Below are 144,179 nucleotides of genomic sequence, written 5' to 3'. Positions count from 1 at the left end.
CTGTGAGCGACACACTGCATGTGATGCTGAGTGTCACCCACATTCCGCGCCACCTCTGCTTCTCCTAAAAGTTCATACTCATTTTGAAGAAATATCGTACAATGTTAAACAATTATGGGCAGAATTGTAAGCATAGAGTATTGTTTTCATTCATGGCAGTGATGTCACTTATTGTGGCTCTAATAATGCCTAACATATGCAGTGTATGTAGAACAGACCAGTGAATAGTAGTACACATATCTTCATACATATCTGCATTAACATTCTATGTACAGTAAGTTGTATGCTGTCCAAAATGTGTATCTTGATCATGTTAACATGTACATTTGTGTTAAGATGGATAATGTACAGATCGAGCTAAGCATATGATTGTTATATCGTTCATTAATGCTGATATTTTTACATCAGTACTCCCACTACAGATACTGTCATGTGTACATAATTCACATAAAGTACGTTTCTGATGTTTTTCTTCTATATAGTTGCTCCGCCAGCTCCTGTGTCACCTGTGCCAGCTCCTGTGTCAGCTCCTGTGTCACCTGTACCAGCTCAGACAGAACACGTGTCCTCACCATCAATGTCATCATCAAGAATGGAAGGTGAGTGTTTGACGTACACACCATATAATGTGTACATTGCCATGGCTAATTACATAGTTTCAAAGATGTGATTTTCACATGTGATGAACTTATGAATAGTTAATGACACAGAGGAGATGCACGGTTTCATTACACAACGTATATTGTGTGCGTTTTCAAGTATCAACTTTGAGTTGTGATGTTACAACAATCTTTCATTCATTCATAATTCACACTGAGGGGCTTATGCAGAGAGGTACGGTAAGGACATTTTCGCCAGGTTTGTGGCAAAAATGTCCGCATTCAAAGAGTTCGTGGCGAGAACTTGGCGGGAAAAGTCAAATCCGCCAGACTTATTTAATTTACAAAATTTATAGCCAGAGGGGTGGCGAGAAGAGTGATTTCGTCATTGTAAAAACACACACGATTCCAGTAGCTCCGATGCGCATGTATGCGCCAATCAGAGCTACTATATGGCGCGTTTGAGTGAAATTTTGCCCGCCAACAAAAGTTGGCTTTATTGTGGCCAAATACCCCGCGCCTCTGAATGGCGAGTTTCACGCCAAGTGAAACTCGCCAACTTCACAATTTACTGCACACCGGTCTACCGGAGTACCCTGCATAGGACTAATTTAAATGCCAATCCTGTGGCGAATTTAAGCCTTTCTGGTACGTACCTCTCTGCATAAGCCCCTTTGTTGAAACGTAATTGTGGGCAAAATATTACAATTTTTATTGACCAAAAATTATACATAATATGTCAACATTTAATGTATTCCACTATCACAACAACTATCATTATTGCATAAAACAATGTAAATGTTCCATGTGAGTTGATCATTTATGTTTTTATTTTTAGAACCAGATGTTTCCGCTCACGGACAAATTGACTCAAGTGACCATGAAGTTGTTGACACTCCTGGATTAACACAGCATTCAAGTCCTCCTGCTCGTGATACTTTCTCAGCAATTGCAGCTTCTGAAGAACGAATCTTGGGTGAAGAAAATCGTCGCCATTCCAAAATGATCTCAATGCATGAAAGGATGATGTCATTGCATGAAAGGATGCATGAAAGGATGATATCAGAAATTACACAAATAAAAAATGTCATCATACAAGTTCCTAAAGAACTCCAAAATCTGAGCAATACATTACAAGCACTAGTTCTGAATGTAAGCCAAGCCAATCAGTTTAGGAGTACAGCAAGAGAGCACGAATTCCAGTATAACCCATCAGAGGATGGATCTTTACGTGGTGCTATTTTTTCTCCAGACCCATCACTTCTTCATTCCCCACTTCAGGATGTTTCTGGTACACTTGATGTCACTTCTGTGCAGGTACCTGTCAACATCCAACCGTTTACATCATCTGTTCCAAATATTGAACCGACACCTACAAATGAGACACGCAAAAGAAAGATTGGTCAACAATTACAAATCACCAGCTTTTGGAAGAAGACAAAAACACACACACAAGAAACTGCTCCACCAGTGTTGCAATGTATCTCAAGTGCTGAACCAGTGCCACCGCCCACAACAAGTGCCCCTGAACCAGTGCCACAGCCCACAACAAGTGCCTCTGAACCAGTGCCACAGCCCACAACAAGTGCTTCTGAACCAGTGCCATAGCCCACAACAAGTGCCCCTGAACTAGTGCCACAGCCCACAACAAGTGCCCCTGAACCAGTGCCACAGCCCACAACAAGTGCAACAGTGAAGCCAAGAGAACTTGGCACAGGGAGAAGGCGATCACAACCGCCAACAACCAGGCCTTTGACTCGCTCTCAAAAAGGCAAAACATAAATAAATTACAACCTTCACTAAACTATTTTGTGTTATTGTGGTGTTTAATGTATACTCTTTCATGCATAGTGTATGTATGATCATATAGAGCTGGTTGCAAACATTCAAGTATGTCCTTGTAGACATATGAATGTTTACAAATGCTCATTCACTGAATTAGGTAAGGCATGTTTGATAACATATTATAAACAATTATTAATCAGTTGGTTAGTGAAAAGACATTATGCCAAACATTGCATTTAAATGGAATATGACAGCGTTTCCCAAATGGTGGGTTACGACCCGGCACCGGGCCACGGCACCAAAATTGCCGGGTCGCAGCGAGCCTGGCCGCGCGGTGTCTCCTGTCCCCGGCACCAAAATTGCCGGGTCGCAGCAAGGCTGGCCGCGCAGTGTCTCCCCCCCCCCCCCCCCCGCTCAAGTTAAAAAAATGGCGGTGATTCCCCCCGCGGTCCCGCGCGCATGCTCAGGGCAAGCAGGGCCCGCTCCCTTCCTCCCCCCCGCTCCCAACGTGGGACGGAGGGGGAAGTACAAGCTCCTCTGCGGCCCGCACGTTATGTGGGACGGAGGGGGAAGTACAAGCTCCTACTGCGGCCTGCTTCCCCCCATGGCCAGCTTCCCGAGCTCACCTCCCATGGCACCCACTCCGAGCCCATCTCCCGTGCCCCCAAGCCCACCTCCCGTCCCGGGCAGCAGGGGATATCGGGGGCAGCAGGGGAAAGCGTCCGTCAGCAAGGTAAGTCACCCTACCCACCCAAGTGTCGCTGGCCCCCTCCCTCCCACCCAAGTGTCTCTGGCCCCCTCCCTCCCACCCAAGTGTCCCTGGCCCCCTCCCTCCCACCCAAGTGTCCCTGGCCCCCTCCCACCCAAGTGTCCCTGCCCCCCACCTCCTCCCACCCAGTCCCTGCCCCCCCCTCCTCCCACCCAGTCCCTGCCCCCCCCCCCTCCTCCCACCCAGTCCCTGAAGTCCCTGCCCCCCCCTCCTCCCACCTAGTCCCTGTGTGTGAGCAGTGTCTCTGTGTGGCTGCATGTGTGTCTGTGGCTGCGTGTGTGTATCAGTGCGTGTCTGTCAGTGGCTGCGTGTCTGTCAGTGGCTGTGTGTCTGTCAGTGGCTGCGTGTCTGTCAGTGGCTGCATGTCTGTCAGTGGCTGTGTGTGTGTGTGTATCAATGGCTGTGTGTGTGTGTGTGTATCAGTGACTGTGTGACTGGCGCTTTGCAGGGCCTGAGCTAAAAAACCCACCTGAGTGTCTTTGGTGGCCTTGCTACCTCTGCCCTTGTTGGGGCCCTTCTGTTTGGAGCCCCTTTGTTCAGGGCTCAGGCCCTGCAAAGCGCAAAACCAGGAGAGGAGAAAAGGTCGCTAAGAACAAAGAAAAATCCAAATGCACCCACCTAATGACCAATAACAATATAGACAATGATGCCCTGCAAATTTTCAATCTGTCCGGCTATTCATTCACTGCTAGTCAACTCAATCTGCTGAGGAAGGGACTATCCTTTTCACCCACTTCGGACTTTCATTTATTCGAGTGGGTGAAGGACTTGAACCTCTTCAGCAGAAGGTTATTGCTGCATAAATTCCATTCTAAACGTACTGCCAATAACCCTAATGAACTTACGGATGGAATGAGTGTACAGGAAAGACAGGATGTTGCGGACCTTTGTCAGTTGTTTGACCAAAATGTCTCATCAAATATTGACATAACTGGCCCCTTTACTCACCTTAAGATCAAGAGTCATTTTACTCCACCCATTTCCATCTGTCCAGCTGTTGAACTCTTTGTCGGCTGCGTTACTAGGGACCTTGAAGCCGAACCTAAACACTATAAGTCTGAAAACAACCTCACATTTGAGGAAAGAACCGGCCTAAGAGACCTGATGTCTAATAACGCCTATACCATCAAACCATCTGATAAAGGTGGTAACATAGTTATTTTAGACACTGAAGCCTATGTTAGTGAAAATATGAGACTCCTCAATGACAAAGATTGTTATGAGACCCTGGAACGCAGTCCCACATCTGAATACAAATCAGAACTACTGAACATCTTGCAGGACGCCCTAGACACAGAAATGATAAGCCGTAATGAGTTTGACTTTATGTACCGCAGGTCGCCCACCGTGGCGACATTTTATACCTTACCTAAGGTACATAAACGCCTACAATCCCCTCCCGGATGCCCAATTGTCTCAGGCAATAACTGCTTGTCCGAAGGCAGTAGTATTTATTTGGATAAGGTTTTGAGGGACTTTGTCATCAGCCTCCCGTCGTATGTCCAGGATACGAAAGATACACTCAAGAGACTGGACGGTATCCATGTTACATCTCAGACCATTCTTGTAAGTTTAGATGTTGAATGATTATATACTTCCATCGTTCACAAGAATGGTCTTACTGCTGTACAATACTTCTTAGCGACTAGGGATTGTAGGTTCAATAGACATAACTCATTTGTGTTGGACCTACTTAATTTCGTTCTAACACATAACTACTTTGTCTTTGATGGGCAGTATTACCACCAGACCCAAGGTACAGCTATGGGCACAGCTTGTGCACCCACATATGCCAACCTGTACCTGGCCTGGTGGGAACGTACCCACGTTTTTAATGAGGAACTTTCTATGTACACTGAACACATTTCCATGTGGATCAGGTACATAGATGATATCCTGTTCCTGTGGGAAGGATCCAGTCAACTACTGTATGAATTTGTTGAGGTGCTGAATACGAACACGCTTAATTTGAGGCTCACGACTGTGATGAGTACTACATCAATAACATTTTTAGATCTGAACATCTATGTTGATCACGAATGCAATATCCAAACTAAGGTGTTTAGAAAAAGTACAGCAACTAACAGTTTGTTACTGGCACAGAGCCAACATCCCAGGAGCCTGATAGCAGGTATCCCAATAGGGCAGTACCTCCGTCTTCGGCGTAACTGCTCGACGATTGAGGAATTTACTACCCAATCCAAAGAACTTCGATCTAGGTTCCTCAACCGTGGGTATAGCATCAAGACATTGAATAAGGCTTATCATCGGGCACTACACAGCGATAGGGTCTCACTTTTGTCCAGTAATAATGAGAAAGCGAAGGACAATACAATCAGAGTCATTGGCACCTTTAATAAAAGATGGTGGGCTATTAAAAAGATCTTTGCAAGACATTGGCATCTCCTTCAGGCAGATGAGGACCTGGCTAAGGTTATAGGTCCTAGACCCATCATTACAAGCAGGCGATCTAGGAACCTACGGGATTCTCTAGTTAACAGCCATTTTCAGCGGGCTAGAACTACCACCTGGTTGAGCCCCGTGAAGGGTATGTATCGCTGCCAGGGATGTAAAGCGTGCAGACACATCAACGTTGGCAAAGCATTCGCCAATCATGACAATACTTTACAATTCAGTGTCGATAGCTTCATCAACTGTCGTACCACCAACGTTATCTATCTTATCACATGTAATTGTGGTAAGAGGTACGTTGGCAAGACAACAAGACAGCTGCGCAGACGTGTTCTTGAACACATTAATTCTATTAAACACTCTGCAGAGACATCGGTTGCTAGACACGTTACACAATGTCATGATGGCGACATTAATGCTATTAAATTCATGGGCATTTATCAATTGAAATGTCCCATGAGAGGTGGCAACACTGATCAATCCTTGCTTCGTATCGAAGCAGAATGGATTTATAAGTTAAAAACAAGGAGCCCCAATGGTCTTAATGAGGGGTTCACCTTCACACCTTTTATTGGATAAGGGGGCCAACTGATTGGCCATGTGTATTCTGCATTTGATCAACATTGTGAATATACACAGAACTGGTCTCTCTGATAACCGGTTCAGTCATTTCCGTTGTCCACTAAGACAGTTCTCAGCCTTTGGTATTGAAACAATAAATATTTTATAGCATTAATATTTAGACTAGTGACTATAAGACTAAAGTTCTAAACCCAGCAGTGGGTTTAATATTTGTGTAATGTGTGTATATGTGCCATAAATTAAAAATTAAGATAATAAAAATTACGAGCAAATATACATCCTATATCTTTGAATTGATCAATTTAATTATCAACCATTGCATTACAACTTGACACATTGTGTAACATAATATAATTATGGGGGGTTGCTAACATCCTTACTTGCACAATCACTTATTAATATATGTGCAATATAAGTCCCTTATAACCATAACATATACCCATAACATCCATTTTTAATCAGTACCCTATATATGTACTTTACTATTAGGTTCTCTATGTGTTTTCATAGATTTAATCTGTGTCTCTGCGCATGTATACCATGCTCTGTTAGATATTGGGATTTTTTTCTTAGTCCCCGCGCATGCGTGGGACCAACTACCAGAGATCGCGCAAAATTTCTAAGTATCAACGCATGCGCAACGAGTATAGACCATAACGGTACAATTTCTAAGTCCCCGCGCATGCGCGGGACTAACTAACAGAGATCGCGCAAAATTTGTAAGTGTCAACGCATGCGCAATGAGTATAGACCCTAACGGTATAATTTCAAAGTCCCCGCGCATGCGCGGGACTAACTAACAGAGATCGTGCAAAATTTCTAAGTGTCAACGCATGCGCAATGAGAACAGGCTAGAATGGTATAACTTTTAAGTCCCAGCGCATGCGCAGACGGCAGTAGCACACGACACATATGTGAGACTGTAAACTTTTCTATGTCCCCACGCATGCGCACATTGAATGGGAATGGAACCGAATTATTTCTAAGAGCACACACATGCACTATGCGTATGGAACGATACAGGAATATTTTCTAAGATGTTGCGCATGCGCAATGGAAAAAGACCGTTTGTAATCACCTCTAAGTTCCCGCGCATGCGCAGTAGCCACCCCAACCGGAGCATACGATTTAGAGTTATAAAAACTGCTCCTAAAGTACGAAAATCACTGGGAAAAGTGCTAACTGAAAGTATTACACTAAGGAATTGACTGATAGTGTGTCTAATTAGTATATTAGTACCTTATGGAGTGAGTTTAGGTGTAAGCACACTGCGCATGTGCAACAGCTGTGAACAATTGATCTTGCAATTAGGGTACTGCCAGGGTATAAAAAGGTTCAGACCTCACTGCCCCAGTAAAATTTGTCCCTGAGGAAGCTCCTTTGCTGGAGGGAAATGCGCGTTGGACGCGCAATGTTGTCAGTCTCCTACTTGGAGCTGTTTTAATGTAGTGTCAGTAGTCTCCTGGCTCTAACTGTGTTGATCCCATCAGTTAATTATTTATTGTATTCTTTAATTTTATAGTGAGTGTGCCTGCTTTCCTTGCACAGCACTGCTGTGTCTGGCAGTAATGTGGGTTCAATCCTACCTCTCTTTATCAAGTGTCGCCTTATGGTGAGTTATATCCTGCTCTAAGCAGAGAACACAAACCAAAATGTTGCACTTGAAAAAGCCTCGGCCACACCCTCACATATTATGATATATGGAGGGTATTGTGAGATTATTATTTATAAAGAAAGGGTACTCAGAGTTTGTATAAGAAAAGGTTTATCATTTATTGTGTTACAACAATATTCAGAAATATCAGAAATATCAGAACAAGCTTCTTATAAGCCAATGGCTAACAGTTACAGTATGTTACCAATCCATTCCTAACTATGCAGACATTATAACTAGATATGCATTGTCAATACTCACAAACCAAAAGATATTATGTCAGGTCAGCCAGTCCCAGTCTCATCTGTGTGACTTCACACTTAAGTTCGGTTCTCTTTTTCTCTCTGATCTAACATGGAGTCGGGCCAACCTAATATAGAGTGTATTAGTTACTGCGTACGTGTGTCACGTGTCATGTGTCCATACTCTGTGGTTTGTGACGTATGATGTTTACGATCTTAGGACTTGCATTTAGTAACCTAGGATATTTCATAAGTTACTGTTCAAACCACGGCGTGTTTACCGTTATAAGTTCCCCTTTTTATGTCTTTGTAACCTGTCCCAATATCCTGCCACTTCTGAGCAAAACAAGCTATTATTTCTAAGACAAGAAAACCAGGAATTTAACTCTAAGCTATACTAGGCCTTACTATGATACTACGTATATAAGTACCTGTGACCTGTATTCATTATGCGTTATATGCCAGAAAATACCTGTAATCCATAACAGCAGGTCTATGCTGCAGTGTATGTATCACCATTATCACTGCATTTGCCAGCTTTATCACTCTAGCACTCTTATTTTAACACACTAAAGTCTTCATTATAGTGCGCAGTGCTGGTTGATCTAGCAAGGTAGCTGGACATTCAACCCATTGGCCACTCACTTGTGTACATTTACACACTTTCATTATTGGGTCTCACCGTTGCTTCAGAGGGGTTAACACCCTGACTCCTAGCAACCTGTGTCCTCTTATCCCACCATTATTAAATGGTTAACTGGGATAGTATGAACTTATAAACAGACGACACGGTTGCCCGATAGCGTTGATTTAATATATTTTTAATTCACATTACACATTACTTTGGTAATATATGTTTTAAGTAAATTTATTAAAAGCTAATTTTTACACTGTTATGGTGTGCATTTAAGTGAATTCTTTTAGGGGGCACATCAATTTTGTGTTTCCCTTCACCTTTTCTGATTCACTTTTCAGTTCACAGTTTGCACCCATTACTTGATTACCACATTGATGTATTTAACCACTTCATTCAATTAGTATGGTTCTGTGATCACTCCCTATCCCTTTGTTGTTTCTTTGAGTTTGGTACAATGTGGCAAGTTTTTGCTCCATTTGGCATGGGATATTTGTACAGTTTGGCAGGTGGTGCAACATGTGGCGTAGGATGTGTACAGTGCGCCAGGCCATGCATCTAGCGGCATGGGAAATCTGAACAATTGGGTCGTGCCCCGCAGGCGCCACAGGGGGCCCCGCATGGCCGAGGGCTGCCTCATTGGGGGCACCAAGGGGTTCATGGGCCATGGGGGTTATCTTTACCTTAAGCTGGTTGAGCGGTGCAAGTTTCTTTTGAGTGTCGCAAGAATTGTGTAGGACAATGCAATGTTTGAGCCTAACGCAGAATATTACTGGGATTAGATTTATAATTATATTTAGTTGGGATAGTTATAAGTGATTTAAGAATGGAATATGACATTAACTAATGCAGCTATTACTGCATTGGTATTCAGATATGTACACAAAACATGCACACCATGTGGCCACCCCTCACACGCCACATGGCCTACAGTGGCGACACACTTTATTCTCGCTCGGCTAGTCCCGCGAATTCGGGTATACTCGGGTGTATTGAGGTTTGTGATAGTTTTCTGCCGCAGTGTATAGCGTTATTTTCCCGGCAGGGATTGAAGCATTTTATTCCGGCTGGCTGCAATACTGCAATGCCGTGTAAAAACACATGAGGGCACTTGCGAGCTGTTCTCTTTGAAGCCGTCCCCTATAATGAATTGTAATGCAGTATATATACTGTATATATATATATAGACTGTATAACTACAACCCCTATAACCCCTAACATACAGTACTGTACACATACAGTACTGTATATGCACATACATAAATGATACTATGGGCCGGCGGGGGCGAGATGTGTTTGCAGCAGAGAGAGATCCGCTGCTCTGTCTCTGCGCAAACATCGGCACATTCAAATTTATTTTAAATACATTTTTATTTATAGTGTAGATGTGCAGGGGGTCTCGGGAGCTGAACCGCACTGGTTTCAGGTCCGGGGACCCCCTGCTCCCCGAGATACAGACCCCTTTATGAGGTGCCGGTATCCCTCTGCGTTTCAAGGTCCCGATCACGTGATCGCGGCCTGTAAACCAAGCAGAGCAGAGGGATACCGGCACCCCCTAAAGGGGCCTGTATCTCGGGGAGCAGGGGGTCCCTGGACCTAAAACCACAGCGGTTCTGCTCCAGAGACCCTCTGCACATGTACAGTATAAATAAAACACATATATAAATAAACACTCGTTCTTTACCTTAGCGGCTATGCGCTATATATATATATATATATATATATATATATATATATATATATATATATATATATATATATATATATATATATACACACAGTATATACACACACATGATGAACCAATATACAAATACAGTACATGTAGAATGGTTATCAAAATCATACTGTCCTACAAATAACGCTTCTCCATACAGACAATAATAATAATCCATTTAATAATAACTGATCTTACAATATAAAACATAACATTCCAATCCACACAGTACATTGCATTTACATTGTATAAATGATGCATAAAATCTATGCACCATATACATTCTGCAAATGAATGTTAACAATATCATTGCAAGCTACTGTACCAGTAAATACAAACACTTCCAAACAAGTCAACTATTTTAACCAATCAAGTAAACAAAAATCAATATATACTGTAAGTACCAACCAGAAAACACAATTTAAAACCAAAGCTAACCCTTACAATACCAAGGATTACATCTATCTAATTGTAAAAAAACAGTATACATTATACACACATTGAAGCATTGCAATAATCAACATACAGTACAGTACATCCCCTGTATCTCCCTGCCTTCAGTGTAATCTGTTTAAAGCCCCCGCCCCCCTAATGTTTCTGTTAAACAGATTACACTGAAGGCAGAGAGATTTAAAGCCCCCTCCCCCCTAATGTTTCTGTTAAACAGATTACACTGAAGGCAGAGAGATTTAACAGAAACATTAGGGAGGGGGGAGGGGGCTTTAAACAGATTACACTGAAGGCAGAGTGATTTAAAGCCCCCTCATGTTTCTGTTAAATCTCCCTCCCTGCCTGCATTGCTGTGAGTGCAGTGTATGTAAATGTGGGGAGGGGGGGGGGACCCAATGTGCATACTGTGAGGTCTAACCACCCTCACCCCATACCCACATACTGTTACCCCCCCCATCCTGGCCATGGCCCCTCCGCTTCTGCAAAACAGACACAAAAATTAAAACACCCAAAGTAATGTCCCCTAACCCCTTTATCACCATAGCGGTTATTAACCGCTACAGTCATTAAGGGGTTAACCCACCCTCACCCACCACTCGGGGTGCCTACATACCCTCCCACACTAACCCCCCCCCGTGAGGCCTAACCACCCAGTCAGTACCCACAAGGGAGGCCTACCCACATACCGTTGGGGAAACACCCCACCCCCAGTACCCACAATAAAAACAGTCCAATGACCCACAATAAACAGCATTATATTTATTAAATACATTACCCATCCCCTGTGCCCCCCCCATAAATACAAGATTTATCCTTTTACATACAGGGTTCATAACGCAGCCCCACGCTAGTCCCCGGTGGGCTGGCAGGGCACCTGGACAGACCTACAGTTTACCAGCAGCCCTTTTTACACAGGTTCTGGAGGCCTGCTGGTGGATCCTGCCAGCACCATGGCCCCCAGGTGGTCTCCTTGGGTCACCATAGGCCACAATTGGGTCCCCACGGTAGGCCCAAGGATGTCTGGGAGCCCCGGGTCAAACCCACAGGTGTCTGCGGGGCCTCGGGTGGTTCCCTCGGGGGTCTGGGGAACTCACGGGTGCTCACTACGGGTCCGCGGTGCCCCCACAGAAGTGGGACCACACATCATCATCCCCGCACCTACGGGTCGGAGGTGCCCCCACAGAAGTTGGACCACACATCGTCATCCCCGCAGACTACAGGTCGGAGGTGCCCCCACAGAAGTGGGACCAAACATCGTCAGCCCCGCATGTGTCACCCGTGGAACCACCAGCCTGGGATACCCGAGAATACCCGCAGGTGGTCTCCAGAGGTCCCACGCAGAATCACGGAACCAACCCTGAATGTAAAAAAAATAAACCTGGCCTATACATTCAATACATACACCCTCCCCCCCAACACCTACAGTACAATAATGTGCAAAATAACTATTATCCAGATATGGATAATAGATTAATTGCCCATTATTAAAAACATTAACTAGCATATACAAATAAATAAAGTACTACTGACCTCATCAATACGAAGTGTCCGTCTCCAGCGCCTTCCTTCTCTTGCCCATACAAGACATAGCAAATACCAAGCCAATACATTGCAAGTACATTCAGATATCAATTAACCCCTTAAACACCTTATCGGATAATAACCGCAAAGGTGATTAAGGGGTTAAGCCATACAGGCCCGATACCCACCCTTCACCCATGAATTTGTACTGTGGCTTCATCATGTAACTATATATATATACTGTATATATATATATATACAGAGAGACAGAGAGAAAGAGAGAGAGAGAGATATATACAGTATATATATATACACACGTTATATACACACCCATGATAAACCAATATACAGTACAAATAAATGTAGAAGGGTTATCAAAAGCATACTGTCCTACAACCAAACACTTCTCCATACAGACACTACATTAAAATCAATTTCCTTTAAAAATCCTAACTGATCTCACAATCTATATCATCACAAACCAATGAAAAACCTCACATTCCAATATATATGATGCATAAAATCTATGCACCATATACAGTACATTCTGCAAATGAATCAACCAAGTAAACAAAAATCAAAAGCCAATACATTGCAATTACATTCAGATATCAATTAACCCCTTAAACACCTTATCGGATAATAACCGCAAAGGTGATTAAGGGGTTAAGCCACACAGGCCCGATACCCACCCTTCACACATGAATTTGTACTGTGGCTTCATCATGCAACTATATATACAGTATATACTGTATATATATACAGAGTAGACAGAGAGAAAGAGAGAGAGAGAGAGATATATACAGTATATATATATACACACGTTATATACACTGGCGACACACTTTATCGCAGTGCGGCCAGATCCGCAAGCCGGGAAATTTCCCGGCTTGCTAGTGGCCGCCCCTCGGCGTGCCGCGCGTCATAGACGCGCGGTCACGCGTCATCGGGAGCCTGCGCCCCCTGCACGCGTGTCCAAGGGCTCCCCGAGGGAGCCCTGGTGTCCCGCGATCGCGGGACAGCGGCAGAGGTTCCGGGGGACCCGGCGGACCCGGCAGCGTTAGGGAGAGCGCCCCGATCGGAGGGCGCTCTTCCGCTGCTTCGGCGCGCGCCCGTCACACTCGGGCGCGCGCCAGGCTACTGCTGCGGCACAGAACGGGCAAATGCTCGAATAAACTGTGCCGCAGCAGTACACACCCATGATAAACCAATATACAGTACAAATAAATGTAGAAGGGTTATCAAAAGCATACTGTCCTACAACCAAACACTTCTCCATACAGACACTACATTAAAATCAATTTCCTTTAAAAATCCTAACTGATCTCACGATCTATATCATCACAAACCAATGAAAAACCTCACATTCCAATATATATGATGCATAAAATCTATGCACCATATACATTCTGCAAATTAATCAACCAAGTAAACAAAAATCAATTAGCAATCATTATTTACATCCCTAAACCTTTCACACTACATCCTGAACAATGAAACCATTAACAAATTCACGCCTAGAGCAGAACAATTAAGCCTTTGAAAAAATATAAGTACCGACAAAAATACAACCTTTACAACCAAGCCTATCCCTGACCTTCCTCAAACACACAATACAATACCAAGGAATACATCTATCTAATTTTAAAATACTTTAAACTCACAATAAAGCATAGCAGCATACACAAAATAATTTAAAACACATCTAATCCAGCTTTTAAAACATCATCATTTCTTACCCTGAATGTACAGTACAGTATATATCTCTCTAGACATATATACATACATACATACAGTGGCATGAAATGATATACCACAAAAAAAAAAAAATACACATGTTAAAAAACCTTTTGAAAAAATTAACAAGTTAAATAAAATACATTTCTTTAGTTAACTTACCATTACTTGCCCCCACCGATTCCCGTTGCGCAGCTTACTCACGAACCAATCCACGATCAGGAACCCATAAAATAAAAAACCATAAAATAATAAACATTAAACTAAAAATCCAAATCAATCCACGGGTCTTCTACTTGTAATCCATCTTCATCTGTATTCTTCTTTCTTCTATCTCCTTCCAGCGGGGCGGGGCGGGGTCTTCTCCCCATTTGCGGCCACGCCCTGGTCTTCTTTCTTGCCCGGAGGTCCTTCCTCTGCGGCGTCTGGCTTCAAAATGAGACGACATAGGCTTTTAAAGGCCTATGATGTCACATTTTTTGTCACGGTTCCCACGGTCCTGATTGGGCCGTGAAAACCATGTGTTTTGGCCGACAAAAAAAAAATGATGACGTCACTTAAAGGGAATGAAAGCACAGCCAATCAGAATGGCTTTGCTTCAATTGCCTTTAAGATGACGTCATGAAAAGGCACATGGCTGTGCACACATGGTACTAGAGCCAATCAGAGCGTGGGAACTTTATCCCTACTCTGATTGGCTCTGGTATACCATGTGTCAGGGGCTTGGGGGAGAAAGGATGTGACGTCAATGAAAACCTGTCACGTGGTATGGTAGCCAATCAGAGCGTGGGAACTCCATCCCTACTCTGATTGGCTACCGTACCACGTGACAGGTTTTCATTGACGTCACATCCTTTCTCCCCCAAGCCCCTGACACATGGTATACCAGAGCCAATCAGAGTAGGGATAAAGTTCCCACGCTCTGATTGGCTCTAGTACCATGTGTGCACGGCCATGTGCCTTTTCATGACGTCATCTTAAAGGCAATTGAAGCAAAGCCATTCTGATTGGCTGTGCTTTCATTCCCTTTAAGTGACGTCATCATTTTTTTTTTGTCGGCCAAAACACATGGTTTTCACGGCCCAATCAGGACCGTGGGAACCATGACGAAAAATGTGACGTCATAGGCCTTTAAAAGCCTATGTCGTCTCATTTTGAAGCCAGATGCCGCGGAGGAAGGACCTCCGGGCAAGAAAGAAGACCAGGGCGTGGCCGCAGACAGGGAGAAGACCCCGCCCCACCCCGCTGGAAGGAGATAGAAGAAAAAAGAATACAGACGAAGATGGATTACAAGTAGAAGACCCGTGGATTGATTTGGATTTTTAGTTTAATGTTTATTATTTTATGGTTTTTTATTTTATGGGTTCCTGATCGTGGATTGGTTCGTGAGTAAGCTGCGCAACGGGAATCGGTGGGGGCAAGTAATGGTAAGTTAACTAAAGAAATGTATTTTATTTAACTTGTTAATTTTTTCAAAAGGTTTTTTAACATGTGTATTTTTTTTTTTTTGTGTTATATGATTTCTTGCCACTGTATGTATGAATGTATATATGTCTAGAGAGATATATACTGTACTGTACATTCAGGGTAAGAAATGATGATGTTTTAAAAGCTGGATTAGATGTGTTTTAAATTATTTTGTGTATGCTGCTATGCTTTATTGTGAGTTTAAAGTATTTTAAAATTAGATAGATATATTCCTTGGTATTGTATTGTGTGTTTGAGGAAGGTCAGGGATAGGCTTGGTTGTAAAGGTTGTATTTTTGTCGGTACTTATATTTTTTCAAAGGCTTAATTGTTCTGCTCTAGGCGGGAATTTGTTAATGGTTTCATTGTTCGGGATGTAGTGTGAAAGGTTTAGGGATGTAAATAATGATTGCTAATTGATTTTTGTTTACTTGGTTGATTAATTTGCAGAATGTATATGGTGCATAGATTTTATGCATCATATATATTGGAATGTGAGGTTTTTCATTGGTTTGTGATGATATAGATTGTGAGATCAGTTAGGATTTTTAAAGGAAATTGATTTTAATGTAGTGTCTGTATGGAGAAGTGTTTGGTTGTAGGACAGTATGCTTTTGATAACCCTTCTACATTTATTTGTACTGTATATTGGTTTATCATGGGTGTGTATATAACGTGTGTATATATATATATACTGTATATATCTCTCTCTCTCTCTCTTTCTCTCTGTCTACTCTGTATATATATACAGTATATATATATAGTTGCATGATGAAGCCACAGTACAAATTCATGGGTGAAGGGTGGGTATCGGGCCTGTGTGGCTTAACCCCTTAATCCCCTTTGCGGTTATTATCCGATAAGGTGTTTAAGGGGTTAATTGATATCTGAATGTACTTGCAATGTATTGGCTTGGTATTGGCTATGTCTTGTATGGGCAAGAGAAGGAAGGCGCTGGCGATGGACACTTCGTATTGATGAGGTCAGTAGTACTTTATTTATTTGTATATGCTAGTTAATGTTTTTAATAATGGGCAATTAATCTATTATCCATATCTGGATAATAGTTATTTTGCACATTATTGTACTGTAGGTGTTGGGGGGGAGGGTGTATGTATTGAATGTATAGGCCAGGTTTATTTTTTTTACATTCAGGGTTGGTTCCGTGATTCTGCGTGGGACCTCTGGAGACCACCTTCGGGTATTCTTGGGTATCCCAAGGGTATCAGGCTGGTGGTTCCACGGGTGACACATGCGGGGATGACGATGTGTGGTCCCACTTCTGTGGGGGCACCTCCGACCCGTAGTCTGCGGGGATGACGATGTGTGGTCCCACTTCTGTGGGGGCACCTCCGACCCGTAGGTGCGGGGATGATGATGTGTGGTCCCACTTCTGTGGGGGCACCGCGGACCCGTAGTGAGCACCCGTGAGTTCCCCAGACCCCCGAGGGAACCACCCGAGGCCCCGCAGACACCTGTGGGTTTGACCCGGGGCTCCCAGACATCCTTGGGCCTACCGTGGGGACCCAATTGTGGCCCACGGTGCCCCAAGGAGACCACCTGGGGGCCATGGTGCTGGCAGGATCCACCAGCAGGCCTCCAGAACCTGTGTAAAAAGGGCTGCTGGTAAACTGTAGTTCTGTCCAGGTGCCCTGCCAGCCCACCGTGGACTAGCGTGGGGCTGCGTTATTAACCCTGTATGTAAAAGGATACATCTTGTATTTATGGGGGGGGCACAGGGGGTGGGTAATGTATTTAATAAATATAATGCTGTTTATTGTGGGTCATTGTACTGTTTTTATTGTGGGTACTGGGGGTGGGGTGTTTCCCCAACGGTATGTGGGTAGGCCTCCCTTGTGGGTACTGACTGGGTGGTTAGGCCTCACGGGGGGGTTAGTGTGGGAGGGTATGTAGGCATCCCGAGTGGTGGGTGAGGGTGGGTTAACCCCTTAATGACTGTAGTGGTTAATAACCGCTATCGTGATAAAGGGGTTAGGGGACATTACTTTGGATGTTTTAATTTTTGTGTCTGTTTTGCAGAAGCGGAGGGGCCATGGCCAGGATGGGGGGGGGTAACAGTATGTGGGTATGGGGTGAGGGTGGTTAGACCTCACAGTATGCACATTGGGTCCCCCCCCCTCCCCACATTTACATACACTGCACTCACAGCAATGCAGGCAGGGAGGGAGATTTAACAGAAACATGAGGGGGCTTTAAATCTCTCTGCCTTCAGTGTAATCTGTTTAAAGCCAACTCCCCCCTCCCTAATGTTTCTGTTAAATCTCTCTGCCTTCAGTGTAATCTGTTTAACAGAAACATTAGGGGGAAGGGGGCTTTAAATCTCTCTGCCTTCAGTGTAATCTGTTTAACAGAAACATTAGGGGGGAGGGGGCTTTAAACAGATTACACTGAAGGCAGGGAGATACAGGGGATGTACTGTACTGTATGTTGTTTATTGCAATGCTTCAATGTGTGTATAATGTATACTGTTTTTTACAATTAGATAGATGTAATCCTTGGTATTGTAAGGGTTAGCTTTGGTTTTAAATTGTGTTTTCTGGTTGGTACTTACAGTATATATTGATTTTTGTTTACTTGATTGGTTAAAATAGTTGACTTGTTTGGAAGTGTTTGTATTTACTGGTACAGTAGCTTGCAATGATATTGTTAACATTCATTTGCAGAATGTATATGGTGCATAGATTTTATGCATCATTTACACAATGTAAATGCAATGTACTGTGTGGATTGGAATGTTATGTTTTATATTGTAAGATCAGTTAGGATTATTAAATGGATTATTATTATTATTGTCTGTATGGAGAAGCGTTATTTGTAGGACAGTATGATTTTGATAACCATTCTACATGTACTGTATTTGTATATTGGTTCATCATGTGTGTTTATATACTGTGTGTATATATATATATATATATATATATATATATATATATATATGTATGTACTGCTGCGACACACTTTATTCGAGCAAATACCCAGTATGTACCTGGCAGATACCTGGAATGCGCCGCTCCTCACCTCTGACAAGCCCCGTTGCATTTGCCTTCCCAGCCTGGGTTCATGCCTGGCTTATGGGCGGCTGATCTGTTAAATGATAATGATTAGGATATAATAGGCTGCAATGCTTCGCGTGTCTACCAGATGGCATAAATTCATGAATTGTAATGCAATATATATATATATATACTGTGCAGTATTGCAGCCTTTGGGAATAAAATGCTTCAATCCCTGCCTGAAAAATAACTCAATGCACTCGGGCAGAAAACAGTCACAAACCTCAATACACCCGGGTATACCCGAATTCGTGGGACCAGCCGAGCTCGAATAAAGTGTGTCGCCAGTGTATATATACAGTATATATATATACACAGTATATACTGTATATGTATAGGGATTGTTATTATATAAATACTGTATATATACAGTATATATATATACAGTATATATTTATTTCTCTTCATGTATTTATTTATTTATTTAGATTTATTTATTAATTGTGGGGCTGCTGTGCGTGAATTTTTTTTATTGTGGGTAGCGGGGATGGGTGAAGGGGGTGTTTGGCCCTTGGTGTGAGTTTAGGACTTGTGGGGGGGTTGCTTGTGCACTTAACCCCTTCACGACCGTAGCAGTTAATACCGCTATGGTCGTGAAGGGGTTAAGTGCACCCGCTACCCCCCGCAAGCCCTAAACAACCACCGATGGGGCTAATACCCCCTTCACCCACCCCTGCTACCCACAATAACAAAAAATTCACACACAGCAGCAGCAGCACAATTAATTAATAAATCTAAATATATAAATAAATAAATGAGTATAAATAAATACATTTATAATACATTTGTATTGATAGTGTAGATGTGCAGAGGGTCTCCGGAGCTGAACCGCTGTGGTTTTAGGTCTGGGGACCCCCTGCTCCCCGAGATACAGGCCCCTTTAGGGGGTGCCGGTATCCCTCTGCTTGTTTTACAGGCCGCGGTCACGTGATCGGGACCTTTAAACCAAGCAGAGGGATACCGGCACCTCATAAAGGGGGCTGTATCTCGGGGAACAGGGGGTCCCCCAACCTGAAACCAACGCGGTTCAGATCCGGAGACCCCCTGCACATCTACACTATAAATAAAAATGTATTTCAAATGTATTTATTTATAGTCATTTATTTATTTATTTATTTCGATTTATTTATTTCTTTTTTGGCGGCTGCTGTGTGTGTATTTTTTTTATTGTGGTTAGCGGGGGTGGGTGAAGGGGGTATTAGCCCCAACGGTGGCTGTTTAGGGCTTGCGGGGGGGTAGCGGGAGGGCTTAACCCCTTCATGACCGTAACGGTATTAATTGCTACGGCCGTGAAGGGGTTAAGTGCACCCGCAACCCCCCCGCAAGCCCTAAACTCACACCAAGGGCCAAATACCCCCCTCACCCACCCCCGCTACCCACAATAAAGCGGGCACGGTGAGTTAACCCCTTCATTGCCTTAGCGGCTATCCGCTATGGTAATGAAGCAGCATTTCTGTATTTTTAATAATATTGTGCAGGAGCAGGGGGGCCCCTGAGCATTAATTTCTGGCTCAGGGAACCCCCTGCTCACTGTACAATATTATTAAAATACAGAAATGCTGCTTCTTTACCATAGCGCTAAGCCGCTAAGGTAAAGAACGAGTGTTTATTTATATATGTTTTTTATTTATACTGTACATGTGCAGAGGGTCTCCGGAGCAGAACTGCTGTGGTTTTAGGTCCGGGGACCCCCTGCTCCCCGAGATACAGGCCCCTTTAGGGGGTGCCGGTATCCCTCTGCTCTGCTTGGTTTGCAGGCCGCGATCACGTGATCGGGCCCTTTAAACGCAGAGGGATACCGGCACCTCATAAAGGGGTCTGTATCTCGGGGAGCAGGGGGTCCCCCGACCTGAAACCAGTGTGGTTCAGCTCCGGAGACCCCCTGCACATCTACACTATAAATAAAAATGTATTTCAAATGTATTTATTTATAGTCATTTATTTATTTAGATTTATTTATTTATTTTTTGGCGGCTGCTGTTTGTGAGTTTTGTTTTATTGTGGGTAGCAGGGGTGGGAGAAGGGGGTATTAGCCCCAATGGTGCTTGTTTAGGGCTTGCGGGGGGGTAGCGGGAGGGCTTAACCCCTTCATGACCGAAGCGGTATTAACTGCTACGGTCGTGAAGGGGTTAAGTGCACCCGCAACCCCCCCGCAAGTCCTAAACTCACACCAAGGGCCAAATACCCCCTTCACCCACCCCCGCTACCCACAATAAAGCGGGCACGGTGGGTTAACCCCTTCATTGCCTTAGCGGCTATCCGCTATGGTAATGAAGCAACATTTCTGTATTTTTAATAATATTGAGCAGGAGCAGGGGGCCCCCTGAGTTTAGATTTCTGGCTCAGGGAACCCCCTGCTCACTGTACAATATTATTAAAAATGCAGAAATGCTGCTTCTTTACCATAGCGCATAGCCGCTAAGGTAAAGAACGAGTGTTTATTTATATATGTGTTTTATTTATACTGTACATGTGCAGAGGGTCTCCGGAGCAGAACCGCTGTGGTTTTAGGTCCGTGGACCCCCTGCTCCCCGAGATTCAGGCCCCTTTAGGGGGTGCTGGTATCCCTCTGCTTTGCTTGGTTTACAAGCCGCGATCACGTGATCGGGACCTTTAAACGCAGAGGGATACCGGCACCTCATAAAGGGGTCTGTATCTCGGGGAGCAGGGGGTCCCCGGACCTGAAACCAGTGCGGTTCAGCTTCCGAGACCCCCTGCACATCTACACTATGAATAAAAATGTATTTAAAATAATTTTTAATGTGCCGATGTTTGCGCAGAGAGAGAGCAGCGGATCTCTCTCTGCTGCAAACACATCTCGCCCCCGCTGGCCCATAGTATCATTTATGTATGTGCATATACAGTACTGTATGTGTACAGTACTGTATGTTAGGGGTTATAGGGGTTGTTGTTATACAGTATATATATATATATATATATATATATATATATATATATATATATATATATATATATATACTGTGTATATACAGTACTGTATATATATACTGCATTACAAATCATGAATTTATGCCATCTGGTGGACACACGAAGCATTGCAGCCTATTAAATCCTGAATATTATCATTTAACAGATCAGCCGCCAGTCAGCCAGGCATGAACCGTGGCTGGGAAGGCAAACGCAACGCGGCTTGTCAGAGGTGAGGAGCGGCGCATTCCAGGTATCTGCCAGGTACAAACTGGTTATTTGCTCGAATAAAGTGTGTCGCAGCAGTACAATGAGCCGGATACTATGTCCCCACAGGCAATAATTTGGTGTTAGCATTTGCTGCATCATACGATTGCTGATCAGCAGATGTATGGAGGTTTTGTTCCGGTTAAGTTTACCTAGTTTTGCAGAGGTTTTGGATGGCAGGGTACCATTGTGCATCACGAATGTTAGAGGGGAGTCAAACCAGATGCCCAAGTATTGGAAACATGTTTCAGGAGTAACCGTGTGTCAAGGAGTGACCGGTGTCTGCTCAGGCAGTGGAAGCTTTGGAATTCAGATTTGGTCCCAAATAGCATTTGTTACCGACTTGTTAGTGTTTGAAAAACAGCTTGTTGTGGGAAATCCAAATTTTCAAGTCTCAAAATCACATGGAAATAGGTGATCGAGATCAGAGAGGCTATGGCTGTGTGCGCATAAGATGGGGCCAGCTGCATACAAGGGTATTGAAGCTCTCTTATAAGCTTTAGGAATATCATTAATGATCAGTTAGAAGAGTAGGGGCCCCAGAAAGATCTTGCGGGACACCACAGGTCATATCCAAGGGGTCGGACATAGAGTCTGTGATGGATACATGCTGGGATATACCTGATAGGTAGAAAGGAAACCAGCTTTTAAGCATGCTTCTCTATCGCAGGACTATGGAGTTGATTGGGCAAGATGACATGATCAACATGTTCAAAAGCCTTGTGAAATCTAGGGACATAGCAGTACTGAGTTGTCATCTTTCCACACCACACTTGAGTTCTTTACAAATTTGTAGCAGGGGTTACCAAGGAGGGTTTGGGGTTGAAGCCAGATTGTAACGGCTAAAAAAAATAAAAAAATATTTGGCTTGGTATGGTTTTTCGCTTAATTTTGGAGCGAAACAATTTCCATGACTTCGGATAGTGTTGGGAGAAGAGATTTTGGCCTGTCATTTGAGGCAGTGGTTTTGTCCCCACTTTTGAAGCTTGGGATAACTCTGAAACTTCCAGGTCTCTGGTAATGGCCTGCAGACAGAGTAGAGGTGATTATGGAAGCTATTGGTTTAGCAATAGTAAATAAAAATTTAAAAGAAAAAAACACATTTTTAGCCTTGGGCCCAAGTATATTGGTTTAAGTTTTGTCAACAAGCAGATTTAAGAGACAATTTTCAAGTCTCAAAGGTAGAGCTCAGTATGTGGTCACGGTCGGAGAAGCTATGTGCGTTCATAAGATTGTTTGGTGGCATTCAAGTTTGTTGAAGAGTATCGATCATGGAGTAGGAATGGGGGTCCAGAGTTGGGCATTGCAGTTCACAGGTGTTGGCCAAGGGGTTTGAGCCAGAGCTTGATGGATCAATGGGGGGTCCAACGGGATAGGAATGAAAGCAGGCTTCCTTATTCCAGCGCACTGGAGCTGGTTAAGCAGTATAACAGATCAACAGGATTGACATTATCAAAATCTAGGAACATTGCACAGGAGTTGGTGCAAGCCACACTGGTTTCAAGGTAAATTCTTAGCTTGGGATTTACCGGGGAGTGTCTGGGGAAAGCCAGATTGAACGGGGGCTAGAAAAACCTGTTTTTGAAAAGTGTTTGCTCACTTGAGCCAGAGTGGAATGGGTCAGGAGAATCTGTGTTGGTACAGCGATCGTTCATTTTGGGGCATGGGTCCCCCACAACAGCACCCAACAGGTGCTGGACATGGGTCCCCACAAAACAGGTGTGGGACATGGGTCCCCACAAAAACAGGTGTGGGACATGGGTCCCCACAAACACAGGTGTGGGACATGGGTCCCCACAAAAACAGGTGTGGGACATGGGTCCCCACAAAAACAGGTGTGGGACATGGGTCCCTGGGAAAAACAGGTGTGGAACATGGGTCCCTGGAAAAACAGGGGTGGGACATGGGTCCCTGGAAAAACAGGGGTGGGACATGGGTCCCTGGGAAAAACAGGTGTGGAACATGGGTCCCTGGAAAAACAGGGGTGGGACATGGGTCCCTGGAAAAACAGGGGTGGGACATGGGTCCCAACCCTATAAAAAAAAAAAAAAAAAAAAACACAGATGCAGGACACGGTTCCTCAGCAAAACAGGTGCGGGACACCGTCCCCAGCAGAAGCACGATGGCGGACGGCAACGGGCGTTGTCCTCGGCCTGGCCGGAAACAGACGCCGGGAGAGACTTTCTAATAAAATGTTGAGCGTATATATAAAAAAAAATTTTTTTTAAATCACCGGGGGGGGGGGGGGGGGGGCGCATGCGCGAGGTCAGACTGCATGGCTGTGTGACTCTGTTGCTCCATGCCCCGTTCTGACAAAATCAACGAGAAAACGGAATAAAGCGCTTAAAACGTAACCGATTTTTGCTCTTAGCTGACCAAGAACAATACAATGTCTAAAAAAACGACAAAGACCCCCAGCAAGAAGGTTTTGCCGGAGTACTTTGGGGATGGGAGATCCCGCAGGGCCTCAGCAGCAATGGCCCCCGTCTCCCACCCGGGATCGGAATCGGAAGGAGACGGTGAACCGCGGGATCAGGGACTCCTACCGGTCCGCCGCTGTGATATAGAGCGGCTGTACAACGACCTGAAGGGGGTCCTGCAGGTGGAGATCCGTGCACTGGCCAGGGAGGTAGGGGGACTTGGGTCCCGCGTGCAGGAGATGGAGGTGCGGGTGGACGAAAATATCATAGCAACCCAAAAAAACACAAAGAAAACTGGGGAATTACAGGCGCAGATCAATGAGCTCAGGGACCGGCAGGAGGACGCCGAAAATAGAGATCGCCGGAATAACGTGCGTCTCCGGGGGATCCCGGAATCTATAGGAGATTGCGAAGACTTTGTACAAAGATGGCTGCAGCACATATGTCCTGAGTCCCCTGCAGAGCTGCTACACATAGATCGTTGCCACAGAGCACTTAGATCCAAACCTCAACCGGCTGACCCCCCTAGAGACATAATAGTACGCCTGCACCACTATCGCACGAGAGAAGAAGTGCTAAAGTGTTCCCGAAACACCCCCTCGATGGACTTTGAGGGGACGAAGATAGTGGTATTTCAGGACCTGTCCCCTGTCACTTTGGCCCGTCGGAGAGACCTCTGGCCCGTCACTAGGGTCCTGAGGGATCGGGCGGTCCGCTATCGCTGGACCTTTCCCTTTGGGTTAATGGTCCTGCGTAATGGCCGCCCGATACACTTAAAAACAGCGGAAGAGGGACCAAAATTCCTAAAGAAACTGGGTCTGAGTGCGGGGTCCAGTGTGGTGCAGGAGGAGTCTGAGGAGCCCGCCCCGGGCCCCTCGTGGTCCACGGTGGGGCGAGCAGCCAGAGAGGAGTCAGCCCGGGACTAGAAGTTCAATATCCCTAGGTGGGACTGCATCGGCACCCTAAAGGTGCTCAGTTGGAGTTATCAGTTACGTTGCCACGCTGTACTGACCTAATACAGGACTCTATTAAAACCCCCTGCTTCGGATACCCCCAGAGCAAGCATCCGCTTGACCAACAGCCCTACAATAGATGAAAAGGAGGCCGAATCAATAAAATCATTGCACCCACCTCGTGTTCCCCGCATGGTGGCTAAGATGGAGCTGGAGGGATCTCCACCGTGACCCGCAGAACACGGAAGAGACAAGGGCGGGAAGAACTCACCAGGCGGGAAAGGTTCATCGGAGAAAGGGGCGGCAGCATCGGCAGACACGTCTCCCCCGAGGTACATCCCAATCCAAAATGGCTTCCAGAGGAAAGACGTCAGCGGAAGGGGCGGACCTAACAGCGGCCATATCGGAGGAGGCGGAAGCAGCCTAGATATCCATCCGCGAGACGGCGAATGTAGCCAGAGAAGGCGGCGGTTCCCCTATACAGAGGGCAGCGATCGAGTGCTCACCGCAAGCGGCACCCACGCTACCGAGAGCCGAGGAGAGAGTCCCAAATACCGGCCACCGTATATAAGACGCACAAAAGAGGACATGAATTTCTGGGGCTTGAGGGGAGGGGGGAGGGAGGAGGGGAGGGGGGAGGGAGGAGGGGAGGGGGGAGGGGGGGAAACAAGACATGAAGATGAGTTAAATAGTATGAAAGAATAGGCAAGTCTAAAATGCAGAGTAAACGGAGGGCAAGGATATAGAAAGTGAATGCAAGCGGAGAGCAGAGGAAGAAGAACTAGATGCTGAGAGGATGAGTAAGGGAGATTAGTTGAAGGCGAAAGCAACAAGTAGGTTTGAAAAGAGGTGGTGATTTTAGAAGGGAAAAGCAAGTTGAGTGAGGGAGAAAGATAAAGAAGAGAGAGAAAAGGTGACAAAATGGAGAGGCATTTATAAAACGGAATAGAAGCGGATAACATATAGGAGGTGTAGGCACAGGCATAAGAGTGTACCGAAGTAAGTGAGAAAATCAGAAGGTGCAGAGGGGACCAGGAGGTAACAGGAGAAGGGAGTTAAGACACACATAGGATTATTAGGCTACATTTTAGATTCTTATGGCCATTAAAGAGATTGGAAAAGAGTGCATCCCTTGAAGGAATGGAAAAAGGGGATATAAATAAGAGGGGTAAATAAATAAATAATTAAAGATACACCAAAATAAAGGAAAGAGGATATCCACCCCCCCTTACACTCCAGGGAAGTCCAGATACCAGGATCCCGGAGTCATAGGCCGTCCCCCCCATGTAAGGATACACGGAGAGGGCTAGGAGGCATAGGAGGACACAGACCTAAGGCAACGTAAAGTGCCCATATTTAAGTAGAATAGGAGGGTCAGTTAACGAAGGCCCTAGGCAGAGATGGAGGCAACACACTCTGTGCATACGAGTACAGGGGAGAGAGCAAGAAGTCAGTACAGCATATAGTTAGTGTTGAAAGTTTGAAGTTTTCCGTTATCATATAATACATATTTTCAGAGCGGGGGGGAGCGGTGGAGTTCAGGCCGGCCATGATCACCGCATGCTCTCCATGTCGGGACCGTATGGGACACTAACCAAGGTCCCCGGCAAAGTCCCTTGGGAGGGGCGGGCGGCAGGGGCAGAGGAGGGATGCCAATTGGGAGTGCATTGGGCCCCCCCAGCCGAGTGCCCAGGGGCTAGGTTCACAGGACCAAGGTGTTGGTACCAAGGTCACGTGACCAATGACCTAAAAATTGTTTCTTCTTTTTTTTTGTTTGTCTACATGTTACCCTCCCCCCCCCACTTGTGTCTACCCGCTTCCGGCAGCAGGTTACAGACTCTATAGATCGGAAAGAGGAGCTGGGTGCAGTCAGACGACAGCAAGAGAAGCTGGCACAACGAGCCCGGATGCAGCAACAGAGGGTTAAGCAGCGCAACTGCAACACACAAATCGCCACAGTCGCTACGCAGATGGTCCCCGAGATTCCGCACAGATGAGTAGCGAAATTATTATGATCTCACATAATGTAAAGGGGTTCAATAGTCCCACTAAACGAAGAATCGTCTTCAGGGAATATAACCGTAGAAAAGCGGACATAATTTTTCTGCAAGAGACACACTTCTCCCGCCAAAACCACCCTAAATTCTTAGATAGGAGTTACAGAACAATCTATTTAGCGTCTGCAGACGTCAAAAAGAGAGGCGTGGCAATAGTTTTGCATAATAGGATTGCCCTGACCATTGACAAACAATATGCTGACCCGCAAGGTAGATTTCTAATCTTAACAGGCACACTACAAAATCAAATGGTTACATTAGTGTCAGTGTACGCACCCTGTGAACTAAACCCTGTTTTTTTCGAACAACTATTTACTAAACTGCACAAAATAGCTAAAAGATCTATCTTTCTTGCGGGCGACCTAAATCGCACATTGAACCCTGACTTGGACAGATGCACTCAAACTAACACAGCCCCAAAACAGGACTTACTAACCATACGCAATGGCCTCCAGGATTGTCAGCTGACAGACGTATGGAGGGAACAACACCCAATGACTCGAGATTACACGTTCTACTCAAACCCCCACAACAGATACAGCTGAATAGACTACTTCCTAGTGTCAAGTAGAGTGGTTCCAGTGGTAGGCCATACAGAGATACATGAGATCTCATGGTCCGACCATGCGCCTATTGAGCTGAGGTGCACGATAGTAGGGCTTGACAGACCCGGAGCAAACTGGAAGCTTAACGAGCTTCTTCTCAAGGCCCCCGCTACAGAAAAGGCGATACGAGACCGGATAAAAGAATTCTTTAGCGAAAATATAGGAAGTGTACAGTCGCAGGCCACGCTCTGGGAAGCCCATAAGGCTACTCTCAGGGGTTTCCTTATGAATATAGCGGGTAAGCGGAAGCGGGAGAAAGCGACTAAAATAAAAGAGCTGCAGACGAAACTAACACGCCTCGCTGCACAGCATTCCGCGGACAAAAACCAGAACACGTGGCAAGAATTAATAGATACTAAGGCGGCCCTCAATTTGGTGTTATCCTCCCAGGCCGAGAAGGAGTTAACTTGGTCCAAACGCAGATTCTACGAAAAAGCCAACAAGCCAGACACCTTGCTAGCCAACAAGCTCCGAAACAAGCTTCCAAATTTTAGGATAGAGAAAATCAGAACACAACAGGGTGACCTTACCTCCGATCCGAGACAGATAGTGGAAGCATTCCGAAAATACTATGCTACACTATATGACGGCGATAAGGTCTCCCACAATCAAAAAACCGCGGTTACACTGCAGAAGTTCTTATCAGAGGCACAGCTCCCGACCCTGGGCAGGGCGGAGAGAGAGGTCCTACAGGGTGATTTCACCCTAGAAGAGATAACAGAGGTAATTAAGTCCCTTAAACCAGCCAAGGCCCCAGGCCCCGATGGCTACTCCAATTTATACTATAAAAAGTTCAGTAAAATACTAGCTCCCCATCTTCTGAAGTTATTTAACGGGATTCTGGAGGGAGATCCCTTCCCGGCCCAGATGCTCCAGGCGTCTATCTCAGTGATCCACAAACCCGGTAAGGACCCGGCAGACTTCAAGAGCTACCGGCCAATCTCCCTGATTAATTCGGATATAAAAATCTTCTCCAAACTAATAGCAAACAGGGTGGGCAGAGTCCTTCCGGGCCTGATTCATCCGGATCAAGTAGGCTTTATTCCAGGCAGACAGGCAGCAGATAACACCAGACGGATAATAGATTTGATAGATCTGGCGAAAAAGAAAAACATACCGTCTATGGTGTTGAGCCTGGATGCCGAGAAGGCATTCGATCGGATCGATTGGTCTTACCTACGGCAGACGCTTGGGGTGTTCGGGTTCGGGAATCGTATTCTAGAGGCGATAATGGCCCTTTACTCAGGTCCCACAGCGCGTGTAAGGCATCAGGGCTTCCCGTCGGAATTATTTGATATAAGAAGTGGGACCCGTCAGGGTTGCCCGTTGTCCCCGCTACTTTTTGCCCTTTGTATCGAACCCCTCGCAGCCCATATTAGGTTATGCCCAAATATAACAGGAATTCAAACAGAGGGACAACATCACAAAACTGCATTATATGCAGACGATGTGATCCTTACTATCTCTAAACCTCTGACAACTCTGCCCAACGTCTTTGAGATCCTGGGCACCTTTAGCATGGTCTTAGGGTTTAAAATTAACCAGGCCAAGTCAGAGGCGCTCAATATCAACTTGCCAAAACCAACCGAAAAATTACTAGAACTTAACTTTAATTTTCAATGGCAAGCCTCCGCAATCAAATATTTAGGGGTATATATCACCAGGGATTACAATACCTTGTATAAGGCAAATTTCCCCAAGACGATGAAGAAGTTAAAGGAGGATCTCAGGGTGTGGGCGGGTTACGGGATATCTTGGTTTGGCAGGATTAACAGCGTAAAGATGAATCTGTTGCCCAAACTATTATATCTGTTTCAAACCCTACCAATACCGATAATTAAATCAGAGATCCAGGCCCTTCAAACTCACATCATACAATTCATTTGGAATAAAAAACGCCCACGAATTGCAAGAAGTCTACTGACAAAACCAGTGACAAAAGGAGGACTATCGGTACCTTGCTTGATGGCGTACTATAAAGCGGCACAACTGACCCAAATCATTCTGTGGCATGCAGACCCCACAAAAAGAAGATGGACAGAATTGGAGGGAGAATGCTGTGCGCCAGTTGCACTCCATAACTTGATCTGGCTACCAAAACGATGCATACGCGACATCGGAACGCCGCTCTGCGCAGTAGCGAACTCCTTAGCGGTCTGGGAGACATCTAAATTTAAAGCTAACTTAACCACCCCCCACACATTAATGACCCCCCTATGGGGCAACCCGGACTTTGCTCCGGGGCTGTCGAACGATAAATTTGTAAAGTGGACGCAGGCAGGGTATAACCGATTAAAGGACCTGGGGGGTAAGGGATCTATCAAGACGTTCGATTGGTTCAAAGAAGCATCAAATTTCCCAAATTCAGAATTATTTAGATTCCTCCAGGTCAGGGCATTTTATAACAAATTTCCTGTTCGTCCTGCACGAACCAATTTCGAACAGCTGTGTTCCAGACCAACGGACACGCGGGGACTGACATCTCGGATGTACAGGGAGGTAGTCTGTCCAGCTGGTAAGGACCCCCCCCCCGCCTACGATACATGCGACAGTGGGAGACAGAGTTAGGGGAGACCTTAGAGGACGATGACTGGAAATACATATTGCAATCTGCAGCGAAAAGTTCAATATGTGTCACATAAAAGGAGAACGCAAATAAGGTCCTTATGCGGTGGTACCATACCCCTGCTAAATTGTCTAAATTTGTCAGAGGATATTCGCCGCTCTGCCCTAAACAGTGCGGGGAATTAGCTGACCTAACACACATGCTGTGGTCTTGTCCAAGAGTGGTCCCGGTTTGGGAAAGAATTCGAGCCTGGCTGCAAGGGATGCTTGACTTAGAGATCCCCCTGGACCCGTGGCTGTTCTTACTGGGCAGACGGCCCCAGGCTATGTCTAGAACGACACACAAATTAGTCGTGCATTTTGCGACAGCCACTCGATGCGAGATCGCAGCACTGTGGAAGCAGAACGAGATTCCAATTATCCCCAAAATTAGGAACAGAATTTGGCACGTATGCCAGATGGAACAGTTAACAAGTTGGGTTAACGACTCTGGCACTAAATTTTTAAAAGTCTGGAACCCATGGCTTGAGCAAACTAACATAACGGGGGTGGACGCTGCCTCAATTTTGCACTAATAACAATAAATGCGTTCTCCTTGGATGGGACGTACTAGACACGGACATAGGACAACTCTAGTCAGCGCCTTCTCACATGTACACCAAACAAAAAACTCTCGTTGGAGGAACCGTAAGCAGTCAGATCCAAAGCGACCCTCCTCCACTATCAAGTCGGATCTTACCATCCCCTGCTCCCCCCCCCACCACATGTATACCCCCCCCCCCAGTCTTGTGAGTCTTGTATGTCTTGTCTTGTTTCCTTGTTTAGGACTAGAATATTGATGATGTTGTTAAATGATGTTAAAAAACTAAAAAGTGGACTGTGATTGTAATGTACGCCAATGGGAGGTGAGTTTCTGTATCTTTGCTTTCCACAAATAAAAATTGAAAGTTGAAAAAAAAAAAAAAAAATTACCGGGTGGAGTCCTGAAAGCGGTTAACACGCTTGAAACGTAGAAGGAGTCACGCTTCACGAAACGCTGGGGAGTGTTTTCATCCTATAATTTCGGTAAAGTTCTAAACAAGGGGGACTCGGGGACCATCGTCACACGGCGATGGGGTTTTGTTTTCTACAGTTCAAAGACATTTCAGACGCCGTGGAGGACCTTCATTTGAAAGGCTAGACGAGGTGGTAGGGCCTGGCATGCGGTGCCCAATGCCGCTGGTTGGCAAGGGTAAGCAGCAAAGAATGGCAAGCGTGAGAGTGAGGTGCTACCCTCGCAGGTCAGGGTTTATCACAACTTTTTTCAGGTTGCAATGCCGGGTGAGACAGATTTGGGAAGCAGGGACGATGAGCATACGTCTGGCACTGTTTTCAAGAACGACAGGGCAGTCGGTTAACACGGGAGTATCAAGGGGGGCCCGACAAGGGGTGGGAAGGTACACCAGGGGTCCGGTCTCAGGAACCCGCACAAGCAGCATGGGCACGGCAAAGTTTAGGGGTGTGTAGGGAGGCACTCATGACAGACATGAGGCAACCTTATAGGGGGCATTTGGTTGAGCGCATGGGTACACCCACGCCAGAAGCAGCATCACCTTCAGTTGGTCCATTCAATTCACAGGGCTGGACGCAGCCATGTTGGCAGGGTCCCGACAGGCGGTTATCATCGCCGCCGGGGACGGACAAAGAGAAGTTTGGGGTGGAGCCCTCTCGAGCTCTCTCAGAAAACAGTGCGGGACATGGGCACAAGCGGCGCCAGCTTCTGCATCAGTTGGGTCCCGACAGGCGGTTCACATCGCCGCCGGGGAATAGTACAGTATAGATTAGTGGGGTGCTGGGAAAAAGAGCTGGGATGTGTGCGAGTAGCCTAGGAGAAATCAACAGGGCGAGGGAAAGAAATTAACAAGAGGTGGGGAGCTTGACAAGACTCTTGCGGGGGCGGGTTGTTTTTCAACCACAGTCCAACCAAGAGATAAGCAGAGGGTTAAGGAGGAAGTGGTTCCATTTGTTGGTTGACAAGTTTGAAGTGCAGGAGGGAGGTGAGGAGGTCAGTGCAAGGTTGGCGTAGATTCCATGGTAATTTGGATCGTGGGGGACTCAATGGTACACTGGGCTGGGAAGAGGGCGAATTCGCGCCCCTACGGAAAGAATTTAGGTTTGAGTATGGAGCAGGTGGAGGTAACGTGGTGGGGGATGAGAGGGATGCGGTGGGGACGGCTTTTTCCGCTGCTAATTTCTAGGGCCAGGGCTAGGAGGGCACCGGACATCATCATTATTCATGTTGGGGGTAATGATGTGGCAAAATTGCGGTCGATTGATTTATTCCAGCAGATTAAGCAAGATTTGGCGCGTATGTTAACGTTTTGGCCAGGGGTGCAATTAGTTTGGTCCGAGATATTATGCAGGTTGGTTTGGAGGGGTGCGCGTATCCCGGGGAGAGTTAACAAGATGCGGAAGAGGTTAAACAGGACGGTGGGGAATTTCTTGGTTCAATGTGGGGGTTGGGTCATTCGTCACCCGCAGTTCAGTTTTAAATTTGGTGGCTGGTTTAGGGAGGATGGGGTACAGTTGTCAGATGTTGGGGTGGACATGTTTAATAATGATTTACAGGAAGGATTGGAAGAGGTCATAGGGGTATGGCGGTACAGGTCTGATTTAAGGGGTTAAACAGGCCTGTTGGTGGCGGAAGTTGGGGGGGGGTAGGTGCTTGTCCCGCCAGAAGTGGCTCGGGGCTGGTAACCGGGGGGTTTGAAGCGAGGGGGTAGGTCACCAGGACGTACTTCCGGGTGCCCCCTTTGCATTGCCCAGCTCTGAGCATTCTGGCGCGGACAGGTGGTACGCTATCCCCATTTGTGTTTAATAAATAAGCCGCGGCCTTTTACCTCCATAAATGTGTCCTCTCGTTATTTGTATGTTTTATGTAGAGGGGTAATAGGAGAGGGGGGGGGGAAGCTCGCGCCTCCTTGGTCATAGAGCTGGCCTAGCCCATATGGGTGGCAACAGCAATTGACCGGGGGGTGCGCCCCCCCCCCCCATCTGGTCTGGTGGTCGCGAGCGCGATCGGGGAGTCAGTTGGGGCGGTTGGGTTTCAAATTAGAGCCAAGGAATAAGCAACTATCACTTGTTCCTTGGCGTTGGAGCAGTTAGTTAGATACATTTGTTACACTGGCAAAGGAGCAAATGGAAACAATGTGAGGCAATTCAACATGGTCTTTTATTGGTTGAGTCAGTACAAAAACATTTATTTACAATATTGAAACATTTAAAGTGCACAAAGAAACATTTTTGGTGCATGGGGCAAAGGGAGTTAAAGTGACTTGCTTTTTTTAACCATCCATACACAATAATACATTCTGCAACCTTTATTACAGTACATTCTTCTGCCTGCCACAAAACATTTTTGGTGCGTGGGGCACAGGGAGTTAAAGTGACTTGCTTTTTATGTACTGTATTTGGGGGTTGTCTTTGGGGTTTTATTCATCAAATTATTATGATGAACTGCCTTTTGAAATTACAGTGCTGTTAACTATTTCAGCCACATACCTCCAGAGTTTTTAATCCCTCCCTAGCCAAGCGTCAATCGGCTGAGTCATCCTATCCTACCAACCCCCTCTCTCCACTGGGTCGTTAACCTTCTGCATATTGCCATTGTGTTCTTAATCTGCCCATAGCCGAGCTACAAACACTGAGTACGCCTGCGTCTAATCACACCATCCCCCTCCCCCAACCCTTAGAGGCCTGTTGTTTGAACGGTAATGCTTTGGAAAATCCCCTCTCGAATTTGAAATGTAAATCTGATGTGCACAGCACTGTGAGAATTGAGAGTACACTGATACAGTATTTCATCAGGGTGTGGAAATATTTGTCAGTCACTATGGTTTACACTGGCGAACAACTTTATTCTTACTTGGCTAGCTCCGCGAATTTCGGAGGATCCCGGTGATGTGCGGTTTTGTGTCGTTTTCTCCCGGGGTATATAGCGTTATATTCGCGGCTGTGATTTAAGCATTTTATTCCGGCTGGCTGCAATACTGCAATGCCGTGTAAAAACACATGGGGGCGTTTGCGAGCTGTTGTCTCTGAAGTCTAATACCTTCGCGGTTCAACCTGCAGTACACAGTCTGTGCGTGCGCGCGCAGTAATAGTAAAATTGCATATTTAATTTATTTTAAAGTACTGTACAGTACTGTACATGCTCGGACCCTGTTGGGGTGAAGTGAGGGGGTTCCTAACATCTGGGGGAAAATTAATTTTAATTCTATGGTGAGTACTGTCTTGTTGCCGTATTATTTTGGTGGGGCTGGATGGGTACTTCTTTAGGGGGCTGACCATTACTGTACATTAAAACTTTTCTTTTTTTTTCCTCAGAAAAGAAAACGGCTAATGGGGGGATTTTGATGGATAATATTGTACTGTATGCTGATGTTTTCCGGCCGTACAGTATACTGTGTAATAAACCCTGATTAAATAAAACTATGCATTTATTCTACATATTCAGTATCGTTTCATTATTTGTCTTCCACAGTATACTGTACAGTGGTATACAGTGCCTAACATCTATGGGCAAAAATAATTTTATTCCTAGGTGCCCTAGAACAGAAGTTCCCACGCCAATTGCCCGTGAACTTTACCACGGCCCTAAGTAGTTCCCACGCAAATTGCGCGAATATAATGTAAAATAACCCGTTCTGTGGGTCTGAGCGGGTTGAAATTTACCTGGTCCCCATGCGGGAGGACCCTTGCCATAGTGGCAAAATATCAGCTTTGCACGACCCACGGAACCGGAGATACCAGAAGACAGTTTAAAAGCACATTACCAAAGTGGCTTTTTTTCTGCCATGCAAGTCAATGGCAGAATCCTGAACTTTAAAATCACCCTGACTCTGTTCTGTTGCCACGAGAGGGTTGCAATTTGCCATGCAATCCTGCCGCAACTAGGGCTACATGGTGACCGAATTTGAGCGCTCTAGCTCGAACAGAACCGGAGTTCTGGGTTCCAGGTTTCTGCTCATTGTGACTTAGCCGCTTCAAAGCTTTGTCCGCCATTGCGCTCAATGGTAGGACCCTCTTCGCCAGCGTGACCCTTTCTCGTCGCCATTACTGCTGGGACCCTGTTGGGGTCAAGTGAGGGGGTTTCTAACATCTAGGGGCCAAATAAATTTTATTTCTAGGTGCCCTAAAACAGAAGTTCCCACGCCAATTGACCTTGTTCCCACGCCAATTGCCATAGTTCCTACGCCAATTGCACAACCAGCCAGTAAAAAAACAGTGCAGCAAGCCTCTACAGTACAGTACATTTGTTACACTGGCAAATGAGCAAATGGAAACAATGTGAGGCAATTCAACATGGTCTTTTATTGGTGGAGTCAGTACAAAAACATTTATTTACAATATTGAAACATTTAAAGTGCACAAAGATACATTTTTAGTGCATGGGGCAAAGGGAGTTAAAGTGACTTGCTTTTTTTAACCATCCATACACAATAATACATTCTGCAGCCTTTATTACAGTACATTCTTCTGCCTGCCACAAAACATTTTTGGTGCGTGGGGCACAGGGAGTTAAAGTGACTTGCTTTTTATGTACTGTATTTGGGGGTGTCTTTGGGGGTTTATTCATCAAATTATTATGATGAACTGCCTTTTGAAATTACACTGCTGTTAACTATTTCAGCCACATACCTCCAGAGTTTTTAATCCCTCCCTAGCCAATCGTTAATCGGCTGAGTCACCCTAGCTAGCCTACAGTACCATCCCCCTCTCTCCACACACTGGGTCGTTGATCTGCTGCATATTGGCATTGTGTTCTTAATCCACCCATAGCCGAGCTACAGTACAAACACTCAGCACGCCTGCTTCTAATCACACCATCCCCCTCCCCCAACCCTTAGAGGCCTGTTCTTTGAACGGTACTGTAATGCTTTGAAAAGTCCCCTCTCGAATTTGAAATGTAAATCTGATGTGCAAAGCACTGTGAGAATTGAGAGTACACTGAGACAGTATTTAATCAGGGTGTGAACATATTTGTCAGTCACTATGGTTTACAGTCACATGTTTTTAATACAATATACTGTAGTACATTCTTTAATATCTTTAAAATAAAAATATATAAATCCTGGTATAAATCCTGGTAAAATATTTTATAAATACATAAATAAAATAATTCATTGGTGCACTGTAGGGGTGGCTGTAAATGATTATGATTCGCAGGAAAGTGAATAAATATTTATTTTATTTTAAAAATAATCAGGAATAATACAAACAGTAATGCAGTCTTTATTAAGTTATTTTGGCAGCTTGAAATTGGATAACCATTTGGAAAACCTTTGTGAAACATGGGGAAACATGAGTAATGCACATTTATAAGAATATTAGTTAATACTACAGTATATACAGTACAGTACTGTAATGTAGTGTATAATATACTGTACTGTATATACTGTATAGTAAAATTAATTTTTCTTTAGTCTTTATCTTTTCCTGATTCTGTCTGCAGTACAGTAGTTCATTGAGAGAGGAGAGGTTTTGTGTACATCATTGCTGCTGTTTATATACTGTACATTTGACTGTACAAGCAGATTTGACTGGACACAACGCCCCCATCCCCCTAGGCCACCGTTTTTCCTGGAACGACAAGAAAACCAAATATTAGTGCAGTTACTGTATTATGGCAGAACTACTGTAGGTGGGTGGTGCAGCTTTCTCTGGAAAGAAAAAAAATGGGGCAGTTAGTAGGCAGTTACTGTAGTACTGTCCAACTAGTGTACTGTATACCGTACTGGAACTACTGTATACTCTGACTACTGTTAAATTCTATGTATCTGTAACCTAATGGCTGGTGCTGCTCTCTCTGTAAAGAAAAAACTAACTACTGTATACTGTACTCTTACTATCTGGAAAAAAAAAATCTGTGCCATACTTACCTGTAACATACTGTACTTACAATACTACAGCACAGTACTACTTTCCTGATGCTTGCCCATTACGCGCGATGACAATGGGCAACACAGTGGCAATATGGTCTATATATTTATTGCAGCGTTCCACGGTAAGTACATCATTCCAAAAACTCTGTATGCCTTTCAACAACTCGTCCTTTTTGGAGGGTTTCACCACTTTCCGGATATGGTCCTTCAGCTGATGCCAGACCATTTCGATCGGATTGAAGTCTGGCGACCTGTCATTGGAAAGAAAGGACAATTGGTTTAAGAGCTAAAAACAGTGGGGAACAAAAATGGGACGCGGTCTACTGCACTTACTCCGCTGGCGTCTTCACCCAGTTGATGCCGCGCTCAAGGATATGCGCCGTTGACGCAGTGTGCTTGGGATCGTTGTCCTGGAAGAAGCGGTGACCATTGGTGAAGTCGCGTTTGATGTATTGCACTATCTCGGGCACAATGTTGTCTTGGAAGTAAGCTTTATTCATGATTCCTATAGCAAGAAAAGAAAAGTGCTCAAAAAACTGCACAATAGTACAGTACAGTGCATACGGTAAGGCAACACTAGTCAAGTACAGTGCATTAGGCGACATTATATTTGATACATTTTACCTTCAAAGATGACAATGCATCCCGGTACACGCCTAGAGATGGCACCCCACACATGCAGCTTCACAGGGTGTTTTGGCCGCGGCTTCAAACATAAGCGGCCTTTTTTATGGAACGCAAATCGTGCAAATCTCTCCAGCGACACAGTAGACTCATCAGTGAAGATGCAATCCTGGAAAGTCTCCCCACTGTCGATCCATGCCTGGGCCTGGAGCACTCTTTTGATTTTGTTTGCGTCCCGTATCATGGGGTACACTCTGTAATGACAAGGAATAAAAAAAATTTGTGGCACAGTGCAGTACAGTTTGCGAAACAACACTTTTACCTCCTGTACTGTCCAGTACTAACTTCACACGTCCATATTTCCATCCAATGATGCGTCTCATCTTCTTTATGCTGCTCTCGGATACAGTCAGATTGTGCTTTTCCTGCAGAGTGTATTTGACCCTTAATGCACTCCTCTCATCATGCTCCTCACTTATTTTGTCCAGCAGAAGAGTTGTCTCCCTACAATGTAAAGAAATTATATTGTTTTATTAATATGCAGCAATATAAAATGTATATAAATGTAATGTTGTAATATACAGTACATTAAATATAAATAGACAAAATATATACTGTATACTGTTGTACTATAAATATAAATATACCAAATAAATATACTGTTGTAATATAAATATAAATATACAGTACATCCTATTCAGTATATACCGTTGTAAGATTAATTGAAATATACAAAAAATGTATACTGCTGTACTATAAATATAAATAGACAAAATATATATACTGTTGTACTATAAATTTAAATATACCAAATAAATATACTGTTGTAATATAAATATAAATATACAGTACATACTATTCAGTATATACCGTTGTAAGATTAATTGAAATATACAGATGTACAGTACAGTTTTCTATATTTTTTTTTGTTAAGTTTTATAAATATACTTACGCGTTTGTTTCCCTTGGTGCCTTTTTCCGGTCTCTGTTTTTTCCAAGTGCATGATAGCTCACGGTGGTTAATGGTACAACGAGGTCAGAAGTAGCTAACCAGCGTTGGATAGCAGCAATTCGGTGTCCGCTCGTGTACATGTCCTTAATTCGCATGCTGAGATCCTTTGAAATCTTTTTAACAGGCGTTGCTGCGAGTAGAAAGAAATACAAACACAAGAATGTATATTCGATGTTTAGTCGATGTGTATTCTATGTGCAGTCAATCCACAAAATGGATGGTGTATTTATACGGTAATGACTCACACGCCCACTTTCAACACCTGTACCTGGCCGCCATGCATAAAAGGTCACACACTTTGCATAGCCCACCACTCGATGATCTTTATCTGAACTTGCCCTTGTCCAGATACTGCATTGTGCCACCTGCTTCCATGGAGCATCCCCGGTTCTATGGACACAAGAACCCTCTCACCTCTGTCGTGCCTGTCATGCTGAAAAAGCGAAATGCAGGAGCCGTTTCCACGCCAAGGGCAAAGCGACAGGCTAAGGCCAATAAAGAAAACCTTCTGCTGACCCCAAAGGCTAAGGGTTTTCCTAAACGTAAGCCTCATTATGTGAAGAAGATATACGGTAATACGCTCTTTACGCAAAACGAATGGCAGCCAACCCATCGAATCCGCAGACCACTTCCTCCCATATGCTTCGACGACTCTGCTGTAGCTGTCCCGGAAATCTTCATCCCGTCTTCTCCACCCCCATCTTCTCCGGTTCCATCTGACGACGCTGCCACCTCTGAAATCCACGGGTCACTGTCTCCTTTGCGCTTAGATGACTCTGCTTCTCGCCTGGAAATCCAAAGGTCACCTTCTCCATCCCTCTTCGACGACGCTGCCGCTTCTCCTCTACCGGGTATCCACAGGTCACCTCCTCCACTCTTCATCGATGCCGCTTCTCTCCATCGAACCCCCATCTCATCCTCCGTTACACCCATCCCCCCAGATGTCCAGACGCCATGCACAAGAACCAGCTCGTTGGACCGAATGCTGAATGAGATAAGTGTGGATCTCCCCGGGAATTCTATTGTGCTGGCAAAAATAGATCTGCTTCTGGAGACCATGTTAAATGTGGAGCAACGGATGCTACATATGGATCAACGGATGCTACAAATGGAGCAAGGGATGGATCAATGGATGCTACAAATGGAGCAACGGATGGATCAACGGATGGAGAAGATAGAGGCTGACATTGCGGGCATACATTATTTGCTCGGTGCTAATGCCCCTGTTTCCCCGACGCCGGAGCTGGAGGGTGACATGGATGTGATGAATGGGAGCATTGAACCCCTTCCATCACCAAGCGCCCCCCCTCCACCACAAGATGTAGTGTACATGTATGCCGTTGAGGAGGAAATGACAACCCCATCAAGACCACGCCAGGAGACAACACGGCGACCACAACCGGAGGAAAGCTTCCTCCCAGACATCCTACCATCGCCCGTCGCCTCAAGCACACTCGTTCCCAAAAGACCTACACCCGCTCGGATAGAAACCGTGCCCGACATCACCCTGCGCGATCTGCCAGCAACGCTTAGGGAGAAGTATAGGGTGATGAGTGCTGGTGTACCCCACAAGTATGCCTTGATCATTTTTAAGCACCAGGTTCCCTACACGTTGTACTGCGAGTGGGTGTTCAAAGTGAACTACGATGGGAATCGCCTCAAAAAGGCCCTTCCTGACAATTTAAGGAAAAACATTGTGGAAGAATTGCGGCGCTTTTATACAGTTACAGATGCTGTAATGAAAGGCGTTAGAGACTGCATTAATGGCGTTTTGCGCCATGCATGGAATCGGCCATGGATGGACAATGTGGAGGACTGTCAGTGAGACCATACTGGTGCTGAACTGTATTGTACTCTCCATGTTTTGCCCTGAAAACCTGCCCTGTTTGCTGCCCTCTAGGACTGAACTGGTGCAGGTCTGACTGACAGTGTTGGGCACCATCCCACTGTACTGTATACAGTACTGGATTTCTTTAATAAAGGAGATGTTACTTAAAATGTCACTTTAACTCCCTTTGCCCCATGCACCAAAAATGTTTCTTTGTGCACTTTAAATGTTTCAATATTGTAAATAAATGTTTTTGTACTGACTCCACCAATAAAAGACCATGTTGAATTGCCTCACATTGTTTCCATTTGCTCCTTTGCCAGTGTAACAAATGTACTGTACTGTAGAGACTTGCTGCACTGTTTTTTTACTGGCTGGTCGCGCAATTGGCGTAGGAACTATGGTAATTGGCATGGGAACTAGGTCAATTGGCGTGGGAACTTCTGTTTTAGGGCACCTAGAAATAAAATTTGGCCCCTAGATGTTAGGAACCCCCTCACTTGACCCCAACAGGGTCCCAGCACTAATAGCGACGAGAAAGGGTCACGCCGGCGAGGAGGGTCCTACCATTGAGCGCAAATGGCGGAGAAAGCTTTGAAGCGGCTAAGTCACAATGAGCAGAAACCTGGAACCCAGAACTCCGGTTCTGTTCGAGCTAGAGCGCTCAAATTCGGTCACCATGTAGCCCTAGTTGCGGCAGGATTGCATGGCAAATTGCAACCCTCTCGTAGCAACAGAACGGAGTCAGGGTGATGTTAAAGTTCAGGTTTCTGCCATTGACTTGCATGGCAGAAAAAAAGCCACTTTGGTAATGTGCTTTTAAACTGTCTTCTGGTATCTCCGGTTCCGTGGGTCGTGCAAAGCTGATATTTTGCCACTATGGCAAGGGTCCTCCCGCATGGGGACCAGGTAAATTTCAACCCGCTCAGACCCACAGAACGGGTTATTTTACATTATATTCGCGCAATTGGCGTGGGAACTACTTAGGGCCGTGGTAAAGTTCACGGGCAATTGGCGTGGGAACTTCTGTTCTAGGGCACCTAGGAATAAAATTATTTTTGCCCATAGATGTTAGGCACTGTATACCACTGTACAGTATACTGTGGAAGACAAATAATGAAACGATACTGAATATGTAGAATAAATGCATAGTTTTATTTAATCAGGGTTTATTACACAGTATACTGTACGGCCGGAAAACATCAGCATACAGTACAATATTATCCATCAAAATCCCCCCATTAGCCGTTTTCTTTTCTGAGGAAAAAAAAAGAAAAGTTTTAATGTACAGTAATGGTCAGCCCCCTAAAGAAGTACCCAGCCAGCCCCACCAAAATAATACGGCAACAAGACAGTACTCACCATAGAATTAAAATTCATTTTCCCCCAGATGTTAGGAACTCCCTCACTTCACCCCAACAGGGTCCGAGCATGTACAGTACTGTACAGTACTTTAAAATAAATTAAATATGCAATTTTACTATTACTGCGCGCGCACGCACAGACTGTGTACTGCAGGTTGAACCGCGAAGGTATTAGACTTCAGAGACAACAGCTCGCAAACGCCCCCATGTGTTTTTACACGGCATTGCAGTATTGCAGCCAGCCGGAATAAAATGCTTAAATCACAGCCGCGAATATAACGCTATATACCCCGGGAGAAAACGACACAAAACCGCACATCACCGGGATCCTCCGAAATTCGCGGAGCTAGCCAAGTAAGAATAAAGTTGTTCGCCAGTGTAAACCATAGTGACTGACAAATATTTCCACACCCTGATGAAATACTGTATCAGTGTACTCTCAATTCTCACAGTGCTGTGCACATCAGATTTACATTTCAAATTCGAGAGGGGATTTTCCAAAGCATTACCGTTCAAACAACAGGCCTCTAAGGGTTGGGGGAGGGGGATGGTGTGATTAGACGCAGGCGTACTCAGTGTTTGTAGCTCGGCTATGGGCGGATTAAGAACACAATGGCAATATGCAGAAGGTTAACGACCCAGTGGAGAGAGGGGGTTGGTAGGATAGGATGACTCAGCCGATTGACGCTTGGCTAGGGAGGGATTAAAAACTCTGGAGGTGTGTGGCTGAAATAGTTAACAGCACTGTAATTTCAAAAGGCAGTTCATCATAATAATTTGATGAATAAAACCCCAAAGACAACCCTCAAATACAGTACATAAAAAGCAAGTCACTTTAACTCCCTGTGCCCCATGCACCAAAAATGTTTTGTGGCAGAAGAATTTAATAAAGGCTGCAGAATGTATTATTGTGTGTTGATGGTTAGAACTGCTGTGCACTTTAAATGTTACAACATTGTAAATAAATGTTTTTGTACTGACTCCACCAATAAAAGAACATGTTGAATTGCCTCACATTGTTTCCATTTGCTCCTTTGACAGTGTAACAAATGTAGAGGCTTGCTGCACTGTTTTTTTACTGCCTGGTCGCGCAATTGGCGTAGGAACTACGGCAATTGGCGTGGGAACTAGGTCAATTGGCGTGGGAACTTCTGTTCTAGGGCACCTAGAAATAAAATTCATTTTGCCCCTAGATGTTAGGAACCCCCTCACTTGACCCCAACAGGGTCCGAGCAGTAATGGCGGCGAGAAAGGGTCACGCCGGCGAGGAGGGTCCTACCATTGAGCATAATGGCGGAGAAAGCTCTGAACCAGCTAAGTCAGAATGAGCAGAAACCTGGAACCCACAACTCCGGTTCTGGTCGACCTAGAGGGCTCAGATTCGGTCACCATGTAGTCCTAGTTACGGCAGGATTGCATGGCAAATTGCGACCCTCTCGTGGCAATAGAACGGAGTCAGGGTGATGTTAAAGTTCAGGTTTCTGCCACTGACTTGCATGGCAGAAAAAAAGCCACTTTGGTAATGTGCTTTTAAACTGTCTTTTGGTACCTCCGGTACCGGGGGTCGTGCAAGGCTGATATTTTGCCACTATGGCAAGGGTCCTCCCGCATGAGGACAAGGTAAATTTCAACCCGCTCAGACCCACAGAACGGGTTATTTTACATTATATTCGTGGAATTGTCATGGGAACTACTTAGGGTCGCGGTCAAGTTCACGGGCAATTGGCATGGGAACTTCTGTTCTAGTGCACCTAGAAATAAAATTCTTTTTGCCCCCAGATGTTAGGCACTGTATAGAACTGTACAGTATACTGTAGAAGACAAATAATGACACGATACTGAACATGTAGAATAAATGCATAGTTTTATTTATTCGGGTTTATTACACAGTATATGAACATCAGCATACAGTACAATATTATCCATCGAAATCCCCCCATTAGCCATTTTCTTTTCTGATGAAAAACAAAAAGAAAAGTTTTAATGTACAGTAATGGTCAGCCCCCTAAAGAAGTACCCAGCCAGCCCCACCAAAATAATACGGCAACAAGACAGTACTCACCATAGAATTAAAATTCATTTTCCCCCAGATGTTAGGAACTCCCTCACTTCACCCCAACAGGGTCCGAGCATGTACAGTACTGTACAGTACTTTAAAATAAATTAAATATGCAATTTTACTATTACTGCGCGCGCACGCACAGACTGTGTACTGCAGGTTGAACCGCGAAGGTATTAGACTTCAGAGACAACAGCTCGCAAACGCCCCCATGTGTTTTTACACGGCATTGCAGTATTGCAGCCAGCCGGAATAAAATGCTTAAATCACAGCCGCGAATATAACGCTATATACCCCGGGAGAAAACGACACAAAACCGCACATCACCGGGATCCTCCGAAATTCGCGGAGCTAGCCAAGTAAGAATAAAGTTGTTCGCCAGTGTAAACCATAGTGACTGACAAATATTTCCACACCCTGATGAAATACTGTATCAGTGTACTCTCAATTCTCACAGTGCTGTGCACATCAGATTTACATTTCAAATTCGAGAGGGGATTTTCCAAAGCATTACCGTTCAAACAACAGGCCTCTAAGGGTTGGGGGAGGGGGATGGTGTGATTAGACGCAGGCGTACTCAGTGTTTGTAGCTCGGCTATGGGCGGATTAAGAACACAATGGCAATATGCAGAAGGTTAACGACCCAGTGGAGAGAGGGGGTTGGTAGGATAGGATGACTCAGCCGATTGACGCTTGGCTAGGGAGGGATTAAAAACTCTGGAGGTGTGTGGCTGAAATAGTTAACAGCACTGTAATTTCAAAAGGCAGTTCATCATAATAATTTGATGAATAAAACCCCAAAGACAACCCTCAAATACAGTACATAAAAAGCAAGTCACTTTAACTCCCTGTGCCCCATGCACCAAAAATGTTTTGTGGCAGAAGAATTTAATAAAGGCTGCAGAATGTATTATTGTGTGTTGATGGTTAGAACTGCTGTGCACTTTAAATGTTACAACATTGTAAATAAATGTTTTTGTACTGACTCCACCAATAAAAGAACATGTTGAATTGCCTCACATTGTTTCCATTTGCTCCTTTGACAGTGTAACAAATGTAGAGGCTTGCTGCACTGTTTTTTTACTGCCTGGTCGCGCAATTGGCGTAGGAACTACGGCAATTGGCGTGGGAACTAGGTCAATTGGCGTGGGAACTTCTGTTCTAGGGCACCTAGAAATAAAATTCATTTTGCCCCTAGATGTTAGGAACCCCCTCACTTGACCCCAACAGGGTCCGAGCAGTAATGGCGGCGAGAAAGGGTCACGCCGGCGAGGAGGGTCCTACCATTGAGCATAATGGCGGAGAAAGCTCTGAACCAGCTAAGTCAGAATGAGCAGAAACCTGGAACCCACAACTCCGGTTCTGGTCAACCTAGAGGGCTCAGATTCGGTCACCATGTAGTCCTAGTTACGGCAGGATTGCATGGCAAATTGCGACCCTCTCGTGGCAATAGAACGGAGTCAGGGTGATGTTAAAGTTCAGGTTTCTGCCACTGACTTGCATGGCAGAAAAAAAGCCACTTTGGTAATGTGCTTTTAAACTGTCTTTTGGTACCTCCGGTACCGGGGGTCGTGCAAGGCTGATATTTTGCCACTATGGCAAGGGTCCTCCCGCATGAGGACAAGGTAAATTTCAACCCGCTCAGACCCACAGAACGGGTTATTTTACATTATATTCGTGGAATTGTCGTGGGAACTACTTAGGGTCGCGGTCAAGTTCACGGGCAATTGGCATGGGAACTTCTGTTCTAGTGCACCTAGAAATAAAATTCTTTTTGCCCCCAGATGTTAGGCACTGTATAGAACTGTACAGTATACTGTAGAAGACAAATAATGACACGATACTGAACATGTAGAATAAATGCATAGTTTTATTTATTCGGGTTTATTACACAGTATATGAACATCAGCATACAGTACAATATTATCCATCGAAATCCCCCCATTAGCCATTTTCTTTTCTGATGAAAAACAAAAAGAAAAGTTTTAATGTACAGTAATGGTCAGCCCCCTAAAGAAGTACCCAGCCAGCCCCACCAAAATAATACGGCAACAAGACAGTACTCACCATAGAATTAAAATTCATTTTCCCCCAGATGTTAGGAACCCCCTCACTTCACCCTAACAGGGTCCGAGCATGTACAGTACACTACTGTACTTTAAAATAAATTAAATATGCAATTTTACTATTACTGCGCGCGCACGCACAGACTGTGTACTGTAGGTTGGACCGCGAAGGTATTAGACTTCAAAGACAACAGCTCGCAAACGCCCCCATGCATTTTTACACGGCATTGCAGTATTGCAGCCAGCGGGAATAAAATGCTTAAATCACAGCAGCGAAAATAACGCAATACACCCCGGGAGAAAACGACACAAAACCGCACATCACCGGGATATTCCGAAATTCGCGGAGCTAGCCAAGTTAGAATAAAGTTGGTCGGTACTGTATGAATCAGGATTCAACGATTGACTCAACCATGGCTGATCCGGCTGTGCCTGACTGGAGCGATGTGTTCCAGCAAATTCAGTTCTGATTTCTACAATAATGGTAAATAAAAATTTCGTTATGCATTTACATTAATAATATATGTTAAAAATATGACAGCATCATCTGCATAATATACACAATGTTTTAGCCAAATGAATGGATAAAGTGTTAAATTGCAGACATGCTTACATATATACAATAGATAAATATAATAAGTCTTATAACAAATTACTACACTAACATCCATGAGTACACATTGTTGCCGGAGTCATTATGAACTCATTCTAATTGTGTTTAAATCAAATGTTAGAACTGTTACAGTAACTGTAACACACACACACACACTTCATTGTTTAACATTCAACCTATGAAAACAATGTACGGGTCGCCGACATGTGACGTGGGTACGTGGTCATGTCCCAATGCATCCTGACAACGTTTACCGATGCACCGCCCCCCCCCCCCCACCCGACGTTGGCACATGACACAGTATTGGCTGTGACCGTAGCTTATTGTTACGGTCAGTGCAGTCTGTCATGCGCGCACGCCGGTAGGGCGGTGCCTGCACAGCGCTGTACGCCAATGTTCATTCAGTGGGAGGGGTGTTTGCGTGAGTTTCATGGTGCGTGAACATGACCTCACGCGTCTTGTTTACGCTCATTGGGTGAGCGTCCGGTTTTGGCGTGGACACACGTCAGTTGTCAACGTTCATATATCTACGTCTGTATAAGTGCATTTGTTTCTCTTCCATATATGTAGCTTACACGATCATCTGCGTACTGCTAGCAGCAGCATGGAGGGACATGTCTTGTACGCACAGCTTACACATCGTCTTGCGCATGCGCTAATACTTAGTTCACAGATTAGTGACGTGCGCGCGCAACACACGTTGTGAGCGCACATTATTATGTATTCAGGACCCGGAACTCACATATCAGTAGTAATCCGAACATCGGCATTTTAAACATACAATTCTTCTGGCTGATTAGATTTATCCTTGCTGTTGAAACATATATGTAACTTTTGCGTGAATATCGCCAATCATATTCAGATGTGATAAGCGTTATGATGATGAAAGATAGATACATGTGCAATGTTTCAACATCATGTGTTTGCTCTATTTCACAGATGTCGGTTATGAATACATGGGACCAATGTCTGATTTGAGATAGACCAATCATAATATTACCTGAGTGTGATGCGTCTAGACAATCAATTATAATCAATATGTAACAATGCTTCAAAACAGTTTTGCGCTGATTACGACTATACAATTTATGTAGCCTTGTGTGGAATTTTTTACTATGCACTTAATTCTCATGATTATGTTGATAACCAATAAACATTAAAATTATATTTACATATGTCTTTAATATTTGATAACATAATAAGTATTGTAATGTCATGTGATATGTTCAAGCAACATTATCACTATTGTAACAAAAACATCTACTATATATTCTAATCTTTTATGTTAAATGTAAAATCATCTAAATGTACCATTATAACTCATAAACATTGTATATTTCAAAGTACACAATAACAATAGTGACCTTATTTAGAAAAACATGTGGTGGAAATCTAATATTATCACCTACATTGTAGTGCCAACCTAACATGCATTAGGTCATTAATGTTATGTAGACATGATTAACACATTAACATTTGCGTTTACATTTAAAAGACACGATGAACAATAGTTTAGTGTTATTATTACACGTTAAACACATACATAGCTAAGTGAAGGCTAGGATGTTAAGACTCAATAATGTATGTAAATATTAATTGCTTTAGAAATACATGCATTACACATAAACACAGAAACACAGAAACACACACGCACACAAACACATTAAATTTGGATGAAATGTGTACGTAGCAACACATCGCTCATGTGCATGAATTGATGTAGTCAACTCATAATCATGACAGGTTCTCTAATGTAGTTAATAACATTTCAAGACACTATCCAATAACCCAAACGTCAATGCAACCACATGGACACAATACACGAAGGACATATTGCCAAGCTCACAACTTCTTCATCAAGTAATGATTAAACATCCTATCACAATACTTGTCACGATGTTTGTCCCTCTTATTACAGATGTTAAGTTAAAGAAATTCCATGAGCAGTTATTGGAGTAATATGACTGAAAAATAAAATTGAGCAAAAAAATTATAATTTTAATCACATGTTAATTCAGCTTACTACAAAACATATGTTATACTTTACAATGTGATATAAAAAACGACAAGATATATGAACAATGTGAGCTCAAATACACAATATGTTACACATCATTGTCACACACGTCACACTCCAAGTGAAAATTTGTATATAAAAAGATAGCAGTAACTATTGGCTATCAACATATTTCAAATGTATTTAATGCATAAACAAAAAAACATGTGACAGACAATATAGATTTGCTATACATTATTCCCTCTGGTAAACACAAAACTGTTTAGTGGTAACAATTTTAATCCAACCTGTTGATGAATGACATACCGATGCCACATGTAATTGTCCACACAGCAGAGAAGAGAAAGGTGGGAGTACGATATGCATCCGTTTCCTATGTAAATGATATTTGGACACATGTATTTCTAAGAAACATGAATGAATACATATATGTAGTACTATGAACATATACTGTAGGTAGTTGCTGACATGTAAAATATGTGTTGATCACATTACGACGTGTCTCCACACCACAGGCTGTTTGCTCACTGTCACCTGCTACAGTAGTGGCAGCTTTTATTCTTACATTTGCCGGTGGCAGGCCGGGATCTATTCCAGCTGGCGCACGGTCTATACCGCGCGCCGCCACTTGTTCCTCCGCGCACCCCCCTCCAACCCCCGTGCATTTCTAACCCCCTTCCCGACCCTGAACCCGGCTCCTGCTCTGCCCCTCTGCTTCCCCGCACCCCCGCTTACCTCACTTTACACTCCAGGGGTGTCGGGGAAGCCGGGGAAGCTGGGCGCGTCACGTAACAGTGACATCACAGTGACGCCGCGACAAGCCGCGTCACCACGTTTCCCGCACGCATCCTGCCGTGCGGAAAATGTGAGAATAAAGTCTGCCGCTGCTGTACATTGACGGGATGCTCCTCCAAGCCCTGGTGCATATCGCTTTCCATATTATGGCGGAGTGCCAGATTGTGCAAAATGCAGCAAGCAATAACTATATCTGACACTTTCTCAGGCTTGTATTGGAGTGCCCAACCAGTTCGATCTAAGCATCTGAATCTTGTTTTGAGCAGGCCAAATGTCCGCTCAATGACCGATCTTGTAGATATGTGGGCTACATTATACCGGTCCTCTGCTTCAGATTGAGGGTTAGGCACCGGTGTCAAAAGCCAAGGCCTAATTCCGTATCCTGAGTCACCTATAATCCATTGTGCAGAAACATTACACAATGTGTAAACATTATTACATGCCACATTTTAAAAATACACAATTGTGGTTTGTTAACACTTCATAATTTGTACTCACCCACCAGCCAACCAGCTCCGAAATAGCCTTGTTCGAAAGCATGGAAAACTGATGAGTTTCTCAGGATAGAGGAATCGTGGCTGGAACCAGGGAATCTGGCTACCACATGCATCGCATACCACCTGGACATTCAGGGAATGGTAGTGCTTATGATAGCGGTAAGCATGCTCAATCTGACTAGGCGGGATCAAGGCAACATGGGTGCAATCGATTGCACCCATCACACATGATATCACGGCTATGGTATAAAAGCCATTTCTCACTTCCAGTCACTCTGTCTGCTCTTTAGGAAAATGAATATAATTCCTAGCGCGTCTATTCAGTGCACATAGAAACTGGGTAAAGGCCCGTGAGAATGACGATTGCGAGACCCCGCCCACTATGCCCACAGTCTGGAATGACACGGAAGCAAGATAATGTAATGAGCACAGCATTTTAACAAGACCAGGGACTGCACGACCTCTGGCTGTTACACTCTCTAAATCTACGCGTATCTCTTCATAAAGAGATAAGATTGCTGCTGAACTCAAATGATAACAACTGCTGATCTCCTCCTCACTCATCCCATCTAAAATCATTCGCTCCCTGTACACACGTGGATGAGGCACCACTTCTCTCCTCTCTCTTCTCCTCTCGTCTCCTTGTCCTCTCCCTCTCCACTCCGCTCCCCTGTCCCTGTCCCTGTCCTCTCCTGGCCCTCGGACATCCTGCCCCTCTGCTATCCTCTCCTCCAATAGAATTCTCCGCCTTCTCATAAACAATCGTAGCATCTTCTGGTCTGTAGCTGTCAATGTGCAGGTAATTGCCCTCCTTTAAATACCTATGTGAGGATGTCACGTGACTTGATTATGTGCAAGAAAAAGGGTGAAATGTCCTCGGGCGCGTCACTCTGCTTGCGGCTCCACGACGTATAAAACGTATAAAATGGAAGAGAAAAAGGGGAGGGCCACAGTAAGGAAAACAGCACAAAAAATTATACACACTTCTTCATTAAGATAGGGGGAGGTGGGAGGGGAGGGGGGAGGGGAGAAGAGGGAGGATAGATGGAATCACACTTTTTGGGTGGAGACACACTCACATCAAATCTCTAGTATCTTGAGCAGATGTCTCCTCCTCTGTATGTGATTGGGTGAGTTGTAGGTGAGGAAATGCCTCCTGATATCTTCCTTGACAAAAAATAAAAGGGAGAAAAAAATAGTGCAATACAGTTTAATTGAACAATGGGTGGATGAGATTTAAAACTTACAAGCGACCAATATATTTGGGCATAGGAAGGAGATGCCGCCAGACTCCACAACGTGTCCCTCTCTGGGTTGGGGTGTTTTGTCTTGGCTGGTCCCTGCTGGCAGGTTCTTCCTGTCTGTGTATCGAGGTGTATAAGGCTGCAGTGTGGATAATCAGAGCCCGTGCACAGGCTGTGTCCTCCTCCGGCCGCCTATCCCCTCTGCACAAACAGTCTTCAGCTTCCTTACTCCGTTGCGCATGCGCATGCGCAGACGGCGAGACGCTGGGCCAGGATACAGGGGAAACAAACTCCTCACTACGGTGGCTTGGAGTAACCAAAAAACGTCAGACGCGTTTCGCCAATGCTTCCTCAGTGACGTAGGCAAGTTCAGGGTAGCAGCAATCTTATATACCTTGCGGTTTCGTCGGTTTATACTTTAAATGTGCTGGTTTCTCTCTGGCCATGTTAGCTGTTGTAATACACTAAGTTAAACATGTCTATACTGGTGCAGCAGTTAATACATAACAAACAAAAATACATTACATTAAACTCTTAATATTACACATATATTAATTTTAAGAACAGGTGGCATGCTTAAAAACCTTTATTAATTGCATGCCCTCTGTAAGGACTTAAAAAGGGAAATAAAAACGGAAGATACAAAATGGGCATTTGAGATGAAGAGAAAACCATTTCTTTAGGAACCTAATGATGTTAAAAATGTTTTAAAATATAAATAATTGATTCTATAAAATATCCTTTAAAATATTGAATTTAAGAATCTTGGAAGAGAGATGGTTAAAAAGTTATTTTAAATTAAACAAACATATCAAAGAATAGTTGGAGGTAGAGAGATTATTAAATTTTAAATCATTAAAAGGCATCTGGAGATTTGCAATTGATTATGTTAAAATATTCGAAAAATGAGGTCCTATTATAGATCTGTGTAGCACTTAACATGAAATGATTACACTGCATTGTGTAAAATGTCATCATGCAATGTTATTGATTGTGCAATTTCTGACATCATCAAAAGAGGGATGTCACAAACAACATGTAAACATTACGAATAACAGCTATATCTTAGTTGGATCACGCATTAACCATTAAAAGCATTAAATAATGTATACCAACATTAATAAACGCATGATTGGTGCTATGTGTCAAATCTTTCACATCATATAGTCAAAACCAGGACACCAAACTAACATGTTTCAGATGATGTACACAGCATAACATAAACAGTCATGTGACACGCAAAACATAATAACATTCACAAGTAAGATGTTCTGCCAATAATGAACGTAAGCGGTGACACGATGAAGTGAATAATATCGACACTGTAATGGCAAGTAAAGTTTTATTTGGAGCAATAGCACGTAAACACTCCTATAAAGTTATAAGTCTCCGCTCCATTGACTCCATAGATGTTGAGATGAGCTATTTTTTCTAAGTGCCGTCCCGCCAACCTTGCCGATCCTTCTCCCCACCAACCCGCCAGCGGGACGAATTGGCGAAAAAATCTCTTTTCGAGAGTGCCGATCAGCACCGATAAGCACTAATAAGCTGATCGGGGCTACTGCACCGACACACTTTATTCGAGCAAATACCCAGTATGTACCTGGCAGATACCTGGAATGCGCCGCTCCTCACCTCTGACAAGCCCCGTTGCGTTTGCCTTCCCAGCCTGGGTTCATGCCTGGCTGACGGGCGGCTGATCTGTTAAATGATAATGATTAGGATTTAATAGGCTGCAATGCTTCGCGTGTCTACCAGATGGCATAAATTCATGAATTGTAATGCAGTATATATATATATACTGTGCAGTATTGCAGTCAGCGGGAATAAAATGCTTCAATCCCTGCCTGGAAAATACCTCAATGCACTCGGGCAGAAAACAGTCACAAACCTCAATACACCCGGGTATACCCGAATTCGTGGGACTAGCCGAGCTCGAATAAAGTGTGTCGCCAGTGTACTAGAATACAGCCGATTTGAAAAAGTGGCGAAAGGTGCCGAAAGTGGCTTATCGCCACCCGGCTGCCGATAATTTTTTATCGGGAACAAAAATTGCCGATTTTGGCCACTTATCGGCGCTTACTGAATCGGAAAGGCTTTTTTGGCAAGAAAATGGCGATAAAACGCTTTTCAGCGCTTAGTGCATGAGGCCCATAATGTCTGCCTAGCCATCTGGCCTCAAAGGGAATCCAGGATGTCGAGGTGTCGGACCATTCGGTAGCAAGAAGGGGAAGAGGAAAAGGCCCCAACAGTTCTTTCAGACTCAGCGGAGCCCCTAGCCTGCAGATAGCCATGCCCCTTTCTCTGACATCAACCAGATGAGCCCTGCTCTGATTGACGGCGGAGAAATTTCTCACGCTTTGGATTGGGCTATAGTATTTTTTGAATGAAAGTCAGAGGTATTATAACGCCTTGCACCCATTAGATAGAGTGTTGTGTGTGTTTTCCAAGTGTTCTCTCAAGGTTCTAGAAATTCTCAAAGTTTTCTACAGATGCTACGATTCAGCAAGAAAAAGGCAGCTTCAGCCAAATCTGCCTGGAGTAGTTTCTGCCCTGTTTTTGCACCTGTTATCAGGGGATAATCCTTATTAGGATTCCCTGCACCAAGAGAGTCTTGCTTTGTACCCCAGTCCCAAGTAAGTGTGTTTTTTGCCTGTATTTTGTGTAACATTGTGTATTTGCCTTTTCCTGTGAATAAATTTACAATTTACAGTATTTCATTATCTTGTTTTGCTCAATGTATGATCCAGATAAAAAAGTGTAAATTGCCTGGTCTCCCATGACAGTGCACATCTCATGCACTGAGATTATTTTCCTGTGTTTTTATTAGAATTCCTTAGAGCAGCCTGTCTTTTATAATCAAAGTCCCATGGTGGTGAATTTCAGTAAAGTCTTATCCTACTAAATAAAAGGGGAAACACGGGATTATATATATTTGTAACTTTGTTATCCAAAGACACAAGGGTGTCTATGTAATTTTGCCCCACCATCCCTATCTTGCACCTTGGGGGGTGTCAGTAGGAGGAGTTGGGGAGGAGTTACATAATGCACAGAGCATAATGAGATGTATCACATTATGGGGGCTATGCACTAAGCAGCACGTTTTTGCGGCCGCTTGGAAAAAAATGTGCGCGGCCGTTACAATGTGAAGCCAAAAGCTGGATTCACTAACAAGTTCAGGGCATTTTGTTCTAGCTGAGAAAAAATATGCCATATCGGCCGAGCTTCTTTTCCCCCCTGCTATCGCGCTTAAACTTGTAAAGCGTGATAGCTGATAGAAAAAAAAGCCGCCTGTAAGAACTGCATGGAGACGCTGCGTCTCCATGCATAGCTCTTACAGGCAATCGTGAAGCATAAATATACATTTTAATAATAGAGTACATGTGTAGGGGGTCTCCTGAGCTGAACTGCATTGGTTTCAGCCTTGGGGACCCCCTACTTCATGAGACACAAGCCCCGTTATGGGGTGCCGGTATCCCCTGTGCTTTAAAACTCCCGCCTCACGTGACCGGGGGATTTAAATCCAGCAGGGGAATACCGACACCCCAGAAGACCCCCGAAGACCCCAAAATTGGATTACAAATTACAGATGAAGAAAAAGAAAGAAGAAAAAGACTTTGGATTTTTTTTTACTTACTGTTCGTGGATTGGTTCGAGAGCTTACGGTGTCCCAGGGAATCGGAGGGTGAAGACATCTAAAGGAAAGTAAAAAAAATTGAATGTCATTTTTCTTTGACAGGTTTTTTATTTTTATTGTGATTTAATTTTTTTTTGATGCCCATTCACTTCCTCTGTATTTATGTATGTCTCTATGGATTTACAACCAATGGTTGTTTTTGAAAATGATTGTTTCTATGTATTTTAAATATATTTTGCTTCTTTGTTGAGAAATGTTTGGGCAATTTCATTTTTATTTAGTAAGATGTATTTTTAGTGGTGTTTAAATAGTTTATATCAGGGGGTGTTGCTTGCTTTTTAATAGTGGCTTCTTTTTGGTAGTTAGATTTTGTCGCATGGTGATTACATTGAACTTTCATTTATTTCATAATTGTAATGGATCAGGGTACACACGCCTCTCAGCGGGTCCCCGTCACCTCTGGCCCCACGGCGGCTCCCTGCCCCGGTTCCCCGCTCCCTCAGCCTATTACCTGTCCCACGCCGAGCGGTTACCTTACAGAAGGTGCGCGCACCCGATCCTCTTACCAGCCATTCTGCGCCACTGGTGCCGCCCCCCATCGGCTGCAGGCCATTACCAGGTATCACACCCCTGTCTCCCTCCCTGCTCACCTGGACCTATCCCTGCGATCACTCAGACAGGCCTCCGCTCCACCCCTTGCTACCATTAGTCCTCATTCATTTATAACCCCAGTCTGCCCTCTCTCCATCGTCGCTCAGCATAGCTTCTCTGTGGCTCCTGTGTGCAGTGACTTTGCCTAACTCTCTGTTACAGCTCTGGTTCCTGTCCCTGCCCCTGTTTGGATTCCCTTGGATTGATCTCGGCTTGGTTTGACTACGTGTACCTCTCTACCCCTGGACTCTGCTTTGGACCTCACTACGCTGCTTTCTCCTGCCCCTGACCTTATGCTCTTGGACATTACCCTCCGACTTCTGGCACCCCGGAATCAGCAAGTATATCGTTAACCCTTTTCTCACAAGGCCCGGCAACGCTTCTTACCACACTCCGGGCATGCCCTCACTGCTGTGGGTGCGTGTTATACCCTTACTAACCTCAGTACTGGGGACTGACCAGGTCTGCGGGCATACAGGCGTTACATTATGCTGAGCCAAACAAACGCAGACCCCCCTGAGGTGGGCCAAGGTGTCACTATGGATCACTGGAAATTTTAAGCGACCAAGTTACCGCCGTGGCGCAAAAATTCTACACTCTCCCTGCAGGAATCTCCAGCTGCACTGTCCCCTCCTGCCCCACTACCTATGGGTAATTTGGAACCATGTATTCCACCTCCTAATCGGTATGCCGGGGACCCCCTTACTTGCCGGGGTTTCTTGAACCAGTGTGACGTCCAGTTCGAGATGTCCCCATCTCGGTTTCCCTCAGGTCGTTCGAAGGTGGCCTACGTCTATGCTCTGCTCACTGGTGACGCGCTCGCTTGGTCTTCTCCCCTCTGGGAACACCGATCAGACCTAATATTACCGCAAGTTCCGGCGAGAATTTCAGCTGGTCTTTGACACACCAGCACGTAGGGAGACTGACGCTTCTTCCTTGTTCCATCTCTCCTAGGGTCGCAGGCCGGCTGCAAGATACGTAGTGGAGTTCCGCACCATCACTGCAGAAACCCAGTGAAACAATGAGGCTCTCGCCGCGGCATACTGGCAGGGTTTGTCCGAATCCCTCAAGGATGACCTCGCAGCTCATGTTTGTCCCTCATCTCTACAGGATCACATTGCCCTCAGCATCCGGATGGATCAGCGCATTCAAGAGCGACGCCACGAGTGCCAGCGCCCTCGTTTACTGTCTCCCTGGCCTGTTTCTCCAAAGGTCTCCTCCCTCGGCTCTTCCTGCGTTGGACGCCCCCGAACTGATGCAAATCAGTAGCCAACAGCTTCGGGCCGCAGAGAGAACACGCCGCCGAGATAAGGGTCTCTGCTACTACTGTGGCTCCCCGGAACACCAACAACGTCACTGTCACCTGAAACTGGGAAACGAGAATGCCCAGTAAAGGTAGAGGGGCTTCAACTGGGTACCATTTCACCTTGCCCCTCTTCCTCCAAAGAGCTACAGAAGAGAATCCTTCTCCCCATAACTCTTGTGGGTCCTAATGTCAAGGTAGAGGTTGAAGCCTTCATCGACTCCGGATCTGGTGGCAACTTTTTGGATCACGACTATGCTTGCAATAATCAAATCCCGTTAGTCAAGAAGAAGTCGCTCATCGGCCTGGAGGCCATCGACGACCGACCGCTTCATCCAGCCTTCATTATTTGGGAATCTATTCCCCTCACCATAACCACCGCGGATGGTCATACTGAAATCATCATCTTCGATGTCTTCCACTCCCCTACTGTCCAGGTCATTTTGGGACTGCCGTGGCTCCAGCTTCACAACCCGTGGGTTGTTTGGACCAACAAACTACCGATCCAGTGGGCTCCTACCTTGGAGAAGACGGTCTCACCTCCCGTTATCATGCTCGCTGGTCTCAACGCCTCTACTCCTTCTCTATCTTCCCTGCCAGAGGTATACCACGACTTTTCGGATGTCTTTAACAAGACTCAGGCTGAAGTTCTTCCACCTCATCGTTCGTACGACTGTCCCATCAAATTAATTCCTGGAACCACACTCCCCAAGTCTAAATCATATCCCTTGTCTGTCCCCGAGACTGAGGCTATGGCGACCTACATCCAGGAGAATCTTAAGAAAGGGTTTATTCAGAATTCCACCTCCCCCGCCGGGGCCGGTTTCTTCTTCGTGAAAAAGAAGGATGGCTCTTTAAGACCCTGTATCGACTTTCGTGGGCTTAACAAGATTACAGTCAAAAACCGGTACCCTCTTCCTCTAATTTCGGAACTCTTTGACCGGCTCCAGGGAGCCTCTATATTTTCCAAACTCGACCTGAGTGGAGCCTACAATCTCATCCGAATACGAGACGGTGACGAATGGAAAACTGCATTTAATACGCGTTCGGATCATTATGAATACCTAGTAATGCCGTTTGGCCTCTGCAATGCCCCTGCTGTCTTCCAAGAATTTATGAATGATATCTTCCGGGACATTCTGGGAATTTTCATCATCGTATATTTAGACGATATCCTCATTTTCTCCAAGAACCTGGAAGAACACATTTGTCACACCAGGGTGGTCCTCTCTCGTCTGCGGGCTAACCACCTCTACGCGAAGATGGAGAAATGTCTCTTCCACCAATCTTCCACAGCCTTCCTTGGCTATATAATCTCCGATAAAGGTTTTTCACCATGGATCCTGAGAAATTGAAGTCTGTTCTGGATTGGCCGCTACCGAATTCCCTAAAAGCCGTTCAGCGTTTCCTTGGTTTCTCTAACTACTATCGAAAATTCATCCGTAATTTCATATCAAGGGCGATGCTCTTTCTCACCAATTCTCTACGGAGGAAGGATCTACAGACACGGCCGCATTTAGTCTCATGCGGCTTTGTTAGCGGGTTTTTTTTAATGCGGCGGCGCGCGGCTTTTTTTTTTGTTTTCCCGCGCCTCGGGCGCTTTCAATGATAAGCGCCATTAGCGCTTACCTATTGAAGCGGCCGCCGCGCGGGAAACTCCGTTCAAATCGGTGAAAAGACCCGCATTTATCCCGGCAAGCTTTAGAATAAAGCTGGCCGGGACAGTAACGAATCTTCTGAGACGATTCTTCCCGCAAAACATATTATTTCTGCCAATAATTTTGATATCCTGGATGAGATCAATAAAGCTCAGGCTCATATTCCTAGGAGATTTAGGTTGCCAGAAGGACGTTTGTACGCTGCTCCACGTTTTCGCCACAAGATCCTTGAGTGGGGACATTCTTCTAGATCTGCTGGTCATCCAGGCTTCAAGATAACAGTGGACCTTATTAAGCGGACCTTTTGGTGGCCTAAAATGAACAAGGACATTTTTTATTTCACCAGAGCTTGGATAGTCTGTGCTCAGAGCAAGTCTTCCCGACACAAACCTTCTGGTCTCCTCCTGCCTCTTCCTATTCTGGAGCGGCCTTGGAAGCATATTTCCATGGACTTTATTGTGTAACTTCAAAATTCTCATGGGATGAATACGATCCTCGTGGTAGTGGACAGGTTTTCTAAGCACACACACTTTATACCCCTCAAGGGTCTCCCCAATTCAGCTACCTTGGCTGACATTTTTTCTAAAGAAATTTCCAGGTTACACGGTGTGCCACTTTCCAATGTTTAAGACAGAGGTACTCAATTTATCTCTAAATTTTGGCGAGCGTTCTCTCAAAGACTTGGCATTTCCCTTCTCTTTTCTTTGGGTTACCACCCGCAAACCAACGGCCAGATGAAGAGAATGAATCAGACCTTGGAGCAGTATCTCAGATGCTTTGTATCAGAATCTCAAGACAATTGGGTGGACCTATTACCCTGGTCGGAGTTCGCTATTAATTCGCTGAAGAATGAGTCCACGCAAGAGTCACATTTTTTCCTTAACTATGGGTAACATCCCAGCAGTCTTTCCCTCTCCTCCCTCCCCTCTGGTGTTCCTGCAGCGGATACTCACGTCTCTAATCTACAAAATTATTGGAAAAAGATTCAAAGAGCCTTGCAAGGGTCCATCCAAAAATAAAAGACGCAAGCAGATCGGTGTCGTCAGGTGGGTCCAGTATACAAACCTGAAGACAGAGTTTGGCTATCTTAAAGAAATATCAAGCTCAAAACTCCTTCCAAGGAAGGAGTTGAACTGAACGGTCGCATGTAGGAGCAGCTCCACGACCACAACGAGCATTTAAGACCCCCCCCCCAAAAAAACTAAAAATAAATTAAAACTATTTAAAAGTGGGGTAGAGTCCACCCCTGGCCGCGGCAGACTCCTGTGGCGGGGAAACCCGAAAATAGCCCACGAGTAAGAGCCGAAACCCCTAAGCTCCCTTCCTAGCTCTGCAGTAGATCAAAGATGGCCGCTGAGGACTGCTGCGAGGAACGGGAAGCGTGCTCTGTGTGAGCTCCGTCTGCCAGCGGGAGACCTGACCTGCCTGAACACCCCCCCCCCTTCCCCGAGGAAGGAGCACCAGGACGCGAGCACTCCCCCCCCTCCTAGGACCAACCTTAAGTGCACCCCTCTCTGGGTGCATCGGAGAAGGGAGAGATTGACTGTTGAGCGCGGAGGTGGTGCCGGTGGGAGCGATCGGGAGGTGGCCAACTTGGATCAGTGTGAGACCGAGCCAGGTGAGTCTACCCCGAACCCCAAGCCACAAGAAAACTCCCCCGTGAGGTTAGGAGGACTGAGCGGGACTCTTCCTGGTGGGAGCGGCCAGCGGAGGAGATCAGAGGCAACGCGACCGCCCGGCTCATGTGTTACCTAGTCCCCTGCACCACAGTAAATAAATCCAAGATTGCTGCCGCGTCCGTAACCGTGAGGAGCATCTAGAGCACGGGGGGGGGGGGGGAGGGTGCAGAGCTACAGGGCCCTTGAATTTGCCTGCACAGACAAGGGAAACCCCATCACCCAGCAAAGGGAGCAGTACTCTGTGTAAAGAGAAAATAAAACAGCTTGCCACTGGGCAGAGGAGCTCCTAACCCCTGAAAGAGTCATTTAAAGATGCAGCAGCCCCCCCCCCTGCACCCCTGCACTCCTGACTACCACCCAGGATATGTATATGCCTTCACCACTAGGCTACATATATACAACAGCTGAAAATCCATCAGCAATAGAAAAAGACACAAGAGAGCTTCCGATGACGTCAGGGAACATGGTCGGATAGTCGAGGAGCTCCCACCACCCTCACGAGCAAATTGCATGATCGAGCGACCCAAACCACACAAAAAAAAAAGCATAAAAAACGCACAAACAACTTAGCAGACGTTAGGGAAGATGCCGGCCCGCCCAAAAGGGACCCAAGGCCCAGGAGTCACAAAATACTTTACCCCCGCGCACCGCCCCATTGAACAGAGCGGGGACTCCCAAGATGGTGCCGAAGAAGCAGCCCATGCGGCTTTAACGGACTTAGCCCCCGACTCAGGCGCAGCAGACTTACAAGAACCGGGGCTGAACAAACACTATTTCGAAGCCCTCTTCCAAAGAATGCATAAGGAGCTACGCAAAGAAATCCAAACGGACATGAACATGGCGCTGGAAGGCCTGAGAACGGAAATACATGGGCTATCCAAGCGCACTGAGGTGCTGGAACGCAAAGTCACAGACGTAGTTGGCACACAACACGCAACAGAGGAAGAAGTCATAAGAATCGGCCAAGAAGTCGCAGACCTGCGAGACGCCCTAAAAGAACAAGAAGACAGGGACCGAAGTCAAAACCTGAGAATCAGGAATATACCAGAGACGATCACCGCCGAGGAGCTTCATGCCTACCTTCGCAAACTATTCCTACAACTAGCCCCAGACCTGTCGGAGCATGATCTCCAGATGGACAAGGCGCACAGAACGCTGGGCCCCAAACCTGCTGGCCCTGAATGACGCAGGGATGTAATCATAAAGCTCCACGCATACTCAGCCAAGGAGAAGATCATGGCTGCAAGCAGGAGAGCAAGAGATATCCAAGTGGAGAACATACCTCTACAGATCTTCAGCGACCTATCCAGATCCACGCTAGAAAAAAGGAAAGAAATGAAGCCCCTCAGGAACATACTACAAGAAAGGGGAATCTCCTACCGTTCTGTTGGGGTTTCACCTTTAAGCTGATCGTCCTGAAGAATGGACGTCACCACACAATTTCCAGACCACAGGATTCGCCGGCGTTCCTAAAAGCGTTGGGGCTGAGTCAGCAGCAGGACAACAGACCACCAGCCAAGTCCCCCACAAACAATGATGAGATGAAGGTTCCCCGGGCCTCTGAAAGTCTGGCCAATCAGAAGAACACAGAGGCCCCTAAGTAACGGACATACCACCTGAAGCACGATGGCGGTCCCCCCAAAGGGAACAACGAACTATGAAAGCAGCCCCGAAGCAAGTAAACCCCATCAACCACCGATCCGCCTATGGAACCTATTCTACAAACTTGCCACCCCCTTCCTCCGTGAAGCTTCGCCCGCACCTCCAATCCCACTACCCAGTAATTAACCAACGCAGGTCAGACACCTCTCCCCCCCTCACCCCCTGACTCACCCCCCTTCCCCCCCATCCTGCCCCGCGATCCCGCAACAAACCCCACCAGCGAACTAATATCCCCCCCACCCCATCGAGCAGGAAAAGCTCTCACTACTCATCTCATCGGAGCGCCAGAAGGTATCCTGGCCGACCGTGTCCAGGCCGGTCAGCGTTCGATCAAAGTCCTGCCCGGGGTAGCAGGCTGATTGACCCGGCAGGCCCCCCCGAGGAGGACAAGCACCACCTTGACCTACGGAGTGAACTGAGGTCCTGTTGACACCCTCCACGGGCGCAGTAAGCGAAGACAACCGACGCACCTGCAACACGCCTGCATGAACAGAGGACGCAACCCCCTGTATGAACAGAAAGGGTAGACCCCCTGTCCCCCTTCTTACCCCCCCTCTCACAGGACGATGGGATGCAGTGACAGGCCGGCCACTTCACGGCCGGAGGAGCCCAGGTCGTATGAACCCTTCTTTTCCCAGTCCCCCCCGGACTTTTGTCAATATGCTCTTTGTTTCAATTTTTTTTTTATTAGGCAGTTATATCATTACAAAGTATTGGTAATACAAACAGTATATAAGCCTAATGCACATTTTTATTTTTTAACTGGGAAGAAAAGAAAAGAGTCTCAACGTCCCCCTGACCCTACGTGGTCTACTGGGGCGGCGTGAGTATGGAAACAGAAAGGGAGTTGGGAGGGGAGGGAAGGTGAGGGAGGGGGGGGAAGGGGGCGTAGTGGGGGGAGGCCTTACTCTCCTTCTCCTTGACAACTCTGGCTTAGGCCTTGGTTCTATTTGTTCCCCTACACTGCTATGGGGCGTTTCGATGTAGGAGCGCCATTTGGGTTTTCCAGGGGTCCCATATATTATTGAATTCAAAAAGGCGGACAGTCTCTCCATATCCATCATTTCTTGCACCCTTTTTATTATTGTTTGTTTAGAGGGGGGAGACATTTTCTTCCAGGCAGCAGCCACCGCACATCTAGCCGCCGTAAGAATGAAGGAGACTAATTTTCCTGTTGGACGGTCCAGTAAATCTAAGGGCCTGGCCAACAGGTATGTCAGCGGGTCAATGGGTATTGTGAGGTCTGTGACCTCTTCGATTAATTTTTGTGTCATTTCCCAGTATTTCTGAATTTCCGGACATGTCCACCAGATGTGGGCCATGTCCCCCTTTTGACCGCAGCCTCTCCAACATAGGTCAGATGCCAGGGGGTAAATTTGATTTATTCTAACTGAAGTAAGATACCAGCGGAACAGTATCTTGTATATATTTTCTTTGATTGTGGTACATATGGAAGTTCCTGAGGCATTTTCCCAAATACTTTCCCAGTCCTCTCGGTCTATAACTATATCCAATTCTGCTGCCCAATGTAGCATATAGTCGTGTGTGGGGGCTTCTGTGGCCCCCTCCAGCTCTGCATAAATTTGCGTTATAAGACCTCGTTGGTGGCCTTTTTCTCTACAAAGCCGCTCGAAACCGGTGAGAGGGGGAAATTCCAACGTTGGGGATAATGTTTGAATGAAGTGCCGAATTTGTAGGTACTTGAAAACATTTAATACTACTATTTCATATTTGGCTTGAAGATTTTGATAACTCAGGAACTCCCCGAAGCTCAGGAGGTCGGCTACCGCTCTGATATTTTTTGTTTTGAACTGGTCAAATTGTCTGGGCTCACAGCCAGGAGGGAATTTTGGATTTTTGTGAATTGGTATTAGTTGGGATTGGGGTGTGGTGAGCTTAAATTTGAGTTTGAACTTCGCCCAGGTCTCCCATGTGTGTCTCATCGGGCCTAATTTGAATTTGCTATTCTGCATGTCCTCCCTACTCAGGGACCAAAGGCAGGCCGGCAGTGAAGGCGTCCCGGCATATTGTGTTTCTATATCTAGCCAGCAGTATTGGTTTGGGTTCGCGTTCCAGACTACTACCTGTCGCAATTGGGCGGCTAGGTAGTACCTTGTGATGTCTGGGACACCCATTCCTCCTCTCCTCCTTGGAGCCAAGAGAACCGTTCTGGTGACTCTGGGTTTTTTCCCTTGCCAAATAAATTGGAAGATTAGTTTTTGGATGTTTTTCAATTCCGAGCCAGGGATGTGGACCGGGAGAGTCTGGAAGTAGTATAACAATCTAGGGAGTATGTTCATTTTAACTGAGATCATTCTCCCGATCCATGATATCTGGTATCCTCCCCATTTCTCTAGATCTTGTTTAATTTTTTGGAACAGTGCCGGATAGTTATGTTGATATAAAGTTTGGTAGGTCCTCGATATCTTGACTCCCAAGTATTTGATACAAGAGGAGCTCCAACGATAGTTAAAGTTTAGTTTGAGGAGTTGCACCTCTGGCTCTGGCAGGCTTAGGTTCAGGGCTTCTGATTTATCGGTATTTATCTTATATCCTGAGATTTTTCCAAAATCTCGGAGTTCCTTTTGCAGGTTGGGTAGGGAGATTTGGGGTTTGGTGAGGTTTAGGATGACATCATCTGCGAATAGGGATATTTTATGCTGCCTGTTTCCAATTTCTATTCCTGGATGTGATATTGAGTCATATTGCCGATGCCAGTGGCTCTATAGTGAGTGCAAAAAGGAGAGGAGATAGGGGGCATCCCTGTCGAGTTCCATTGGTAATCTCGAATCTCTGGTTATTGCCCCCTGGTAATTTTATTGATGCTGACGGGTTTTGGTATAGTCTACAGACCCCCTCTAGATATGCGTCGTTAAAGCCAAATTTGCGCATAGTATGGTCCAGGAATTGCCAGTTTATTCTATTGAACGCCTTCTCTGCGTCTAGGCTTAACAGTAGTGCTTTGGTCCCTGTGAGGTGGACATGGTCAATAATGTTGACTATCTTCCGAGTATTGTCTGAGGCTTGTCTGCCCACGACAAATCCTACTTGATCAACATTGATTAATCTCGGTAAGATGGGGTTCAATCTGTTTGCAAGTATTTTACTATATAATTTGAGATCGCTGTTGAGAAGGGAGATTGGGCGATAGCTTCCACATTGCATCGGGTCTCTGCCCTCTTTATGTATTATGGCCAGGTTGGCAAGAGACATTGATTGGGGGATTGGATTCCCTTCCATAAAGTGGTTAAATGTTTTTAAGAGATGCGTGGATACTGTGGGCAAGAATCTCTTGTAGTAGACATTGGTGAAACCGTCAGGGCCAGGAGACTTAGTAATCTTTAATGATTTGACCGCCTCTTCCAGTTCCTCTTTTGAGATCTCAGCATTGAGGACTGTGTTTTCCTCCTCCGTTAATGTGGGGAGTTGGCATTTGTCTAAGTATTGTGTTATGAGTTCTGGTGCTATTGGTTCAGGTCGGCCGTTTTTAGATCTTAAGTTATAAAGTTCAGTATAATATTTTGTAAATTCCGCTGCAATTTTGCTATCGCTATATTGAATCTCGCCAGACCTACTCTTGATCGCCGTTATTTGTGATCTTTTTTATACCCCTCTTAGTTTACTTGCCAAGAGCCTGTCGGCCTTGTTACCCTTATCATAGTATTGTTGATTGGTCCATTTGAGGGCCTTTTCAACATCCTCCAGCTGAGTTTGCTTAAGTTTTGTTCTAGCTGTTAATAATGTTTTGTATATTTTTTTTGAGAGGTTAGCTTTATGGGCTTGTTCTATTGTTCTGATATTATCTGTGAGTTCCTTGATTAGCGCTTGGCGGGCTTTTTTCCTATGGGACGCGATGGAAATAAATTTCCCTCTGGTGGCTGCCTTATGGGCTTCCCATAGGATTGCTGGAGAGGAGACTGTTCCCGTGTTGAAAAGGAAATAGTCCTTAAGTGAGGTTCTTATTTCCCTTTCTATTTCAGGATGATTTAGTAGTGAATCATTCAGTCTCCAAGAGTAGTTTATTGTTTTTTCAAAGGGGATTGATAGTGCCAGGATGATCGGGGCGTGGTCGGACCAAGTGATTGAGCCAATGTCTGATTCAATGGCTGCCGCCATCACATTTTTGGTGACCAGGAAATAGTCTATTCGATAGTAGGTCTGGTGAGGTGCTGAGTAAAAGGTATAGTCTCGCTGACCCTGATGTTGGGATCTCCAGACATCCACTAGTGAGAACTCGCTCAGGATTCCCCTGAACCTTTTCCCCTTGATTTGGGAGTGGGTTGTACGGGGGGGACCCACTGTGGTCGATCTGTCCTCGGTGGGGTTTAAAACCATGTTTAGGTCACCTCCCACTATCATCGATGACAGATATCCCGGGTCTACGCCCTCGAGGGCAGTTTGTAGGAATTCCGTTTGGTTCTTGTTCGGTGCGTACACATTGATCAGAGCAATTGCCGAGCCCGCTAAGGAGCCATATACCACTAAAAATCTACCCCCTTGGTCCTCTGTTGTTTTAATATGATTAAATGGGGTGCCTTGTCTGATTAGGACAGCCACACCCCTCTTTTTAAGAAAAAAGGGTGGTGTGAATAGCGCTAAACAATATATAAATTATACAATGCAAACACAATGTGAAAAATTATAAAGGACGGCTGCCAGGAAAACCTAACCCAAACACAGTTAGAAAAACACAGAAATAACAATACAGACCGGCGCCTCAAAGTCCAAAACTGAAATGAGTCCAAAGATGTGCTGCAGTGTCCAAAAACGCTGATCCGGTAGAAGGACTGCAAACTCCACAGCAGCACACGTAGTATCATGCAAGGGAGAAAAAGAGAATTTTTGACAATACTAAAAACAAGAGGAGCTTTGGAGCGGGTCTAGGATCCAGTGTGGTAATTCCAGTTTTACCACACTGGATCCTAGACCCGCTCCAAAGCTCCTCTTGTTTTTAGTATTGTCAAAATAAATCTCTGTTATAGTGTCAGCCTTTCTGTTAGTGTTGTTTGTCATGTATGTCCTGTTTGTATGAGTTATATGATATTATAGTCTGCAGTGTCACGCTATGATCTTTCTCTTTTTCTCCCTTGCATGATACTACGTGTGCTGCTGTGGAGTTTGCAGTCCTTCTACCGGATCAGCGTTTTTGGACACTGCAGCACATCTTTGGACTCATTTCAGTTTTGGACTTTGAGGCGCCGGTCTGTATTGTTATTTCCACACCCCTCTTTTTACTACTAAATGATGCAAAAAAACACATTGGGAACATTTTTTTGAATAAATTTGGGGGGTCTTGTGATGTGAAGTGGGTCTCCTGTAAAAATATGATGTCCCCCCCTGATTTTTTCATGTTCTGTAGGGCTAGTCTACGCTTCCTATTATTTTGTAGGCCTTTGACATTTAAGGAACGGACCTTAATTGGGGCTGTGGACATCATTGTGGGTTTTTTTGTAGTTCGGGGTCTCGGGACCTCCCCCTTCCCACTAGGAGACATCTTGCGTTTATTTTTCGGGGATTTGTCATATCTTGTTTTTTTTGTTCATTAGGAGCGGAATGTGAACTCTCTAGGTGTTCTTTGGAGGGTCTGTGTGGTCTGTCAAGGAGCGGGGAGGGGTGGGGGGAGTGAGAATGGGGGGGGGGAGAAAGATCTGCTGGGACAGGGTCAGCAGATAGAGAGTAGATAGAATTAGGGCCGTGTCAGGTCCTAAAGTGTTGTTGCCAGGTCTAGGAGTGACCGGCATTTGGGCAAACTTGCCCTGCTGGGGTGGGTCCGGCGCCAATGGCCAGTATGCAACAGGGAGGTCCAGACCCTCTGTTGCTGACATGATGCACCTTTACTCTCTCAACCCTTGTGTTTTGGGCCTAACATTTGTCTTATGTTACTTAGGCGGGATCAGGGGTAAGAGGGGAGGGAAGGGCGGTGGGGGGCAGGGGGGGAGGGGGGGAGGGTGGCTGGGGAGGGGTCAGGAGGGGGGGAGTGGGGGGGATGGCGGAGGTGGGGGGGAGGGGAGACGGGGGGAGTGGTATGAGGGGGAAGGGTAGTGAAGGGACGGGAAGGGGAAACATAATCAGAAGCCTTGTAACATTGGTTTCCTGCATTAAATTCTGAAACAAACAACAGTGGTGAACCATTTTGTTCCCCTGAAAACGTGGAGTGAGTCTTCCACTAATGAGAGTGGGAGGGGGGGATGGGTGGGAGCGGGATGGGGAGGGAGAACAGATTTATAATTATTTTTGTAACATTTGTGTTCAACCTTGGGCTCTGTAACAGCCAACAATATTTAACAGTTTCAATCCCTCAACTAACAATGTTGAGCCATTTTGTTCCTGCAAGCACGTGGGATGGGTCCTCTGCTAGGGAGGTTTGTTTGGTATCATCCTTATAAGCTGACCAGGGCAATCCTTCTTGCCTCCTTCTTTATGCTCTACTACCGGGCCTTGTGGTTTCAGTTTGGGGCTTGCACGCTGCCCTGGGGGGTTACTTTGTTTTAGGGAGGGGGGAGGAAGAGACTGGGGGGGAGGGGGTGGGGGGGACGGGAGGGTCAGGCCGGAGGGAGAGGGGGGATAGGGGGGGTTAGTGCGGAGGGTGGGGGAAGGGGGAGGGAGGGGGAATGATGGAGGGGAGGGAAGGGGGATCTATCCCAGGTCCTTTTAATATTGATTTTCAACTTTGGGTTATAATTACTAACAGCAACATTGGACGGCTTTGTTCTGTCTAACACGTGGGGTATGTCCTCCGCTAGGTAGGTTTGCGCAGCATAATGACGTTTCATGGGACCGGGGTGTTTACCCCAGTGTTTGAGCTCTGCTGTGTAGTCTGGACAGTCCTTGTTGTTTTCGCCTTTACTCTCTGCTAATTGGGGCCTGTGTGCTGCTTTGGAGGTTTAACTTGTGCTGGGAAGGGGAGAGGTGGGGGGGGGGGGGAAGGGGGTGAGGGCTTGGGGGTGGGGGGGGGAGAAGGGAGGGAAGGTGGAGGGGGGGGACTGTGTATTCTAGGGGCGGCTTATACAGGGACAGTCCATTCTGCTTGGTTTTGCGTCCCGAGGGGAGAACAATATGACATTCCTGTCGGTTCATATTTGAAGAGTTCTGTCGGATGCACATAACATACACAACAATTCTTAATGACATTTCAAACATAGTGACAGATATTTGTTGAAAATATGATATGAGCCCCCCGGCGACATTACACATTTTTTCATTAGCCCATCCCTGGGACGAAGGGGGGAGGGAGGGGAGGTGGTGGGGGGGGGGGAAGGATGGGTGGGAGGTGGTGGGGGGGGAAGGGAAGAAGAAGAGGGGGGGAGGGAGGGTGGTAGGGGGGAAGGGAAGGAGGTGGGCGGTAGTGGGGAAGGAGGGGGGTGGTGGGGGGGGAGGGCATCCTCGCTGTTGCGTTGGGGATCATTTCCCGCCTTTTAGATTTTATATCGTGTGGTACAACATGTTTAACAGTCTAAGTATTGAGTTTACAAAATCCTGGGGTGGAGACAATTATTTGCAATATTTCGGATAGCTTCTTCAAGTAAAATACAGCAGTATACATTGATTTTGAACATTACATGTGCCCCTCGGTGGGGATACTTCAGGGTAGCCTGGGGGGGGAGGAGGGGGGGAGGGAGGGGAGTGCGTCCTCGCTGTTGCGTTGGGGGTTATTTCCCGCCTTTTAGATTTTATATCGTGTGGGACAACATGTTTAACAGTCTAAGTATTGAGTTTAAAAAGACCTGTGGTATCAACAATCATTTGGAATATTTCGGATAACCTCTTCAAGTAAAATACAACAGTATATATTGGTATTGAACATTACATGTGCCCCTCAGTGGGGATACTTCAAGGTAGCCTGGGGGGGAGGGGGGGTATACGAGGGGTGGGGGGGGGGAGGGGACATGGGTACACAGGGGGTGTCATCGTTGGCCCCTTTGATTGTTTTTGTTGAATCAACTATGAGGCTTGGGTCCCCTTCCCGGTATTAGTGCAAAAGTTAGTTGTGTGTATGGCTCGGGTGACCCAGAGTGTTGATTCTACCGTCTTAAGGAGTGCTTTGTCGTTTAGCAGGTCCACAGCTCATTACAAGCCTTCCGCCTTTCGAGTATTCGGGGCACTGTACTCACGGTTAAGGTGGGGTGGCTGTCCGAGGTCTCCACCCTTTCGTCCCGCGCTTTGGTAAGCGCTTTGGTCTAGGCCTCTGCTCCTTGGCCGCTCGATATGATATTCCTCAGCGGGTGGAGGGGGGAAGAGGGAAGGGAGGAAGAGAGGGGGCAAATGACGGCTCTTTCACAGCCGCTCCTTTCTCTCGCATGTCGAGGGATTTTCCCCCCTCTTCCCCCTGTCTCCTCCTACGGGTAGATCTTGGTTAGCAGCTCTTGCGCTCTGGGGGAATCCCGGGTGAGTCGGCGGCCATTTTTACTCCGTGCTCCCTTGGACAAAAAACTGAAGGCGGTGTAGGTCGGGCGTGTTGCAGACGACTGTGGGGCTTGCTTCTTGGGTGTCCTTCTCGCGGGTCCGATGTGATCTTGATTCGCGTCCGTTGCAGCTGGATTTTCCTGGTCATCTGTGGCTTCTTCCGTCAACGTGAAGGGGTAGAGCGTGGAACAACTTTGAACTGGGATTGAGGCAATGCAGGTTAGTGATTGTGTCTTTATCTTCTTGCTTGTTGTTGCTTCTGTCCGGCCAATCTTTGTGAAGCCCTGACCGGTGGCTCTTCAGTATCTCGGCTGTGGGCCCCGGGTGTGTCCGAGTCCCACGTTGAAGGGGGGTTAAGGCCTACTGCTTTGGCCAGACGGGTCATCTCTGCGGGGTGCCTTATGGTGTGGAATTTTCCGTTCCGGTTCACCATTAACTTGAATGGAAATCCCCATTTATATTTTATTCCGTGCTCCCTCATCATTTTGGTCAGCGGCTGTAGTTCCCTTCGCTTGTCGACAGTGATTTTTGCTAGGTTATTGTAGACCTGGAGATGGTCATCTCGGAATGTGATAGGCTCCTTTATCCTGCAGGCCCTCATTATTTTGTTCTTGACCGTGTATCGGTGGAGGCGGGCTATGACGTCCCTTGTTCTATTTGGGTCGTCCGAGCGCGGACCGAGGGTGCGATGGGCCCTGTCCATCTCCAGGTCTTTTACGTCTAGGTCTTCACACAGCGTGGCAAAGAGGTCTGTAAGGTAGGCTTGCAGCTGGTCGGGGAGGACAGATTCAGGGATGCCTCTTAGCCTGATATTCTGTCGCCTGTCACGGTTTTCGTGATCCTCTAACGTATCTTTCAGGCTACTGATCTCTAGACCCAGCCTGAATATCTCGTCCTCCGCTGCTGTTTGGGCCTGGTGCGTCTCCACCATTTTGGTCTCGAGAGCTGTCGTGCGCTCAGTCAGGCCATTAATATCCTGCCGGAGCTACGTTACCACCGCCCGTAGATCACTCTGAATGGATATGTGTAGGTTGTCGAGCATGCTTTTCATCATGTCGAGCATGCTTTTCATCATGTCCTGCATGTATTCCCTGGTAAGGGTAGTCTCTGGGCACTGCGGGTCGTCTCCCCGCTCTCGTTCCGGGGCCTGCTGCCTTGCACCTCGTGCACTCGTGGGGCCGACGCCATCTTGGATTTTGCTGGCCGCTTCGGTGCTTTTTTGTGAAGGGGAAAAGAATTTCGTTACCCCTTGTGCAGGCTGTGGTTTTTGTTTGGTAGCCATGTCTGCCTGTTCAGGCAGCTGTAGTTAGTACTCTGGGGTCTGGGGGTTGGGGGGAAAGGCGCTTTTAGACAGGTTTAGTTGTTAGGGTCTGTGGAGCTCCTGTCTCACACAACCATTCCTGTTGACGTCCTGGACACGCCACCCGTCAATATGCTCTTTACAGCAGCCTAGCAGGTGAAAGTTAGCCAATTTAGAAAGAGCAATGAATATACTGTTTATCCAGGATGTACCTGCAACCCCTATACCACTCCCTTACATACCCCCCCCCGCTCCCCTTCCCCCCCGTTCCCTCCCCCCCCCCTGCTCCCCCTCCCCCACTCCCCTTCCCCCGCTCCCCTCTCTCCCACCCCCCCCGCTACCTGCCCATCCTCACTCCCGATCCCCCCGTTTTTTATTGTCTAGCCTTAAGCAACAATCAAAAGCAAAATGCAACTATGGTAAGGTAGAAACCGAATGATCATAACAAAGAACAATGTGGTAATGCAGATACTAGCAAATGGACTATGCAGAAATAAGATATAAGCAGAAGACAATTAGTAAATGCAAATGATATATGTAAGATACCAATTGCTCATGTAAGAAATAGAGTTGATAAGCAGATAAAAGCAAATGTACACCCTAGCAATAAGATATATGTATCGGATGATAAGAAAATGCAAATGTCATATGATAAATGCCAAATGTTGTGTTTTTCCGTACAAGTTGTCAAAAAGAGAAGAGACAAAGGGTTAATACAAAAAAAATGTCTACCCAGCCCACATGGGCTCCTAAATAAGACAAGCCAGATAGGCATCCACCCCTTGACAAGTGGGAGGGCAGGGGAGAGGCCTACTTTCTAGGGCCATCTGAAGGCCCAATGACCCCCACCCTTCCTATTGTGTCTCCCTTCCCCTCCCCCCTCTATACATATACGCCCCCAACGAAAATCAAACCCAGTTCCTCAAAAAAGTACTGGACTCCCTGGAACAGCAGGCACTCTCTTCCTTAATTATAGGAGGAGACTTTAACATGGTCGCCTCACACACACAAGATAAAACGAAAACTCCAAAAGACCTGCCCAGTGCAACTCAAGGCACATCTTACATGATCCAATCACAAAAAAAAGCAAAAAAATTCAGGGAAATAATAGAAGAATTCTCCCTAGTCAATGTGTGGAGAGCTCAGCACCAGGGTCAAAGGGATTCTTCTTCTCCGCCCCTCATCAGTCCTACTCGAGGTTAGACTATTTTCTGGGTACCAACAACATACTCCAGGCTTCCTCCCACTCCAATATAGGCCCAATTACCTGGTCTGACCACGCACCAGTGGAACTCACCCTCACCCTACCCTTTTTCAAAAACATTCCATGCAAATGGAAGTTGAATGATTCCCTACTCAACTGCCCAGAGACAGAGACAAATATAAGACGCAAACTCTCCTCCTTTTTCCAGATAAACGTAGGTACGGTCTCGGCCCCGGCTATGCTTTGGGAGGCACACAAGGCCTCAATTAGAGGAGAATTAATCTCGATATCGGCCTATAAGAAAAAACAAAATGCTAAACTCCAAACTGAACTAACAGATAAAATCAAGCACCTAGAGCAGCAACACAAAACAACAGCATCCAAAAAAATACTAAAGCAATTAAACCAAACGCGAGCAGCTCTCAAACAAACACAATTAGAGGAAGTAGAAAGGGCCCTAAGATGGGCATAACAAAAATTCTTTGATAAAGGAAACAAAGCCGATAAGCTTTTAGCCTCGAAACTTAGAGGCATACGGGTGAAGTCACAAATATCCAAAATCCGCACAAAATCAGGGAAAATCACATATGACGAAAAAGAAATAGCACAAGAATTTGCTGACTACTACTCTCAACTGTATAACCTACATCCTCTGGGCCAAAATCCGAACCACTTAGACACAATCGCAAAATACCTGGAGGAGTGCTCCCTCCCCTCCCTTTCACAGGCCGAACTAGATAAACTAAATAAAGACATTACCCTAGAAGAACTAACCGAAGCCATTAGCTCCCTCAAACCAGCAAAAACTCCGGGCCCGGACGGATTTTCTAACACTTACTATAAGACATTCATGCTGACCCTGTCCCCTTACTTGCTTGACATGTTCAACTCTTTCTTACAAGGAGAGCCAATCCCCGCTACCATCGCTGCAGCAAATTTAGCCATTATCCACAAGGAGGGTCGAGACCCGCTCCTTTGTGGCAACTACAGGCCAATATCCCTACTTAACTCAGATCTCAAAATTTCCAGCAAGATACTAGCAAACAGGCTCAACCCAATTCTCCCCAGACTCATTAATACAGATCAAGTAGGTTTTGTGTCAGGAAGACAGGCCTACGACAATACACGAAAAATAGTGGATATTATCGACCACGTGCATCTCACAGGAACCAATGCAATGATCCTGAGCCTCGACGTGGAAAAAGCGTTCGACAGGATCAGATGCTCCTTCCTAGACCAAAAAATGCTGAAGTTTGGTTTTAGTGGTCCCTATTTAGAGGGTGTTAGAGCCCTCTACCAAAACCCCACAGCATATGTAAAAATTTCAGGAGGACTATCAGACCCAATTACAATCAGAAATGGGACCAGACAGGGCTGCCCGCTATCCCCACTCCTATTTGCCCTAACAATTGAACCATTGGCAGCCAAAATTAGACAAGAAAAGGGCATCAAGGGGATTTCGATCTCCACAAAGGAATACAAAATTTCCCTATTTGCGGACGATGTGATCCTGACCCTCGCTGACCCTCACATCTCCCTCCCGAACCTACAAAAGGTACTCCACCAGTTTGGAACAGTCTCTGACTATAAAATAAATATACTGCTGCGGCACAGTTTATTCGAGCATTTGCCCGTTCTGTGCCGCAGCAGTAGCCTGGCGCGCGCCCGAGTGTGACGGGCGCGCGCCGAAGCAGCGGAAGAGCGCCCTCCGATCGGGGCGCTCTCCCTACCGCTGCCGGGTCCGCTGGGTCCCCCGGAACCCCCTGCCGCTGTCCCGCGATCGCGGGACACCAGGGCTCCCTCGGGGAGCCCCTGGACACGCGTGCAGGGGGCGCACGCTCCCGATGACGCGTGACCGCGCGTCTATGACGCGCGGCACGCCGAGGGGCGGCCACTAGCAAGCCGGGAGATTTCCCGGCTTGCGGTACCGACCACACTTCAATAAAGTGTGTCGGTATTGTAGACAAGTCAGAAGCACTTAACATATCCCTCCCAAACACAACATGGAAGCTTTTGCAGTCCAATTATAAATACAAGTGGAGCACCACATACATCAAATACCTAGGTATAAGAATCTCGAGCTCCCATGGATCCCTCTCTCAACACAACTACCCCCCACTATTTGATACAATTAAAAAAGACTTAGAGTCATGGAAAAAACATCAAATATCATAGTTCGGGTGAATTGTCTCCCTCAAAATGAACATCCTACCTCGGCTGTTGTACTATTTCCAAACACTCCCCGTAGTCATCCCACTAACAGCCATGAAAAATGTACAGGCCCAAATGTTCCAATTTATCTGGAATGACAAGAAACCGAGGGTCCCCAGATCAGTAATGTTATCAGCCAAACTAAGAGGAGGTCTGGGGGTCCCCGATGTGGTCAGGTACTACCTCGCAGCCCAGCTAAAGCAAGCCGTAGTTTGGAATTGCGACCCGGCAGCGGCCCGCTGGCTCGAGATAGAAACACATTACGCAGCCCCGTTACCACTTCAGCTTTTTATGTGGTCCCAAGGAGGAAAAGAAGGAGAATCAAGGAGGTTTGATCTAGGAGCAATGAGATGCACGTGGGACTCGTGGCTGAAAAGCAAAGGGAAGTATGGCCTGCTAAACATCCCCTCACAAATCACCCCGATCTTTGGGAACCCGAACTTCCCGCCCGGGTGCTCCAAAAAGCAATTTGCCCAATTTCAGGGGCTTGGAATAAGGCTGGTTGCAGACTTCAGAAAAAGGGGAAAGGGGAAACACAAAATGGATGTGCCCCCTAAAAGAATTCATTTAAATGCACACCAACAGGTGTAAAAGTTAACTTTTAATAAATTTACTTAAAACATATATTACCAAAGTAGTGTGTAATGTGAATTAAAAATGTATTAAATCAACGCTATCAGGCATCCGTGTCTTCAATTATAGAGTCATACTATCCCAGTTAACCACTTAATGTTGGATGGGATATAGAGGACAAAGGATGCTATGAGTCAGGGTATTAACCCCTCTGGAGCAACGGTGAGACCAGGTGGTAAGAGTATATAAATGTTCACGAGTAGGTGGCCAACGGATTAAATATCCAGCTTCCTTGTAGCACTGCGCACTACAATAAAGATTTTTAGTGTGTTAACGTGCAATGTTGTCAGTCTCCTACTTGGAGCTGTTTTAATGTAGTGTCTGCAGTCTCCTGGTTCTAACTGTGCAGACCCCAGTAGTTAGTTATTTATTTATTTAATTTCATAGTCAGTGTGCCTGCATTCCTTGCATTCTATGTGAGGTGTTCTCACAGTTTATCACTGTGAATTCACCCTAGTACTGCTGTGTCTGGCAGTTTCATGATGCAGTGTATGTACATCATTATCACTGTATGTGCCAGCTCTAACACTTAAGCACTCTCATTTTAACACACTAAAAATCTTTATTGTAGTGCGCACTACTTTGGTAATATATGTTTTAAGTAAATGTATTAAAAGTTAACTTTTACACCTATTGGTGTGCATTTAAGTGAATTCTTTTAGGGGGCACATCCATTTTGTGTTTCCCCTTTCCCCTTTTTCTGATTCACTTTTCAGGTCACTGTTTGCACCCATCATTTGATTACCTTATTTATGTACTTAATTACTTCATTCAATTAGTATGGTCCTGTGATCACTCCCTATCCTTCTGTTGTTTCCCTGGTTGCAGACTTGCTGAAAAATGGAGAGATTCTAACATTTAAAGAGGTACGGGACAAATACCAAGCTCAACACCTCCACCTATTCAAATACCTACAAATTAGACATTTTTTGCTCTCGCAGAACTCCAAATTTCCCCCACCCACCAGATTCGAAACACTATGCAGTAAAGGCAGGTATCAAAGAGGCCTAATCTCTGAGATATATAGGGGGATAGAGTAAGCATCAGAATCCCCGAACCACCACTATATGCAAAAATGGTCTGCGGACTTAAATATACAAATTGACAATGAGGAGTGGGAGGATATCTGGGAGATGGCAGCAAAAACCTCAATCTGCACAGTAACAAAGGAGAATATCTACAAAATTCTGTGCTGGAGAGGATGTGGTCAAAAGGGAGACATGGACCATATTTGGTAGACATGTCCGGAGATTCAGAGGTTCTGGGTTAGGATCCAGACGCTGCTCTATGAGACAACGGGAATTTCTCTCCCCCTAGATCCACTGTCACTGGTGCTGAGTAAACCCTTTGACGACCTATCCCCACCCATGAGTAGACTGGTCTCTGCAATCTTGACTGCAGCCAGGTGCTCAATAGCAGTGTTGGTTTCAGGTCGGGGGACCCCCTGCTCCCCGAGATACAGCCCCCTTTATGAGGTGCCGGTATCCCTCTGCGTTTAAAGGTCCCGATAACGTGACCGCGGCCTGTAAAGCAAGCAGAGGGATACCGGCACCCCCTAAAGGGGCCTGTATCTCGGGGAGCAGGGGGTCCCCGGACCTAAAACCACAGCGGTTCTGCTCCGGAGACCCTCTGCACATCTACACTGTGAATAAAAAACATATATAAATAAACACTCGGTCCTTACCTTAGCGGCAATGTGCTATGGTAACGAAGCAGCATTTCTGTATTTTAATAATATTGTACAGTGAGCAGGGGGTTCCCTGAGCCAGAAATTAATGCTCAGGGACCCCCTGCTCCTGCACAATATTATTAAAAATACAGAAATGCTGCTTCATTACCTTAGCGTATAGCCTCTAAGGCAATGAAGGGGTTAACTCACCGTGCCCGCTTTATTGTGGGTAGCGGGGGTGGGTGCGGGGGGTATTTGGCCCTTGGTGTGAGTTTAGGACTTGCGTGGGGGTTGCGGGTGCACTTAACCCCTTCACGGCCGTAGCAGTTAATACCGCTACGGTCATGAAGGGGTTAAGTCCTCCCGCTACCCCCCGCAAGCCCTAAACAGCCACCGTTGGGGCTAATACCCCCTTCACCCACCCCCACTACCCACAATAAAAAAAAACTCACACATAGCAGCCGCCAAAAAATAAATAAATAAATCTAAATAAATAAATCAATATAAATAAATACATTTGAAATACATTTTTATTTATAGTGTAGATGTACAGGGGGTCTCCGGAGCTGAACCGCGTTGGTTTCAGGTCGGGGGACCCACTGCTCCCCGAGATACAGCCCCCTTTATGAGGTGCCGGTATCCCTCTGCGTTTAAGGGCCCGATCACGTGACCGCGGCCTGTAAAGCAAGCAGAGGGATACCGGCACCCCCTAAAGGGGCCTATATCTCGGGGAGCAGTGGGTCCCCGGACCTGAAACCAACGCTGTTCAGCTCTGGAGACCCTCTGCACATGTACAGTATAAATAAAAAACATATATAAATAAACACTCGTTCCTTACCTTAGCGGCTATGTGCTATGGTAATGAAGCAGCAATTCTGTATTTTAATAATATTGTACAGTGAGCAGGGGGTTCCCTGAGCCAGAAATTAATGCTCAGGGACCCCCTGCTCCTGCACAATATTATTAAAAATACAGAAATGCTGCTTCATTACCTTAGCTGATAGCCGCTAAGGCTATGAAGGCAGAATAGCATGTTTATTGGGGACATTTGATTTGCCCCCAATAAACATTGCAATAAACAACATACAGTACACCACCTGTGTATTTAAAATACATAAACAATAAATACATGACATACATATTTTTATTGTGTGTTTTAAACCTGCCTGCCTTCACTGTAATCTATGTAAAAACCCCTCCCCCTATTGTGTGTGAAGCTTCCCTGCCTTCACTGTAATCTATGTAAAAAACCCTCCCCCTATTGTGTGTTTTAAACCTCCTGCCTTCACTGTAATATATGTAAAAAACCCTCCCCCTATTGTGTGTGAAGCTTCCCTGCCTTCACTGTAATCTATGTAAAAAACCCTCCCCCTATTGTGTCTGCTAAACTTCCCTGCTTTGACTAATCTGTGTAAGCCCCCCTCCCCCTATTGTGTCAGTAAAATCTGCCTGGCCAGTGTTTCTGTGAGTGCAGTGTACTGTATGTAAATGTGGGGAGGGGGATCCCGTGTAAATAACCACACCCACACCCACTACCCACTACCCACGGCCCCTCCGCTGCTTGCTGCAAAACACAGACAAAAATTAAAACATACAAAGTAATGTCCCCTAACCCCTTAATCACCATAGCGGTTATTAACCTCTACAGTCATTAAGGGGTTAACCCACCCTCACCCACCACTCGGGATGCCTACATACCCTCCCACACTAACCCCCCCACAAGGGAGGCCTACCCACATACCGTTGGGGAAACACCCCCCCCCCCACCCCCAGTACCCACAATAAAACAATACACAGCCCCACAATAAACATCATTCTATTTATGGCTTTTCATTGGTTTGTGATGATATAGATTGTGAGATCAGTTAGGATTATTAAAGGAAATAGATTTTAATGTAGTGTCTGTATGGAGAAGTGTTTGGTTTTAGGACAGTATGGTTTTGATAACCCTTCTACATTTATTTGTATATTGGTTCATCGTGTGTATATATACTGTGTATATATAATATATATATACTGTATATATATATATATATATATATATATATATATATATATATATATATATATTTCTCTCTCTCTCTCTGTATATATATATACAGTATATATATATATACATATATATATATATATATATATATATATATATATATATATATATATATATATATATATATATATATATATATATATACACAGTGGTCGACAAATCACCAAAAAATCTACTCACCACACCAAAAAATCTACTCGCCACCTAGTACCAAACGTGTGCTGCTTGGGCCAATAGGAGCTCGCCACGATGTTAAATCCACTCGCCCGGGGCGAGCAAATGTATAGGTTTGTCGAATACTGTATATATATATATATATATATATATATATATATATATATATATATATATATATATAGTTGCATGGTGAAGCCACTGTACAAATTCATGGGTGAAGGGTGGGTATCGGGCCTGTGTGGCTTAACCCCTTAATCACCTTTGCGGTTATTATCTGATAAGGTGTTTAAGGGGTTAATTGATATCTGAATGTAATTGCAATGTATTGGCTTTGTATTTGCTATGTATGTTGTGGGCAAGACAAGGATTTTGCTGGCGACGGACACTTCGTATTGATGAGGTCAGTAGTACTTTATTTATTTGTATATGCTAGTTAATGTTTTTAATAATGGGCAATTAATCTATTATCCATATCTGGATAATAGTTATTTTGCACATTATTGTACTGTAGGTGTTGGGGGGGAGGGTGTATGTATTGAATGTATAGGCCAGGTTTATTTTTTTTACATTCAGGGTTGGTTCCGTGGTACTGTGTGGGACCTCTGGAAACCACCTGCGGTATCCTCGGGTATCCCAAGGGTATCAGGCTGGTGGTTCCACGGGTGACACATGAGGGGATGACAATGTGTGGTCCCAGTTCTGTGGGGGCACCGCCGACCCATAGTCTGCGGGGATGACGATGTGTGGTCCCACTTCTGTGGGGGCACCGCCGACCCGTAGGTGCGGGGATGATGATGTGTGGTCCCACTTCTGTGGGGGCACAACGGACCCGTAGTGAGCACCCGTGAGTTCCGCAGACCCCCGAGGGAACCACCCGAGGCCCCGCAGACACCTGTGGGTCTGACCCGGGGCTCCCAGACATCCGCGGACCTACCGTGGGGACCCAATTGTGGCCCACGATGACCTAAGGAGACCACCTGGGGGCCATGGTGCTGGCGGGATCCACCAGCAGGCCTCCAGATCCTGTGTAAAAAGGGCTGCTGGTAAACTGTAGGTCTGTCCAGGTGCCCCGCCAGCCCACCGGGGACTCGCGTGGGGCTGCGTTATGAACCCTGTATGTAAAAGAATAAATCTTGTATTTATGGGGGGGGCACAGGGGGTGGGTAATGTATATAATAAATAGAATGATGTTTATTGTGGGGCTGTGTATTGTTTTTATTGTGGGTACTGGGGGTGGGGGGGGTGTTTCCCCAACAGTATGTGGGTAGGCCTCCCTTGTGGGTAGTGGGTGGGTGGTTAGGCCTCACTGGTGGGGGGGTTAGTGTGCGAGGGTATGTAGGTGTCCCGAGTGGTGGGTGAGGGTGGGTTAACCCCTTAAGCTTCACACACAATAGTGGGAGGGTTTTTTACATAGATTACAGTGAAGGCAGGAGGTTTAAAACACACAATAGGGGGAGGTTTTTTTTACATAGATTACAGTGACGCAGGCAGGTTTAAAACACACAATAAAAATATGTATGTCATGTATTTATTGTTTATGTATTTTAAATACACAGGGGGTGTACTGTATGTTGTTTATTGCAATGTTTATTGGGGGCAAATCAAATGTCCCCAATAAACATGCTATTCAGCCTTCATTGCCTTAGCGGCTATCAGCTAAGGTAATGAAGCAGCATTTCTGTATTTTTAATAATATTGTGCAGGAGCAGGGGGTCCCTGAGCATTAATTTCTGGCTCAGGGAACCCCCTGCTCACTGTACAATATTATTAAAATACAGAATTGCTGCTTCATTACCATAGCACATAGCCGCTAAGGTAAGGAACGAGTGTTTATTATATATATGTTTTGTATTTATACTGTACATGTGCAGAGTGTCTCCGGAGCTGAACAGCGTTGGTTTCAGGTCCGGGGACCCCCTGCTCCCCGAGATACAGGCCCCTTTAGAGGGTGCCGGTATCCCTCTGCTTGCTTTACAGGCCGCGGTCACGTGATCGGGCCCTTGAAACGCAGAGGGATACCGGCACCTCATAAAGGGGGCTGTATCTCGGGAAGCAGTGGGTCCCCCGACCTGAAACCAACGCGGTTCAGCTCCGGAGACTCCCTGCACATCTACACTATAAATAAAAATGTATTTCAAATGTATTTATTTATAGTCATTTATTTATTTATTTATTTAGATTTATTTATTTATTTTTTGGCGGCTGCTGTGTGTGAGTTTTTTTTATTGTGGGTAGCGGGAGTGGGTGAAGGGGGTATTAGCCCCAACGATGGTTGTTTAGGGCTTGCGGGGGGGTAGCGGGAGGGCTTAACCCCTTCATGACCGTAGCGGTATTAACTGCTACGGTCGTGAAGGGGTTAAGTGCACCCGCAACCCCCCCGCAAGTCCTAAACTCACAACAAAGGGCCAAATACCCCCTTCACCCACCCCCGCTACCCACAATAAAGTGGGCACGGTGGGTTAACCCCTTCATTGCCTAGCGGCTATACGCTATGGTAATGAAGCAGCATTTCTGTATTTTTAATAATATTGTGCAGGAGCAGGGGGTTCCCTGAGCATTAATTTCTGGCTCAGGGAACCCCCTGCTCACTGTACAATATTATTAAAAATACAGAAATGCTGCTTCGTTACCATAGCACATAGCCGCTAAGGTAAGGAACGAGTGTTTATTTATATATGTTTTTTATTCATACTGTAGATGTGCAGAGGGTCTCCGGAGCAGAACCGCTGTGGTTTTAGGTCCGGGGACCCCCTGCTCCCCGAGATACAGGCCCCTTTAGGGGGTGCCGGTATCCCTCTGCTTGGGTTACAGGCCGCGGTCACGTAATCGGGCCCTTTAAACGCAGAGGGATACCGGTACCTCATAAAGGGGGCTGTATCTCGGGGAGAAGGGGGTCCCCCGACCTGAAACCAATGCGGTTCAGCTCCGGAGACCCCCTGCACATCTACACTATGAATAAAAATATATTTTAAATAATTTTTAATGTGCCGATGTTTGCGCAGAGAGAGCAGTGGTTCTCTCTCTGCTGCAAACACATCTCCCCCCCCGGCCTATAGTATCATTGATGTGCATATACAGTACTTTTTGTGTATGTTAAGGGTTATATGGGTTGTTGTTATACAGTATATATATATATATACATATACATATATATACTGCATTACAATTCATGAATTTATGCCATCTGGCGGTCACGCGAAGCATTGCAGCCTAGTAAATCCTGAACCATTATCAATTAACACATCAACCGCGCGTCAGCCGTGTAATGCGCCTGGCTGGGAAGGCAAAAGGAGCCCGGCATGCTCCGGGTGAACAGAGTGGCATTCCAGGAACATGCCAGGTACATGCCAGTTATTAGTAAGAATAAAAACTGCCGCAGCAGTACACTGCTTTCTCCTGCCCCTGACCCTAGGCTCTTGGACATTACCCTCCGACTTCTGGCACCCTGGACTCAGCAAGTATTTCATTAACCCTTTTCTCACCAGGCCCAGCAACGCATCTTACCATACTCCGGGCTCGCCCTCACTGCTGTGGGTGCGTGTTATACACTTACCCACCTCAGTACTGGGGACTGGCCAGGTCTGCGGGCATACAGGCATTACAATAATGGTTTTGTTTTGGTGTTTTAATTGTGAATTGTGGTCTTTATTTTGGATTGGATTAATTGTTGGTAATTTAGTTCGGTTTACTTCTTGATTTGTTTTTATTTTTTGATTGTTTGGATGGCATTGGATCTTGTTTCTTTTAGGTTGACAATTGACTGGCATAGTGTTAAATGATGCCCATATGATATAGTAATCATGTACCCACTGTGCCATTCAATTGTTTTATTGGCATTTGTTATCTATTTAATTGGCTATGTGATGTATTTTATTTTGCTATGTGGTGTGTTTTATTTTGATATGTGCTGTATTTTATTTTGATATGTGCTGTGTTTGATTTGGCAATGTAATGTTTTTTATTTGGGCCTGTTTTTTTTAATCCTTCACCATTTCTTGGTATATTGGTAAATCATGCCCATATAATATAATATAATAACACTGTAACAATGAATGGGTGAAGGGTGGGGGTAGTTGCCTGGGGAGGGTGGTTATGCTTCCTGGGCATGTAGTGGTAGAGGGTGGGTTAACCCCTTAATTACTTTTGCAATTATTAACCGCTAAGTTGATTAAGGGGCTAGGGGCCATTAGTTTGTATTTTGCTATGTTTACTTTCTGGCAACGGAAGACATGGACCTACAGTAAGCTGACGAGGACGCCCTTCATATTGCATGGGGTAAGTAGAACAGTTTTTATTTACTTTATTTATGCTTCATGGCTAATGTTGTGTTAATAATAAGCAAAAAATCTATTATCCATATCTGGATAATAGTTATTTTACCCATTACTGTATTGTATGTGTTTTGGTGGGGGGGTGTATTTATTGAAATGTAGGACATGTTTTATTTTTTAAAATACAGGAATGGTACCGCAGGCCAGCGGGGACCCACAGGGATCACCCGAGGACCCCCGGACACCCACGTGGACCACCTGAGGACCCACAGGGGATACCTGCAGGGAAGAACCGGGGGCCTCACAGCTGTGGGGGCCCCCGGGGCCCGCGGGGACAACCGAGAGCCCGTGGACACCCGTGGGTACCACGCAAGGGCCCCCAGACACCCGTGGAAATCACCCGAGGGCCACCAGACACCTCTGGGGATGAACCAGGGACCCCCAGATACCCGCGGGGACCATCTGGGGGCCCTCAGAGCCTAACGGGGACCACCTGAGGGTTCCAGACACCCGGGGGCACCCACCGGGGTGCACTATGGATCTTGCAAATATCCATGGGGACCATTGGAGACCCCCGTTGGCCTGTGGTATTAATCCTGTGTGTAAAAAAATAAATATTGGTTTCATGTGGGGGCACAGGGGGTGGATGGGTTGTGTATTGGCGTTTATTAAATATTATAGTGGGTTATTGGGGACCTAAGAGGTGGGTAGAAGGGTTGTTGTGTGTTTTTTTTTATTGTTGGTAGCGGGGATGGGTGAGGGGGTATTATCCCCAAGGATGGGTGATTAGGCCTCCTGGGTGGGTAGTGGGGGAGGGTGGGTTAACCCCTTAATTACTCTAGCGTTTACTAACCACCAAGGTGATTAAGGGGTTAGGGGACAGTAGATTCTCTTTTTTTAATACACTTTATTGTTTGCAGCACTGGAGGACCTGGACGGGATGAGGATGAGGGTGGCCTTCATCGTGGCAGCCTGGCAGAGATGAATGCAAGATTTAATTATTTTATTTATGCTGATTAATGTTGTATTTTAAATGGGCAAATGCATTATTATCCATATGTGGATAATAGTTATTTTGCCCATTATTGTACTGTATGTGTTAGGGGGCGGTGGGTGAGGGAGGTGGGTAGTGGGGCTGCTATGTGTATTGTTTGTATTGTGGGTAGCGGGGTGGGTGAAGGGGGTATTAGCCCCAAGCATGGGTGTTTAAACCTTGCGGGTGGGTAGATGAAGGGGTTAAGTCCACCCACAGCTAGGAAGGCCTAAACACCTAAAAAAAAAACTGTTCTTATACGGTATATTTATTTATAAAATGTTTTACCAGGAAGTAATACATTGAGAGTTGCCTCTCGTTTTCAAGTATGTCCTGGGTATAGAGTTAAGATTACAAATAATACATGGAACAGTACATAGTTACATAAGTGAACAAGGTATACAAGACATTGCATGCACAGTTAGAGATAATATATATTATAGGCATATTTTTATATATTATTGGCACCTTCTCTGAGAGGTGCCATCTATACTCTAGGGACGGATTGCACCTCAATGAAGAGGGATCTTCTGTGCTAGGGGGGAGAATGCTAAAAAGGTTGGAGGAGATTTTAAACTAGGATGGAGGGGGGAGGGGAATGAAACAGATAATGAACTAAATGGAATAGAGGAGGATACAAGATGGTATGGAGGTAGAATGGGGGCAAGTGAGAGTTTGACACGCAGTGAGACACCCATAGTAAATACAGATAATACTAGAAAACTTCTAAAGACTAAACCAAGTGGGCGCAGAAAGGAAGGAGCAGATAAGATAACAGTACAGACTGAAAAAAAACTTAAATGCATGCTTGCTAATGCAAGAAGCCTGACAGATAAAATGGGGGAGCATGAATTAATAGCTGCAAGGGAGCAGTATGACATCATAAGCATTAATGAAACATGGTGGGATGAAACTCATGACTGGACAGTTAATTTAGAGGGTTATTCTCTTTTTTGGAAGGATCGAACAAATAGAAGGGGAGGTGGAATATGTTTATATGTTAAACTGGATCTAAAACCTATTATAAGGGATGATGTTTATGAAGGGAATGATGAAAATGTAGAGACTTTGTGGATAAAAATTAGCAGTGGTGTTAAAAGTATTAAGAAAATGTTTGTGGGAATATGCTATAAACCACCAAATATCTGTGAGATTGAGGAAGCTAAAATACTTTTGTAAATGGAAAAGGCATCAAAACTGGGTCATGTTTGCATAATGGGGGATTTTAATTATCCAGACATAGACTGGGGCAATGAGATTAGCGTTACAACAAATGGAAACAGGTTTTTGGGGGTGCTTAAAGACAATTATATGACCCAAATTATTGCGGAACCAACCAGGAGAGGGCAATACTGGATTTGGTCATATCAAACACTGTAGAAGTAATAACAAATATTCAAGTCCTGGAACATTTGGGTAACAGTGATCATAACATGGTCTCATTTGAAATAAATTATCAAAAAATAGATTTCTTGGGTTCAACAAAGACCTTAAACTTTAGAAAGGCAGATTTTAATAAACTGAGGTCTAATCTAGTAGTAATACAATGGGATGATGTTTTTGCAGGGAAAATGTAGAAGATAAATGGGCAGTCTTTAAAACATTGTTAGAAAAGCACACTTATCAGTGTATACCCTTGGGTAATAAGTATAAAAGAAATAAGTCAAAACCAATGTGGCTAAATAAACAGGTAGGGAAGGAAATGAACAAGAAGAGGAAGGCGTTTAGATTCTTTAAGTCAGAAGGGACAGAGACATCGTATCAGAATTATAAGGAATGTAACAAAAATTGCAAAAGGGCAATTAAATTAGCAAAAATGGATAATGAAGAAAGGATTGCAATTGAAAGTAAGGTCAACCCTAAAAAGTTCTTTAAGTACCTTAATAACAAAAAAATGAGAAAAGAAAATATAGGACCCTTTCAGTGTGAGATGGGTAGGCAGATTATTATTGGAGATAAGGAAAATCTGAGGTATTAAACAAATTCTTTGCCTCTGTGTTTACCAGGGAAGAATCAAGTTCAATAGTAGTGCCGCAGGAGGAAGCCACAACCTCCATATTCATGAACAATTGGTTAACTGAGGAAGAAGTTCATAAGCGACTTGAAAAAATTAAAGTAAATAAGGCACCTGGCCCCGATGGCATACATCCAAGAGTTCTCAAGGAGTTAAGCTCAGTAATAGCCAAACCATTATATTTAATATTCAAGGACTCCATTTCCACAGGCTCAGTACCACAAGATTGGCGTAAAGAAAATGTGATGCCTATATTTAAAAGGGAGCTAGATCACAACCGGGAAATTACAGACCTGTAAGCCTGACTTCAATAGTGGGGAAATTACTTGAAGGTTTAATACGGGATAATATTCAGGAATGTAGTTGGTAGAGGTGACAAGGGAGCGGGACACCATGCACATGTAAAAGAGAGATCACAAAAATAGTACAGTACTGTATAGCACAAAAATGATAATCCTATGAAATTCTGCAAAGGTTATACTCACAAGCAGACAGTGAGTAAAGGCATTTCAAACATAAAGTGTACACGAACAGTAGTCCCACGTAGAGGGGCGTCTGGGGACCAGGATGGGATGGATAGGGTGCACTACAGCAGAGGACAAGAACACACCATAGCGCGAACTGTGCAACAATCTAATTAATTAAAAAACACTTCACTAGTGCTCACTTACAAAGTATAAGAAGTTATTAGGCAATAAGAAATCAGAGGTACAGGCATATGATGATCTCACTGCCCCTTACTCTCCAGGAATCGCAATTAGGTTTGGAATGGAGACGCTCCGCCACAGGTGCTCCTAATTGCGGCCGCAAGAAGCAACGAACAGCTCAGCGTCTCTCCTCCATGTGTCTTGGTATCTGCCTCGATTCGACGCGTTTCGCTAGAGAACTGGCTTCGTCAGGAATCTGGCACCCTATCCTACACTTGCTCTTAAATACAGTCAGTTAGCTCTTCATTGGTGGTGTATAATGGTCTCTGGTGATGTGGGATTAATGCGCTGCATCTGTGACCACAGTCACCTGGGATACATGATACAAAGCCAATCCAAGATGGCCGCCATCAGGACAAAAACTTACAAACCCCTTGTATAACTTTATCAGCCACATTGTCTTAGTGACACAGTGTTGGAATACAGGATACAAAGCCAATCCAAGATGGCCGCTGTCGGGACAAAAACTTACAAACAGCTTGTGTAACTTTATCAGCCACATTGTCTTAGTGACACAGTGTTGGGAATGGACAACAGGTCACAAACCCTCTTAAATTGAGTAGTCAGCAATGGAAAGACATTGCATACAGTTAGAAATATACCCAAAAAGCAGTGTTTATACAATACTGATAAAAAGTAATTCTAAAAGTACATTTTGAAAAGAATATAAACATATTTAAAAAAAATACATACTGCTGCGGCAGCTTTTATTCTTACTAATCACCAGCTTTTACCTGGCATGTTCCTGGAATGCCACGCTGTTCACCTGGAGCATGTCAGGCTCCTTTTGCCTTCCAAGCCAGGCGCATGCCCGGCTGACGCGCGGTTGATGTGTTAATTGATAATGGTTCAGGATTTACTAGGCTGCAAAGTTTCGCGTGTCCACCAGATGGCATAAATTCATGAATTGTAATGCAGTATATATATGTATATATATATATATATATATATATATATATATATATATATATATATATACTGTATAACAACAACCCCTATAACCCCTAACATACAGTACTGTACACATACAGTACTGTATATGCACATCAATGATACTGTAGGCCGGCGGGGGTGAGATGTGTTTGCAGCAGAGAGAGAACCACTGCTCTCTCTGCGCAAACATCGGCACATTAAAAATTATTTAAAATACATTTTTATTCATAGTGTAGATGTGCAGGGGGTCTCCGGAGCTGAACCGCATTGGTTTCAGGTCCGGGGACCCCCTGCTCCCCGAGATACAGCCCCCTTTATGAGGTGCCGGTATCCCACTGCATTTAAAGGTCCCGATCACGTGACCGCGGCATGTAAACCAAGCAGAGGGATACCGGCACCTCCTAAAGGGGCCTGTATCTCGGGGAGCAGGGGGTCCCCGGACCTAAAACCACAGCGGTTCAGCTCCAGAGACCCTCTGCACATATACAGTATAAATAAAAAACATATATAAATAAACACTCGTTCCTTACCTTAGCGGCTATGTGCTATGGTAACGAAGCAGCATTTCTGTATTTTAATAATATTGTACAGTGAGCAGGGGGTTCCCTGAGCCAGAAATTAATGCTCAGGGGCCCCCCTGCTCCTGCACAATATTATTAAAAATACAGAAATGCTGCTTCATTACCATAGCTGATAGCCGCTAAGGCAATGAAGGGGTTAACCCACCGTGCCCACTTTATTGTGGGTAGCGGGGGTGGGTGAAGGGGGTATTTGGCCCTTGGTGTGAGGGGGTTGCGGGTGCACTTAACCCCTTCACGGCCGTAGCAGTTAATACCGCTACAGTCATGAAGGGGTTAACCCCGCCCGCTACCCCCCCGCAAGCCCTAAACAACCATCGTTGGGGCTAATACCCCCTTCACCCACCCCCGCTACCCACAATAAAAAAAAATCACACAGCAGCAGCACAAAAAATAAATAAATAAATGTAAATAAATAAATAAATACATGAATATAAATAAATACATTTTAAATACATTTTTATTCATAGTGTAGATGTGCAGGGGGTCTCCGGAGCTGAACCACGTTGGTTTCAGGTCCGGGGACCCCCTGCTCCCCGAGATACAGCCCCCTTTATGAGGTGCCGGTATCCCTCTGCATTTAAAGGTGCCTGTAAACCAAGCAGAGGGATACCAGCACCCCCTAAAGGGGCCTGTATCTCGGGGAGCAGGGGGTCCCCGGACCTAAAACCACAGTGGTTCTGCTCCGGAGACCCCCTGCACATCTACACTATGAATAAAAATGTATTTTAAATGTATTTATTTATATTCATTTATTTAGATTTATTTATTAATTGTGCTGCTGCTGTGTGTGAATTTTTTTTTATTGTGGGTAGTGGGGGTGGGTGAAGGGGGTATTAGCCCCAACGGTGGTTGTTTAGGGCTTGCGGGGGGGTAGCGGGTGCACTTAACCCCTTCACGAACGTAGCGGTATTAACTGCTATGGTCGTGAAGGGGTTAAGTGCACCCGCAACCCCCCCGCAAGTCCTAAACTCACACCAAGGGTCAAACACCCCCTTCACCCACCCCCGCTACGCACAATAAAAAAAATTCACGCACAGCAGCACACACATGATGAACCAATATACAAATAATAAATAAATCTAAATAAATACATGAAGATAAATAAATATATAGGTATATATATATATATATATATATATATATATATATATACAGTATATATATATAAGAACAATCCCTATACATATATATACTGTATATATATATATACTGTATATATAATAATAATAATAATAATAGCATGTTCTTGTATAGCGCTGCTAATTGTACGCAGCGCTTTACAGAGACATTTTGCAGGCACAGGTCCCTGCCCCGTAGAGCTTACAATCTATATTTGTGGTGCCTGAGGCACAGGGAGATAAAGTGACTTGCCCAAGGTCACAAGGAGCCAACACTGGGAATTGAATCAGGCTCCCCTGCAGCAATCTCAGTATCAGTCAGTGTCTTTACTCACTGAGCCACTCCTTCTCCCCATATACTGAATATATATATATATGTATATATATATATACAGTATATACACACACATGATGAACCAATATACAAATAAATGTAGAAGGGTTATCAAAACCATACTGTCCTACAAATAACATTTCTCCATACAGACACACTACATTACAATGAATTTCCTTTAATAATCCTAACTGATCTTACAATCTTAATCATCAAATGACAAAGAAAAACCTCACATTCCAATCAATACATTGCATTTACATTGTATTTATGATGCATAAAATCTATGCACCATATACATTCTGCAAATGAATGTGAACAATACCATTGCAAGCAAAATACAGATAACTCCAAACAAGTCAACTATTTTAAGCAATCAAGTAAACAAAAATCAATACATAAGTACCAACCAGAATACAAAATTTAAAACCAACGCTAACCCTTACAATACCAAGGATTACATCTATCTAATTGTAAAAAACATTATACTGTACATACATTGAAGTATTGCAATAAACAACATACAGTACAGTACATCCCCTGTATCTCCCTGCCTTGAGTGTAATCTGTTTAAAGCCCCCTCCCCCCTAATGTTTCTGTTAAATCTCTCTGCCTGTATTGCTGTGAGTGCAGTGTATGTAAATGTGGGGAGGGGGGGACCCAATGTGCATACTGTGAGGTCTAACCACCCTCACCCCCTACCCACATACCGTTACCCCCCCCCCCCCATCCTGGCCATGGCCCCTCCGCTTCTGCAAAACAGACACAAAAATTAAAACATCCAAAGTAATGTCCCCTAACCCCTTAATCACCATAGCGGTTATTAACTGCTACAGTCATTAAGGGGTTAACCCACAGGTGTCTGCGGGGCCTCGGGTGGTTCCCATGGGGGTCTGGGGAACTCACAGGTGCTCACTACAGGTCAGCGGTGCCCCCACAGAAGTGGGACCACACATCATCATCCCCGCACCTACGGGTTGGCGGTGCCCCCACAGAAGTGGGACCACACAGCTTCATCCCCGCAGACTATTGGTCAGCGGTGCCCCCACAGAAGTGGGACCACACAGCTTCATCCCCACATGTGTCACCCGTGGAACCACCAGCCTGGTACCCGTGGGATACCCGAGGAAACCACAGGTGGTCTCCAGAGGTCCCACGCAGAACCATGGAACAAACCTGATTGGCTCTAGTATACCATGTGACAGAGGCTTGGGGGGAAAAAGGATGTGACGTACTACAGCCAATCAGAGTAGGGATGGAGTTCCCACGCTCTGATTTGCTCTAGTACCATGTGACAAGCTTTCAATGACGTCACATCCTTTTACCCCCCCAAGCCTCGGTCACATGGTATACTAGAGCCAATCAGAGTAGGGATGGAGTTCCCACGCTCTGATTGGCTACCATACCATGTGAGGGCGGCCATGTGTCTTTTCATGACGTCATCTTAAAGGCAATTGAAGCAAAGCCATTCTGATTGGCTGTGCTTTCATTGCCTTTAAGTGACGTCATCATTTTTATTTTTATCGGCCAAAACACATGGTTTTCACGGCCCAATCAGGGCCATGGGAACCATATGACGAAAATGTGACGTCATAGGCCTTTAAAAGCCTATGTCGTCTCATTTTGAAGCCAGACGCCGCGGAGGAAGGACCTCCGGACAAGAAAGAAGGCCAGGACGTGGCCGCAGATGGAAAGAAGACCCCGCCCCGCCCGGAAGAAGATAGAAGAAAGAAGAATACAGATGAAGATAAAGATGGATTACAAGTAGAAGACCCGTGGATTGATTTGGATTTTTAGTTTAATGTTTATTATTTTATGGTTTTTTATTTTATGGGTTCCTGTTTGTGGATTGGTTCGTGAGTAAGCTGCGCAACGGGAGTCGGTGGGGGCAAGTAATGGTAAGTGAACTAAAGAAATGTATTTTATTTAACTTGTTAATTTTTTTAAAAGCTTTTTTAACATGTGTATTTTATTTTTTTGTGGTATATCATTTCTTGCCACTGTATATATATATGTATATATGTCTTGAGAGATATATACATACAGGGTAAGAAATTATGTTGTTTTAAAAGCTTTCTTTCATGTGTTTTAAATTAATTTGTCTATGCAGCTATGCTTAAATGTGTGTTTAAAGTATTTTAAAATTAGATAGATGTAATTGTTGATATTGTATTATGTGTTTGAGGGAGGTAAGGCTAGACTTGGTTTTAAAGTTTGTATTCCGGTTGGTACTTATATTTTTTTCACATGCTGAATTTTTCTGCTCGAGGCGTGAATTAGTTAATTGTTTCATTGTTCGGGATGGACTGTCAATTGTTTAGGGATGTAAATAATGATTGCTAATTGATTTTTGTTTACTTGATTGGTTAAAATAGTTGACTTGTTTGGAAGTGTTTGTATTTTGCTTGCAATGATATTGTTCACATTCATTTGCAGAATGTATATGGTGCATAGATTTTATGCATCATAAATACAATGTAAATGCAATGTATTGATTGGAATGTGAGGTTTTTCTTTGTCATTTGATGATTTAGATTGTAAGATCAGTTAGGATTATTAAAGGAAATTCATTGTAATGTAGTGTGTCTGTATGGAGAAGTGTTATTTGTAAAATAGTATGGTTCATCATGTGTGTGTATATACTGTATGTATATATATGTATATATATATATGTATGTATATGTATATATATGTATAGGGATTGTTGATATATATACTGTATATATATATTTGTTTATCTTCATGTATTTATTTATTTATTTAGATTTATTTATTAATTGTGGGGCTGCTGTGCGTGAATTTTTTTTATTGTTGGTAGCGGGGGTGGGTGAAGGGGGTATTTGGCCCTTGGTGTGAGTTTAGGACTTGCGGGGGGGTAGCGGGTGCACTTAACCCCTTCACGACCGTAGCAGTTAATACCGCTACGGTCGTGAAGGGGTTAAGTGCACCCGCTACCCCCCCGCAAGCCCTAAACAACCACCGATGGGGCTAATACCCCCTTCACCCACCCCCACTACCCACAATAAAAAAAATTCACACACAGCAGCAGCACAATTAATAAATAAATTTAAATAAATAAATAAATAAATTAATATAAATAAATACATTTAAAATACATTTTTATTCATAGTGTAGATGTGCAGGGGGTCTCCGGAGCAGAACCGCTTTGGTTTTAGGTCTGGGGACCCCCTGCTCCCCGAGATACAGGCCCCTTTAGGGGGTGCCGGTATCCCTCTGCTTGGTTTACAGGCCGCGGTCACGTGATCGGGACCTTTAAATGCAGAGGGATACCGGCACCTCATAAAGGGGGCTGTATCTCGGGGAGCAGGGGGTCCCCCGACCTGAAACCAACGCGGTTCAGCTCCGGAGACCCCCTGCACATCTACACTATAAATAAAAATGTATTTCAAATGTATTTATTTATAGTCATTTATTTATTTATTAATTTAGATTTATTTATTTATTTTTTGTGCTGCTGCTGTGTGTGAGTTTTTTTTATTGTGGGTAGCGGGAGTGGGTGAAGGGGGTATTAGCCCCAACGGTGGTTGTTTAGGGCTTGCGGGGGGGTAGCGGTAGGGGTTAACCCCTTCATGACTGTAGCGGTATTAACTGCTATGGTCGTGAAGGGGTTAAGTGCACCCGCAACCCCCCCGCAAGTCCTAAACTCACACCAAGGGCCAAATACCCCCTTCACCCACCCCAGCTACCCACAATAAAGCGGGCACGGTGGGTTAACCCCTTCATTGCCTTAGCGGCTATCAGCTATGGTAATGAAGCAGCATTGCTGTATTTTTAATAATATTGTGCAGGATCAGGGGGTCCCCTGAGCATTAATTTCTGGCTCAGGGAACCCCCTGCTCACTGCACAATATTATTAAAATACAGAAATGCTGCTTCGTTACCATAGCACATAGCCGCTAAGGTAAGGAACGAGTGTTTATTTATATATGTGTTTTATTCATACTGTACATGTGCAGAGGGTCTCCGGAGCAGAAACGTTTTTGTTTTAGGTCCGGGGACCCCCTGCTTCCCGAGATACAGGCCCCTTTAGGGGGTGCCGGTATCCCTCTGCTTGGTTTATATGTCGCGGTCACGTGATCGAGACCTTGAAATGCAGAGGGATACCGGCACCTCATAAAGGGGGCTGTATCTCGGGAAGCAGGGGGTCCCCGGACCTGAAACCAACGCGGTTCAGCTCCGGAGACCCCCTTCACATCTACACTATGAATAAAAATGTATTTTAAATAATTTTTAATGTGCCGATGTTTGCGCAGAGAGAGCAGCGGTTCTCTTGCTGCAAACACATCTCGCCAGGGGACGGCCTATAGTATCATTGATGTGCATATACAGTACTGTATGTGTATGTTATGGGTTATAGGGGTTGTTGTTATACAGTATATACTGTATATATACAGTATATACTGCATTACAATTCATGAATTTCTCGGCTTCAAAGACAACAGCTCGCAAACGCCCCCATGCGTTTTTACACGGCATTGCAGTATTGCAGCCAGCGGGAATAAAATGCTTAAATCACAGCCGAGATATAACGCTATATACCCCGGGAGAAAACGATACAAAACCGCACATCCCCGGGATATTCCGAAATTCGCGGAGCTAGCCAAGTAAGAAAAAAGTTGGTCGGTAGTGTACAAATTACAATTATTGCTACTGTTTAAGATTTTTAATGGTTCACTCTAATAGTAAAATGGCAAATTTAAAAATAAAGAATAGTATCTTTATTACAGTAAAAATTACTAAAATCCTTACTAATTCTAATTGCTATCCTTGTAGTCCAACCAGGCAGTATATATGAAATAAATGAGAACAAAGTTAGCAAGCACATAATATACTTTCGGAGAATATCTTAAAAAGGCTACATATTAAAATTTTAAAATAGTGAGAAAAACTGCAGAAGTCCACTATCATTTCGAGTGATGTATCATGGTCCAAAAGCGTAAAAAGTAATGAAAAAGCAGAATGATTTTTGGGACAGTATACAGATACCAGCCAGTAATCTAATTATTTGAAAAATTAAAATTTTTATAATATTGGTTGTTGAGAAAAGTATTAGTAATTGCTTTTTGAATATATAAGATCTCCAGTGATATTCATTGAGAGCAACTACATACTTTAGTGGATCCGAAATGTATCAAACGTACATGTAACAGAAAAAAGCATATACAACAGCAATGAAACATGGTACATTCACCGATCTTAACATCACTGGTTTCACAACTCATTACAACCGTCAGTAAAGAAAAATGTATTGCAAATTAAAATGAAATAAAGTATAATCACACTAAGTAAGCTCCCAACTCAAAATCAGCATTTAGACCTGATGGGATCAGAGTCTTTAATTTATATATCCAGTGTGTTTCTCTCTTTCTTAATCCTGTCTCCCTGTTACCGCCTGTAGACGGACGTTCACAGAGTTACACAATTGGAGACTTTTATAAGGTGAAATTTTAATAAGGCTTTATTGTGCCTTTTCCTTTTCATCAGGAAATCCATCCAAACACAGGGGGTGGGGGGGGGACAACGCTTCTATTCACTTGGGAGTATTTCTAGTGAAACACTATGCAATTAATTCACATCTCCCTTAGTCAAGTATTTCTCCCAGCCCCAAACACATAGCATGAAATAAGCAGATATAAGAAGTCTCTTAAGAATGAAAGTCTTATCTGTTTCTTGGAGGGAAAATCTTCTCAGTTCCTGGTTCAGCTCCCTTCCCTCAGGGTGTGTCAGCTTCAGGTTTAGTAGTTTTCCCTGTGTCTTGAAATCAGCTCTGCTGTGTCTTCTGGCAGAGCACAAGACATGGTCAGCTCCAGAGATCTGTGTTCTCTTGGTCAGTCTCTCCTGGGAGACTCAAGAACCCCTGCTCTGTCTCCAAAGGTCAGCTCACAAGTGAGCTAATGAGTCACTTTTTGTCTCAACAGACAGGCTTTTGTAAGCAATCTAAATCAGGCAGGTGGTGTTTATTAATTGACTAACAGCAGTTAACCACCACACTGCTAGATTAAAGGCACATTACTTGAACAGGGATTACTCCCCTGTTACACCGCCCCTCCAGTGTAATTTTACGTGTTCAATCCCTTTATATAATATTCAGGAATACCTAATGGAAAACAAAATTATTAGTAATAATCAGCATGGATTTATGAAGGATAGATCTTGCCAAATTAACCTTATTTGTTTCTTTGAGGAGGTAAGTAGGAATTTAGACCAGGGTAATGCAGTTGGTGTGGTCTACTTAGATTTTTCAAAGGCTTTTGATACGGTTTCACACAAGAGGTTGGTGTACAAAATAAAGAAAATTGGACTCAGTAATAATATATGCACCTGGATTGAAAACTGGTTAAAGGACAGACAACAGAGGGTTGTCATAAATGGAACTTTTTCAGGTTGGGCTAAAGTCTTGAGCGGAGTACCTCAAAGATCGGTACTGGGACCCCTGCTTTTTAACTTTTTTATTAATGACCTTGAGGTTGGGATCGAGAGCAAAGTCTCCATCTTTGCTGATGATACTAAATTGTGTAAGGTAATAGAATCAGAGCAGGATGTAATTTCTCTTCAGAAGGACTTGGAGAGACTGGAAACGTGGGCAGGTAAATGGCAAATTAGGTTTAATACAGATAAATGTAAGGTTATGCATTTGGGATGCAAGAATAAAAAGGCGACTTACAAATTAAATGGAGATATATTGGGGGAATCCTTGATGGAGAAGGATTTAGGAGTGCTTGTAGACATCAGGCTTAGCAATAGTGCCCAATGTCATGCAGTAGCTGCAAAGGCAAACAAGATCTTATTTTGCATCAAACGGGCAATGGATGGAAGGGAAGTAAACATAATTATGCCCCTTTACAAAGCATTAGTAAGACCACACCTTGAATATGGAGTACAATTTTGGGCACCAATCCTAAGAAAATACATTATGGAACTAGAGAGAGTGCAGAGAAGAGCCACCAAATTAATAAAGGGGATGGACAATCTAATTTATGAGGAGAGGCTAACTAAATTAGATTTATTTACATTAGAAAAGAGGCGTCTAAGAGGGGATAGGATAACTATATACAAATATATTCGGGGACAATACAAGGAGCTTTTAAAAGAACTATTCATCCCACGGGCAGTACAAAGGACATCCCTTAAGGTTGGAGGAAAGGAAATTTCACCAGCAACAAAGGAAAGGGTTCTTTACAGTAAGGGCAGTTAAAATGTGGAATTCATTACCCATGGAGACTGTGATGGCAGATACAATAGATTTGTTCAAAAAAAGGTTGGACATCTTTTAGATGGGAAAGGTATACAGGGATATACCAAATAAGTATACATGGGAAGGATGCTGATCCAGGGATTAATCCGATTGCCAATTCTTGGAGTCAGGAAGGAATTATTTTTCCCCTTAATGGGTTTTTTTGTTTGGCTTCCTCTGGATCAATAAGTAAATATAGATATAGGATCAAGTATCTGTTGTCTAAATTTAGCATAGGTTGAACTTGATGGACCAATGTCTTTTTTCAACTTCATCTACTATGTAACTATGTAACTATGTAATTTGTAACAGTTACAGACCAGATTAAAATGTGAGACAGCTTTAGTTTTGAAAAAAGTTAGACTTGTGGTGGCTGTGACAGTCTCTGGTAGATTGTTCCAGTTTTGGGGTGCACGGTAAGAGAAGGAGGAGCGGCCAGATACTTTGCTGAACCTTGGGACCACGAACAGTCTTTTGGAGTCAGATCTGAGATTATAAGTGCTGCATGTGGTTGGGGTGAGGAGCTTATACAGGTACACAGGTAGCTTGCCCAGAAAGTATTTGAAGGTAAGACAGGAAAGAGGAACTTTGCGCCTAGACTCAAGTGATGACCAATCTAGTTCTTTGAGCATTTCGCAGTGATGTGTGTTGTAGTTGCATTGGAGAACAAAATGGCATATTGAATTGTAAAGGGTATCAAGTTTGCTAAGGTGGGTTTGGAGATGCCAAGCCGTATACTATGTCCCCATAGTCGATAATTGGCATTAGCAACTGCTGTGCGATACGCTTTCTGACCAGCAGACTTAGGCTGCGTCCAGGGTGGTGCTGAGTTGGCGCGGTCACTCACGCTCGCCACGGTGAGACACATTACAACAATGTGTGTGGCCTGCGTGACCGCCACCCCCCTGCGTGTGCCCGTGAGCTGTCCTCGGTGCTCAGATTCAAGAGTACAAATCTTTTAAATCTGTAGCTCCGACTTCAGATCACATGACCTACTTTACCCAATCAGAGGACAGCAAGGCAAAACCAATGCAATACAAGCATTGGGAGCTTGCATTGTATTGCATTGGTTGCTGCTGTCCTTTGACAGGAAGGGGGGCACACAAAATGGGGGGGGGGCACACGAAAAGGGGGGGAGACACAAAATGGGGGACGAACAGACACAAAACGGGGGGGACGGGAGACACATGAAACGGGGGGACACACGAACCGGGGGGGCACAAAATGGAAAACGGAGAGATGTGAACGGGGGGGGGGGGGTAAAACGGAGTGGGGGTGTGGTTGTAAAATGAAGTGGTGGTGTGGTGGTAAAATGAAGTGGTGGTGTGGGGGGGTAAAACGGAGTGGTGGTATTGGGGGCAGGGTAGAATGAAGTGGTGGTGTAGGGGTGGGGGGTAAAACGAAGTGGTGGTGTGGGAGGGGGAGTAAAATGAAGTGGTGGTGTGGGGGGCAAACGGAGTGGTGGTAGGGGAGCAAACGGAGGGGTGGTGGGGGGGCAAATGGAGTGGTGGTGGGGGGGCAAATGGAGTGATGGTGGGGGGGCAAATGGAGTGGTGGGGGGGTGACAAATGGAGTGGTTGGTGGTGGTCAAATGGAGTGGTGGGGGGTGGGCAAACGGAGTGGTGGTGGGGGGGGGCAAACGGAGTGAGGGGGGATGGGGGGGAGAGAGGGTAAAGGAGAAAAGGGGAGAGAGAGGGGAAAGGAGAGAAGGGGGAGAGAGAGAGGGGAAAGGAGAGAAGGGGAGAGACCGAGGGGAAAGGAGAGAAGGGGGGAGAGAGGGGGGAAAGGAGAGAAGGGGGAGAGAGAGAGAGGAAAGGAGAGAAGGGGGAGAGAGAGAGGGGAAATGAGAGAAAGGGGAGAGACAGAGGGGAAAGGAGAGAAGGGGAAGAGAGAAAGGAGGGAAGGGGGGAGAGAGAAGAGGAAAGGGGGGGAGAGAGGAGGGAAGGGGAGGGTGTGCGTGCGTCAGTCAGGGTGTGTGTGCGTGCGTCAGTCAGGGTGTGTGTGCGTGCGTCAGTCAGGGTATGTGTGCGTGCGTCAGTCAGGGTATGTGTGCGTGCGTCAGTCAGGGTGTGTGCGTGCGTCAGTCAGGGTGTGGGTGTGGCGGTAGGGAGGGTTTGGCCCGGGATTAACGGGGTTACCCCCCAAGGGCCCCCCTCTAACCTCGCCAGGGAGACAAGGGGTTAACTGGGCTGAGGCCCAGAACTGTGACTTAACCCTTGCTAAATAACATGAAAATGCTTATTCCCCTGTGTAAATGATGTTGTTGCTGGATCAGGGTCTGCATAACCCACCCACTGGGACTTAAGGGGTTAATGAGCTACAGTTTAAGGAAATCCCACTGTATTATGTCCTTTAAGGAAATCTGGACTTCAAAGGGTTAATTGAAGTTGAATGTGAAAAGAGAAGGTTTTAGAACCCCACATGATAGATGCAGATGGGGGAATGCAAGCTTTTGCCTAAATATTGGTTCTCTGTGTTTTAAAACTGCCCTGCAGTTGATTTTGTCCCGGGATTTAAACCCAGGTTGGTGACAAAAGGCAGTGCTGAATAAACAGTTACCTGAAAACTGGTATTTTGGTAACGGAGTAAGCCAGGACCCTGAGCCTTGGGGTACAGCCTCCGGGTCACCCCCCAAGTACACACATATTAAAAATATAACGTTGTCATAAGAGAAACATATATTTTTGATAAAGTGACTTTTTGCAGTTTTTGAAATACACAGGCAGAATGCTAATAATGGTGTGCTAATGTACAGGCAGAATGCCTGTCTTTGTAATGCGTAAGGAACCAAATGGTGCCTCATATGAGTATTCACTGGAAGTGTATATCAACAGAGAGGTGTGATACATCGCCCTGATCAATAGGTAACTGACCTAATTGGTTATGCGAAAAGCAAAAGCCCACTTCAAAAGGTTTATTGACGTGGCCAGTAGGATGCTAAATAGGATATCCTGCTAGATTTGAGCCTGGCTTCCCAGGGGAATTGTTTATGCGGGAAGCAGGCAAAAGGAAGGGAAGGGTTTGTTATTCACACCTTCCAGCAAAAGGTATCCCCCAACAGGATATCAAAAGTGAGTAACTTTATTAAATATAGGAATACTGTGAGATGTCCTTGGCTGAACCGGCTAATAATTACATAAGTGTATTGGCGAGAGTAAGCCGATCTTGGGGAGTGTAAACCCTGTACAGGTACCTGCTGCTAAATGCCAGATATTAATATCTCTATTAATGTTCATATTACAATGTAATGATGGGTCTCTCTACGAGCGTCAGGTGTCCCAGAATGCAGTAATATATCTCACCTGACTGTGTGTATTACGGAACGGAAGTTATGCAATGATTTGCAGTAAATATGAACTTTTGGTTAAGTCTGAGGAACCCCTGGGGTGATGAGCAGGAAAGGCTAGAATTTACAAACCTGATCATCAAAGACTATTTGGCTAATTGCTTATGCTTGGCCCAACGGACAAAAGGAATTAACCAGAGGAAGTGGAACTCTTCACACTGTCCACCTAGCCTCAAAAGCTTCCAAGGGACATTTGGTAGCCGTCTCGGCACCTAAGGTTACAGATAGAGGGACAAACGGTTTATAAACTGCTGTCCACCCATATATCCTTTGTCTTCGTTTGCTGAATGATTTCCTGATTGCTGGATGAAACTGCCAGTTCAGACGGGACTGTTTTCATTATTTTCATCTTTTACGTAAGTGTCTATATTTTGCCTGTTATTGTATAATCTGTTGTGTTCACCTTTATCAAGGAATAAATTATATTTATCATATCTTAAGTCTCGTCCCAGTTCAAACCCAGGTATATATATATATTTATATATATAGTTTTTGGTGTACAATTACAGCCTGTCGCAAGCTCTCGTGACAGTGGGTGCGTGCGTCAGTCAGGGTGTGTGCGTGCTTCAGTCAGGGTGTGTGTGCGTGCGTCAGTCAGGGTGTGTGTGCGTGCGTCACGCACACACACACACACACTGACTGACACACACACACACTGACTGAAGCACGCACACACACACACACAGACTCACTGACGCGCACACACACACACACACTGACTGGCGCACACACACACACACTGACTGGCGCACACACACACACTGACACACACACTGACACACACACACACTGACTGACGCGCACACGCACACACACACTGACTGAGGCACACACGCACGCACACACTGACTGTGTGTGTGTGTGTGTGTGCGTCACTCAGTCTGTATGTGTGTGTGTTTCTGCGTCAGACTCACTGACGCGCGCGCGTGCGCGCACACACGCACACACACACACACACACTGACTGACGCACACACAATGACTGACGCACTCACACTGCATGAAGCTGTAAAGGGGGACAAACAGAGCTGTAAAGGAGGGAGGGGGGGACTGGATTTATGTGAATGGGGGACAAACAGAGAGAGGGGGGAGGAGAGAGGAGACAGAGAGGAGCGGGAACATTACATCTCAGGCAACGCCGGGTCTCTCAACTAGTACATATATATATATATATATATATATATATATATATATATATATATATATATATAAATATATATATATATATATATATATATATATATATAAAATTGAAAACATTGTATATTTGCTGTGCTTATGGGCAATCTGATTGGTTCGTCGGTCTGTCACTCAGCCTCTGGCCAATCAGATTGGTCCGTGGGTCACCCCCGCACACCTCTCATTGGCCTGTGTGGTTCGCTGACCACGCCTACCCATCTCCCACACTCTCAGAAGAATCAATCCAGCAACACTTTCCAGCCTCTCCACCTGCAGAGAGCAGCCACTCCCCCCCAACACCACCCCCCCCCCCTCACCCGAACCGCTGCCTCACACACACCCCGTGTGTGCCGCGCTGCTCCACAGGCACCAGTGCAGTGGAAATGCTGTGTGCTGGGTGATAATGGTGAAAGGCGGGGTTTCAGACCTGTCTAAGACATGCAAATGAGCATACAGTAATATATCCATTTGCTATATACTTTGTTGTGGAGGGTTTTTGTCACTTTTTTTATCTACCATAACTTAACTGAGTATGTTAAACCCTGTCCCTTGCTTCTTTTTTGCATAGCTGGCATAACCAACCCCACACTGAGGAGACCCATTAAGGTCGAAACAGTTTGTCTGTGGGTGGGTTTGCTGGCTATGCATCTTAACCCTGGCTGTGCTCAAAGCTGTGACCATGCAGCAAGCTTAAGCCTATAGGGAAACCATGTTGAATGGTTTTGAAGAAAAAAGTGCAACTGTGTGCTTGTTTGCATGTCATTTCCCATAATGCCTTGCTGCAGTGGAATCCCTTTGATAAAGTTGCTTAATTGTGACGAAACGTGTCAGGGACGTCTATTGCGACATTACGTCACCACGCACGGGCGTGCTTTACTGCCGAAGCGCGCATGTTTTACTACTGAGGCCAGCTCGTTTGCTTATTGAAAGCGGACCTTTGGAACATCTTCTGCGGCAACCTTTGGGGGATGAACTGTTCTTGGCAACCGTTTGTTAATCCTTGGACTGTCTACGCTATCCTGGACGGTGTTTTCCTCGCGGTGGTGATTATTATCACAAATTGCGTGTTTTATACATTTACTTTGTGAGTGTTTTTAATCCCTCTCCCATTCCCTATTTGTTATTAAATGTACTCTATTATGCTATGGGGCGTGCACTCTCTGTTCTCTTTTCGTATATATATATATAGATATATCTATCTATCTATCTATCTATATATCTATCTATATATATATATATATATATATAGCAACTGTAAATATTCCTGTATATTCATTTGCATGTCTTAGACAGGTCTGCAACCCTGTCTTTCACCATTATCACCCAGCAAACAGCACTTCCACTGCAGCAAGGGATTCTGGGAAATGACATGCAAATGAGCACACAGTGCCACTTTTTATCTCATGCTCACATTACATGAGCAACCCTTAGTCAATGCATGCTGCTTTAAACACAGCTTTTAAGCAAGGACTTGGGAGATGCAAAGTCAGTTAACCCACTCACAGACATGTTTCAACCTTGATGGGTCTCATCAGTGTGAGGTTGGCTTAATGACATTTGCTCAAATGAGACAAGAGTAGGTAATCACCACGACTATTAAGGTTATGGTGGGTAAAAAAAAAGTGACTAAAACCCTCCACAGTAAAGCATAAAGCAACTGTAAATATTCCTGTATATTCATTTGCATGTCTTAGACAGGTCTGCAACCCTGTCTTTCACCATTATCAGCTTAAAAGCTGTGTTTAAAGCAGCATGCATTGACTAAGGGTTGCTCATGTAATGTGAGCATGAGATAAAAAGTGGCACTGTGTGCTCATTTGCATGTCATTTCCCAGAATCCCTTGCTGCAGTGGAAGTGCTGTTTGCTGGGTGATAATGGTGAAAGACAGGGTTGCAGACCTGTCTAAGACATGCAAATGAATATACAGGAATATTTACAGTTGCTTTATGCTTTACTGTGGAGGGTTTTAGTCACTTTTTTTACCCACCATAACCTTAATAGTCATGGTGATTACCTACTCTTATCTCATTTGAGCAAATGTCAGTAAGCCAACCTCACACTGATGAGACCCATCAAGGTTGAAACATGTCTGTGAGTGGGTTAACTGACTGCATCTCCCAAGTCCTTGCTTAAAAGCTGTGTTTAAAGCAGCATGCATTGACAAAGGGTTGCTCATGTAATGTGAGCATGAGATAAAAAGTGGCACTGTGTGCTCATTTGCATGTCATTTCCCAGAATCTCTTGCTGCAGTAGAAGTGCTGTTTGCTGGGTGATAATGGTGAAAGACAGGGTTGCAGACCTAAGACATGCAAATGAATATACAGGAATATTTACAGTTGCTTTATGCTATACTGTGGAGGGTTTTAGTCACTTTTTTTACCCACCATAACCTTAATAGTCATATATATAGATATATAGATATATAGATATATAGATATATATATGAGAGATATATGTTACTGCAATAGATGCTCCCCCCCCGCGTCCAACTGACACGACCCCACCCCATCCCACTGACACTCCCCCGTCCCACTGACACGCCCCCCGTCCCACTGACACGCCCCCCGTCCCACTGACACGCCCCCCCCTCTAGCTGGACAAGATTGGTCTCCTGCTTACATGCGCGTGACGTCAGTGCGCATGAGCGCCAGCTCGCCCGCTCCGCTCTTCCCTTCACCCTGGCCGTAGCCTTAGGCTGCGCTTATAGTGCCGGCGACGTTGTGTCAATACAAATGCATTGTTGCCGTCGCGTGAGCTTATAGTAAGCGCGATGCAACAACGTGACGAAGTTGGAAGTCATCTCAATTTGATTTTGCCAGCAACCGTAGCCTGACGTCAATATCGCCGGCACTATAAGCATAGCCTTAGGCCTTGTCTTGTCGCTTGTCGCTCCAAAACAAATACATTGACTCTGACGCAAGCGCTTATAGAAAGCGACCAAAATTTTTGAAGCCGGGTAAATTTGTTTTTTTAGAGACAGTCGCCACATGTGACTTGCTAAACCAATCAAATTGCGCGGCCCACCCTCTTAGTGAAGTCACTGGCCTTGTCAGCAGCGCCGTCACTAAAAACCTAATTACAACTTTCGCTAATGGCGACGGGTGACATCATCGTTCGCGTTGCCGTCGCCAGCACTATAAGCGCGGCCTTATAGGTTTTGGATTTCAGGGTATTAATGTGCATCCTAAATGTTAAATGGGAGTCAAATCATATGCCCAAGTATTTAAAACTAGTAACAGGAGTTAGGGTGGTATTAGCATTGGTTCTTATCTGGAGCTCAGTCATTGGAAGCTTTAAAAATTTGTCAGTGTTTAAAAACAGTTTGTTTTGGGAAATCCAATTTTCAAGTCTCAAAAAGTCAGATTGAACTATGGGCCTCATGCAGTAAGCGACGATTATGTGAAATCGGCAAGCTTACCGATTAGTCATATTATTGGCGATTTTTCCTCTCCGTATGCAGTAAGTGCCGAATACATTCAAAATCAAGCCGAAAACATATCCACCCACTCTCACGATGATTTGCCGATCACACACAGGTGTATCGGCGTGCGTGGCGGGGTGCTGTTACGTTCGCCAATCAAAAATCTTGCTGAATCAGGCGAACCAAGCATGTATTGGATAGCGTGCCATATTTAAAGGCAACGTGTACTGTTAATCATTCTCTGTGTTGTTGGGAGTGAGAGAGAGATGCACAGAGCTGGGTGATTTAAGATTTGCATATTGACTGAGAGACTTGTTGTGTATTGTGAGAGCTTTGTCCTTTGTTGTTTTGTTTACATCTTTGTCTTGTTTTATATGTGGAAGTGTTTCGTGTGATTGGCTGTACATTTCTTGTCTGTTTTTGTGAGTGCTGTAAGTATGCCCGCAAAGCGTGGGAAGAGTGATGCTGGTGGGAGTGGGAGTGCTACTCGTGCGAGTACGCGTCGGAGTGAACGTACTGTTCAGGGGAGTGATATTGCTAGGAGTGCGAGTGCTGTTGCTGGGAGTGGGAGTGCTGTTGCTGGGAGTGGGAGTGCTGTTGCTGGGAGTGCTGTTGCTGCGAGTGGTGTTGCTGGGAGTGTGAGTGGTGTTGCTGGGAGTGTGAGTGGTGTTGCTGGGAGTGTGAGTGCTGTTGCTGGGAGTGGAAGTGCTGGTGCTAGGAGTGCGAGTGCTGTTGCTGGGAGTGGGAGTGCTGGTGCTGGGAGTGCTGCTGGTGGCTCAGTTGCTGATGGGGTGTCTGGTGGTCCAGTATCTATGGACATTTAGTAGGTAAGTGTACCTTGACATTTATTCTTCAAATACATGTGATCCTAGGTCATCTGAGTTTTGTTCATATGCAAATATGGGTACAGAATATCTTTCTATGTTAATTAGTGTGGAAAAACAGCTATTTATCATGCGTTACAAGGACAAAAAAACTCAGGCGTTCAATTTGCGATAACTGCATACAATATTAATGCAACCTTGCTTACATGTATAGGTTTAGTAGTGAATGCTCATGTGCTTCACATATTACACCTAAAACAGCATGTTTGCTTTCTCTTGGAACAGCTAGCAGTGTAGGAAACTGGTGCTTGTATTATTATTAATTAACCTCATATATTTTCTATGTTTTTCAAGGGCGGACAAGTTCATCAAGCAAAAAAGAAATGTGGGACACAATAGTCATTGGTGTCAATGCGTGTGGGAATCATGTCAGGGACAAGCGGAAATGTCACAAGAGATTTGACGATATTAGGTCAAAATTAAAAAGGAAAATACAAGACCAACGCGTGCATGCTACTGGCACTGGAGGTGGGCCGACACCACAACGTCTGATATTAACTCCATTGGAGGAGCTGCTTCGGGCAAAATTACTTCCCGTCGTCGTCGAGGGCTTGGCTGGTGACCGTGATATTGGAATTTATCCCTCACAATTTCCACCAGCTGAGAAATATTACTGTACTAGGCGTGTCGTTGCTTACAGTTATTTTGCATATTTCCGCTGCTTTTTATACTGTCTTCACAATATAAGCATACCTGCATCTATATATGTATATGTCTGATTCTGTATATATATATATATCTCAAAATAGACATATATGTTGTAGTCCTACTAAAAGCAGTAACTAATATAGCACGTGCCATTGCGTGGTCATTTACATGTGAATTCCCAAAATGCATTGCTGCAGTGGAAGCAATTGATGGTGGGCGAAGATGGGAACAACAGGGTAGTACACATGTGTAACACATGCTAATGAGAAATTATTACTAGCTACAGGTACAGAACATAAATATGTATAATATTATTGTGTATTTTATTTATTTTACTCCTACAAACACGACATTACTGCCTATTCTAAGCATGCATCAAATATATTGCATGCAACGGCCTACAAACATCACTTGCACTAACACATCTATAGTTGTTTATGAAAAGGTCCATTTGTGCTTTATGTCATATACAGACAGCATAATGAGGCACACGTAGCATATGTTATGTCATTGTGTTCATAACTTAAACACTGCAGACGACTATTTAGCTCCTCTAACATTGTGTTAAAGCAGCTGCAATGAATATCTCATCACAGCATACACGTCAATAGAGGGGTGGGGTTCAGCACAAACACAAATTACAGGCTCATCTTAGGGTCAACTTAGTTCACACCATTTTCACCTGTTTGAAGTAATTGAAAGGTCTGGCTGATTAGGCTTTTTATGGGAAGGGAATAATACCGTTCTTACAACCTGACTAGCACAACTGAAGTTAATCACACTCATTTGAAAGCGTAACTCTAGCTACTAAATGCCCCAACAAGTCATTAGTTATCAAAGCGTACGTCACACATTAGTTCACTCATATCTATAGTTGAACTACTATCAACGACACATTATCACACACTGCATGTCTTGTCTTGTTGAGTGACAGCCACATTCAGGTGTGCCACATCTTCTATTAATGTACCACACATATCCTGTACCAAAAACAAAACTTTTTGCAATATGACCACCTTCATGATAACCATTGTGAATGTTCATCTCATGATAGTTATGTACATTATGATACTGATATCACTACACAACATATGATTTTTATGTACAATTTTAATCTATTTATCCTCACGCATTACTGCAGAAACATAGTATGTTGTATGTTAGGGAACTCAAAAGTTCTAAGTACACAGGCATGTACATTGTTATTACAACTATTTATGTTCACTTTCACAAACACATTTTCGGTTAAGGAACTGATGCTGTTAGGTACTCATAAATACAGAACATACAATAACTGTTTGTTCAATATTTACACATGTAAATGTAAAACTAATGTTATTGTTATATATAGTTGCCCCTGGAGGACATGTGTCACCTGAGACGGAACAAGTGTCTTCACCTGGGTCATGCAGCTCAACACACCTAGAAGGTGAGTGTATCAGTTGGTGGCCATATAATATGTGCACTTCTATATGTTATGTTGTCATGTTCATTATTTGTTTTGCACATGTTCTTTAAATAGGATTACTTAGTGTCAGTGAAAATGAAGTGTAAGGCAACATGTATTGTGTTAGTGATGTTAACTATCATGTAGGAGTTGTGAGTTTACAGCAAGTTTTCATTCATTCATATTTCATACTGAGTCCAAACATTATTCGTAAGTCAAGGTAGTTTTTAATGTGAGGTTATAAAACGTATGGAAACATGTTAGTTGTTACTTATGACACAGTATAATTACATAGTAACACAGCAGAGATTAACATGCCATTTAATAATGTGTACATTTATTTTTAGAACATGATGATGAAGATGATGATGATGATGCCACCGCCATAGACACAGAAATACAATCAAGTGAGCATGAAGAGGTTCCAATTGAAACAGTTTTACCGCCAAATCGTCCATCAACTACCACATACGATGCAATTGTAGCTTCTGAGGGAAAAATTGTGGAAGCAGAAAATCGTCGCCATTCTGATCTGATGACAGTGCTGGAAAGGATGATTGCACTGCAGGAAGAAACGATATCACAATTGGCACATCTCCACAGAGTCTTCATTGAAGTGCCTAAACAGTTGCAAAAAATCAACACCTCATTCGAAGCATTAGTTGTTCAGCAAACCCAAGCAAATTACTTGAGAATGACTACTGTACCACATTTCAACTTCAACACCTCACAGGCAGGATCTTTACATGCTGGTCATTTTTCACCACATGCATCTGATCTTCATTCCCCAGGTCCGAATGTTACCGCTCAAGTAGCAGACATTGCTGTGCAGGTTCCGGACGACATCCTACCGCTGCCATCTGTACAAACTCAGGAGCTGACACCTACAAAGGAGGCGACAAAAACAAAACAGCACAAGCAGTTACTACTGACCAGTTTTTGGACACAAACAAAAAAAGACACACATGAAACAGACCAACCATCACTTGTGCAGTGTCTATCAACTTGCTCACATGTGTCAGTGGGCACAAGCCCTGTCGGTGAGTCACTGGCCAAAAGCCCTGTTGGTGAACAGTCACTGCCCACAAGCCCTGTAGGTGAGTCACTGGCCAAAAGCCCTGTAGGTGAGTCACTGCCCAAAAGCCCTGTCGGTGAGCAGTCACTGCCCAAAAGCCCTGTAGGTGAGTCACTGCCCAAAAGCCCTGTAGGTGAGTCACTGGCCACAAGCCCTGCCCGTGAAGTGCCAGAGGCCACTCAAAGTGGCTCTGTTGTGGCTAAAGTTGTTGCAAAACGAAAAAGGAAAATACAAGAGACAACAAGCAGGCCTGTTACTCGCTCTCAAAAGGAACAAAAAAAATAAATGTTATAATTCACTAAATATGTCTTTGGCCTTGTTTTGTTGACTTCAGATTATCTAATTAATATTGTATGTATGCTGAACACTGTGTTGTTTCCAAACTTTCAAGTATGTTCTTGTACACGTGAAGTTTTGGAAATGTTAACAGTCCTAATTAATGAATAGTGTTATTAATATTGATGTATTAATCGTGTATTCAGTAATGGTCCACCAGGAGCCAGTTGCTATGTTTAGAGAAGCTGCCATTGACTTTGCAGCAAAACATTGCATTTGGGTGTGTTACTTGATGTAATCATTGCATGTGCATATTATTCACATGCAATTAAAAACACACCTATTTAACTGCAAACATCTTTCTTGTACGTGTACAGCAGGATTATGTGTTAAATTTTACTTACCTTTGCCTTGGCTGGCCATTGTAATGTTGTCCTTTAATCATTTATGTGTTCTTGTTTCAAGAACATCTCTGAATTTATACAAATATATATGTAGTATGTATGGATATATGCACACACACACACACAGACACACACTGTGTGTGTGTGTGTGTGTGTGTGTGTGTTTGTGTGTGTGTGTGTGTGTGTGTGTGTGTGTATGTATGTATATATATATAGTACTATCTAAACTGGTATAGATGTATTTACAAAAAACATACACTTCATGCTTCCTTGTGAAAACACAGTATTTTAATAATACAGGCCTAATGTTTGTGAACTATACTACCTGTGAGCCTATAACAGTATTGGCCTAAAACAAATGTTTATTACTTAATTCACTCATGTTTATCACCATTTAAATAGGTTTCATACAAGGGATACTTACTGGCATCAATATGTTGTGTGTACTCCTGTATATATATATATATATATATATATATATATATATATATATATATATATATATATATATATATATATATATATATATATATATATATATTATTGGTTTTAACACTACAGCCCTTCTAAATAAAAAAAAAAATGTTTTGATGGTAAATCACATTTACCATACAGGTCAATGCAATAGGCCATACAAGTGTAAGCCTCTATTATGTTAACCTTTAAATAAATCACAGCAATATAAAAATCCCTCTTTACATATAAGCCCTTAAAAGTTGTAATATACACACACACATTTAAAGTTTGGTTTTACAGACATATTGTTATATATATATATATATATATATATATATATATATATATATATGCAAATATAGCTGTATGCTCATCTGCATGTCTTAGGCAGGTCTGCAACCCCGCCTTTCCCCATTATCACCCAGCATACAGCACTTCCACTGCAGCAAGGGATTCTGGGAAATGACATGCAAATGAGCACACAGTGTCACTTTTTGCCTCAATAACCATTTTTAACATGGTTCCCTATAGGCTTAAGCTTGCTGCATGGTCACAGCTTTGAGCACAGCCAGGGTTAAGGTGCATACCCAGAAAACCACCCACAGACAGCTGTTTCGACCTTGATGGGTCTCATCAGTGTGGGGTTGATTTTACTGGGATGCAAGAGAGGCTTATGGGATAGGCCAAACCATAATACTGAGTTAAGTTATGGTGAGTAAAAAAAGTGACAAAAACCCTCCACAGGAAAGCAAATATGCAAATATAGCTGTATGCTCATCTGCATGTCTTAGGCAGGTCTGCAACCCCGCCTTTCCCCATTATCACCCAGCATACAGCACTTCCACTGCAGCAAGGGATTCTGGGAAATGACATGCAAATGAGCACACAGTGTCACTTTTTGCCTCAATAACCATTTTTAACATGGTTCCCTATAGGCTTAAGCTTGCTGCATGGTCACAGCTTTGAGCACAGCCAGGGTTAAGGTGCATACCCAGAAAACCACCCACAGACAGCTGTTTCGACCTTGATGGGTCTCATCAGTGTGGGGTTGATTTTACTGGGATGCAAGAGAGGCTTATGGGATAGGCCAAACCATAATACTGAGTTAAGTTATGGTGAGTAAAAAAAGTGACAAAAACCCTCCACAGGAAAGCAAATATGCAAATATAGCTGTATGCTCATCTGCATGTCTTAGGCAGGTCTGCAACCCCGCCTTTCCCCATTATCACCCAGCATACAGCACTTCCACTGCAGCAAGGGATTCTGGGAAATGACATGCAAATGAGCACACAGTGTCACTTTTTGCCTCAATAACCATTTTTAACATGGTTCCCTATAGGCTTAAGCTTGCTGCATGGTCACAGCTTTGAGCACAGCCAGGGTTAAGGTGCATACCCAGAAAACCACCCACAGACAGCTGTTTCGACCTTGATGGGTCTCATCAGTGTGGAAAATCAACCCCACACTGATGAGACCCATCAAGGTCGAAACAGCTGTCTGTGGGTGGTTTTCTGGGTATGCACCTTAACCCTGGCTGTGCTCAAAGCTGTGACCATGCAGCAAGCTTAAGCCTATAGGGAACCATGTTAAAAATGGTTATTGAGGCAAAAAGTGACACTGTGTGCTCATTTGCATGTCATTTCCCAGAATCCCTTGCTGCAGTGGAAGTGCTGTATGCTGGGTGATAATGGGAAAAGGCGGGGTTGCAGACCTGCCTAAGACATGCAGATGAGCATACAGCTATATTTGCATATTTGCTTTCCTGTGGAGGGTTTTTGTCACTTTTTTTACTCACCATAACTTAACTCAGTATTATGGTTTGGCCTATCCCATAAGCCTCTCTTGCATCCCAGTAAAATCAACCCCACACTGATGAGACCCATCAAGGTCGAAACAGCTGTCTGTGGGTGGTTTTCTGGGTATGCACCTTAACCCTGGCTGTGCTCAAAGCTGTGACCATGCAGCAAGCTTAAGCCTATAGGGAACCATGTTAAAAATGGTTATTGAGGCAAAAAGTGACACTGTGTGCTCATTTGCATGTCATTTCCCAGAATCCCTTGCTGCAGTGGAAGTGCTGTATGCTGGGTGATAATGGGGAAAGGCGGGGTTGCAGACCTGCCTAAGACATGCAGATGAGCATACAGCTATATTTGCATATTTGCTTTCCTGTGGAGGGTTTTTGTCACTTTTTTTACTCACCATAACTTAACTCAGTATTATGGTTTGGCCTATCCCATAAGCCTCTCTTGCATCCCAGTAAAATCAACCCCACACTGATGAGACCCATCAAGGTCGAAACAGCTGGCTGTGGGTGGTTTTCTGGGTATGCACCTTAACCCTGGCTGTGCTCAAAGCTGTGACCATGCAGCAAGCTTAAGCCTATAGGGAACCATGTTAAAAATGGTTATTGAGGCAAAAAGTGACACTGTGTGCTCATTTGCATGTCATTTCCCAGAATCCCTTGCTGCAGTGGAAGTGCTGTATGCTGGGTGATAATGGGGAAAGGCGGGGTTGCAGACCTGCCTAAGACATGCAGATGAGCATACAGCTATATTTGCATATTTGCTTTCCTGTGGAGGGTTTTTGTCACTTTTTTTACTCACCATAACTTAACTCAGTATTATATATATATATATATAGTGTCATACACTGGGGGCGTACACTGGGCGTTAGCCGAATGTTAATTGAGTGGGAGGAGTGTTAGCGTGCGTTTCACGCTGGCTTAACATGACGTCACACGTATTGCATTTGCGCATTGTGTTATCGGCCGTGCTTTCTGTCCAAACACGTCTGTTTAAAAATAATACAGATGTACTCGTTTATAACGAATGTAGTTTCGTCTTCATTGTATTTGAAATAAAGATTTTATGTTTAATGGTATTTTCAACATGTATTGAACGCACAACGTACGCATTGTTTTGCGCATGCGCTAACAGTTAGTCGACCCAACCGTGAAGTGCGTGCGCACACTAAGATGTGCGCGCACATTTGTCAGTATACAGGCAACGTTCACTTCCTATACATAGTTATGCCTGCTACAAATTTAATGAAAAATTACATACTGATGTACACTTGTACTTCTAACATATAAGTGACGGACGTGTGTATGTACACAATCATATAGAGCAGTGTAACGCGTTGTCACGGATACATATATAGTAAGGTGCCATCTTTGACCATCATGTGTTTGCTGTATTTCAGAGATGTCGGGGAAGATACAATCGGATCAATGTATGATTTCAGAAGAGTCTACCTTTATATGAGATGATTGTGAGGAGGAGCCACCGACTACTATACTACATATGGAACTAATTTTATATTGCTTGCAGCGCTTATTAACAAACAATTAAAAATGTGATACCCTTATGCCTATATTGCATAAGCACTTAATTAACATAATGATGTTGCAAAAGAGTGCCTCATGAATTTTTATTGAGTGTTCTTTAATTACTACTAGCATTTTATGGCATGGTGTGTTTTATATATAACAACCATTCCCACTCTGCTAACACATTTGTGTATTCTATTGTGTAATGGAACGTATGACTGTCGAAACTATGTAACAATAATAATAATAATATGAGCATGTTCATGTATAGCGCTGCTACTGTAGTTGTACACAGCGCTTTACAGACACATTTTTCAGGCTTAGGTCTATGGCCCGTGGAGCGTACAATTTAATTTTTGCCGCCTGAGGCACAGGGAGATAAAGTGACTTGGCCAAGGTCACAAGGAGCCGACACCGGGATTTGAACCAGAACTCCCCTGCTTCAAATTCTCAGTGCCAGTGTGTGTCTTTACTCACTGAGCCACTCCTTCTCCCAATGTAAAGGACACTTACAACCAACTAGCCATTTATTGTTAAAAATCTCTTGTTACATGGGTATGTTGATAAAATGGTTTGGGACTGTAGCAAATAATGTTATTGCCTAGATGTTGTGGTCCCCTACAATGCATGATGTTCTGAATATTACATCAACATCATGTAATGAAGTACGTTTCTGTGTATATTTCATTAACCTAACTAACTATAGTTTACTGTGTTTTTAAACGTTCTAAAAATAAATAGTACAGTCAATATGATGATATAAGCTACCATAATAAAGCTGCTGTTATCATTTGTCGGTGTTATACATGGATCCTACACAAATTGATACAGACACAAACAGTTGTCTTAAAAAGTGTGTCTATGCTAATGTGCACGTGATTGACGTTACAATTGTCAGAATACTTGATAATTATCATCATGATAATGATGAAGTGACGTGATTGACATTCCAAAAATATTACCAACATTGTCATAGTGGGAAATTAGAAATGCAAAATTACAGTAACATTTGCGACAAAATTGTGGTTTCTGTTAACAGTTTTACACTTGGTACATGTAGGACACATCCACACACGTGTGACTTATACATACACATGTCACAAATTTAAATTAATGTTGACTATTAATTCCTAGCATTAATAAACATTGCTAAATATAAGATGTAGTACGCATTGTTGTGATTACAGGCATTCATGCATGGAGTGTTATGATCAGTCAATTTCATCCGTGATGAATGAGCTCCCGTAAGTAAACAAATAAGTACAGTTATCCCCTTTTCTCCAAACACCTCTATATTACATTAATGGAATTTATAAGGAAACATACATAAAATGTGATGAAATGTGAGTAATCATTTTCTAATACATTGCACATGAAACCTCAAGAGTAGCTAAATGCATATACATGATACAGAAAGTACATGTATGTTACATTTGTGTTTAAACCAATATGTTGGGTTTTTACTTCAAATCATTATAGGAAGATTGAGGTAGGCACATCTTATGAGAGATGTCAGCAAATATACATACCATGATCAGTCATACTGGAGATATACCTATAATGCAAAGGAACAATATATAAATTGCAAACATTGACATGCCATCTAAAGTACCGTAAGCAACACAGCAAAGTTTGTATTTGGTGTTAAATGTGCAACACCATGTATATTTAATCACATTCAAAATGTAAAGCAGGCTGGTGTACACATCATATGGATGTACATGTTACACTGCACCAATAACATTGTATGCAAGCATACTGCAAGAATGAATGACTATGCCCATACTCTGTGTATTGTGTTAGCATAAGGAACAACACAATGCAAAAATATTAGTGCTTTGTTACCCCAGTTGTATTCACATACACACAACTAATGTACAATTGAAGAGGGATTATATAACCTGTGCAACAATAACATACCGGTGCCACATCCCTTTGTGCACACAGCAGAGAAAAGAAAGGTGTGCAACCCATATTCATCTGTGTCCTAACAGAAGGTTATATAAAGAAACATTATTGTTAATATAACATAATTAAACTATAAAAGTAGTACTAGGAACATATATGTTTTTACTTACAAGAAAAAAATGAATTGATGAGATTCTGGCGTGTCTGGCCACCACTGGCTGTTTGTTCATTTTCAGCAGCTACATGGGTGGGATGCTCATCTACCAAAGGCTCAGCTAGGTCTGATTGTACATTGTGCCTGAGTGCAACATTGTGCAAAATGCAACAGGCAAGGATAATATCAGACACTTTTTGAGGCTTGTATAGAAGAGCCCCACCAGTTCTGTCCAGACACCTAAATCTGGTCTTGAGTAGGCCAAATGTCCTCTCTATAACAGATCTTGTAGATATATGGGCTGCATTGTACCTGTCCTCTGCTTCAGTTTGAGGGTTTAGCACCGGAGTCAAGAGCCACGGCCTAATTCCGTATCCTGAGTCACCTATAATGAATGGAGCACACATAAGCTGACATTAGTGATCAAATTCTACAATGCCAACATTCCTAAATAAAAATGTGTTTTGTGTTATAACATCTAAATCTGTACTCACCCAGCAGCCAACCATGTTCAAAATGTCCCTCTTCGAACGCATGGAAGACTGAAGAGTTCCTCAGGATAGAGGAATCATGTCTGGAACCAGGGAATTTGGGTACCACATGCATTATCCTCATCGTGGCATCACATACCACCTGTACATTGAGTGAATGGTAGTGCTTACGATTGTGGTACACATGCTCACTCTGACTAGGTGCAATCAAAGCAACATGTGTGCAATCGATTGCACCCAGCACACATGGTATCCCTGCTATATTATAAAAGCCATTCCTGACTTCCAGCCACTCTGTCGCCTCTGTAGGAAAATGAATATAATTCCTAGCGCGTCTATTGAGTGCATAGAGAAACTGGGTAAAGGCCCGCGAGAATGTAGATTGCGAGACCCCGCCCACTATGCCCACAGTTGTCTGGAATGACGCGGAAGCAAGATAATGTAATGAGCACAGCATTTTAACAAGCCCAGGGACTGCACGACCTCTGGCTGTGAAAAAATCTAAATCTCCCCTTATCTCCTCATAAAGAGATAAGATTGCTGCTGAACTCAAACGATAGCGACTTACTATCTCCTCCTCACTCATCCCATCTAACAGGGTTCTCTCCCTGTACACACGCGGACGAGGCACAACTTGTCTCCTCTGTCTTCTCCTCTGATCTCCTGTCCCTCTACCTGTCCCTCGGCCTGTCCCTCTCCCTGTCCCTGTCGTATCCGCGTGCCTGTCCCTGTCACTGTCCCTGGGTCTGTCCCTCCCTTGCCCTATATCATTCTCTTGATCAGCAAGCATGTCATAGAAAAGAATGTTCCTCCGTCTCCTAAACAATCGCAACATTTTGAAATGAGTAGCTGTGAATGAGCAGGTAATGGGCGTCCTTTAAATAGGTATGTGATGATGTCAGGTGACATAGTAAAATGCAAGGTGTTACTTCTGTTGCAAGCTGTGTGCAGTTGATCTTAGAAGTATTTGTTGTGTGTATTCTGCAGGGAATGATGATATTTGCCAATGATGTGACGTGAAGCTTTGTACAAACATTGCTTGAAAATAAATAGTTTAATGTGCAATGCATGTAACACTTCTGAACGCAACAGTCAGTCATGTAATTAGACAAAAAGGCTGAGATTGACGTGGGAAAAGTTTGCTGTAACATGTGTAATTAGCCATGTTATTGTCACATGTTGACAACAATGAATAGTCGTGTGCATATGCATGCATTTCTGTAAGGAGGATAGTTGCTATAGAATGAGTTTACAAGGTGTCACAATGATGAATTACTGTACATGTGTGTATAAGTTAGGTTGAAGTGCTTGTAATGCAACGGTTATAATGTAAACATGCAATGTGATTGCGCGTCCAATAAGTGACGTCATGAAAATAGGGAGGACCCAAAACTACATGTAAACATGAGAATAAAGATGTACATGAACGTTTAAAGATGCGGCACACATTACAAGCATTGTGTAATGTAAAGGAACATGAATATACGGTGTATGTGTGACATGTGTGACATGTGTAACATCATGTAAATAATTGTCGCTCAGTTCAGTAAAATGTGTGATATGATGTGAGGTTCTCCTTTAAGAGTTGAGTATAGTATTTTCCCTTGACACATCATCACATGATGAGTAATGTGACACGCAAATGCTGAAAACATGTAAAAGTACAATGTTATGCAAATAATACACGTCAGCCGTGACACAATGCAGGGAATGCCCCCCACACTGTAATGCAAATGACGTTTGTATTGTGAGCAATGAAACGTAAACAGTACTATACTGTTATACGTCCCCGCTCCATTGACTTCCATTGATGTACAGAAGAGTTTTTTTTCTAAGTGTTGTTCCGGCAGCCTTAGCGATCGTTCTCCCCTCCAACTTGCCAACTTTAGTTGGCGGGAGAAATTGGCCATAACATCTCAATTTCGTAGTGCCGATCAGCCCCGATAAGCTGATTTTGGTACTTGAATCCAGCCGATTTAAAAAAGTGGCGATCAGTGGCGAAAACAGGCTTATCGGCAGCCGACTGGCCATAACAAAATTATCGGCTACGAAAACTGGCGAAATCAAGCACTTATCGGCGCTTACTGAATCTCAAACCCAATTTTGGCTATAAAATGCCGAAAAAATCCTTATCAACGCTTACTGCATGAGGCCCTATGTGTTCAAGGTCGGAGAGGCTAGGGCTGTGTGCATACAGTATAAGATTGTGTCATCCGCATACATGTGTATTGAAGCTCCCTTACAAGCTGTAGGAAGATGAACACTGAGAAGAGTAGGGGCCCCAGAACAGAGCCTTGCGGGACCCCACAGGTGATATCCAAGGGGTTGGAGTTGGAGCCTGAGATAGACACATCTTGGGATCTACCTGATAGGTAGGAATGAAACCAGTTTAAAGCATGCTTCCCTATTCCAGAGCACTGGAGTTTGTTAAGCAATATAACATGATCAACAGTATCAAAAGCCTTTGCAAAATCTAGGAATATTGCACCAGTGAGTTGTCAGTGAGTAGATGCCACAGCACTGCTCCAAAAAATGAAGCAATATGTGAAAACACGCCTTCACTGCATTGTAACATAGACCCCAATGGAAACACATTCTCAAAGCAATGCCATTTCTTTAAAAGTCAGGTGCAATTATGTTTGTAATAAAAAAAAAAGCAGTGGTACGAAGTTCCCTGGTAGTTTCTTCACACCAAGTCCATGGTATGTCATGTTTGTATATTATATAAATCGGGGGTATAGCATGATCATTAACTTTAACCTTTAAAGGGCCTATGCTTCAAAATGTGTCTGATAAAAAGTAATACAAATATTCAAACCCATATGACCCATAAATTGTTGTTTTCAATATATTTTTTGACGCATCGCTTCATGTTGAATACTAGTATTAGTAAAAACAAAATGATTAGTGTCATATTATACTGAAAATACTACATTTTATTGACCTATATCAGCGTTTCCCAAATGGTGGGTCACGACCCGGCACCGGGCCATGGCACCAAAATTGCCGGGTCGCAGCGAGCCTGGCCGCGCGGTGTCTCCCATCCCCGGCACCAAAATTGCCGGATCGCAGCGAGGCTGGCCGCGTGGTGTCTCCCCCCCCCCCCCCCGCTCAAGTTAAAAAAATGGCGGCGATTCCCCCCGCGGTCCCGCGCGCATGCGCAGGGCAAGCAGGGCTAGCTCCCTTCCTCCCCCCCGCTCCCAACGTGGGACGGAGGGGGAAGTACAAGCTCCTCTGCGGCCCGCACGTTATGTGGGACGGAGGGGGAAGTATAAGCTCCAATTGCGACCTGCTTTCTCCCGCGGCCAGCTTCCCGAGCTCACCTCCCATGGCACCCCCTCCGAGTCCATCTCCCGTTCCCCCAAGCTCACCTCCCGTCCCGGGCAGCAGGGGATATCGAGGGCAGCAAGGGAACGCGTCCGTCGGCAAGGTAAGTCACCCCACCCACCCAAGTGTCCCTGGCACCCTCCCTCCCACCCAAGTGTCCCTGGCCCCCTCCCTCCCACCCAAGTGTCCCTGGCCCCCTCCCTCCCACCCAAGTGTCCCTGGCCCCCTCCCTCCCACCCAAGTGTCCCTGGCCCCCTCCCACCCAAGTGTCCCTGCCCCCCCTCCTCCCACCCAGTCCCTGCCCCCTCCTCCCACCCAGTCCCTGCCCCCCCCCTCCTCCCACCCAGTCCCTGCCCCCCCCCCCTCCTCCCACCCAGTCCCTGGCCCCCCCTCCTCCCACCCAGTCCCTGCCCCCCCTCCTCCCACCCAGTCCCTGTGTATGTGTGTGTAGCAGTGTCTCTGTGTGGCTGCGTGTGTGTCAGTGGCTGCGTTTGTGTATCAGTGCATGTCTGTCAGTGGCTGCGTGTCTGTCAGTGGCTGCGTGTCTGTCAGTGACTGCGTGTCTGTCAGTGGCTGCGTGTCTGTCAGTGGCTGCGTGTCTGTCAGTGGCTGCGTGTGTGTGTGTGTGTGTATCAGTGGCTGTGTGTGTGTATCAGTGGCTGTGTGTGTGTGTATCAGTGGGTGTGTGTGTGTGTGTGTGTGTGTGTGTGTGTGTGTGTGTGTGTGTGTGTGTGTGTGTGTGTGTGTGTGTGTGTGTGTGTGTGTGTGTGTGTGTGTGTGTGTGTGTGTATCAGTGGCTGTGTGTGTGTATCAGTGGCTGTGTGTGTGTCTGTGCAGGCCCTATAGGCCAGTATAGGCGATAACATTTTTAGTGGGTCACGAAGGAGAAGTTCAAAAATAACCGGGTCACGGAAAAAAAAGTTTGGGAAACCCTGACCTATATAATTAAACATCTGTGCTGCTCCAAATAATTTTTTGGGTTGATACATACAGTAGCAACTTTATTCTGAGCTGGCACGATGAAGTCTTTTTAGGGTTGAACGTTGACGTACCATTTTGACGCACTTTCTCCCTTTTTTGGCACACAGAAACATTCTTTTTGAGTACGTAACATAAACATCTGTACGCAGTCCATTTCTGTGTGCCAAGAGAAAATAAATGTCAAATGAGATTTCTCTTTGCCAAAAAGCCATTTGCAACACTTAGTACATACAGTAAGCCCCTAAATGTTGCACTTGATTATTTCCAGCGTTCGGGTCTCTTTAAAAAAATATGCAGGATTCTGGTTACTGTACATTCACAAGACTTTGCTGGCCCTGTGTGAGGTGGTGAGAGACGACCCCCTCCCCACCCCCATGGAATAAACCTTTCCCTGATAAGTAACAGATGCTGTCTTCCAGGACAAGTTATCTTAATTTCTGGGATCATTTATTCCTGTTTTGTTCTGCATGAGCTATCTTGAAATTCTGTTTGATTTTACACTACTGATGAAACGTGTATACCCTGTCTGGAAACATGGAAGATATATAAATATATATCTATATATAAACACAAAAACAAATAGTAGCGCTAGTGAGTGATAAGGGTTAGATGTGCAAAATATTGTGAATAAACTGAATATATATATATATATATATAATAAAAAATAATAAATAAAAAATATATATAATATATATGTTATATAAAATATTAGTGTACTAATGTGAGTGATAGATACTACACTTGTGATATATAAACTGTGATGGTTGTGTGGATGATGAAAAGGTACCAACAAAGGAACAGTCTATGCGGAAGAGGCAAGCTTCTATGTGGTAAAGCCTGACCACAATGATGATAACATAAACAAAACAAAAAGAAGCGCCAGTACCGTATATATATATATATATATAGATATATATATATATCTATATATATCAAATGGTAATATTACTGTGAGCTCATTTGCATGTCTTAGACAGGTCATTTCCCAGAATCCCTTGCTGCAGTGGAAGTGATAATGGTGATAATGGTGAAAGGCGGGGTTGCAGACCTGTCTAAGACATGCAAATGAGCATACAGTAATATTTCCATTTGACACGCACACACGCACGCAGCACTGAACATGAGATTATCACTATAGCCGCCGTTATAGTAACCAGCCATAGTGCATGCGAGAGTGGGCATGATATAGAGCGACCGCGAGGAAGAATTTTCAAGCTAGAAATGATTTCGTTTTTTTTTGTGCAGCGGCTGTATCATGCGAGTGATTCAGTCAATGAGGGCGAACCAGCCTGGTGACGCGTCCACCACACCTCCCCCATCTCTGGGAGCTCAGTTCACCCATTGCTCGGGTGAGAGGCAAGTGCGATGCCATGTGCTCTGTTGCGCGCCTACTATAAACGCAGCCTACGGGACTTAAGCAGCGGATTCAGAGAGAGATGAGGAGAATTTTTCACTATCTTTCAAATTTGCTATTTACCCAGCAGCCGACTCTATAACCTCCTCCCACTCCCTTATTTAGCCCACAATGCTTTTCCACCAGATTAGGACTCAGGCAGTGCTAAGCGAGGGCAAGGCTGGCATATTAGGGCAAGGCTGGAATGTTAGGGTTATGCTAGCATGTTAGGGTTAGCATGGCATGTTAAAGTAGGGTTAAGATAGCATACTAGGGTTAGACTGCGCTTATAGTGCCAGCTACAGCTACGACTATGGATGACGTCTCCCATCTCCGTAGCCCAAGCAAAAGTTGTTATTTGAGTTTGGGAGACATCTCTTGCTGCAAGGGGAGTGACGGAAGGCAGAGGGGCATGGACAAGAACAAGGGGGAAGGCTGAAATGGAGAGTAGTTATAATTTCTGTTTGTATGCTGAATTTACTTTCTTTTACTTTAAATTATGGGATAATTTACTATTTTAAAGTTGTTCATATAGTGTGTTTCACTTGAAGACACACAAACAAACACACACACACACAAATACACATTTTGCGGGGGGGGGGGGGGGCGGTGTGCCGGTGGCTGCATTTGCCGGTGGCTGCAGGGGGTAGAGGGGTGGTGCTGCGGGGGGAGGGGGGAGTGGTGGCAGGGGCCCGGCACCTGCCGGTACTGTGGGGGGGAAGGAGGCAAGGGCCTGCTGGCAGGCGGTGCTGCGGAGGGGGGGCGGTGGCTAGCAGTGGCGGGGGCCTGGCGGCTGGTGGTGCTGTGGGGGGGGGTGGTGGCTGGTGAGGGGGGGGGCTCCTGCCGGCTGGCGGTGCTGCGGGGAGGGGGGCATTGGCTGACAGTGGGGGGGCCGGTTGCTGGCCGTGGACCGGTGGCTGGAAGGACTGCGGGGGGCCCGGCAGCAGGTCACAACAGTTGTCGCTGGCCCTGCCCCGCTGCAGACACCTGTCTGTCCCACGCTGGCTGCTAACGCCGGGCCTCCCTCTCACGCTGGCGCGTCAGAAGTTTAGCCCAGCTGACTTCCGGCACTGTCGTCAGAGAGACCAGGCACCGGGTGCAGCATTTTTTTTTTAATGAACTGGCCCGGCCGCGCAGGGGGCCCGGGCGGCCAGGCCTTCTGACCCACGGGGCCCAGGATGCCAACACCGGCAGTCCCCCCTTGTTGCCGCCCCTGCACACAAATCACACACACACAATCACACAAACACACACACACAATCCCACACAGGGCCGCCAACTGGGGGGTCGGCTGGTGTTAGCATCCCTGGCCCCGTACTGCTGCGACACACTTTATTCGAGCAAATACCCAGTATGTACCTGGCAGATACCTGGAATGCGCCGCTCCTCACCTCAGACAAGCCCCGTTGCGTTTGCCTTCCCAGCCATGGTTCATGCCTGGCTGACGGGCGGCTGATCTGTTAAATGATAATGATTAGGATTTAATAGGCTGCAATGCTTCGCGTGTCTACCAGATGGCATAAATTCATGAATTGTAATGCAGTATATATATATATACTGTGCAGTATTGAAGCCAGCGGGAATAAAATTCTTCAATCCCTGCCTGGAAAATAACGCAATGCACTCGGGCAGAAAACAGTCACAAACCTCAATACACCCGAGTATACCCGAATTCGTGGGACTAGCCGAGCTCGAATAAAGTGTGTCGCCAGTGTATGTCAGGGGGCCCGCCCGCGGCCAGGCCAGATAAAAAATTAATAAAACGCTGCACCCGGTGCCGTGTCTCTCGGCAGCACCGAAAGTCATCTGGGGGTGTATTTTTATATGTATTGGGGGGTTAAGTAAAAGTTACGCGCTAACAAAAATATTTCTGTGGTACTGATGCAGCGGCCGTTATTTGAACACATCTCGGCGCCGATTTTGAGTTCTCTGCTGTTCTCCACGCAGCAGGAACGCGGCCAATCGCCCCAGACACCCGACTTTATCGCAGATGTTTTGTTTGAATTTCATGGATTCTCTTTCTTCGTTTGCACTAAAATGGATGAATTGTAATGTGTACAGTACTGTGCTACTGTGCTACTGTGTCAATTTCATGTTTTTAAAAGCCAGAACACTAAAATTAGTTTTTCTGCACTCGCCACGCTCGCATCTTAGTGCGTGGAGGCTGGAATTCATCCCGCGGTTCCAAATCGGGATTCCAATGTACATGACGCGTGAAGTTTTCGAATAACGGCCGCTCCACCAGTTGGTGCGTTATGGGTTGGGGGGGGCGGCGGCATGATTTCTGTTGGCGGCTCTGATCCCACACACACAATCACACACACACAAGACACAATCCCATACACACACACACACAATCTCACACACAATCACACTGTTGTAGGTGCGCTATGGGTTGGGGGGGGGCATGATTTCTGTTGGCGGCCCTGATCCCACACACACAATCACACACACACACACACACACACATACACACACAATCACAAACAATCCCATACACACACACTCACACACAATCCCATACACACACAAAATCAATCACACACACACACACACAATCATACACACAATCACACACATACACAACACACAATCCCACACACAGACATACACAATCAAACAATCCCACACACACACACACAATCCCCCCCACACACAAACACACAATCCCACACACACACACAATCACATATACACTCACATAATCCCACACACACAATCCCACACATAAAATCACACAATCACACACACACACCCTCTCCCTGCATCAGAAGCTAGCTGATTGGTTTACAGCCGGTCACATGGTGAGACCGTCGCTGTAAAAATCAAATTCTACTGACTACAGAGATTCAGGTTGCTCCGTTGCGCAGTCGCGCCTACTATAAGCGCATGCTAAAGATTCAATGTATTTGTTTTGAAGCAACGTCGCGTCACCAGCACTATAAGCGCAGCCTTAGGCTAAGGCCCCGGTAACGCCGCTGTAACGCGCGCCCGCGAGATTGGCGGCACGTTCAGCCGATCCCCCGGTCTGCAGCTCACTGCAGGCAGAGAGACCGGGGGAGCGTGGCGGAGGAGTGACGGGGGCGCGGCCATGACATCACCCGGCAGGTTTGCCCTCATTGGCTGAACCGCCGGGGGGCGTGCCTAATCGCTCGACACGAGTCCTGCTCTCAATTCTATTGAGAGCAGGAGCAACTCTTGCCCGAGCGCTGCAGCCCCCCCTCGCAGCGGGCCCGGTGCCATTGAGGGGAGGACTCTCGTTCGTGCAGCAGTAAACACGAGAATACTGAGAGGCTGAGACGGAGCCTGCCTGAGGCACAAGTGGTGTTTTTTCACCTTCTGCGGTGCCACGATCCGGATCCTGTGCGGTCATCCGCAGACCCCCACTTCTGCCCCAGTGTGAGTGTTCGTTTCCACCTGTCAGCGGTATTATAGTCTTCTATGGCGGTTTTAACTTAAATTACCTTGGGCTGTTGCTATTTTCTTTGTTTATTTCTTTTAACATTGAATGTATATTTTTACTGTGTGTGTTTTACTGTTTAGGGTATTCTATTTTTAGAGTCCATATGTATGGTTTATATATCTGGGCAGTTTAACCCATTTACCTTAGGCTGGCATGTTAGGTTTAGGCTGAACAAATGCATTATTCACCCAGCTACCTGTTAAATAGGTATAAACAAATAACTTATGTACACGGCTGCAGGGAAAATAGCCTCTACCATTATTTGTATTCCTTTTTTCCAATTGTGATTTCTTGTGCTTTGGTTTCTGGTTAACTTTCCAGCTACAAACAACCTTTAGCTTTTCAGGCCCTCATTAAGGAAGGATTCCTGAGGTCAGAGGTTAACTGTGTGTAGTGATAAGGGGTTTATCAGCAAAATACACTCTGACTCCTCAGAGCCTGAAGGTCGCCTCATTCTCAGAGTCTAACATTCCAAAGAAAACAGTCCAAGCAGTGAGGACAGAGGTAGTGGAAGTGACAGAAACCTCTGTAGTATCACATACAGCCCCAGTAACCCTGAGAAAAACATACTGGGTTTGCAAAAAATGAAAGCACTCAGACACATGACACCTTCTGTACACAGACACACACACATACATTGTATGATATGCTGAATATCTTTGCAAATCTACGCTCATAACCCTAACTGAAAGAAACAGAGTGAAAAATCTCATAAATCAAACACTACACACAAACATTTTAGTGGGCTAGTGCAGCGATCAAAAATGGAATTACACTGGCGACACACTTTATTCGAGCTTGGCTAGTCCCACGAATTCGGGTATACCCGGGTGTATTGAGGTTTGTGACTGTTTTCTGCCCGAGTACATTGAGTTATTTTCCAAGCAGGGATTGAAGCATTTTATTCCCGCTGGCTGCAATACTGCACAGTATATATATATAAACTGCATTACAATTCATGAATTTATGCCATCTGGTAGACACGCGAAGCATTGCAGCCTATTAAATCCTAATCATTATCATTTAACAGATCAGCCGCCCATCAGCCAGGCATGAACCCAGGCTAGGAAGGCAAATGCAACGGGGCTTGTCAGAGGTTAGGAGCGGCGCATTCCAGGTATCTGCCAGGTACATACTGGGTATTTGCTCGAATAAAGTGTGTCGGTGCAGTAATGCTGCAGCGATACCAACCAGTGATCTGTGCTGAGTTAGGCCGCGCGTATAGTGCCCGCGAAGGGGACGCGACACGTGACGTCACCCGTCGCCACTAGCGAAAGTTGTATTTCGCTTTGCGGCTGCGTCACGGGCGACAAGGCAGGTGGGGGGGGGTAAAACGGGCTGGTGGGGGGGTGGGGGTAAAACGGGCTGGTGGGGGGTGGGGGTAAATGGGCGGCTGCAGGGGTGGGGGGGGGTGGGGGTAAAACGGCCTGCTGCAGGGGTGGGGGGGGGTGCGGGTAAAATGGGCTGCTGCAGGGGTGGGGGGGGGGGAGAAAGGAGAGAGAGGAGAGGGGGGGGAGAAAGCAAAGGGGGGAGAGAGGGGAAGGGTGAGAGAGGGGGAGAGAAAGCAAGGTGAGGGGGGAGGGGAGAGAGAGAGAGAGAGAGAGAGAGAGAGGGAGAGAGAAAGCAAGGTGAGGGGGAGGGGAGAGAGAGAGAGAGAGAGGGGGAGAGAAAGCAAGGTGAGGGGGGAGGGGAGAGAGAGAGAGAGAGAGAGAGAGAGAGAGAGAGAGAGAGAGAGAGAGAGAGAGAGAGAGAGAGAGAGAGGGGGAGAGAAAGCAAGGTGAGGGGGAGGGGAGAGAGAGAGAGAGAGAGAGAGAGAGAGAGAGAGAGAGAGAGAGAGAGAGGGAGGGAGAGAGAGAGGGGGAGAGAAAGCAAGGTGAGGGGGGAGGGGAGAGAGAGAGAGAGAGAGAGAGAAGGGGAGAGAAAGCAAGGTGAGGGGGGGGAGGGGAGAGAGAGAGAGAAAGAGAGAGAGAGGGAGAGAGAGAGGGAGAGAGAGGGGGAGAGAAAGCAAGGTGAGGGGGGGGAGGGGAGAGAGAGAGAGAGAAGGGGAGAGAAAGCAAGGTGAGGGGGGAGGGGAGAGAGAGAGAGAGAGAGAGAGGGGGGAGAGAAAGCAAGGTGAGGGGGGGAGCGGAGAGAGAGAGAGAGAGAGAGAGAGAGAGAGAGAGAGAGAGAGAGAGAGAGAGAGAGAGAGAGGGGGGGGAGAGAAAGCAAGGTGAGGGGGAGGGGAGAGAGAGAGAGAGAGAGAGAGAGAGAGAGAGAGAGAGAGAGAGAGAGAGAGAGAGAGAGGGGGGGAGAGAAAGCAAGGTGAGGGGGGAGGGGAGAGAGAGAGAGAGAGAGAGAGAGAGAGAGAGAGAGAGAGAGAAGGGAGCGAGAGGGGGGAGAGAGGGGAAGGGTGAGAGAGAGAGGGGAAGGGTGAGAAAGGGGGAAGGGTGAGAGAGAGGGGAGAAAAAGCAAGGGGGAGAGAGGGGGGAGGGTCGGGAGAGAGAGAGAGGGGGGATGGCCGGGAGAGAGAGGGGGCCGGGAGAGAGTGCATGGGGGGAAGAGAGACTGCAGGGGGGGGAGAAAGCGCAGGGGGGAGAGAGAGCGCGGGCGTGGGGGGGGAGAGAGTGCAGGAGGGGGAGGGAGCGCAGGGTGGGGAGAGAGAGAGCGCATGGGGGGGGCGAGGGAGAGAGAGCGCAGGGGAGTAAGAGAGTGCAGGGGGGGTGAGAGAGCACAGGGGGAGAGAGCACAGGGGGGCGACATAGCAGGGGGCAGGGGAGAGAGCAATGGGGGGAGAGAGAGAGCACAGGGGGGGTCGGGAGAGATGGGGGGGCTGGGGAGAGAGAGAGCACAGGGGGGAGAGTGAGGAGAGAGCAATGGGAGTGTAACAGTGGACTTATCTAAGTTCAAAAATGTGCCTCTAATCCAGCAGTGTGGTGGTTAACTGCTGGTAGACAATTAACCACCACCTGGCTGATTACAGGTGTCAGAAAAAGCCTGCCTCTAAGACAGGAATGGAGATTCTTCCTGAGCCCACAGGTGAGCTGAACCAGGAAACAGATAGAGGAGAGGTTCCTGAGTCTCACAGGTGAGACTGACAGAGGGTACACAGACGTCTTGAGCCTCCCAAAAGGGACTGCACGCTGCCAACACGACACAGGGGACAATACTGTACTTCTAAACCTGGATCCTGACTTTGCCTTATCGCACAAGGGTGTGGACACCAGGAGAACAGATAAGCCTTCCCCTACAACTACAACAACTACAAGAGACAGATAAGACTTTTCTTATAAGACTGTTATCTATGTCTATATACATATATATATATATCTATATATATATATATATATATAGATATATATATATATGTCTCTATGATGTGGGCTGGTGAATTGCTGGGCAAACCACGCAGTTAAAAAGAGCTGGACTACAAGTGTATATATACTCCAAAGTGGAGCAGATTTTGTTTGTTGATTTTCATGTTTGCTATGTTTAAAGCGACAGGCGCAAAAAAGCCTTATTTTTATTTCACCTTAAAACAGTCTCCATTGCGTACCTCTGCACATGTCCTCTTACAGGGAGAGAGAGAGAGAGCAATGGGGGGAGAGAGAGAGAGAGACAGACACACACAGAAACACAGACACACAGATTGCCCCTATACAGCCAATGACACACCCCCTCCCATAATAGCCACGCCCCCCGCTCCTGCTCTAAAATGTTGCAGGACAGCGATCGCTCGTGCTTGGAGAGATGGTGACATCACCACTCTCCAAGCATGAGCGAGCTCAGCAGCAGCGTGGACTCAGCCTCAGCCTGCGTCCATACAGGAGGGAGCAGTGCAGAGCCGCGCTGACACTGACGCATGATATCGCATAGGCTTCAGCAGGCGAGCCAGCATGCGCGATAGGGAGGGGGGAGGAGGGGCAGTGACATCGCTGGGCCAAAAGCCCGAGACGCACTGACGTCACGGCGCCATGACGTTGCAATCAACAGCAGCTGTGCGGGCTATCACTGCAACCTAGCCATGTACTCAGTAATTGGAGCAGTGCCCTCACACCCTCCTCGTGGGATTGGCCCGCTGGCCTTTAAATACTGCATTCCACACAATCCCTCTCTGCCAAGCATAATCCTTCTTGGATGTTACCTGTGTTTTGCCACAAGCCTCCAGGCTTGTTATCCCTCGTTACTAATCTCTGTTGATTATTGTTCCAGTTTGTTGTTCTCGTTCCTGTCTCCTCATAGCCTGCAGCTACTTCGCTGAGGCATGTGTTCCTGGTTCCCGAAGGCCTGTGTCACCTGCCTGGACTTAGCAACCTGCTGCATACACCCTTAGCAGAGGTTGCTGTTTAGACCCTGTGGCCTGCTGCTCTTTCTCCCTTTACAGAGGCCAGCTTGAACTCTTGCGCTGAAGCCCTGGTTTACCGGTGCTGCCTGGCGCTGTGCCCACTCCGGCCTGTCTTCCCTCTCCTAGACCGGCGCCATGGGCTGTGGAGGCTACTCGCGCAAACCCCGTTCTCGACCTGCAGCGATTATGCTGAAGCAGGTGGACCTGCTTGATTTCCTGTTGCCGACTCCCTGCTTGGACTATGACTACCCGGACATCTCCTATCCCGACTCTGGCTCATCCAACGACTACGCTGTTCTCTCCAGTCCTGAACCCGGCCTGTTTGACTATGAACTTCGTAGTCCGGACCAGTCTGCATGGTCTAAGGTCGGTGATTTCATAACCCAGCCTCAGCCACGTGGTCCGGCCCTGGTTTGTGGCGAGCACAACCGTAACAGTATGCTCGGCCCCACAAAACCAGACCGCACCGTGGCGGTGGTTGGTAAATGTGTAACTGAACCTATGTCCCAGGCTGCGGACCAGTCCCTGTTTGGAAAACCATAACTATTTGAGAGACTGCCTCCGCCTGAAACTGCGGGCATGTGTGAAGGTTTAACCCTCCCGGAAAGTCTGATTCGTAATGAACTCCTTACTAAAGCTCAGCGCTTTAGAGAGATGAAACAGCTCCTGGTTCCTCAACTGTACCCTTCTACTTCCACTATAGACTGGGAGACAGTGGATCTTAGGGTACTGGCCCAGACTTGTGATAAGTTTCATACGCTGTGCCTAGATTTCGAACACTCCATTATTCTACGGGACCCTCTCCTCGCTGCCTACGCACATTCTAATTACACCCATTTTCCCTCAAGCCCTTTTGCTGGACCCTTGGGCTATCCTGAGGAGCGGGAAGAACCCCCAACTGTCTTGGTACCTCTACAGCCTAAAGAGGAATTTGCCATGATCCCTGCTGCTGTCTCCTCCCTCTTTAACACTGACCCACTACCACTTTCTATTCACAAACTCCTTTTTGCCAGTCCTGTTGCTATACCTGTAGGGTCCTCCCTCTCCTAAAAATTGCCAAACCATCTCCCTGTCGCTGTCCGCTAAGGAAGAATCTGCCATGGTCCCTAATTCTGAGTTAACCTCCCAGGGTTCTGACCCTGAGGTTATTCCTGTCAACCCCTGCTATTCAGCCTTATGAGTTCCCTCCTGTAAATCCCTGCTTTCCCCAGGTCAGTGTGTCTCTCCTAGCACCAGAGAATGAACCCTGTTTGCCCTCTCTTTCTAACCCAGAATTTCTAAGCTCTGTCCCCAAGATTATTTCTGTTTTAACCACTGCTAGTCTGCTCTGTTAGGTCCCCATTGTTAACCCTTCTATTCTGCAGACTAATGTTAGGTCCCTAGGGCAAGAGGCTGAACCCCCTATGATCTCACTTTCGGAGGCTATCTTCTCTTTTTCTGATTCTCAGGCACAGCCTGAATTAACCCTTGAGGTTTTTTCTGTATTAACCCCTGCGGGTCAGCCCTATGAGCCTCCTTTGGTAATTCCCTGTTGTTCGCCAGCCAAGGACACATCCTTGGCTCCAGAGGAGGAACTCCTTGTGTCCCCAATTTCAAAGGCAAATCTCCCTCTTTTTGACTCTCAGGTAATATCTGCATTGACCTCTGTAAATCCTTGCTGCCCCCAGGCTAATGCGTTCTTTCTAGCATCAGAGAGTGAATCCCCAAATCTGACAGCAGAGGTTACACTGAATGACTCCAAAGGTTGCGGAGTCCTTGGTTATTCATTGCTATAATCTCCCTGGTTCAGCTCAAGTTTCCGCTGCCGTGCCCCCTGAAACTTCTGCTAAAATACTGGTTCCAGCTAAAGGTATTCAGGAACCGTTTTTTCCCTACGCCTGATCGCAGAATCCCCACTCCCAGGTATTTCGCTGACCCAGTCTGTCACTCAGAGAGCTGAGATCCCTGCTTCTGCGCGTAGACCCCTTGTCATGGAATCTGTAGTCGTTTCTTATTTCCTTGACATGCCTTCCCAAGTACTCATTTCAGAGACACAGACTGTACAAGGGGGGCACAGTTGTGGTTGACCCCCTTGTACTGTCTGTGTTCTCCTCTTCTCAACCCCTAGGGTTAAAAGCGAACAGTGGTCATTATGCCACTCCTGAGGCTCAAGTTTTGAGTTCCCAGGAATTTTTGCTGACACACTGCTCCCACTCAAAAGTGATGCTTTTTCATATGTGCTACTGTAGCTAGAAGCCAGTACACAGTTTCCCCCCATCTCTGAAATTTTCCTTGTCGGTCCTGCTACTCAGAGAGGTAAAATCCTTCCTTCAGATTCGGAAACCTTTTCCATAGAGGCCGCCTTGATTTTGGTCCCCCTGATGCCTCTGCCCAAGCAACCCCTTCAGAGATCAGCGTATCTGTCGTCACCCCCTTAGTTCAGTCAGAGACCACCCTGCCTACATTACAAATTCAGGTGTTTAAATCTGAGCTATTTTGTTTTCCTTCCCTTGCTAAACCTCAGTCCTTTAGCATTGCATCTAAATGTGCTCCAGCAACCGTTGGGTTATTCAGGGCTAAGATTAAAACTCCTGTGTTAAAGGGTACTTTCTCACACATGTCCAGCAAACCTAGAACATCTGGGATTGATTATAAGTCACTTACCACTGTATCTGATTTTCTCACTAGTCAAACCCAGACACCCACATCACTGACTAGCAGTCCCGTTATCAGAATTTTTGCACTAGTAAACATACCTATTTCTGATTTTGTCATGACAAGTACCCATGTATTTAGGGCCCTTGCAGTTTTGGATAAAACGCTTTTTTCTTCTAAGGTTTCTGCTATTAAGAGCTTCCTCGGTTCCAACTTACTGCTTATTGACTCTCTAACTCCTACGATTACTTCCCCAGTGCCCGTCACTGATTCCCTGGCACCAGCTCCTGACACTAGTTCTCCTCCTACCAGTGTCCCTGCAGTGCCGGATGTCCTTGTTACAGATTCTGAGCCTCCAGCTTCAGACACTAGCTCCCCTTCCTCCGCTTCCCCTGCACTGCCTGATTCTCAAGTTCCAGATATTAAAGCTCCAGAGCCTATTCCTACTCCCTCTCCTATGACAAGTACGATGCCCTTGGAATTCATTGCAGCACGTAGTCTGCCCCATGCGGTTGTTCAAATCTCTGCAAGGACCTGTATACCTTCCCCGGGCTCTGGTGCCATATCTGAAGTAACCCTTGCCACGCTCCAAATTCCCAGTGTGGGAGGGAAGTTTCTTTTCACTGACCGCTCTGTGGCCCCTGAAGTACCTCAGTATGACTTTAACTATGGAGTTTCTCTCCCTATTGTGTCTAGAACTTTACATGCTGCCTTGGACTCTGTGTTCTCCACTTCCCAGACTATACTGTCACTCAATGAGCATTCTACAGTATTTGGGAGCTCCACTACTGATTGCTTCTCTGCCTCTGCAAACCCATGGTTATCCCTCTCGGAACCTTCTGTTGTGCCTGTTTCCTCTGTGTTGCAAATACTCAGTTCGTACCCCAAGATTTCGGTCCCTAAGCCTGGTTTATTGTTCGCCTTGTCATCTACTATACCAATACCTGGCAATGCACCCACCCACCCTATACCTTCGCTGACCACTACACCAGAGAACCTCTGGAGAAGACCCTCTCAAATTCCTATGTGCAGAGGTCAGCAAAAACTTTGCCTGTCCGGAGGGTCTCTCTGTTATACCCGATCAATTATCGGTGTCGCTTAGCCCGCACTCTGATACGATAACTAGGGACCGGGCACCCAGCTGTGTCCCTTCTGCCCTTTATGTTCTGGAAGCCCCTGTTTCTCCTCCGCTCTGGATGCCCAAGTCATTTCGCGTGGCAAGCCACGTATCAGGAATTTCGGTGCTACCACTCTCATATCCCAAGATGGTACTCACCAGTGTGCTGCTGATTTACGGATGCCCTTCCCGCCTCAAGCACTTTAGGAACAACTTCATGTCCCCAAGACCTATTAATGGCCCTGTCTTGCCGCAGTTCTCACCGGGAGGGGGGGATACACAAGGGAGTGCCCACGAGTCTCTGGACCATGACTCGTCTCCCCAACCTGGACAGTTCAGGAACAATTCCAGGTCCCCCAACTCGATGAGTGGGCATGTTCGCCCGGAGGTCTCATCTGAAGGGGGGGTACTGTCAGGAATCCACTCCTGGCTTTTCTCGTAGCCTTGCAGGGTGCTGTTGTTCTCACTAATTCCCTCTTTGCAATCAACAGCAGCTGTGCGGGCTATCACTGCAACCGAGCCTTGTACTCAGTCATTGGAGCAGTGCCCTCACACCCTCCCCCTGGGATTGACCCGCTGGCCTTTAAATACTGCATTCCCACAATCCCTCTCTGCCGAGCATAATCTTTCTTGGATGTTACCTGTGTTTTGCCACAAGCCTCCAGGCTTGTTATCTCTCGTTAACAATCTCTGTTGATTATTGTTCCAGTTTGTTGTTCTCGTTCCTGTTTCCTCGTAGCCTGCAGCTACTTCGCTGAGGCCTGTGTTCCTGGTTCCCGAAGGCCTGTGTCGCCTGCCTGGACTTAGCAACCTCCTGCATACACACTTAGCAGAGGTTGTTGTTTGGACCTTGTGGCCTGCTGCTCTTTCTCCCTTTGCAGAGGCCAGCTTGAACTCTTGCGCTGAAGCCCTGGTTTACCGGTGCTGCCTGGCGCTGTGCCCACTCCGGCCTGTCTTCCCTCTCCTAGACTGGTGCCATGGGCCATGGACGCCACTCGCGCAAACCCCGTTCCCGACCTGCAACGATGCGGGGAGTGTAAAAGATGAGGGGGAGATGCGGGGAGTGGAAGAGATTAGGGGGAGATGTGGGGAGTGGAAGAGGATGAGGAGGGGGAGATGTGGGGAGTGGAAGAGATGAGGGGGAGATGCAGGCAGTGGAAGAGATGAGGAGGGGGAGATGTGGGGAGTGGAAGAGATGAGGAGGGGGAGATGCGGGGAGTGGAAGAGATGAGGAAGGGGAGGAGATATGAGGAGGGGGAGAAGATTTGAGGAGGGGAAGGTTTGAGGAGGGGAGGGTTTGAGGAGGGAAGGGGGAGATATGAGGGGAAGGTATGAGAAGGAGATATGAAGAGGGGAGGGGCTGTGTGTGTAGGTAAGTGGCTGTGTGTTTGTCACTGTGTGTGCACATATATTGAGGAGGGAGGTTGAGTGTGGGGAGGGGAGAAAAATACATAGGGGGTGTAAGAGAGAGGGAGGGAAGGAAAGGGTGACTGGGGAGTTTGAGGTGGTGTGTGAGAAGGGGGGTGTGCAGGGTGAATGAACATCACCAGCTCTATGCCTGGCAGACGTATGTGTAGGTATGCAGTGCAGCAGTGACAAGGTTAACTTTCAGCTGGGAAGCTCCTGACAATTAGAGTGGTCCCAGCTGCATAATCAAGGTGTTTTACAACCCCCAGGCGGAACGCACATGAGATGGCTTGATCAAGAGGGAGTACTGAAATGCTGAAGTACGATTACTGCTCAAAGGTCTGTCTTCTAAGTACATGTTTGATGAACTGTCTGTTTTCCTGCATGCTGAAAAGAAGCTGTTTTGTTTTTGTATGCTGAAGAGAAGCTGTTTTGTTTTTGTGTGTTGTTTTTTTAAGGGCTCAATAAATAAGCCTTATCAAGATAACCCACGTTTGGTTGCATGTACCCTGCAACATATGGTGTCAGAAGTGCCGGGATTTTGAGAGGCCCCTGCAGTTGAAGGGCCACACACACACAAAAAAATTTAAAAAAAAAAAAAATGGAAGAACTTTTAAAAGCGTTTCTGTGCGAGCAGGCCCGACTACAGGCAGAGAGAGATGAAAGACTATTGCATCACCAAACCCAGCTCCTAATCCAGCAGCAGGAAACACGGGATGAGCGGATGGCCAGGTTGCTGATTCAATCCCAGGGGTCTGCCAGTCCAGAACTTGCGAACAAACCCCCAGTCCTCCTGAGGAAAATGGCTCCGAACGAGGATCTAGAGGCTTTTCTACTGACGTTTGAAAGAGTTGCCGAAGCCCAGGGCTGGTCTGCAGATCGCTGGGCAACCGCTTTGGCCCCGCTCCTCATAGGAGAAGCCCAGGCCTCATATCAGGGCCTCCCAGCGGACCAGGCAATGGATTACAAACAAGTAAAAGCCGCCATACTGGATCGCTTAGGTCTGACCCCAGGGACCCACTGGCAGCAGTTCTGGAGCCTGAAGTACACCGCTTAGATGAGACCCCGGGTCCTTGCTCAGCGGTTATTTGACTTGTGTACTCGCTTGTGGCAGGACGGCCTGTAGCCGAGGTCAGGGAACAGTCCACACGTATAGTTTCAGGATAAATAAAAACGTTCAGTGGCTTTATTTCTCCACAGTAACATAACATGCGGGTACACTGTCCCTTTAACAAAATAAATCCTGCTCCACTTTGGGAGAAAAACTGACTAATAACACAGCAGACCTATCTAGCAGGCTGGCTGGCTAAACCAGAACCAAACCATAAGGGTACTTTAAGCAGTCAGTAAACAAATGAATAATCCTTACTTTAGTTGAAGTAGTCTTTGGTGAAATCAATCTGGCTAAGGGCTCACGCAGCAGTGTGCTTCTCTCTCTCTCTCTCTCTGGCAGCTACTGCCAGTCACATGATCCTTTATCTACCTTGCTGGCTCTCAGGTGTCAGCTAAAGAGTTCTGATTTCCTAACTTCCACCTGAGTTAACCCTTATGAGTACTGGATGAAGCACTCAGACATATGTCTCCCAGGCGTAACTGATAGGAGTTGACTTCACTCTGTCACATCGCTGGATACAACATGAGGAGCGCACTAAGGAGGCAATTCTTGAGCAAGTTGTTTTGGAACAATTCCTACAGGTAATACCCCCTTCTGCACGCTCTTGGGTAAAACGCCATGCTGCTGAAACCCTAGCTTTGGCAATCCGACTCGTTGAGAACTTCCTTGAGGCCGAGGAGCAGGCGAGTGTCGTGGACCCGACGGATCCGACTCCACCGGCACTTGCGGATGCCCAAAGAGGGAGGTCGGACAAACGGACAAACGGGGAACCTACGGCCCATCCATACGCAACCGCCAAGTTCCACGGAAGGAGGGGTTCAAATGCTGGTCCCCGCCGAGACCCTCATCTACTTCCTGATGTCGGCTCGTCGCCAAATGAGAGGAACTTCAGAGGACGTCACACACAGGACCCATCGGAGGCCTGGTCTCCAGTATCCAGTGTCACGAGAGAACAGCACATATATACAATAACCGGGCCAGATTGAACAAGACTAGGATATAGTAAACTGAATGAGTTTATTTCCTATGAGCAGAACAGACAATACATCAAGCAAATAACATTACAGAAATATTTACACTTACTGAGGTTGGACAAGCAGATATTCAGCCGAATAGCAGCTCCTTAGTTCTTATAGGTCACAACAAGCACAACAAAACGACAGCAACAAGCAACCAACACAGGAATAAGGGGTGCACGCAATTATATAGACGTAGACCCCCATTCCTACCATGGCAGTTCAGTTATTGGTGAAGACAAATCTTGACCCAATCACAGGTTGCCAGGTAACGCAAAAAGCTGGGTTTACCCAGCCCCTCATTAATACAACCCTCCCCTGTGGCTACTTGGCTAGCCCATTTATAAAAAAACTATGACATGATGCCTTCCTTGCCATCCGGTCTAGCAAAAATGCTTATTGGGCAGGGGTCTTTCATGTAGGGTGTCACTTTTGACAGGTGAAATGGTTATCACCTAGTTATGGGATCTGGCTGCATATGCAATGAAGCCTTTCAAGTAGTCTCCTTTGATTGTACAATTACATATCAAAGGGGCCATTTGGCGGGCCTCCAAACTTATATCCAAAGTTATAGTAAAAACAGTGATAACATAACTATTTCTCCCATATTTTAAATTAGATTAACAATATATATGCAACCTGTGTTCGTTGCATAGGAAAGCATATCCAAATTGCAGCCTTGTAGCACAAACACATACAGAGATATGGTTCTATGGGGTTTACATTTTGACAAATACACAGTTAACCCTCTCTCCATGTTAATACATAACATAGCAATTAATTCTACTGAAGCAGGGGGATGCAGATCAACATATACACAATATGGTTAACCCTTTCCCTCCCAACATGATTTCTACACATACAGGAATATAACACAAACTGCTGGTGGAATACATCTCAGACCTGGGGCAATTCTGCTGAAGCAGGGGGATGCAGATCAACATATACACAGATCCCATTAACCCCTCATACCCCGATCATGACATCCGGTCCCGCTGTGCGGTATCCAAGGCACCCTCCAGCAAGGGAACCTCTCCATGTTCGGCCTGCGGATAACAAGGACACCGTCACGTGGACTGTCCACAGATGGATTGCTCCTTCAGCAGGACAGTGGAAACCTTGGACCGTATTTCGTTCCGCTTCTATTGGCAAGGGATGCATAGTGACATTGCTAAGTTATGTGCAGCATGTCCTGAGTACCAGCTAACTAGTCCGAAGGGACAAAAACCAGCCCCCTTGGTTCCTCTACCCTTGGTGTCCGTTCCCTTTGAGAGGATTGGTGTAGACTTGGTAGGACCGCTGGAGCCTTCTTCAAAAGGACACAGGTTTATTCTCATAATAGTCGACTATGCAACAAGATATCCTGAGGCGTTCCCCCTGAGGACAGCAATGGCGAAGCAAGTAGCCAACAAGTTGTTGGAGCTTTTCTCACGGGGTGGACTTCCCCAGGTTATGTTGACAGACCAAGGTACAAATTTTTTGGCTCAACTGATGCAGGATGTCTTAAAATTACTAGAGGTCAAGTCTGTTTGGACATCGGTCTTCCCTCCACAGACTGATGGATTGGTGGAAAGAATTAACCGAACTCTAAAAGGTATGCTAAGAATATTTGTAGATTCAGAGAAGAGAGCCTGGGATGAACTTATCCCTTTTCTGCTGTTCGCAGTGCGGGAAGTTCCCCAGGCATCCACGGGGTTCTCTCCATTTGAATTATTGTATGGCCGCCAACCCAGCGGAATCCTAGACCTCCTAAAGGAGTCCTGGGAGGAACAAAAGTCCCCTTCTAAGAATACCCTGAAATATGTACAAGACCTTAGGAAGCGCCTAGATGTGGTCGGCCATTTTGCCAGGGAGAATCTTAGATCAGCCCAGGACAGTCAGGAGAGACATTACAATCAGAATGCTCGCATGAGAGTGTTTCACCCAGGAGACCAGGTGATGTTATTATTACCCAGTTGTGAGAGTAAACTCCTAGCCAAATGGCAGGGCCCATTTGAAGTACTCCGCCGCACAGGTGATGTGGATTACGAGACTGCTCAACCAGGGTCCAGGAAGGGTAAACAAATTTACCATGTGAACTTGCTGAAACCCTGGAAGGTGCAGCAGTCTCTATTCATCCACCCGGTGGAGGAGGAAATGGACCTGGGTCCTCAGCCCCCACGGGAGAACATCTTGGGGGACGATAAAATCCCAAGGGTAGACAATTGTCCTCTGAACAAAAAGGGGACTTGTTAGAAATAATTACACAATTCAATGATGTTTTTTCTGATTTACCAGGGCAAACTAATTTAGTTTCCCATGTGATAGAGACAGCACCTGTGGTAAAAGTACGTTCTCATCCTTACAGGTTGCCTGAAAGCTGTAAGGCCCTGTTAGAGAAGGAGGTACAAGAAATGTTACATTTAGGCGTGATTGAGGAATCATGCAGTGAGTAGTGTAGTCCACTAATTATGGTTCCTAAACCCGATGGGAAGGTAAGATTTTGTGTGGACCTCCGAAAGGTCAATGCGGTATCCAAGTTTGCACATATCCGATGCCAAGGGTGGACGAGTTAATTGACGCCCTTGGTAAGGCGGAATATATATACACGCTGGACTTAACAAAAGGATACTGGCAAATACCCTTAGAGGAAAAGTCCAAGTGCAAAACAGCCTTTGTCATTCCCATGGGTTTATACCAGTTTGTGACAATGCCATTTGGACTGCATGGAGCCCCAGCCACATATCAGAGGCTCATGGATAAAGTACTGAGACCTCATAGGGCTTATGCCGCGGCCTACCTAGATGACATTGTCATTTATAGTAAACACTGGCGGGCCCATCTAAATAGGCTGAAAGCGGTCCTCAAGTCGCTAAGAGAGGCAGGGCTCACAGCAAACCCTAAGAAATGTGCCTTAGGTAAGGCGGAAACCACGTACCTGGGGTATGCAGTGGGTGGGGAAAAGTAAGGCCACTAGCAGATAAGGTAGCTGCCCTGAGAGAAGTTCCGACCCCAGAACACAAAAGCAGGTATGCTTCCTGTTGGGTTTAGCAGGGTACTATTGGAGGTTCATCCCCAACTACTCAGAAGTTGCAGCCCCACTAACAGACCTCACAAAAAAATGTGCCCCTACACAAGTGGTATGGTCAAGGGAGTGCCAGAGAGCCTTTGAGGAGGTAAAAAGGTGTCTATCAGAGGGTCCCATCCTTAGAAGCCCAGACTTCGATAAGCCTTTTTTTGTACAAACCGATGCCTCAGAGATAAGGCTAGGGGCAGTGCTCTCGCAATAGTTTGAGGGAATGGAACATCCGATCCTGTATCTGAGTAGGAAATTGTTCCCAAGGGAAAAAAACTACTCAGTAATTGAGAAGGAGTGTCTCGCAGTAAAGTGGGCAATCGAGGCCTTGAGGCACTACCTGGCGGGGGTCCATTTTACATTGGTAACAGACCATGCTCCATTAAAATGGTTAAATACGATGAAAGACTCCAATGCTAGGTTGACCAGGTGGTATATGGCCCTCCAACCCTTCTCGTTTGAGATTCAGCACAGGCCTGGAAAAGATAATGCCAATGCTGATTTATTTTCTAGAGAAGGGGTGGATGGTCGGGCTTCAGCCATGCGTTGCCCCAGCCACACACTAACAGGGGAGGAATGTGACAGGGTGAATGAACGTCACCAGCTCTATGCCTGGCAGACGTATGTGTAGGTATGCAGTGCAGCAGTGCAAGGTTAACTTTCAGCTGGGAAGCTCCTGACAATTAGAGTGGTCCCAGCTGCATAATCAAGGTGTTTTAAAAACCTCAGGCTGCACAAACATGAGATGGCCTGATCAAGAGGGAGTACTGAAATGCTGAAGTATGATTACTGCTCAAAGGTGTGTCTTCTAAGTACATGTTTGATGAACTGTCTGTTTTCCTGCATGCTGAAAAGAAGCTGTTTTGTTTTTGTATGCTGAAGAGAAGCTGTTTTTTTTGTGTGCTGTATTTTTAAAGGCTCAATAAATAAGCCTTATCAAGAGAACCCGTGTGTTGTTGCATGTACCCTGCAACAGGGGGTTCTCGCAAGGCCGCCGAAACGGGGGTTGTGGGCCCCGATGGAAACGTTGGTTCTGGGCCCCGGTGGAAATGTTGGTTCTGGGCCCCGAGAAAGCTGTCTGCGGCCCTGCATGGCAGTGAAGTCACTGACTTCCACGAGGAGAGCAAGAGACCCTATTTTGCGAAGTGTAATATACATACAAGGTCAGAAATGTCACATTTTAAAAATATTTTAATTAATGCCTACTTTTTTTTATTAATTTGAATTTGTAAATTATTTATTTAACTTTAATTTGTTAATTATTTTCATTTTAATTACACATACACACATACACGGTGAGAAAGGGAGGGAAGGGGGGTAGACGAGAGTTTGTGTTATGTTAAGAATCGAAAATAAATACATTTTTGAAGTAGTAATCATCTCCTCCGAATTGGGCATTCTTGGCCAACAATGCCCTGGCTGTAAGAGTTGAAGGGCCCAAGCAAAGCCCCCATCTCTATACGCACAAACACACACTACAGCCCCAACCTCTATACTCACAAACGCACACTGCAGCCCCCACATCTATACACATAAACGCACACAGCAGCCAGGGTTGCCACCTTCTATTGAAGGCTAACCTGGACATAACAACATTTTTTTAGATCTATTTATTATATATTTATTTTGCCTTTTGGCTGTATCCTCCCCTCCAAATTCCGTTAACATGGCTGCGCGACGTCACGTAATGCTCATTGCCATAACAACGAGACGCTCCATGACGTCACGCTGCATCAAGTTGACATGACAACGGGACGCAATATGGCACCGAGGCATCACGTGATGCCACATTGTCATGGCAACATGTCACTGCCTGACGTCAGTGTCTCGTTGTCATGGCAACGGGGTGCGTCGTGATGTAATTTGTTTTAAAATTTTTTTTATAAATGTGTCCCGGTTTTTCATTTTGAAAATCTGGTCACCTTACCATTAATGGGAAAAAATAAATTCCTTCCTGACTCCAAGAATTGGCAATCGGATTAATCCCTGGATCAACATTCTTCCCATGTTTATTTATTTGGTATATCCCTGTATACCTTTCCCTTCTAAAAAGATGTCCAACCTTTTTTTGAACAATTCTATTGTATCTGCCATCACAGTCTCCATGGGTAATGAATTCCACATTTTAACTGCCCTTACTGTAAAGAACCCTTTCCTTTGTTGCTGGTGAAATCTCCTTTCCTCCAACCTTAAGAGATGGCCCCGAGTCCTTTGTACTGCCCGTGGGATGAATAGTTATTTTGAAAGCTCCTTGTATTGTCCCCGAATATATTTGTATATAGTTATCATATCCCCTCTAAGACGCCTCTTTTCTAATGTAAGTACATCTAAATTAGCTAGCCTCTCCTCATAAGTTGGATTGTCTATCCCCTTTATTAATTTGGTGGCTCTTCTCTGCACTCTCTCTAGTTCCATAATGTTTTTCTTAAGATTGGTGCCCAAAATTGTACTCCATATTCAAAGTGTGGTCTTACTAATTGTTAAATGTCCTTAAATTCGCTTTTTTTTATAGATTCACGTCAGCATAACAGAATTCAGCATTCTTGTCGTTTGCACACAAAAACAAAACGTATATTTTGAAAATAATTACTTACATACAAAAATAGTAAGAATGACGATGGTGATGTTTCAAATAGATTGATATTCTTAAGAATAGTTGTACATCGTAACCTTCTTTCTGTTAATATTCTCTCCAGGTATTAACATGTCTTTTCTCCTTTTCATTGTATTATCACTCTGGCCTGGTCTTTCTTCCTCTGGCCTTTCTTCCTTTCAAAAGCTTACTAAGATCACTGCTGTATTTATCCAGAAAGACCCACCCAGTCAGCCTTTTTAACCTTTCAAATATTATATCCCAACATGGTATTCACCTACATTACTGATGTCATATGAACTACCCCTGAACATATAAGTAGTTTCAAACTTCCTGAATAGAAAAGTCTTATGGCAGCATATTTCGCAGTTAGGATTTACAGCTGTCCAACAACTTGAGGCCACGAATTGACCTTTCACTTAGAATACTTCACATGTAACAATAACTGAACATACAATCAGATTTGTTTTATATATACACATATATATATATATATATATATATATATATATATATATATATATATATATATATATATATATATATATCAAACCAAACAAAAAGAACGAAGTAGCACCTCTAATACAGCCTATACAAAACTGTGATTAATGTAAACCAACTATGAAAGCATCCAATGGGGTGGCATATGTGGGTGCATTAAATCCAAACCAGTTTTATCCAAGGGTAATAGGTTCTATAACGTATTTAAAATAATCAATAACAAAGACCTAATACTTTAATATTTAAAAATAATACCATATAACCATAACATAAGGGT

At 45.2% G+C, this 144,179-nt stretch overlaps 1 protein-coding gene across 1 annotated transcript; it reads left to right on the top strand.

Moving 5' to 3' along the window:
• The first annotated feature begins 86,837 nt into the window (after positions 1-86,837).
• Positions 86,838-134,955, top strand: LOC142494721 (uncharacterized). The gene is made up of 5 exons (XM_075599156.1): positions 86,838-86,868; positions 108,793-108,870; positions 109,236-109,720; positions 133,281-133,511; positions 134,926-134,955. The coding sequence occupies exons 1-5, from the start codon at positions 86,838-86,840 to the stop codon at positions 134,953-134,955; spliced, it is 855 nt and encodes a 284-aa protein (XP_075455271.1).
• The last annotated feature ends 9,224 nt before the right edge of the window (positions 134,956-144,179 follow it).

Source organism: Ascaphus truei, chromosome 5 (assembly GCF_040206685.1).
Source record: "Ascaphus truei isolate aAscTru1 chromosome 5, aAscTru1.hap1, whole genome shotgun sequence".
Taxonomy (NCBI): Eukaryota; Metazoa; Chordata; class Amphibia; order Anura; family Ascaphidae; genus Ascaphus; species Ascaphus truei.
This window is presented reverse-complemented; position numbering and strand designations above follow the sequence as displayed.

What these genes read in the sequence shown, in the direction of transcription:
- LOC142494721 (XM_075599156.1), top strand. Translation starts at nt 86,838, where the DNA reads ATGGATAATGAAGAAAGGATTGCAATTGAAA. An exon ending in AGAAAGGATTGCAATTGAAA is followed by an intron (nt 86,869 to 108,792) that starts GTAAGGTCAACC and finishes TGTTATATATAG; the next exon opens with TTGCCCCTGGAGGACATGTG. An exon ending in TAGCAGACATTGCTGTGCAG is followed by an intron (nt 109,721 to 133,280) that starts GTTCCGGACGAC and finishes TTTTCTTCTAAG; the next exon opens with GTTTCTGCTATTAAGAGCTT.